Below are 111,644 nucleotides of genomic sequence, written 5' to 3' on the forward strand. Positions count from 1 at the left end.
GCCACCTGCACCCCACTGCGGTAATCTGCCACCCCTCACCCCTGTGCCGTCCATCTCCTTGGGCTCTCGGTCCTGGGGGCTGGGGAATGGGTGCTGAGTCTTCCTTGCTCCATACTAGCAGACCCAGAACATTCTTCCTCCACCTCCCTTGTGTCAAAGACCCTCCAAGCGTCCTGCCCTTCACCCTTCTACCTCGACCTTCCTCCTCCTCCTCTTTGCTTCCCGAAGACCTCAGAACCTGCTGCTTCACAGCCTTGCCCTGAACCAGGCTCGGCCGCCACACTGGCAATGTCTGTGTCCACTGAGGGGTGACAGGTGGGTCCCTGAGGACCTCATAGGCCACAAGGAAGAGTTGGGACTTTGTTCTAGGTGAGGTGGGAACTGTAAAAGGGTTTGAGCATAGGGACGGACGTGACTGTTGTGGAGTAGACTGTCGGGGCACGGCAACCATGCTGGGGCCTGGACCAGGGGTGGGGGTAATCCTGCCAGGCTCCCCTCTCTGCCACTGGGCAACTAGAAAAGGCTGACTCCCAGCCAGAGGGCCTGGGGTCCAGGGACTCAGGACAGAGAGGTCCAGGCCCGGCGAGGTGGCCTCCTGCTGACCTTGCTGCCTTTGGTTTTCCTGGGGAGGCGCCCAGCACCCTGAGCGGCACTGTGCCCCCTTCTCCACCCCACCCCACTCACCACCCCCGCCTCGCCTCAGGCTGTTGGAGTCAGAAGCCTGGAGGGCAGCTCTGCTGGAGGCAGCTTCGCCTCCCTAAACAGGCAGCGAGTTCATTAAACTCCAGCCTCCTGGGGAGCAGAGGTCTCTCTATTCAGCCTTATAAGCCAGCTCAGAGCCCTCCTTGCTGTGTGCTCACAGGGTGGGCCCAGAACGGAGCTGGGAGGCTGTGGACTGTCCTGGGGGTTCAGGGAGGCTCAATGCCATCCCAGCAGAGGGCCCAGGACTTCTTCGAGATGTCAGTCAATGTTCACCCCCACCCCCAGCCTTCCTCTCCCCATGGGAGCGGCCTGACCTGCAGTGCAGAAGGTGCTGCCCAGACCTCGTGGTCCAGTGCTGCTTAGGGGCCAGTGGCAGGCCACCCCACCCTACCTGAACACATTTGGGGTTTGTGTGAGAGGGTACCTCTGGGACCTCTGGGGCAGCCCAGGGCGTGGGGAGGGAGGATTGGCCTGCCCGTTTTATGAACGAGGAAACAGTGGAAAGCTGAGGGAGGGATAGGGGAGAGCGACATCCTGGGGATCCCAACCTCAGCCCCGTCTGCCTGTGAAATGGGTTCCCTTTTCAGTGTGGGCTGCTGCAAGGGTGACATGAGGGGTAATGTGAGCGCACAGAGGAGCAGGAATGGCTCAGGGCCGGGCCTTGAGGGACCACTGTCCACGCAGGGCCTGAGCTTCTGCAAAACAAAAGGACCCCTCTGCCCATGCGGGGGAGGCCCCGGGGACCAAGCCACAGCTAGACCACGATGGAGAGAGGTGGCCTCGAGGCAGCGGGGCCTGGCCCTGGGCCAGGAGGTGGGGGCTGGTCTAGCGGGCTGGGGCACAAGGCAGATAAAGACCAAGGAGGAGGGTGGGGTCAGGATGTGCCAGATGCAGGGGCCTTTGGGAGTCTGGGTCTTGGGGTAGAAGGAGGAGCAGCTGAGGCCCTGAGGACGGAGGAGGTGTGAGGAGCAGAGGGATGAAGCAGCTGCCTTAGTGAGTGTGGAAGGCCAGGCCAGTGGGACACAACCTTGGGGTCCTTGTTGGGGGCAGAGAGCTCCAAGCTGTTCACCTCCTAGTTAGCCAGCACCTCCCCTCCCAGCTCAAAACGTGCCCCCGCCTACTCCAGGCCCCCAGCCTGACCAGCACTCAGCCGCCCCCTCAGCCTGCCGCTCTGTCCCTGAGGCCAGCCCAGCCTCTGTGGTTCAATCTTACCCACACCTCATACTTCCTACGCCAGCACCCTGCTCCCTGCTGGTGTGGCCGACTTGTGCCTTTGGCCTAACTGGGCAGCAGGTAGGGAGGTGGGGGCATCTGCAAGGTTACTCCTTTATTCATCCACTCCGCCATGCTCTGCACACAGCTCTGACAAGGGTCCCTTGCCAGGTCCCTCTGGAGGAACCCACAGTCAGCCTTGCAGCTGTGGTGCAGGCTGGCGCCAAGAGAGCCCTTGGGTCTCGAGAGGGTGAGGAGGCCTTGGGGAGTGGGTGGTGTCCAAGAGAGCCCCTGAAGACTGAGGAAGGGCCCGCCTGGCAGAGGTAAGAGCTTGGGCAAAGGCCTGGAGATGTGGAACACTCAGTGGGTATGGCTGGGGCACAGAGTAAGAGGTGGAGGCAGGCCAAGGCAGGAAGGGCCTTGACTGTAGGGGTGAGGTGATGGGGCGCCCCGGGGGCCTCACTCCTGGTACAGAGCAGGTCCTCTGGAGGGAGGGGCTGCCCCGGGGCCTCTGATCCGGGGCAAGACCTGTGGGCGGGGGGAGCTCATCCTAGAGATTTTCATAGACCATGTTAAATTCACTGTCATCCTTGAATCTGTGCAGTTTCTCCTGGAAAAAAAAAGAAATAAAAGACGATAGGAAAGGAAAAGAACAAACTTGCACTAATTTAGTTTTAGTCAGAGGCAACCATGCGTGTGGCTTCCTGCATAGCTGTGACAGGGAGGCCTGTCCTTGTCCCCAAGCCCGTCTCTCCATTCTCTTCTCCTAGCTGTCCACTTGACCCCTGCTGTCTACCCTCCAGCCCCGTGGGCCTCCTCTGTCCTGCCTCAGGGCCTCCCCACATGCTCTTCCCTCCGTCTGGGGTGTTCCCCTGACCAGGCCTGCTCCCCAGCGAAGCCCTGCTCCCCCTGCAGGGCTCGGCTCAGTCTCTCCAAGAGCCACGCCCTTCAGCCCTGGTCGGGCCCCTCCCTGGAACCCACCCCTCATGGGGGCTACCAATATCTCTGTGTGCTTGTTGGGTTAGTGACCTGTTCCTGCAGACTGGAGGCTCAGGAGGGCAGGGACATGTCTGGCCATCCTGGCTAGCAGCCCAGGGTCTGGCACGGGGTGAGCACTGCCTGGGATGGCCCTCACATCCTTGGGGGTCCCACGGTGGGGAGGCCCTGCTTCCAGAGCCAGGGCTGAGTATGCAAAGAGCAGAGAGAATAGGAGATTCAAAGAGCAGTGCCAGCCCGGGCCCCCTGGGCCAGGGGACCCCAGCACCAGCCCCCGCACTTCCTGTGATCTCTTCCAAGGTGCCCATGGGCCCACCCACCACCCACCGGCTCCTGCACTGGCTTAACAACCCCTTGCACTTACGGCGTCCCTGGTGCAGACGTTACTTGACTGGGAACTCATTTGCATTCAGGGACAGTTGGTTTTGCAGGAAAGAGTCGCTCATCCACTTTACAGATGAGCAAACTGAGGCTTGAGAGAGGATCGTGATCAAGCGATGCGCCTCAGTCCCCATGGTGATAAAAACCGAGCCCCAACCAGGCCAGCCCAGGCTGGCACCAGCTCCAACTCCAGCCGCTGACTTCAGCCAACACCAGCCTGGGGGAAGCTGATGAGAAACCTAACACCCCTTGCCTGATTGGCCAGTGTAGACGCTACACTGGGCCTGGCGGTAGTTATGACTGCTCGCTTGGGTCCCAGTATGACATTTGATCCTCGTGGCAAATCTATGAGGTGAGTGCTGTCAGGCTCCTCAGTTTACAGACAGGAACACAGAGGTCGGCCCCTTGGCCTGGGCTGCACAGCAGTAAGAGATGGAGCAGGGGTTCAAACCCACCAGTGCTCCCAATCTCTAGGCCAGCTGCCTTGGGAGAGGGCTTCGATTCTACAGCAGCTGGCTCCCTCCTGTGGTCCTCATTTCACAGGTGAGCAGAGGGTCAGATGGGAGGAAATGAGGAGCCGGGCTTACTGCCCCAGCCTGCGTACCTGGGAGAGATGCCCCTGGGTGAAGGGAAGGCTGTTGGCCTCGTTCTGGATGCAGGAGTAGACCTCGGTTTCTCTGCGCTGCAGGGCCTGCAGGAGACGGGATGAGGGTCAGAGAGGATGCACGGAGGGGCAGGGCAGCTGGGCCTCCCTGCCTGTTATGGACCACCCCTCCCTGTGGGAGCCAGGGGCCAGGCAGAGCCCTGTGGGCCCTAGTCTGCGAGAGGACGCCCACCTCGCCCAGCCACGCCACCCACAGTCACAGTGTCACACCTTTGCACCTGCCATTCCCTCGCAGAGCCGCCTCACCCCTTTCCCACTTGCACAGTGCATCTCCTTTCTGTGCCCCCTGCCACCTCCCTCACCCCACCTCTGGATCAGCCCTGGCAGGCTGTCTCTGGGCTTCCACCTGGCTGGCAAGGGGAGGGGCCCAGGCCCACTCCTGCAGACGCTGCCTGTCCTCAGGCCCTCGGGCACCCTGGCAGCCAGCAGCCCCCGGCTGTGACACCCATGGCCATGGCTCCAATCGGATGCCCTCCTGGCATCCGCTCTCTCTCCCCAGGTCCAAAACCCCTGCCCTGTGAGGGTCTCGTCCACCCATCCCACCGCAGCCTGTGCTCATGGATGACCTAGGCACCCACTGGGGTCACACTCCTCGCCCATCAAGCTGTGCCTGGCTTGTCTCTGGGTCACTGAACCTACAGCTGTGCTCAGCACACTTGGAGAACAGCAGTGAATGAACTACGATGAGGAGCTCCTCACTCACTAAGTGTGTGTCTTGGGGCCACACTCACTCTTGGCCCGGCTATGAGCAGTCTGACCAGAGGGTAGGGTAGAAAGAACCAGGGCTTTGAAATCAGACAAGACTAGGATCAATTCTCAGCTCTGACACACGCCAGCCTTGGGCAAGCCCTGAACCTCTCTGTGCCTCAGTTTCCTCATCTGTATAATGGGAGCAATCATATCTATCTTGCAGGCCCAATGCATAATTAAATGAAATATTTGTGCCTCCAGGCCCCAGCACAGGGTCTGGCAAACAGTAGGTGCTGAATAACTGTTGAATGATCATCAAGGGAGGCTTGATGCCTTCTTCGCCTCTCTGCGGTCACAACCTGGACTGTCCCTCAGACCCTGATGGGCCCCGGGGTCCCATGTAAGGGGCAGATGTTGCTCTTTAGGGTTGCTGGAGCAGAGCCGCCAACAGCATAAGCAAGAGGCAGGAGTCGTTCCTTCCCGTGTGTACATGTCATATGGATGCCGGCTGGTTGCCAAGGAGGTGGTTTCCCTGGCAACAGGCAAGCAGGGGTTGCCGAGGCAGGCTGGAGAGACAGGTGGTGCTCTGAGGCAAGAGGAGGGAGGAGAGGTGGGGAGGGGAGGAGGGAAGGAGGCGTCGAAGGGTAGTGGGGCATGAAACCCGTGTAATAAACCATTCGGCACCTGAGGGGCCCTCCCTTCAAGGGCATCACACAGGGATAGCAAGGCAGCTCTGGGCACCAGCTCAAGGGGCCTCTGATTCAGAAAGAGGGTGGATCTTAGGAGAGGGGCTTCTGACCTGCCTCCTGGTAGGGAAGGGTGCAGGGCCGCCCCAAGGAGGAGCCCCATTTCCAGAAGGCAACTTCCAAGGCCTGCTCTGGCCTGTCAGGTCTACCTGCCCGCCCAGAGCACCAGCCACCACCGGCGAGCCTGGCACACAGGATGGGGATCTGCTCCTCAGACGCCCTGTGCCCCCACCTCTGTCCACCCAGGCCTGGATTGCCACAGATCTGACAGCCCCTCCAAGCTGGACATTTCTGGTCACAGAGAGAAGAGAGGAAAAGAACCTCTTTGCTGACATCTAGGCAGGGGAGCAGATCTGGGGTCCCACAGGTGGTTCTCTTCTCCTTCACATCCGGCTCTCATGGGTTGCCTACCACACATGAGCCCAGAGAGGCCCAGAGTTGTCTCAGGCCACACAGCCCCTCAGTAGACGGGAACTCAGGCCTCCTGCTCCCAGCTCTGCAGAGCCACCGGCCCTGGCATGCCGCCAGGGGATTTCTGAGCCAAAGAAGAGCACCCTGCCCCGGGAACCTGCAGGCCTCTGCCCCACGCTGGCAGGCGGCTGCGCTGCAGAGGTTGCTGCCAATTAGCAGCTGCTGAGTGAAGCCTTTGACAAGTCCTGACCGCTGGCTGCATTTGCATTCAGGCTGTGACCCGCATCGCTAGGCTGTGAAATGCAGGGCGGCCTTTGTCAACAGGACATCCTTGGAGGCTCTGAACCAGACCCTCCTGGTGGTGATGGGGACCGCCTTCCCCAGCCTGTGCCTGCTGGGAGAAGACTCTCCAGGCCTCTGAATGGGCTTCCCCGGGCTGGGGCTGAGTCGAGCCTGGGGCTGTGCTGTGTTGGGGCTGGACTAGGCAGCGCTGGGCAGTGCTGGGGTGTGCTGTGCTGTGCTGTGTGTGTTCCGTCTGTGCTGTGCTAGGTCTGTGCTGTCCTGGGGCTGTGCTGGGCTAGGGCTGTGCTGACCTATGGCGTTCTTGGGCTTGGCTGTGTTGGGGCTCTGCTGGGCTGTTTTGTGCTGTTGTAGAGCTGTGCTGTGCTGTGCTGGGGCTATGCTCTGAACTGTGTGCTCAACTGTGCTGTGCTCTGTGCTGAGCAAGCACTGTGCAGGGCTGTGCTGTGCTGTGTTGTGCAGGGCTGTTCTGTGCTCTGCTTAGGCTGTGCTGTGCTGGGCTGGGCTGGGCTATACTGTGCTGGGCTGGGCTGGGCTAGGCTGGGCTGTGCTGTGTTGTGCTATGCTGGGCTTGGCTGGGCTGGGCTGGGCTGGGCTGGGCTGGGCTGGGAACGTTTGTCTGGGACCCAGGCCCTCCAAGTCCTCTGCCTCCTGCTGCCCAGGGGGCAATGGTGCTGACCTGAATGGTCATTGGCCCTGGTAGAGGTGTGAAGTCAGTGCCAAGGCTCTCCTCTAGGTGGGCTGAGGCCAGAGCTGAAGCTAGCTGCCCTGGGCCAGAACCTAACCTGAAGGTCCTGGACATCGGTCCACCTATAAGATGAACACCCCCCCGCCCCAAGACCACGGAAACAGAGCTGCACTCTCATGGGCACCTGCGGGTAGAGACCTGCATGGTGAACCCTGGGGGCAGATGGGTGAGACCTGGGGTGTTGTTCAGAAAGGAGTGGAGGAGTAGAGCCTCTGCTCTGGGTCAAGTTCCTGGAGCGTCTGAAGCGATGGCCTCCTGCAGTGACAGCAGTCCAGGGAGGCAGGGCTGGGATGGGCCTCCCCTAAAGGAGGAGCTGGTGATCGGGAGCCACTGAAGGTTTCCAAGGGGGAGGCGACAGCATCAGCCGTGCATTAGAAAGGTCCCTCCTGCCACAGTGAGGAGCCAGAGGGGCTGGAGGCTGAGAGCAACACTGAGGGCACCAAGCTGAGCAGAGGCTGCAACAGAGCTAAGGGGAGGCGCCCAAGGGCTCTGAGGGAGTCAGACCATAAGGTTGATGCCCTGCATTTGCCACAGGGGCCCGCCCTGGGCCCAGCCCTGAGCCTCATGGAACCAGGGCGCCTGGAAGGTGAGACAGTCCTCCACTCGTCCATGTGGCAGTTGATCGCTGAGCACCTACTGTGTGCAGGGAGGGATGCAAGACGGACCACAATCACAAAGTAAAAGGTGACCAAAGGCCACAGAGAAGGAAGATAGGGATGTTAGGGTCATGGAGGGGGTGAGGAGGTTGCAGTTTTAAAATGGAGGTCAGGAAAGGCCTCACTGTAAAGGTGCTGTATGAGCGGACAGCTGAGGAGTGAGGGAGTGGCCTCGGGTCAGCTACAGAAAGGATGCTTGGGAGCAGGGCACAGCCGACAGCAAGCCCCCACGGTGCGGCAAGCTGGTGTGTGTGCGGAGCAGCAAGGAAGCCAGCGTGACTGGAGCAAGAGAGTGAGGGAGAGAGACAGCGGGAGGACATGTGGACAGAGCTCTCGGAGGCCACTGTCAGGGCTCTGACGTGGACTCTGAGAGAGAGGCACCTCTGAAGGACTGCAGCCATCATGAAAACGTGCCTCGCAGACCTCAGCTCCATGGATCAGCTTTGACTAAGGGTCCAGGTGCTGGGCTCCAAAACATGCCGCATGGGCTACTCCCAGCCAATGGCTGAGCATGGCAGGAACGCCATCACAGCCTCCCGCTCTGGGAGACATGGGGCTCCTCCAACTTGGGTGCTCCCAAGGGCCTTGTTGAACCTTGCCTAGACTGTGTGGCGGTCGGAGCTCCCTCTCTGCCTTCCTTTCTCCATCCTTCACTCAGCACCACATCTGCTTCAGTCTGACGGCCCTCCCAGTCATCCCCATTTGCTCTCACAGGTGGCTTGTCTAATAAAATTATTGCACATCTAACCCTGGTTTAGCGTCTGCTTCTCAGAGGACCTAGACTCACAAGGACTCTGAGCAGAACAGAATGAGATCTGTGTGTGGATGGACAGGATCACTCTGGCTGCTGCCAGGTGGAGAACAGACTGGGGCAAGGATATAATAGCTGGGCTGATTAGAAATCAATTGCAGGACTCCAGGCAAGCAATAGTGGTGGCTCCCACCAGCGTTAGCACTGGAGGGTGGAAGGGTCAGATTCCAGATGTGCTCTGAAACAAGATATGCTGATGGATCAGATATGGGTGGTGACAGAAAGAGAGAAGGAAATGGCAACTTCGAAATTTTCAGCCTGAGCCACTGGAGGGATGGAGTGTTCACTCACTGCAGTGAGGAAGAGGCATGTTGGAGGTAAGGAATTGGAGTTTGGTCTGAGAGAGAAGCCGATGAGATGTCCAAATGGAGTTGCTGGTGGCATTCAGAGGAGATATCTGGGCTGGAGATATAAATTTGGGAGTTGTCAGAGTGTAGATGGTCTCAGAACCTTAAGGCTGAAGGAGATCACCAGGGGGCGGGAGGAGGGAGTGAAGATCAAAGAGAAAGGGCCCCAGGACTGGATCCCAATGTTCAGAGGTCAGGGTTCCTAAGGAGGAACGAGTGAAGAAGGCAGAGGAGGCATGGCAGTGAGATAGGGGCATCAGGACAGGGTGGAATGTTCTGGAAGCAAGTGAAGAAAGTGTGTCACGGAGGAGGAAAAGCTCGATGGTGATCTCCCGATGCTGCTGATTCATCAAGGAAGATGAGGATGGAGAACTGACCGTTGGATTTCACAATGTGGAGGCCAACGGTGGCCTTGAGAAGGAAGGTTTTGGTGAAGAGGTGGGCAGAAACCTGACTGAGTGGGTCAGAAAGGAGAGAGAAACTGCAGAGTCTTGACAGTTCTGTTATAAGGAGTCATAGAGAAAGGGCAGAGTCGCTAGAGGGGGATGCGGGCTCAAGGTAAGGAATTTAAGATGGAGGAAACCATAGCATGCTTGTAAGCTGCAAATGTAATATTGTATAATTAGTCCTATTTTACAGATTATGGAACCAAGACTCAGAAAGTTTAAACTGCAGAACCCACGAGCAAAAGAACTGGGCTTTGACCCCCAGTCTATCAGACCTACTCTAAATTCATGCTCCTTAATAGCTCAATTTTAAAAACAAATTGGAGTAGTATAGGTTTTTTTTATCATGAGCATTTTCCCACGTGAATAAAAAGCAAAAATTGACATAACAAAAAGGAGAAATATACAAATCTACAATCATGTGGGCAGATTTTAACTCACTTCTCTTAACATCTGATAGACAAAAAAGTCAATAAGGATATGGAATATTTTAACAACGTGATCACCAACTTAACTGAGACGTACAGAACAGTCACTCAGTCATGCCCACGGTAAGTTCTTTTCAAGTGCAAACAGAATATAAGCTGAGCCACAAAACAAGTCTTAAAAGACTTCAAAGGATTAAGGTCATATAGAATATATTCTCTGATTACGGTGGAATTAGCAAGAAATAAAAAACAGAACAATAATTACAAAATAATTCAACATTTGAAAATTAAGCAAAACACTTTTAAATAATCCATGGGGCAAGGAGGAAATCTCAGTGGAAAATTTAAACTGAAAGATAACAAAAATATGACATATCAAAACTTGTGGGGCGCAGCTAAAGCCATACTTAAAGGGAAGTTCATAGCCTTAAGTGCATAAATTAGAAAAGAAGACAGATTGGAAACCAATGCTGTAAGAATCCATCCAAAGAAAGTAGAGGAGGAATATATGAAAATCCTTCCCTGGAGGTTCGGAACAAGACAAAGAAGCCTGCTGTCACTACTCCTGTTCACCATCGTACTGGAAGTCTGAGGCAGCGTGATAAAGCAAGAAAAAAAGAAGAAAAAGCTATGAGGATTGGAAAGGAAAAAGTGAAACTTCCATTATTTATAGATGACAGGACTGGGTTCATAGAAAATCCAAAGGAATTTACAGAGAAACTATCAGAATTAATGAGTGAATTCAGCACGTCCATATACAAAAGTCAATCATATTTCTACATACCAGCAATAGACAATTAGAAAATGAAATTAAAATGGGGATAACACCTGTAACCTAAAACCCTATTACGAGGATTAACAAGACAGCAGGTGTAAAGTCTTATCACAGTGCCTGGCATATAGTAGGACTCAACAAACAGATGGTTTCTGATATCATCATCATGGTTATTAACGTCATTCTTATCTGCCAGGTCCAACCGCAGCTGGTACGGACTGGTCTTAAGGATGAGCAAAGTCTGTGGCCTCCCTTCACATCTCCTTTTGGGTTCTAAAACCTCTTGAAGCCACCTTGCAACCCTGAGGGGCAGTGGGCCTCTCCCCCCTCCTCCCGAGAAGTCCGCCTCAGCCTCTGAGAAGTCTAAACACTGGCGAGAAAGATGTTCCACGCAGAAGTGCATCTCTCCCATTGAAAATCATCTTGGAGAAGGCTATCTATTCACGTGGAGAGAGGTTCACGAGATAGTGTAACATGAACAAAGATAGCTGTACTACTCCAACAAAAAAAGTGTGTATGTGTGTACCGGTCTCTTCGTATGTATTTATAGGAAAAAAAGACCGGAAAGTATAGAAGTCAGTGTTACTAGTATTTATCCTGGAAGAAGATAGGCCTGGGATGGTGGTTATTTTCTTCTTTTTGATATATATAGAGAGACATCTCCCATATGTGAGTGTGCACGTGCGTGTGTGTGTGTCTGTATGGAGACAGAGAGAAATGTTTTTATTTAACAGCTGACACCAGAATTGCTCATAGGGAAAATACCAGGATGAGCTGCTGGGGGAATATGGGGAAGTCTGGGGCCACGTGGGAATCAGGGGCTGGTGGAAATTCCCTGGGCTGGGGGGCTGATGGCCCTTCGAGAGCTGGCAGTGTCATCTGGAGCTGTCAGAGCTGCCCTACAGGGACACTGCCTTTGCCTCATCCCCAACTGCCCCGTCCTCAGCGAACAGGGCCATATTCTGCATGCACTCTGTGTGGGGTTTTGTAGAGATTGAGGAAGGACCCGGGTTTCACGTGTGAGTCAAGAGGGTCGGGACAGGAACAGTGAGCGCCCACACAGGCAGAGTCCTGGTGCAGAGGCAGCCGGAGGATGCGCCCTTGGCGAACCTGCGGGACCTCACAGGGCTTTGAGCACCCAGATTTGGAGCCAAGATCCTAACCTGGTGGCTCTAGAGCTCACGGAGTTGAGACCCCACTGACGCTGACTGGCATTTGTTCCGCACGTTCTCTACAACGAGCGCGTGTTACTTGTGGGACTAAGATAGACGTAACTGAAAACAAAGTTTGTCGTCTTCCCAGCTGCTGGGCAGAGTGGCCAGCCAGGCACAGGTCTGAGCCCCTCCCAGGACGATTAGGAAGACCACTGCAGAGACAGAAAACGTTTACGACACAACGAAACAGTGTCCCAGCCCGTGTCTCCGCTTAATCGTAAAGATAAAACAACGTCTGTGTGCGGTGTGGAAGAGGGAACGCGAAGAGTTAAAACTCGTTGATGTGTGAAGGGCGTGGAGCAGTGCCTGACCTTTTTCCTCTTTTTGTGGTTTTTGTTGTTGCTGCGACGTTGTTTGTGCAATAAAAACAGGAAAGAGTTAGTGGGCCGGTCAATGTCATTTGGTCAGATGAAGAAACTGTCTTCATTCCTCTCCAACTCATGCCCTTGATATCCCTTGTTCCAGAAGTGAAGGGGTCTGCCACGGAGGGGAACGGGGTGGCCCCTTACATCTGCGTGCCTGCTGGGGGCCGGGGGCCATACACGTGTAATCTCAGTTCACCTTCATAGAAACCCCACCAGGCGGGAATTCTTGTCCCCAGTTTACAGATGAGGAACTGAGGCTCAGAAAAGTCACGCAGCTGGTAAGTGACCAAGTCAGGCAACCGGACCCTGAGTCAGGCCCGAGAGAGCAGACGGACTCACTGTGTAGATGGATTCAGCAGGAGGCTGCTCCTGGCCACTGGCGGTGCTCGGGGCCGGGCACTTCTGGGCGGGGGGCTTCCGTGGAGCCTGCATCTGTTTCTGGGAGGAAAGGAGTCAAGGCTGTCAGGGCTGGGAGCAGCAGGTCCCCTGTCTCCACCTCGCCCCCATTCTGCCCCCCAGACCCGCCGGGGAAGGATGGCAGATGGTCATGAGACCACACGGAAATTGACCACTCAGCACCTTCCGCCCACCTTCTCCAGGGAAACCTGGCAAATGCCCCCACCACCTCCATCAGACCACTCATCTGCCTGGAGGTTCCATAAAGGACAAAGACCCCCCACGAGGTGTTGCCCACGGACACAGGGCCTGGCTCAGGGTAGGCGGGCAGTGCAGGCACAGCGCCGGTGTGACACGGCCCCCGGCTCTGGAGCTGACTGTAGTCTGTAGTGGTGGTCCTGACGAGCGCCAGACCAGGTGTCCAGTCCCGCTGTGCCCCCCACTGGCTCGGTGGCCTTGCACAAGCCACTTCCCCTCTCTGGGCCTCGACTTCTTCAGCAATAACCCTCTCTGTGAGGTTGCTGCAAGGATTCAGGAAGGTGATAAGTGGTAAGTGCCTGGCACTTAGGTGGCCCTTGGCCAACCAACACACACCTGTCAGGAACCTCCTGTTAGCCAGGCACCGTCCCTGCCCTCCTGGACCTGAGGACCCAGTGGGGAGACGGAAATGAACTAGGACTTTCACCAACATGTTGTGCATGTGCTGATCTACAGGGACAGAGCCTCCCCACACAGGGAGGGAGCAAGCCCCTCACCCGGCGGGAAGGGATGTTTAAGACCTGAGGGCTGAGAAGTTGGTTTGGCAGGAGAGGGATGAAAGGCAGAGGGAACAGCATGTGCCAAGGCCTGAAGGTGTCGAGGAACTTAAAGATGGTCAACTTGGCCAAAGAGGGAGGCGAATCCGCCCGGGATGGGTCAGGACGGCCGGGCAGGACCGCGTGAAGAGAGCAGACAGTGGAAGACACCTGAGCGGCTCTAAGCAGCAGGTCCCAGGATGGGAAAGCGCATGCTGGCTGATGCATGAAGCACTGGTGGTGGTCCTGGAGGCAGGGGCGGTGGGCCTGCAGGAAGGCGAAGGCTGCGGGACAGGAGGACAGTGAGGAGGCGGTGCGGTCAGCCCTCCAGAGGCAGAGGGAGGCCATCCGGACGTGCCCCCTCGTGGCAGGTGCCACACTGCCAACAGTGGAGCAATGGCAGCCTCACCTCGGGGTAGGAGCTAATTAAAAACCCTGGCCGCCTGCCAATCCCCAGCCCATTTACTCGGGATTAGCTCTCGAGAGCTACTTAACTCTCAGGCAGAAGCCGGCGCCACCCCCAGTCACAGCATAATAATGGCTCAGGATGATGGAGCCTCACTGGGTACCGGGTGGGCTCTAAACACATTACCTGCCTCATCTCATGTGCCCCTCAACAAACCTGCAAGACAAGTTTTCTATCATCTCTGTTCCCAAGGCTCAGAGAGGGCAGGCAACTTGCCTGAGGCCACAGAGCCAGAAGCAGCAGAAGCAGGATTTGAACCCAGGTCTATGAGATTCACCAAGATGCTGACCTGATAGCACCTGGAGATTTTGCTCCTGTTTTGTTTGAATGTATAGGTCTCATGGGCAGTTAGGTGCTGGCACTTTACAATTTACAAAGAACCCTAGGATTGGTCTAATTTTCATTTAATTCCTGTATTAGCCTGAGGACGCGGGCATGGAATTCCCACTTTACAGAGGGGGAAACTGAGGCTTGCCCAGTGAGACAGTGGCTGTCCCTGGATCGCGCCCAAATGCCTTGCTCTCTAATCTAGTGCCCCTCCGCTATGCCGCCTGCTTCTTGAGGGGTCTGTCACAGTCAGAGGGCGTGGCTCACCCCCAGGCAGCTGGGGCGCTGGTGCCTCTCCCCTCGCTGAGCCAGTGGCCTGGACACTGCCAAGTGGACATGAGCTCATGGCTAGGGACCATCCTGGACCCCATGCTGAGCAAGACCCAGGCCAGGCCTCGTGGTTTCTAATGAGACTGGGGGTGTCACTGTGGGGTCATGGGAAGGAGCCCCAAGTCTCCCAGGAGGGTGGGGCAGACTTCTCAGGGCTTGCACTGTCTCCTGAAGATAGGAGAAGCGTCTGAGAAAATGTCCCAGGCCGCGGGAACAGCACATGGAAGAGCAGGACATGTTGGGGACATGCAGAACGATGGACTGTCAGACAGTGGCTGACAGAGTAAAAGATGAAAGAAGATGAGCTGGGAGGCTGGTGAGGGCTGGGCCACAAAAGGCAGGATGCCACAGTGTCTCTGCTCAGAGGGGCGGTGGGAGCAGCCAGGGCAGGGGAGCAGTCACATTGGGTCAGATTCGCATTTTATAAGGCTCCCTCTGCAGCCTCAGAGGTGAAGTAAGAGTTGGGAGGAGCGGGAAGCGAGGAGGCATGAGCTCCCAGGAGGGGCAGGCCTTCCGGGGGAGATGAGGAAGGGTCCCGGGGAGCGCAGAGGGAGCCCCCCTTGAAAAATCAGATGGATGCATTTTAATATAGGGGTGGGGATGCTCCGCCCCTTGGAGCCAGCCTTGCCCTCTCCGCGTGCCCTGTTCCAGGCCACCCACATTTGTCCTTCCAATTGCGATTTTCAAATGAATAAACCCATTAGAGTGGCCGTCAGCAGCTCAGGAAACCTGTAGTGCCTCAGTTTCCCCATCTGCAGAATTGGAGTGATACTGTTGCCTTGCCCGCCTCACAGCCTGTCACCTCAGCCTCATCCTTCAGGTCTCCGTGCTCACTCTCCCCATCATTATTCCTTCCACAAACACCTACTATGCGTCAGGCTCCCCCAGGCCCTGGGGACGCCAGCGCCCTCTAGGGCTCATGCCTGGTGGGGGAGACAGCCATGAACTCAGAACAAGGGTGTGGGGAGCGGAAGGGGGAGGTGAGGCTGCAAGAGGTGATGGAGCCCCAGACTATGGGGTGGGGGCAGGGAGACAGGGCTGGATCCTGGATAGACTGTGGCGGGACTTGCTTAGGGCTCAGCTGTGGAGGGAGAGAGGAGACAAGCACAACTCTGGGGCTTTGGGCTGGAGCGTCCGGGGGCGTGGTGCCACTTGCTGAGATGGGGCAGACAGAGAGGGCAGACTCGGGCGACTGAAGAATGCTGGCCTGGATGAGGTAGGTGCAAGCACCCTTAGGCCCCCACAAAGAGCAGACGTGGTCTGGACCTCGGGGAGGGGTCTGGGCAGCGCCAGGAGGCGGAGAATGTAACCCCTGGGAGCAGAGAAGTCATCGGAGAGTGTAGACAGGGCAGCAAGAGCTCCGAGGAAGCGGCCTGGGACATGCTGATGTATACAGTCCACAAAGCTGTGGGTAACCCAGCACAAGGCTGCCCAGGGGGCCTGGAAGCAAGGGAAGGAGAGTCCCATGGAGAAGGGAGACCTGCTGTGTCAGATGTCCCCAGAGGGTAAGGATGGATCCTCAAAGTCTGCTCCGGAGCTGGCCTTGACCCTCCGGCTGGGTGGAGCCTTGCACCTGCTCTCCGGGGCAGGAATCACTTGCCTCTTCTGGGTCAGTAGCTTCGGGCTTTGATTCATTGATATCTGCAGCCGCCTGTGCTCCTGGGGTCCTCCAGGCCTCCTCGGCCCTCCCCTCTCGGCCCCCACAGCCTGCAGCCTGGCCTGGTCTCCAACTGGAGGCTCCCACTGCACGCTGCCTTCCTGTGCTCAGATAACGGTTCACATCGCCTGGCCCGGGAGGTGGCACCCCCAGGGTTGGCATCACGAACGTGGTTCCCGCTCCAGGAGCTCTGGGGACGTCTTTGGCAACACAAACCCGGCAGCGGCTTCTGGCCTTCTGAGTGCTCTCTCCTTCAAGGCCAGGCTTTTGCCCAGCCCTTCCTCCCCCAAGTCCAGGGAGGGACAGCAGGAAGCACCGGGGCATCGCGCTCCTTCTGTGGGTCAGGCACCCAGCTGGTGCCTCCAAATGCTCTCTTCCACCCTTTCTGTGTGAGGGGCCGTCGATCCTTATCCTCATTGCTGGAGGAGGATATCCTCATTGCTGAGGCTCAGAGAGAGTCAAAGCTTGACAAGAGGGCGGGGGCCGCATCTGTCTGCCTTTCCACTGTGTCTGGCACTTAGCCCAGCACCTGGCACATACTAGACACTCAATGGCTATTCCTGGAAGGAGAGGAGGGGAGAGAGGAGCCAAGGCCCTGCCACAGGGTGAGAGGCTGGGACCGGAAGCCTGGTGTGGCTCCAGGGTGTACCCTTCCACCTCCCCTCCCAAGCCTTTACTGAGCACCTACTCTGCGCTGGGTGCCTCCCTGGCCTCACAGGACACTGAGATCCAGTCATTACAGCCCCATTTTGGCAGAGCAGGAGCTGAAGTGGGGGCCCAGGGTCAAGGGCACACCTAGCCTCGGTCTGGCCCTTGCCAACTGAGCTTCATGGCCACAGAAGGCACTGGTGCAGTCACTCACATAAGCCTCATGTGGGGGTCCACAGGCTGGGCGTGGATCCTCATCACCCTGCCTGAAGCGCAGTTTCTGTCCACAGCCTCTCCCAGCCCAGGCGCCCTGTCCAGCCCCTGGTGGCTGCTCAGTAGCCATTCGCTGGGGCTGGGGCTGCGTCCTAATGCTGGGACTCGTGGGAGGCTGAGGGGAGCATTTCCCACTGGTCTTCTGTCTTCCTGCTCAGCTGTCCCTGTGGCCAGGCAGGAGTTGAGGACTGAGGACCCACCGAGAGGGCAGGGCGCCTCTGGACCTCCCAGCGCCCGGGCGGAGAGAAGGGGCTCCCTCTGCAGCTTGTCAGCAGGACGAGGCCAAGTTAGGACTGGCTCGTGCCAGGGTCATGCCTCACATCTGTGGCATCCCAAGGGGGCTCACAGGACAGGAAAGGAAGCAGAGGGAGGCTGAGGTCGTCACTTGGGCTCCAGCTCAGAGAAGGCAGGAGAGGCAGCCTCTGGAGTTTCATGGCAGAGACAGCGGCCATGCTCAGCTTCTTCTACTGCCTCGGAGCCTTTTCTGGAAGAACGACAATGTCTGCAGCCTTGAGGCAAGGGTGGGAAACCGAGGCAGGGTTTGAGTCCCAGGCCTGCCCTGCACCGGTTGTGTGGCTCAGGCAGGTCCTCCCCGCTCTGACCCCAGGCAGCCTCACCCGTCCTTCCATCTGCAGATGTCTGCCGGACTCTGGCCCCGCAGGCCCTGATCCAGAGGCACCAGGCTCTCCTCGCGGGAGCAGAGCAGACCCGTAAACTGGGTGCTAGCAGACTGCGCATGATCTCCTCAGCGAATCCCGTGGGCCTCACCTTCAGGCTTTAACCCACCTCACTCGCCACTTCTCCTGAGGCCGGCCTGGTCCCAGCCACCGGCGCCTCTGCCTGGACCATTGCAGTAGCCCCTCGCCGGGTCTGCCTTCCACTGCTTCTCCTCACGGCAGCCAGAGGCTCCATCAGAATCTCCGTCCCATCCCGCCCAGTCTCTCTCCAAGCCCTCCAGTGGCTCCCAGCTCACTCAGAGTAAGAACTCAGGCCTGTTCAATGGCCCTCGCCCCAGCCCCCCACCTCCACCCTCCCTCCCTCCGCTCTCTGCACTCGGGCCACACCACCACATAGGCCCCCCTGCAGCTCCTGGGACGCTGCCAGCATGCTTCTGCCTCGGAGCGCCTGCACCTGCTGTTCCCCTGCTGGACACACTCTTCCCGATGCACACCTGCCTTCCTTCTGAGGGCAGTATGGGAAGGCCCTCCGTGACCCTTTATTTAAAACAGCAAGCTGCCCCATTACCACACTCACCCTCCTCACTTTGCCGTATTTTCCCCAACACCTAGCACACTGCTACACTGCGTATTCACTTGTTGGTTTATGGTCTGTCTTCCCTCAGCTGGAACACAAGTTCCACAAGGGCAGGGATTTCTTGGGGGTCCATTTTGGTTATCGCTGTATCCCCAGGGCCTGAACAGGGGCTGGAATGAGTAGGTGCTCAATAAATATTTGCTGAATGAAGGAGCAGATGAATTCCTACCTAAGGGGGCCTTCCCTGGGTGTGGACAGGGTCTGGCTCTTGGGTGCAGGGGCTTGGCCTTCCTGGACCCAGGGAGCCCCCCTTGGTGGGGCCGCAGCCCCTTCCCCACACCCAGGGCCTTTGCTGACGGAGCTGTTCCCTCAGGGAGCAGAGAGCAGAGGTGCCTGCACTCTTGGTCCCAGAGGGTGGAGCAATGGCCTGAACCGCTCTGATGGCAGCCTTCGAGCAGCCAGGACAGAGGCTCCTGGAGTCCCAACAGCCATCTTTGCACCCCAGAGCCTCACAGAAACTGGTGCCCACTGGGTACTGCATTCCTTCACTCAACAAACACTTCCTGCCCGCCTACCACGTCCTGGCACACACGGAGCCACGAGAACAGGATCCCCTCGGTCTCCGTCCTCATGTGTTTGCTGCCTGGTGGGGGGTGAGGGTGAGCATCGAACAAGAAACCACAGGGCTGGGTGACGATGTGAGCGGGGAGCCCCACTGGGGAGACACCCCTCCCTGCATAGGTGCCATCGCAGCATGAGCAGGAGTCAGCCAGGCGTAGAGCTGGACCAAACTGCCCCATCCACCTGCACTCCAGCCCTGACTCTGCCACATGCTTGCTGTGTGACCTTGGGCGAGTCACTACCTCTCTGAGCCTCACTTTCCAGAGCTGTAAAATGTGAGGAAACCTCCCTCACAGAGTTACAGTGGGACGCAAATGAGAGCTCGCATGGGAGGGTGCCTGGTGCACAGAGGCTCTTACGAAATGCTTCTTCCTTCCTTCCAGGTTGCTGGGGATCCAGAAAATCTGGAACAGGAGCCCCTAATCCGAAGAGCTAGAAATGGTAAGCACACAGGTCTGCAGCTTCCATCAGATACTCAGAGGGACCCGTGACCCACGACCCGGAGAAGGCTGAAGAGCCCTGGTTTCTTGTAATGAGATCAAAAGGGGCCTGGTGAAGGCGAGTTGGCAGCACAGGCCGAGCCGCAGGGGAGGGTGAGGAAGGGCCCCTGGTGCAAGAGGCCATGAGGAACACCTATGACAGGCACCCCTCACCAGGGCCCACCGGACGCCCTGGGGAGGCATTCCTGAGCGCAGTGAGGGGGCGGAGGGGCAGTGCTGCCGTGCGTGTGCATCCCGTACCTTCTTCCAGAGCAGCAGGGCCGTGACCACGATGCTCAGCACAGTCAGGAGGCCAGTGAAGCAGCAGAGAAGGAGCTTCTGGGGGTCCTGGGGGGGCTCCTGGTACCCCATGTCTAGGAGCGCAGGGAAACAGAGCAGTCAGTTACCCGGGAGAGGTGGGGCACCCCGGACCCCCAAACCCTGTGTTCTCCTTTACCCAGGTCCCCGCTTACAACACCCCCCACAAGAACCCCCAGGCCCCCACCTCGCCTCAGGCCCTCACTCCCACACTCGCTTTGGCCAAGCCCCTCTCTGGCGCTGCCGCGATTCTTATTAAGGGCCAGGACCACATCTTTTGCTTCTTGAGTGCCCGACCTCAGTGAACTGGCCCCACTGAGAGCTGCTGAGGGACCCCGGGTGAGTCATTTCATGCCTGGGGCGGGGGGGCTCCTCTTCTCCACAGGTGCAGCAGTGATTACACGGGCAGGCGTGGTGAGGGTGAAGGGACGGGTTCTCACAGGGCATCCTGCAGGGCAGGTGGCTGCTCTGCACCAAGGGTGGGTGAAGGGCACAGCCCAGCCCCTTCCCTTGAGCCATCCATCCTTTCACCCGTCCCTCCATCCATCCATCTGGCTGGCAAAAAATTGAGGAGTGCCAATCACGTGCCAGGCATGCCAGTGTCTGTTATTTACCAAGCCCCCTATCACCAGGCACCTGCCCTTGCGTGCAGGAGCTCCTTCACCCCCGGAAAGGATTTTGGCAGGCAGGGTATTGTCATGAAGACCAGGTCCAATGTCACATCCTGGCGAGCGGCTGAACTGGGGTCCCTGGAGTTCCGAAGCCCCAGCCCTACCAGTGGGAGTCTCAGAGGCAGGTCAGAGAGGCATGGCTTCGGTGATGGGCTGTTCTTAAATTTTGGAGTCAATACTCCTTTGAGAACGTGATAAAAACTAGGAATCTGTCCCCAGAAAGATGTACATGAGCCGAGGGTTCGATCACAGGCCGCCACAAACATGCACGTGCACACGCCCAATTCTGCACTCACCCAACCCCCGCCCTATGTCAAAGGGACTCTGAGACCAAGGGGCCAAGGGACCTCTCTCAGGTCATCTGCTAGAGGTGGCCAGAGGCAGATCCAGAAAGGTGGGCCTTTCCACACAAAGGGGGACGTCTCGGCACACCGGCATGGCCAGGCGCTTCCTGAGGATGCTCTGTTCTGTTTCGCCAAAGCTGAAAGATGAGACAAACATCCCCCACTGTAGATCCTATGCCCCAGACTCTGCTGCATGACACCTCTGGGCCCTTCAGTGGGGGAGGAGGCACGGAGGAAGCCTCACCTCTGACCAGGATGAAGGTGCCGTTGCCTTTCACTCTGGAGCCGGCCCAGGAGATGGAGCAGTAGTAGGTGCCAGTGGCTGATGCGTTGGGCAGCTTGAGGGTGACCCGGCACTCCTGGGTGGAGGTCTGGTTCTCTTTTCCCGGGTTGAGTTGGCAGCCAGTCCGCTTCTCAGAGCTGCTGTGGCCCTGGAGGTCCACGCGATAGTAGTGGACTCTGACGTCCTGCAGTTTGGGGGCGTACGGGTGGGTGATTCTGCAGCCGAAGGAAACAGGCTCGTTGGCCAGTGAGACCACAATGGGAGGGCCAATGTGGATCACTGACTGCCCTCCTGCAGGGGAAGGAAAAGGAGAGGGTGGGGGCTCACTCTCTGGGATGCTCCAATCCCACCTGCTTCCCCGTGAGGACCGTAGCTCACACTCGCACCTCCCGTACACGTGTGTACAGGTGTTGTCCCAAGGGCTTTACACATGACTCTGCACCTCCCAACACAGCCAAGGCAAAGTGTGGAAGAGCTCCATTTTACGCAGAGGAAGAGTCTGAGGGTCAGGGAGGTCAAGCTGCTAGCTTTCAATCTTTCAGCAAGTACCGAGTGGAGCTACAACCCTGCCCGGGGCTGGAAGACTCCAGACTCCACGCTGCCAACCACTCTCCTTCCCAAAGGCCAAGAAGCTGCATTGGATGAAAACACAGGCCTGAGAAGATTCAAAGCCAGGGAAGGAGGAGAAGCAAAGAGGAAGGAGGCAAGAAACAAAATAAAGAAGCCCTTCCTGGCAGTGGACACACAGAGGGAGGCAGGTCTGCCTGTGGCTCGCCCTGGTCTGAAGGAAGAGGTGCGCCAGGCAACGGGACGGACAAACCCTTCCCTGAATCCGAGTTCGGAGAAAAATGTCCAGCTTTATACACTATGACAAGTGACGCCCCGAGAGCAGTTCTCCGACAGCGCAGAGGTGTTCCACATGGAGCCGCCTGACCGTGATGTTCAATGACCAATGACCGTCACAAAGACAGTTCTGCAGGAGCACCCCCCCCCCCCGCAACCCGCCCATCAGAGGCACCTGGGAAAACAGTTTGAAAGGCCCCAAAGCAGCAGCTTTCCCAGCTGGGCCTCCCGTCCCCCTGCAGGCTCCTGAGATGCTGGTCAGATTCTGGGCCCGGGTCAGCAGCTGCCACCTCCCCACTCCCAGACTTCAGGGCGCAAGTCCCCTCAGCTTCAATAGGCCCTGTCTACCAGCACCTTCCTTCTCCAGCAGCCGAACAACAGACAGTTCTAAATTGAGGTCGGCAGCGAGCAGCCAAGAACACGCTGGCCAGGTTGTTAATCGGGAGAAGATCATGCGCTGGAGACGCTCGGAGGGAGAGGCAAGATTTATTTTGCTGGGGACGGTGAGGCATGCGCCTCCCGCCTGCGGTGCCGGGCTGGCATGAGGCCAGGCTGCTTTCTTCTCTGGTGTCTTCAGCTCAGTCCTGAGCTGGATCCCAAGAGGAGGTGAGGCCGGGCCCTCTGGAAGACTCCGGGACAGGGACAGAGACGGCCCTCCACACCCGTTAATCTTTTGAAGTGCTGTTCTCCCTGATATTTTGAGCTTCCTGTTGAGCAACTCAAGAGACAGCCCTTCCCCCCAAAGAACTAAAGGCTCGGGCAGTGCCAGGGCACGACTGGCGTGTCTGGATGTCACAGTGCGTCGGCTCTGTTGTGTGTCACACATGACGATGCTCCCGTGTGGAGAACCCACTGCCCAGGCCCCGGGCCCCCCTCTAGGGGTGGAGCGGCAGGGGATTTCACGCCACACTCTGTATCTTGGGCTCTGCTGTAGAGTGGCTGTCATTGCCATTGAACTATAACAACACATTAGTTTTGTCATAAAGCCAGGAGCATTGACTCAGGGCTGAGGTTCGTCTGAGGTGTGGCAGGGGCAGGGCGGGGGTGCAGAGGCAAGGGGGAGGTTGTTGCATGCTCCCGCAGGGGCCCAGGTGGGCCACGGAGGACAAGAGGCCACAGGCGTGAGATGAACATTACTCGCCCTGCCCAGCAAGCCCATGCTGCCATCCTACCTGCACACACCGGCCACTTCCTGCTCTGCATCCACCCTGCGTCCCCTCTGCCTGGGGCTTCCACCTCCTCACCTAGCCAACTTCTACTTAGTCCCCAGACTGGGGAACTGCTGCCGACTTCTGTCCACATCCTGCCACGTGGTTCTGGCAGTGGCCTGACCCTGGGTCAGGCTAGTGCTTCCTCGTGAGGGTCAGCGGTTGGAACCCGACCAGAATCCCCAGGGAAGCAGTGGCTGTGCCAGGGCCTGCCCCAAGGCCTCTTCACCTCCTGCTCCTCCTCTCCGTGCATCTAAGAGGCCACCCCAGGCCCGGGGAGGCTGGACGTGCTGTCAGTGCTATGAGACCACCTTCCTGTTTGTCTTGGCAGGAAAACGTTCATCCAATTGTCTTAAAAATTCTCCCCACTTGAGGTATCCCTCTAGAAAATGATGGAATCTGCTAGTGCTATTAAGCCAATCTTTACAATTCTGGGGAAATCTGTAAAAACAGACGACTATTGTTCTGTGTTCTTCTGGAATTCATTATTTTAAGGTGAGAGAGTTAGGATCATGAAAACGCGTGGCCCTGGCTCTGGTCTGACACTGAGAGGAGGACCTCAGACCTTGGATGAAACTGCTATCTCCAGAGTGAAGAGACGAGGCCGTCCCTGCAGATCAGAAGGACCGCCAATCTGGAGACAGCAGGCCAAACAGGGAAGAGCGGGGAGGCTGCAGCTGCAGCAAAGGCAATCTGGCCTGATGACGTAGCTAGTTGCTGCCACTGCCCCTTCTTTTTATTGGGGTGTCAGCACCCCAGAGCCTGGACCAAGCAGCCGGGCTCCCACACTCTCTCCTGGACCTGTGCCTCCAAGACACACCTTCTGGGGTGCAGACTGCTCCAGCTGGCTGCTGAGCATCTCCCAGTTAAGGCTCAGTGCTACCGACAGGTCCACAGTAATTTCCGAGTCCACGAATTCTTTCCAGCTGCCATTTGTTTGTGCCTCCAACAAACCTTTAAGGGGTACCAGCTAGGTCACAGGCCCCATCCAGGACCTGGAGGGGCTCCCTGCCCTGGCAAGGTCCACAGTCTAACAGGGAAGTCTGGCGGGCAGGGCAGGGAACCACTAATTCCGTGTGGGAAGAGGCATGCTGGTGACCTGGGGGTCTGGAGGTCATCAGTGAACTGCCAACAGGAACACACATGTCCAGTGGGGCTGAAATGGCCCAAGGACAGAGGGGGAACAAATGTATAGAAAACACACTCTGGCTGGGTGTGACACTGGCCCTCTGTCAACCAGACACCACGACAATCCCATAAGGCAACTATCATAACCCCATTTTGCAGACAAAAAAAATCAGAGGGTCTTAGAGGCCCAAAGCCATGAGTTCCTATGCGGTGGAGGTGAGATTTGGACCCCAGTTGGTCTGACTGTACTGAGGAAGAAGAGCCAGCAGGCACCCTGGGCGTTGGAGTCAGAAACCCGGCCAAGTGAGACTGTGCGGGGCTAGGAGTGTGCTTGGTGGCACCAAGCACAGGAGATATCAGTTGCTAAAGAGAGGGGTTCGTCAGACTCTGGCAGAAGTCACGGACTTTCCCAACTGGAGGCTGACAGTGGCTGCATGGCAGAGGGCAGGGGTGAGGAGGGGACCTAGATAAAACCGAGGGGCGCCCAGCCTGCCCTGCGTGTGCCTGCTTCTCACCCTAGACCCAGAGGGGCTTCAGCGGGACCCTCACAGAGCTTGAGGCTTGTCCCCTGAGTGCCACAGGATTGGCACAGTGGCTGATGTCTGTCTTGCACCCAGTGATGGCTGCATCACGCTTTGTCCCTTGTTCAGGCAAAGGGAGTGTGTCCCCAGGCGAGAAGGAGGGCAGGGCAGAGAGAGTGGGCCTGGGATCCTCTTAGATTCATGGGCTGCCAAGAGGGGCGAACGGCCCAGGGAGGAGGACTGGGGGCAACCCCGGATTCCTGGGGCTGAGGTGGGACGGAGAGCCACCGGAGCCCGGCTGGCACACCCTGGTGGGAGCTGCCGGGTGGCCCAGGAAAGTGCCCGAGGGAGTCCACTCCAGACCCTGCCAGCGCCCAGATCATGGGGCCACCTGTCCGCAGCAGCTGGCCGTAGGGCTCTCTGCCCCGCCCGCTCTTCCCCCTCCCCTGCTTCCACCCAGCTGACGTGTGGCGAGGGGCCCAGAGGCGCTCACCCCGGTCTCTCACACGGAACCCAGCTGGCCGCTCTGGCGTGAATCAAGTTCAGGATTTGGGCAGTTACTTGGGGCTGGAGATTTGAAGATCTGGGCCTTGTTTGTGACTGTAAGTGACCACAGAACACTGAGTGACCGGAGCAGCCTAGACCAGCCCGCTTTCCCTCCAGGCGGTGGGGGAATCTCCCCACTCTGAGAGGTACGGGCAGCGGGAGCAACATGAAGTTCTGTAGGATAATTCTCCAGGAGGCCTGCGCCTTCTCGTGCTGGCCGGCCAGACAGGCACGGGAAGGAAAGCTCTTCAAGGAGCCTTGAGTGTTCTATTGAGTGGGTGGACGGATTGATTTGATGGGCAAAAGGGAGAGGGGCCTGGAGTGCAGGTCGGAAGAGGAAAGGAGGGGGCAGCAGGGCAGGGAGAATTTGAAGGCCGGGTCCAGGAGAAGTGTTTCTGGATGGGAGGAGTGTGAGCCTGCGTGAATGCAGATGGTGCAGCCCTGGTGGGGGAGGTCCACAGCGGGTGGGAGAGGCCAGGGAGCAGGGACAGTCAGAGACGGGATTGGGAAACAGTCACAGCATGCTGTCTGGGAGGGCCCGCTCCCGAGGGCCACCACCGGAGCCCAGCCCTGCCCCAGAGCTTGGCTGCTTACTGTGCATCTCCTGGTCCTCCTCCCGCCCCACCTCCCGCCCCACCTCCCCCCAGCTGCAAGCACGATCAGTTCCATTGGGCAGCCCAGGCCGCGACTAAGCCCCACCCACCCACCATGCCCCGCCCACCCCACCGTTAGAAGAGATTGTGTTTTCAGGGATGGCACATCCTTGACCCCTCACTTCTGTGCAGTTTCAGGGACTGCTAGGAATTCTTGGGGTGGGCCAGAAATAGGGGTAGGGGGTGCCTGGGAGAAGCCCAGTTTCTGGAGACAGGAGGCCTGGGTTTGTGTCCTGGTTCTGCTGCTCAAAGACCGTGCAACCTTAGGCAGGTGGCTTTACTTCTCTGAACCTCAGCGTCTTCCCCACTACATGGGGAGATTAACAATACTAACCTTACAGGGTCGTCACGAAATTAAATGAGGCCGGGAACACAGCGTGCCTGCCACAGGGCCAGGCTGCCTTTTCCCCAAGACAAAAACGAGGCAGGGAAGTCAGCCCATCCTGAGTCCTCCTGGGAGTCTAGAAAGGCAAATGCCAGCCTGACTCTTCCAACTGCATAAGTGACAGGCCCATGGCGCAGGGCGCACGCAGCACGGAGTGGCCTCTGGGCATGACAGGACCCCGGGGGCCAGCCCTCCTTCCCTGACCAAGCCTGTCTACCGACTTGGGTCCCATGCAGGGCTGGACACAAGGGAACGGGGGACGCCCTGGGGCACAGACCTCGGGTGTGGCCCTCGAGCGTGGCCCTCGAGCGCCCCTGACTGGTGAGCTGCGTGTGGCAGGGGCTCTGAGCTGAGAGCCCTCCCCTAGCAGCCCCCTCCTGCTCTTCCCCATCTTGCTTGTCTGTTGCCCTTGTTGGGAAAGACTTTGTCTACCACCCTGATTCCTTCCTTTTCCAGTTCTTCTTTTGAATCTGTGGCCGCTTGAACTGTGGGTTTGAGAGCTGGTTGGAGGTACCCTACTCCCACTCCTGGCCTGGGGACCCCGTGCTGAGTCCCTGTGGGGAGAGATTTGCAATCAAGGAACTTGACTGGGTGTGTGGAGGGGTGCTCACCCCATCTGACCTCCCCACCTCAGCTCAACACCCCACTTCCACCTCGACAGCTCCGGAATCCAGCTTCCTCCCCTCCCCAGCTAGGGCCCGCCTGGAGCTGCCCTGGGGGAGCCACAGCCATCCTGCTGTGCCCTCCCTGGCCCCGCTGGGCACCCCACCAGAGGAGGAGACCCAAGAAGGAGTCTGAAATCAATTTACAGGGTCAAGACAAGCAGTTAAAAAAAACAGAACATGGAGCATTTCATGCGTAGTAAGGGCATGTTCGTGACTTGGATTCAATTATATTCATACAACTGAGTTCAGACAGGGTCGCGCTATAATGTGCATCCCTTAACTTTGGGCCACCGTTAAAAAACAATTGATAGCCCCTGGCCTAGATGACCCAGTCCACGCTCCAGGCCCTCGCAGACCAGCTCAGTTGCCCTCAGCCCTCGGCTCACCCCCCACCAGCGCCAGGCCTACCTCGAACCTTTGTTGGTGCTATTCCCACTGCTAGGAATGCCCTGCTGTTCCCTGCCTCTCCCCAGGCTGTGGGGTCACCCTCTCGGTCTGCAGGACTTGCTCACCTCCTCCCTGAGCCCCTCCTGGGGGCGCGGCCCTGCCTGCCCAGAGCAGACTCTCAGGCATCACTGTGAGGCCACGTGATGATAAGAGCTGACCTCCCTGGGCACGCTCCCCTTTTCACAGATGAGAAAAATGAGGTTCAGGGAAGGGAAGAGCTTGCCCCAGCAGTGCAGTCGTCAGTGGCAGAGATGGGATTTTAAGCTGGGTCTCCTTGGGTCCTTAACCCCACACTCTTAGCCACTGCTCTACCCTATAGTTTAAAAATCTCAAAGGAAGCAAAAGAAAAAACTCCAATGAAAGAACTGCACTCTTTTAAAGGGAGGGAAAAATTCAGAGGCCATTCCCCAAATATGGGTCAGCTAACAGCATGTAGGGTCTGGGGCAATGGTACTCAGTCCTGACCCTGTAGCATTAGGGGGTCGCCCATCTCAAGCAGAGCTCGTGGCTCCCAGAGCAGAAGCAAGGGGCCCCAGGAGCCCTCTACAGACCACCTTGTGGCCAGGCCAGCCAAGTGTCCAAAGAGGGCTGGCCAGCGTCCATCCCTCCCTCACTGCTGCGATGACATCCCCTCACCCCCAGAGTCTGGCACCTGCCCCATCTCTCTCCACTCTCTCCAGCTGCCCTGGCTTCCTCGATGCTCCTCTCCTACAGATTCCTGGGCTGGGCCTGGGCCGCAGCTCCCCCTCTGCTAGGAACTCAATCCCTCCTATGCTCTGAGCATCAGCATCATCAGCCAAGGGCATGAGAGCCCAGACGTGCTGATCAAAGGTATCCATTCTGACTTAGGTCGATTTTAAAGGAAAACACTTTGATGCCCCAGCTACAGAAGAAAGCGGTTCCCACGGTCTTTATTTTTGGCATAGAGTTTTGCCCTCCAGTTTAATTCTGGCATCTCTCAGAGCTGTGCCTTTTTTCAAGGCCTGTCTGAGGGGCTGCTGGGATGACACAGGTGCAGGGCTGCTGGTTTTAGCACAGGGCTCTGGCCACTGCCTGAGCATGAGTGCCAGGATGCTGCAGAAAACAGGTGGGTCCTTCAGGACACACACCTCAAATAGCACAGGGCCCGGCGGCTGACTGGGGAGAAGCGCAGAGCAGGCATTGGAAGACAGCCTTTGAATGGATGTGTATTATGGAGGTTTTAATGCTGATGCCCTCTGAACGGAGGCATCATACTGGCTGTCACATCTTTCAACACCTCCAAATTACAAAGATGCACACGGATGTGGCTTACCTCGGGGGCTGTTTCTACAGCCAGCCTGTGTCCCGTTCTCACGCCTCCAGACTCTGGACCCTGGGTGCACAGCGAGCATGCGGGGACACAGACCAAGTGCAAAATGTCTAGTGTTTGGTCCCAGAAATGTATAAACTTCACGGGTGTTAACTAGTACTTCACAGCGGACACCTCCCTTTCGGCCCGTTTTCAAAGGCAAGTTGCTCCAAGCTTGGACTTGTTTGAGGGTGTGGCCTGGGGTACCAGGCGACTCGGTTTCTCCCTTTACACCCCACACTACCCTCAAAGAAGGGTGTCAGGTGGAGTGGAGGGTGGCAATAGGGACCAAGAGGTGGGGTGGGGGTCCTGCTCCTAGTCTCTGAATGGGGGCAGGAGAACTGGAGTGAGGGGGATAGATCCTACCAGGGTACCCCCAGAGTGTGTGCCCACGTGAAGTCCCGCCAGGGAGGGCCAGGCTCACCACTGGGAAGGGAGACTGGGAAGTGATGAGATAAAGGGGAGTCTCGGGGCTGCAGAAACCCAAAGGAGGGGACCCCACCCAGCTGGAGAGGGCGAGGGCTCCCCAGAGAGGTGACCCTTAGACTGGGCCCTGCTACTTTTGTAAATTATAATTCTTCAGGTCCCCCCCCATCATAAAAGTGAAACATGCTCACTATAGAAATTCTAGAAATCACAGCAAAGGATCGAGAAGAACATGGAACTTGTCTGCAGGTCTGCCACCCTGGCGTCACAGCTGTGAACGATTTGATCTTTCTTCCCCGTCTCTCACTGAGCTGAACTTTGAAGGAAGAGTAGGAGGCAGAGGAGGGGGAGGGGCACAGAGAGGGGGTTTTAAGCATGAGAAAGCTCCTGGGTGGAGCTGCTAACAGGGCACTGAGTTGGAGAACTCCAGAGCTCTGGTGGAGTTGAAAGAAAGGGTTTGGGGGGTGGGGGGAGTCGTCCTGGAAACCTGGGGGAGCTTCTGGGGGCTTCTAAATTGGGAAGTGACATGATCATATTTCTCGTTAGAAAGATGACAAGAGAAATACTATTGAGTTCCAAACAGCCTTCCTTGGCCCCTAAAACCTCACATTTATGACTCATTCTGTGGGATTCAGTGTGTCCCCCCGCCCGCCCCCGGCCTCCTTTTAAAATTCTACTGCTTCTGGTTGTCAACACCCTAACTCCTTCCTGTAGATGCCTTCGCCCAATCACTTTCATCCCGACTTTTCTTAAATCTCTACCTTCCCAAAGACCCTGTATGTACCCTCCAGACACAAAATCCCCCAGTTGCCCTCCGTCCTCCCCGTCCTCTCCTTCTGCATCCTGCAATCTGCCAGCCCCGTCCCTCCCTCCCAGCCGCCGCCTCCCCTCCCATCTCACGCAGGAGCAGGTCAACAGAGACCCTGGTGGCTCAGCTGTGGCTCCTGCTGGTTCTAGCCGTGACCCTGACCCTGCAGACAGCTCCCTCTTTGACCTTCTCCCTCCCCCCAGGGTCCTCCCAGCCTGTACCTTTGCCCTTTGCCCTTCGCCCTTTGCCCTTTTTCTGGCTTTTCTTATATAGCCCACCTCTTAAGTTTCTATCCTTGTTCCCTGGCTCTGTCCACACCCTCACTTGCCCCAGGTGAGCTCAGTCACCCCCCTCATACCTCTGAGCTCCATAGCTCAGAACCCCAGGTGACTACCTGGGGGGTAGGGCCTGGTCCTTGGGTTTGTCAGGGCCTGGGAGAGTGGGTCAGAAAGGACACTGCAGGGAAAGAAGCAGTTTGACCTTGACCAACAGTTTGGAGTCACCAGGTGGGCAAAAAAGAGGACATCTTCCAGGCCAACACCAGGAGCAAAGGCTCATGGGAGGTGGTCAAAGAGCAGGGTGGGGGCTGGCCCAGTGGCATAGTGGTTAAGTTGGGATCCTGGGTGCAGACCTAGCACTGCTCATCAAGCCATGGTGTGGTGGTGTCCCACACAAAATAGAGGAAGACTGGCACAGATGTTAGCTCAGGGCATATCTTCCTCACCAAAAAAAAAAAAGAAAAAAGTGTGGTATGAGAGAAGTGGGCAGGAGCCTGGCCGGGGGCAGGGCCTAGAGGGTCTTATCTAAATGCATTTCGGGGCAGTGCGGCTGTCTGCAGCCATGCTCCAAGGACACATGGTAATCATCCTTATACATATAGGTTGACTCCTGGTCCCCTAGCTCCTTAGGACAAGGTCCGAGAAGGGGAATTGCTGATTCAAAGAAGATGCATATTTTAAATCTTGATATGTGTTGCCAAGTGGCCCTGAGAAATGTGACCTGGACCCTATGACCAGCACTGTAGGCACCTCCCGTGCCTGCATGCTGACCGGCTGCCTGATGGGAGGCTGCGTGATGGAAGGCTGCCCCTGCCCTTGGGCTTGGGCTGCGCTCACTCTGGGGCCCCTCCCCTGTCCCTTGCGGCAAGCAGAGTTCTGGCCCTGAGCCTCAAAGGAGCCCCAGCTCCAGCCCTCCCCTCTCTCCCCCACAGCCCACGCAGTCCTGGTGTGGGAAGGGAGCAGACACCTGCCAGGCCCACCACACCACCTTGTCCCCATAATCGAGGCCTCACGGTCCCTCCCCGAGGGGTCCCAGGTGCCAAGCCCTGGGGCCATTGGTGGTCCTGGACGTGCCTTCCTGTCGCCACTGGCAAGAGGCCTGATCGGGGGGTGCTGAGCACCATGACAGGGAAGTAGGGGTTCAGAGAGGTCAGGAGGCTTGGCCAAAGTCTCCTGGGACTCAAACTCAGGCAGTCAAACTGTCCTTGCCAGGGGGCCAGGAACTCCGCCTGCCAGTTTCACCTTACTCCCTCCCCGTCCACCCCTCCAGGCTCCCCCTGAATTACCCTCTTCCCTTCCTCTGGCTCCAGCCCCCACCCCAGTGCCTGACACCTGCACTCCCACCATGGCGAGGCCATGCCCAGACCCACAGTGAGCAAGGAAGCAGGTGGAGCGCCAGAGGGAGCAGGTGGAGCGCCAGAGGGAGCAGGTGGAGGGCCAGAGGGAGCAGGTAGATGGCCAGAGGGAACAGGTGAAGGGCCAGATCCTGTTTCCGGGTCCACATTTACCCAGCACTCCCTCGTCCATTCTCTCACTCATGAGACATGAGGGTCTTGTTACTCCACCTGCACCAGAGGAACCCAAGGCTCAGGGAGGACGAGAGGTCCATGCCTGCCCCACCTCATCAAGACCACCCCCTGGGCCTCAGGTGCCTCTCCTGGTGGCATAACGTCTCTACCTGCTCAGAGCGCCCTCTGGGATTGTCTGTGGCTGAGGAATTCGTCCTGCTATTGTTAGCATTTTCTGGGCATGCCCAGGTGCCGGGCACCGTGCTGGGAGTCAAGGATTCAAAGCCAAGTGAGTCCGAACATTTCCTGCCCTCTCGACGCTCACAGTCCACACAGGCAGGCAGACAGCACCGAGAGAAGCGGCCTGAATGGGAACATGGCCCCTGGAGGCACCAAGCACACGTGTGTCTGGAGACACACACGAGTGTGCAAAGCCCCAGACCAGAAGCTCCTGAAACACTGACCATAACGATGTAAATCGCAGTATGTTCATTCAATGGGCCCTCAACAGCAGGGGTTTACAAACGTGTTCTCTAAAGGGCCAGATAGTAAATATTTTACACTGTGCTGGCCATATGGTCTCTGTCACAGCTACTCCGCTCCGCCGTTGGAGGGTGACAGCAATCATAGATGATCTATGAACGCATAACCATGGCTCTGTTCCAATAAAACTTTACTTATGGACGTGGAAATGTGAATATTGTATAAATTTCACATGTCGTGAAATATTCTTCTTTTGATTTTTTCCCCCACCCATTAAAAAATATAAACACCATTCATAACTCGCAGGTCCTACGAAATGGCAGTGGGCTGGATTCAGACCAAGGGCCGCGGGGAGCAACCCCTGCTCTTTAGCAATGAAAATAAACAAACTTCAGCCACATCGTCAACTGGAGACATCTTAAAAAAATATCACATTGAGCGAAAGAAGCAGGTCATGAAAGGATAGACGCAGTATCATTCTGATTATACAGAGTTCAAAAACAAGCAAGAGTCCTCTGTATCATTTAGGGATGCGCACCAAAGGATAAAACTATAAAGAACAGCCGGGAGGCCACTGCCCTGGAAGTCAGGATGGTGGTACCTCTTGGCGGGGGAGGGGGGCGTCTGGGGGTAGGGGCCCAGGGGCTCTGGGCACTGGAATGTTCTCTCTCTTGACCTGGGTGGTAGTCACGCAGGACCTTGTCTTGTAATATTTATTGCACTTTTCTGTGCCTGTATTATATTTCACAAGTTAAAAAGGGAAAGCAATGACAATAGGACCTATTGGAACAGCGTCTGTACCCCTACCTGACAGGCATTTATAATCCACCTGGAATTGTATCCCAGTGGGAATCATATCCCGCGGCTCTGCTGAGAGCCGGTCCTCTCATCAAACGGAACCGCCCTCCCTGCGCTCTGCCTTCTGGCCTCCCAGCCTTTATTCCTGCTGTGCCTGCCACCCACCCACCTGCTCCGTCTCCTCCCCATCCCGGCTGGGCCCCGCTCCGTCAGCCCCTCCAACACTCCCCCTGCCCCACCTCCAGCAGGGAGGTGCTTCTCCTCCGCCTGCCACAGAAGCTCTTTATTGGGATTAGACGAAGATGAAAAGCAGAGGCCAGTGCTGACAGCGGCCGGAGCTGCAGGAAGGGAAGCAGGAGGCCCCTGAACATCTTTTGGATGACAAAGAGAGTGGTGGCACCTGAGTCCAGAGCACATGGGGGAGGGGAGGCAAACCGGCATCCGTGACTCCACCTCAGGCTGTGTTCTCCAGGTGGCTCTCACAGTTTCCAACAGGCTGAGAGTGGGGGCTGTGGCTTGTTCACCTCCAGGTCCCCCCAGTGCCTAGAACTGGTCCTTCTCAATGGATATTTAAGAAATAAATACAGCCCAAGAGCTCTGGAAAAGCCAGGAAGAAAAAGGGGACTGATGATTGTTAAAGACCCCGAGGCTCAGAAAGGTTAAGTGACTTGCCTGAGGTCACACAGTAGTCAACATAAAAAGGCATTGCACCTGGTCTGTCTGGTCCGAAGCCCTTGGAGGTCACTGAGGCCCGGTGGAAGCAGGGCTAGAGCAGGCGTCCAGCTGCTCTCAGGAAAGCTGAGCCTCAGGCTCAGAGGAGTCACCTCCGGGGGAGAGTAGTTGCCCATGAGACCACAAGTGGCTGCTGGACCCTTTGAGGAAAGGAGAATTTGCAGAGGGCTCAAGAGACCAGAGGCGAGCAGGCCTGAGTCCCAGCTCACAACAGGAGAAGGATGGGGAGCAGGAGAGGTCCTGAGACGCTGGGCGCTGGAGACCACTGGAAAGGCGGAGCCGCCCCGAGGAGCCCGTGGGCTCCCCAAGATGTCGAGGCAGCCAAGCGAATCTCACAGCTCAGATTCAAACTCTGGCTGAAAGCCCCGGGCCTGCATTCAACCCTGCATCACGCCGGGGTTCAGGCAAACGGCGCATTGACCCTGGGCTCGGAGCCCCCTGTGGACTCAGTGGAGGGGACCGGCTGGGCCATGGTGCTCCATCTTGGCGGTTCATGGAGCTGGTTGCCCAGGCGGATGGGTGAAGTCAGGGGAGGTTGGGGGATGTGGGAGAGGCCAGATTCCTTCCATCAAACCCTGGAAGCTCAGAGACAGGAGGGTGGGGGAGGGGCGGGGAGCCGGGCGCCGCAGGGGCAGGACCAGGACCAGGAGCACTGGGGTGCTGCGTGCTGCTCCAAGAGGTTCTAGGAGACCGCGAGGGTGTTTTCCTCTGTTGTGAAAGAGCAGTTTCTCTTTTGTACGACGTTTGCTGCAACACTGGGGAAAATTTGCGGTTTGTTTGTAGTGAAGACGGTTACAAAGCGTTTTTCAAAGCAGCACCCCAAAAAGTCTCCCCTGCTAGGTTACTGGAATGTGCCGGGTCCCTTTTGGGGAGAAGCGACCACACAAAAAGAAATGAAGGGAATTAAGGGGGAATTAAGCTAAAAGTGACTAAGTGAGAGTTCAAACGCATTGTCACCAACAAGCTGCATTTCCTCGGGCCATCTTTGCACCCAGCCATGGGGGGGCAGGTAGGAGGGGGCTTGAAGTGAGCCAGATTAAAGGACTGAAGGAGATGATGTGGCAAAGGGCCTGGCCCCCCAGGCCTGTGGTAAGGACCCCAAAGTCTGCTCTTGCCTCCCAGGGCCAGGGGGTGGAGGAGGGGGGAGAGGAAATTTTTCTGTGAAGAATGTTCTTTACAAAGAAACGCAAGAGCAGCCCCAGACCCACTGCCAAAGGTCCTGGCTCCGGGCTTAGGCTGACTCTTAGGCTGACTTGGCTCTGAACCTGACCTCTACTCACCCTCTGGGCCTTGGGCAAGCCACCTGGCCTCCCTGTTCTTAAACGATGCCAGTGGGGACAGCACCCAAGGGTGCCTCGAGGGGGGCTGAGTGTGGTAAGTGCCTGAAGCAGCTAATTCATGATCATAAGAATAGCTGTTATTGGTCATGGTACAAAGGAAAGGCAGAGGATGAAGCAGAAGGTGGGCAGCTCCTGGAAGCCCCGTTGAAGTCTAACAGGAAGCAAAGGGCCTGGCCTGCACAGCAGGGCGGGGCCTCCTGGGAAAACAGGAGCGCCAGACCCGCTTGGGAGAGCCAGAGCGGAGGGAGCCCTGTGTGGGCAGCCCTGGCGAGAGTCACTCCTGGGGATTCCACGGCCTGGACGAACTTGCCCCAAGGCCACCCACCCCAGGGTCTGGCTTGGATGGAGGCCACCCCGCTTCTGAGGGGCCTGGGACCAGGGAAGGAGAACAGCGTGGGCCCCCACGAAGGCCTGGCTCCCCTCGTAAAACAATGATGTGACCTCTGGCTGCATTTCAGGAAGTGGGAGGTGCGACCCTTTCTGGGAACAGTGACAATTTTGTGCCCCGGGCAGAGCGCTTCCGGTGGCCCCAGCTGGCCTCCCTTGCTCTCCTGGGCTACCACGGGGGAGAGGGGCTCAGCTGCTTGGCGCGTTCAGTTCAATGCAGCCGCTCCCCCCCGAAAAGCCCTTGAGGGTGAGCTGTTCCTCCTCACTGACCCTCGCCCGACCCTGCAGCCCCCTGGCCGCGACAACACCCCTCCCCCCCGCCCCCACCTTGTTCCAGGGCCAGGAGGTCAGGCCGCCTGGCAGCGAGGCTGCTAACCCGCTGCCGGGGGAGCGCTGCCCCGGCCCCTTCAAACGCCACCTTGGCGAGGCGTTAGCTAAACATCCCCCGGTGCCTGAAGGCTCCCCTGTGAAGGCGGCGATGTTCAAACGCAGCCAGCAAATCCCCCGAGACAGCCGGGAATTAGCCGCCCGGGCGGCGGATGAAAGGCGCTCTGATGCGCAGAGCCGAGCGCGCGGAGCCGGAGCCCGCGGCCCCCGTACCTGCGAGCGGCAGCGTCCAGGGCAGCAGGAGCAGACCCAGGAGCCCGGGGCCCCGCCGCCGCGCCGGCCGCCTCTCCATCGGGGCCTCTTGCTCGGTGTCCCTCCTTCCTCTTTTGTTTACAGGAGAGGACAGCGTGCTGGCAGCCACAGTTCCCCTTCTCGTCCCCACCAAGCTCCTCCCTGGCCGCCGGTCGGCTTCCTCAGAGCCTGGACTTCCACAGGAGGAGCTGAACAGCCCCAGGGCAGGCGGTGCCAGGTGAGGGACCTGGGGCTCACCCTCGTCCCAGTCCACCCAGTGCAGTGGGCTTCTCCCCTCCTCCGCCCTGTCCCACCCAGATGGTGACAGAAGGAGCACAGGATTTGCACAAGTAACTCCAGGGCTTGGTTTAGCTGCTCACGTCTGAAACTCTCAAAACGACTCTGTCCACACAAACCTCCCCTTGGAAACAGTCCAGGAGCTCCTGATAATATGCTCATCAGAGAACAGGGTTTGGGGTCGTGGTGGAAGTGGTCAGGAGAAGGGAGGAGGGGCAGGTGCTGATGGAAAAGGGGCGGGCAGTTAGGGGGAGGGTGGGAGCCACAGGCTCCAGCCCTGCTGGGTGCCCACCGCCTCCAGGGCAGAAGGTCAGGCTGCCCGTCCTCATTAGCCCAGGGAGGGCCACTGTGGGTCCCCTGCATGGTGGGTCTCCCACACAGTGGGTCCCTAGCGCATGCCTCCTCTGACTCACTTCAAAAGTCTTTCCTCTCTGCGGCTTCCCAAAGCTGAGCTCACGCCCTCCCCCCCACCCCCCCCCAGACACAGGCACTGCTTCCCCTCTGGGCCCACACCACAGCCCTATCCTTGCTGCCAGCAGGCACCAGTGCAGGACAGTCACTATGCTGCCTGGACCCCTTTCCCCAGCAGGCTGGGAGCCTCAGCATCCTGGAGCTCAGCCCCGGGTCCAGGTGGATGGGAAGGGGACAGATGTTCGTCTGTGTGTCTGGAGTGGCAGAGGGCAGGGGTCTGGGGTGGTGGTGAGGCACCCGCATGCCGGCAGGGAGGAAGCTGGGGCAAAGGTGGTCGAGTTTAGCACATGCACTGCACTGCCCCTCCTTCTTTCATTAGTGCTCACTAACCCTCAAGACAAATGTGACTATCTCAGTTTTGCAAAGGAGAAAACTGTGCCCCCAAGAGACAAACAACTCGCCTAAGATCAGGCCAGGTTCATGGGGCAGGAATTTTACGCCCAGCTCTGTGAGGCCTGAGCCTTTCTCTCCACCCCCATGCAGCCCCTAGTGATGGCATGATGGGGTCCAGTTTCCAGCCTTCGTCCGCGTGCTTTCCCCTCTGCCACTTTGCACATGAAGGGTGAAAGCCAGAAGATGCGTCGGGAGGGTGCAGGCAGGAGCAGGGACCGCCCACCAGGTGAGGAAGACGTATGAATGCAAGACGTTTCCTGCCAGCTGGGGGGCGGCGGGGACCCCAGTGGTATTGACTGTTGATCCATCACTGTGATACATGATCGCATATGTCACAGTGAGACACCGATAATCTGCTTCACACTGTTTCCCAGCTTCTGGGGGGAGCAGGTTGTCTAAGCACCTCGATGCCATGGTGATCGACGTCATGTTAATGTCTCCGTGCACGGAGGGAGCGTTTTAAAGGCATCGGTCTGCGCCTCCAGGAGTCTCTTTACGACTTGGCATCGAGAGGAGGCTGAGTGCCAGGCTGCCTGGAAACACGGGCTCGGCCGCTGCCTCTGCTCCTGCCTGTCTGCCCTGGGGCCGCTCTGCCTCTCACACAGAGCCCTCGGGCCCCCTCCCGGGGCAGCCCAGGCTCCAGATAGGCACCCCCAGAGCCCCAGGAGCTTTCCGGCCCCTGGGCCTGGATCCTGTCGAAGGCCTCCTGTCTGCCTGGGGCTCCTGTTTGTCTTCTTCCTCTCTGACTCCCCTGTTCCTAGGACAATGCTCGCACTCAGTATGTGCTCAGTAAATACTGGTGCATGAATGGATGGATGAATGAGCATAAAGTGGGGGTAAAGGGCCTTCTCCCAGGCTTGTGTGAAGGTGGGTGCTAACATCGAGCATAGCACACAGGAGGCTCCCAACAGGCCTCCCTGGGATGGCTGGACTCCGGGGTGGGGTGGGAGGAGGCCCACGTTCCCCCAGCCAGGCCCTAGGCTGCAGAGCGCAGATGCCACTGGAAAAGAAGAGGCCAGGGATCTCGAGTCATTGAGTGTCCCTGGGGGATGGTGCATTTCACACTTGCTCTCATCCAGTCGTCTGTCTTCCTGTCCGTCCATCCATCCATCCTTCCCTTCACATTTTGTTGGGCACCTGTTCTGCACCAGGCACTGGCCTCAGCAGAAGGACGCAGAAGTGAAAGACCCCAGCTTCGAAGAGCCCACGTCCAGGGTGGGAGAGCAGTAATCCCAGCGCAATTAAGCAATAACATGGCAGTTCAGAGCAGTTACTAAGCACCAGACAGTGTTCAAGATGCTTTTAATCTACAAATCAATTTAATCCTCACTGCAATCCTGCAAGGGCGGTCCTAGAATCACTTACACTTTACAGATGAGGACACTGAGACACAGGGAGTGAAAATAAAATTTGCCCCAAGGTCACACAGCTGAGAAATGTGTCCAGGGGAAGTGACTCTGAGAATGACCCCAGCCTCTGTGCTCCTAACCACTACTCTAGCCTGCCTCAGTGGCAGAAGTGTGCATAGAGGGAGGTGGGAGAAGAAGTGAATCGCTGGGGGCGAAGAAAGGAGGGGGTGCCCAGGAGGGCTTCATGGAGGAGGTGGCAGCCCTGAAGGAGGAGGAAATGGGGGAGCACAGATGGCCTCTGCAGTCCTGAGGTGCCTTGTCCACACAAGGGCTAAAGCTTTCCAACTGGACCTCCGTCGCTGGCCTCCGTTTTCAGTTTAGCTCCTACATACCCTTATTAAGTGCCTGCTGTGTGCCAGGCAGTGGAGGTACAAAACATAAGCCACGGTTTTGATCTCAAAGGGCTCCCCATCGAGGAAAGAGAACAGAAGCCCCAACAGGACTTCCAGTGCCCCTAGGGAGCGAAGGTGGTGAGCGAGTGAGGGCGAGGCCCCCGGCCTGGTGTGCTCGGTTCTGATGCTCAGGAGCTGCCGTCTCCTCTGTGTCTCCTCCCCAGGCTGCACTGTGGGCAGTGGTGCACAGGAAGCAGAAGTGTAGTGGGAAGGGGACCCGTCTCCTCCTGCTCCCGCTGCGGGAAGTCGTTTCCTTCCTCCCCACAGACTTCAGCACCAGGAGGAGCCCACCAGTTGGAGGGGCCCCTCAGAATGACCCTCTGCACTGGCCTGGTGGCTGAGCTTTACAGCATCTCACTCCTCGGGTCCTCGGGGTCCCCGCGGCCTGGGAGTACCAGGAGCGGATCCTTCAACTCCTTGTTTCCTCCCGTTCTCTCCTCAAGCTCCCCCGCCTTGGAGAGGGCGGCCTCCCTGCACTCCCAGCCACACCCGGGTTTGCCTTTGGGGTCCCCCTTTCTGTACTATGTAGCAGTCTGCACTTGGGGGGCGCTGACCCCCTCACCACGCTCCGGGAGTGGACTGGGACAGTCCTACCCCCTGGGGCAATGATTCGGCCCCTGGGAACAGGCTGTGACTCATTTGTGTCACTTCTGGAAAGAGACCCATCTAGTTGCGTGCGGGGCTGGCCCACACTGGACGCCTCCTTTCCAGGGAGGGAATGAGCTGCAAACCTGCATGGAGGCTGCCCACCCTGCATGCTGCTGGGGGATTCCTGCCCGGGCTGGAAGGCTCACCTGGCCGGTCCCCAAGGTCCCTGCTCAGTTCAAGCTGCCCTGTATACTCGCTGTTTATTAAGTGTCTGTGTCACGCCAGACACAGCTCTAAAGGCTTTTCTTGTACTGACTACTTCAGGCTTCCCAGAGACCTCATGTGGGTGGGTGTTATTATTGTCCCTATTTCACAGATGAGGAAACTGAAATTCTGAGGGTGAAAGCCACTTGCCTGGGGCCACACAGTGAGTAAGCAGTGGATGGGGACTTGAGCTCCCAGGATGGCCCTTGAAACACTATGCAATTCACTGATTCTCCCAGCGGGGCTGGTACTACAACCTTCATCCTACAGGTTTAGTGTCGGAGAAAAATAGAGAAAGTGGCCTGCGCGGGGTCACAGCCGGACTCAGAGGTGTACCTGGGCCCAGAGTCCAGGGTTTTCCTACTGGACGTGCACCCAGAGTTAGATAAGGCTCTCCTGGCTAATTCTGTTGGGAGGCAGCAAGGAGCTAGTGTCCTCTCCCAGCCCCTGTCACATTGGAAATAATCCTAAAGATCTGAAAAAACAGAGGTGGCATTATTTTTCAATATTATTCCATGTTCACCAGGTGCCAAGGCCTTGTTAGGATTAGGCTCTTGGTACAATGGGTCCCCAGGACACAAGCACAGACCAGGAGCCTTGTCACTGGAGGTCCTCCCGTGGCAAGTGCCAGAGCCTTGATGGTCCCCCACTACGGGTCCCACCTCCTTCGCCTCCAGCCCCACCTGGATAGCCCCCCAACGTTGTCCTGTGCTAATGGTGCCACCTGGTGGCACATGTGGGAACGCTCTCCCCTGAGATGACTCTCTCCTTGTTGCTTCTTCCCCCTCTAGGGGTCCTGGGCTGCCCAGAGGCGGCCACCCAACAAGGTCCCACCAGGGCTTGAGAGGTGACATGATGGAGTGGTGGAGGGGGGCAGGGGCGGGCAGGACCAGGAATGTGCTGGGGGTCCTGTGAGAATGCGGTACAGGTCATGCCGGCTGTAGGACCCCACCCCGCCTCTCCAATCTCTTCCTGGGCACCCACAGGAGCCTCCTCCAGAGCACGCCCCGCTCTGTTCTAACAAGCTGCCTCAAAGAGACACTTTATAAACTCCTCTTGGGCAACCTTCCTCTGAGCCGGTTATTGGCCGCCAGGCAAACCAGTCCCGCGGCTTTGCAGTCACCAGGGGAAACTTTCCGGGCAGGGTTCCCCAGAGTGACTTCAGCCAATTAAGGAAACAATTAGCCTCCCTTGAGGCTAATTCATGCATTGTCACTCCACACAGTTCCACCTTCTGTGGGACAGAGGGCGTCAGTCCCCTGTGGGCAGTGGGGTGTGTGTGGTAGCCGCTAATTATGCACATCCCTGGCCCCGCCCCAGAGATTCAGCTCCCGGGGGCTTTGGGAAGCCAAGGCGTCTGTGTCTTAACAGACCCAGGTTCTCACACTTGAGAACCTGCCGGAAGCAATTCCCAAGGCAGATCCCCAAGGGGCTAGGCAGGGTGGTGGTGGCTTCCAGGAGGCCAGCTCTGAAGGGGCCACGGCCAGGAGGAGCCCTTCAAAGAGATGTGGTAATCCCTCCCTCCGTGCTTCCTCCCTCACTTGTCCCCCTCCCCGATCCCTCCCTCCTTGGTGTCCTAGGGATCTACGGAGAGCCCCCTAAGTTTGCATCCTGACCTTATCTGCTAAACCAGTGGGGGCCGTTTCCTTATCTACAATACGGGAGTGAAATACCCGCCTTGAATGGACGCGATGAAGAGCAGTTGGAGGAACAGAAGTGAAAACACTTTGCAAAGAACAAGATGTTAGTTGAAAGTAGCTGTTCAGCCTTAGACCTTTACTGGGCCTCTTGGGGAATTCGCAGAGAACGACAGGGTCCCCAGAGGGAGACACAGCAGGTACAGACCCCAAGGGTGTGTGATAAGGGATGAGGAAATCTGTGGGGGTAGCCGGTCTTGGGGGGCAGTGGGGAGATCTTTGGGAAGCGGGGAAATGGAACAGGAGGAGGGGCAGGAGGGGAGGCCCTCGGGGCAGCAGCATGGAATCTGGTCCTGGAGCCCATCGCTGTCAGGGCTCCAGAGGCTGGGGGGGGGGGGAGGTGGGGGCCGTGGCGGGGCAGGGCTTCTCCGGAGCACTCTCCCACCAGCTCTGCTCACCTCTCCTGCTCTCCCCGCTCCTCTCTGCCCTGCAGGTTCTTCCTCTCACTTCTCTTCCCAGCCCCCTCAGGCCCCAATGGGGAGACCAGCATCAAAGTCAGAGGCCTTAAGTTCACAGACAGCAAAGAACCCAGGCCAGCAACTCTAATCCGTACAGGAGTCCAGAAGTCCCTCCAATGACCCAAGAGGAGCTTTGGTTCTCTTGTTCATTCACTCAACAAACCTCTCCAGGGCATTGCTCTGGGCCAGGCCCTGTCCTGGGCACCCTCCATCTAGGGCAGAGCTTGACACTCACAGACCTAAGTCACAACCTAGTGGGAAGCCGGCATGAAGGGGACACAAGCCCAGAGCAGGCGGAGCCTGTCGTGGGAGCCAAGCCCACAGCATTCCCAAAGTCTCGGTGAGAAGCTTCCAGGAGTAGAAGAGAGAGGCCAGCAGGAGGGGCTGGGCTGTCAGGTCCAGGCTGAGAAGCTGAGGCAGCAGGAGAGTGGCCCAGGGGAGCTGGACTGAGGCTGCCTCCCTCCTCCCCATCCTCTGATGGAAAGACCTTCTCTCTCCAGTGTCAACATGAATAAAACCGTTTATTTTTCTGCTAAAAAATTACTGGTATTGCAACTAGTATCGATGTCTATTGTTTTCATTTCACATGAGCAAATCCTCGGCCACCCTCAAGTGAAGCAGCTTTCTGGCCATTCCTGGAAGCCTGGCACCACTTACATTATGGTTTCCCAGGGGCCCGGAAGACAGCTCATTTGGAAGTTAAGAGACTTCTGCGTTCATCAGAGTGACAATCCCGTTCTGTACAAAGTGCCCTGTGACGCTTTTTGGGACCAGAAATCTCCAAGGGATGTGCTGGTTGACAATGCCCACCGTCTGTCCTTCATCTGGATAAAAAAAGAAAGAGAAAAAGTGAGCTGTACGGTGATACTTCCACTAGGTCACAGCAGACGAGCAGCTGCCCTGGGGCCCGAAGATTTCACTCACCCAGAAGCCTCCTCGCCGGGAATCCCCCCACGCCTGCTGAGGATCAAAGGAAAGCATTTTCAGGCTTTTTTCGTCTGACTTGGGCAAAAGTATTCCTGAGCAGCAGCCCGGCCTGGCGGGGAGCCCGCGCCTGAGTCACGGCCTCCCGCGGCCTGCTGGCCATCACTCTTCCTTTCTTTCCTCCCTGCGTCCATGTGCTGATCTTCATGTCAGCACCTTCAGGAAGATGAGACGCACAGAGGGCTGGGCCATCACTGAGCTGCCCATGGGACGGGGGCTGGGCTCCCTGCCAGAGGCCACTGACTTCAGAGTGGGCAGGAGGCCCTTGTTCCTGGCCGAGGGCCCGGACCCAGGCAGGGGTCCCCTCATTCCTCACCCACAGCCTTCCTGCCTCCTCTGACACCAACATCCCCGGGTGCCCCACTGCCCACTGCTGAGCCTGGCCAGTGTCTGGGCGTCGGGGGAGGAGGTGGCCAAGGATGGAATGGACACTCATCTTTGCCAGACCCCAGGCTTGCCTCCATCCCCTCAGCTAGCCTGCCAGCAGGTTCTGTTGTATCCATATCTTGCAGATGAGGAAACTGAGTCTCAGAGAGGGCAAGTCGCATTTCTAAGGCCACCACAGCCAGCGAGGGCAGAGCCAGGGTTTGACTCCAGTTTGGCCCGCTCACAAATGCTGCCATGTAACAACTGCTTGTTGTGTCTCCACACCCTGGCTGGACCATGAGCTCTCTGTGGCCTCTTCTGCTCCAGCCCCTCACCTGCTCCCCTGGAGCAGCCCTCCCTCCAGGGGGATGACACCTCCGTCTTTGCAGGCGCTCAGGCCAAGCACATGGATCTCTTGAATGAACGAATGAATGAATGAATGGGAAACTGGGAGAGGAGTCCCCATGTCAGGCCTTTTCCCTTAATACAGAGGAGAGAAGGGGCCCACAGGGAATTCTAATCAAATCAATAACAGATAAAGATGACTTTGGTTACACACTGGTAGAAAGTGGATGTCAGAATCTGAAAGCACAGAACTTGGTCCTGCTTAGGAAAGAGCTGGCTACCGTGTAGAGCTACAAAGTGGTAGGAAAGCTGGACTCCGAACGCAGTGCTCCCTCCAAGTCAGTTCCCCAGGTGTTTAATGGGTGCCACGGGGACAGGGCCCTGTGCTTGGTGCTGTGGACACAGGAAAACTAAGACACTGCCCGACCCCTCCCTTACTCCCAAAGGGATCCCGGACCCTCAGGTCACAGTCATCACTGTGTCACTCCAAGGGACACAGCGCAATGCGGAAGCCAAGGGGGAAGGGAGGGGTCAGGCAGAGGTCAGCAGAACTGTGGCCCTCCCTGGTTCTAGACAGATGCCTCCCAAGAGTCCCCTTGGAGTTGGGGGTGGGGCTGACCAGCCACTAGTTGACCCCCCACTGCACCTGCTTGATGCCCCAGGAAGCCCCTCACTCCCCTGGGGATGCGGAGGCCACCGCAAGTGGGTCCTCCTGTGCGGTAACGCATGATGCTGACTAACGTCTGCTGCGCACCTGGCACAGCCCTGCCCTCCCGGAAGAGGCCATCAGGACGGCCCCAGGGAGACGGACTGCTTTGTCAGACCCTCTCCCCGGCTCCTCTGCCCCATTCTTATCCCAACCCCCACATCATTGGCTGAGAGTGTGCGAGGGTCACTCCAATTTAGAAAATGGCTTTTTCAGGCTCTGGCATCCACCCCTGAGAGAAAGCTCAAAGTTTAGTCGAGGATAATACTCCGGAACTTAGCCTGGCCCGTGGGAGAAGCTGAGGCCATCTTTGTGGCATACGCGTCAGAAAAAGATGTGGGAAGGGGACCGAGAACTGGCACCTGCTAAGGACGCAGGAGGCCTGCAGGCACTCTGCACAGGCCACCACACAGCCCCCGTGAGAAACTTGATCCCCGCTCGACAGGGAAGGAACCCCAGGTGACAGAAGTGAGTCAGCCAGGATCCCGCAGTGAGGCTGTGGCCGGGCCAAGCCCGTCTCTTCTCTATGAACCGCCCGTTCTCGGCATAGGAACTTGGGATCTGAGGCTCACACAGTGCTGAGGGGGCTCTCGCTGAAAACCCCACAATTACAAAACCAAAATTAGGTGTGACTGTGAATTTTAACTTCCTCTTCCAAGGAGAACAGAACTCACAAGTTAGACACTTTAAAAGGCTGACAAAGACCCTAAACATCAAGCAACCCGGAAAATTAACAGGACGTCTTGTATGAACGGCCCAACCAGCTCTGTAACACATGCCTTGATTTTGTACACTCCCATCCCCTCTGCCTGACAAGGATTCCGGAATGCCATGTTCCATAGACAGAATACAAACTCCGACCAAGTTCCTTCTGGATGAACAGAAAGACTTCAGGGCACATCGAGTCTCCTGCAGGGGCTCATCTGGAGTGCTCCCTGGATGGACGACACTGGTGACCCAACGTGGCTCTGATGCCTTTGTTGCCAGGGCCTCCTAGGAATTCTGTTGATAACAAATTGTTGATGTCAATATTTCATGTCAAATCAGCAAGAAATTTAATCTTTTTCCATCGTGTCCATCAGGCTCACTCTTCTCCATTCGTCGGTGGGAGCGTTCCTGGGAGCCACCCGCACCCTCAGCAGCCCAATGATTGAACTCCGCACAGAGCTGACTGTGAGCCGCGTAAAACGCCCCATAATCTCAAGCCGAATGCATTCCCAATGCGCTACCCTAAAGCCTAGCACCCGGGGAGAGGGGGGAGGAAGGATTCAGAGTAGAAAGAGATTGAACTAACTGAGGTGGAAACGTCTCATATTTGCAAACTTTGCAGAAACCTATGACCATGTGAACACATTGCAACTACATATTGCAATTCAGTGGCAAAAAAAAAAAAAAAGAATTTGTTTTTACTGAACGGCATTGACTTAGCAGACACATCCAGGCAGGCAGAGCCAGGCCACCCTCTGGCTGTTGCAGAGAAACTGCCCCAAAGAGGCTGCAGCAGCTGGACTCCTGCTAGATTTTGATCTCACTCCAAAGGCCCAGCCCTTCCAGGCAGGGGCAGCCTCAGCCTTATAGGAACCTGAGCCTGGGCTGGGAGGCAGGAGATCTGGGTTGCTGGCCTGGCCCTGCGGCTCCCTTCTGTGGGGCTGGGGCCCGTCGTGGGGCTCCTCGCAAGGCTGACGGGAGAGGGACCGCCATAAGAAGCAGAAAAGTGCCTGTGAGGGTAAGAGGCCACGGATGGGCGTGGGGCTCTTCTCCCCTGCGAGGCAGCCAGCTGCTGGCTGGGGAACACTGCCATCTAGGGCTCTGCTGGGGTGGCCCCAGGAGCCTGGTTTTGGGAATTTGTCTATCTCCCCAGGCGTGGAGAAGGGGTGGTGTTTCTGAAGCAGCATTCTAAGCCAAACTCCAAACTGGGCCGTGGTTTACCAGCACGTCAGGCTCCAAGAAGAAGAGCCGGAGAGGCCTCATTTCGTTTTCCCTTTCAGGCTTGACAGATGACGGAAGATTCCTCCTCCAGCTGTCAAGAACTCCAGCCCGCAGTTTGCCTCCAACTCCATCATGCGGGACCGCTCCTCTGCATCCTGGCTTCAAACGGCTGTTTGATCAGCTTTTCATCCATTTTCCAAAAGTGTGGCAATTTAGGGATGTTCTGAATCTTGCACTCTGACGATATACCAGTGTGGCCCCAAAGCTGACATCGGGTGGGTGCCCTGCTCTCCGCCAGCCCCTTTATCTCCCCCACCCACAGCCCCCAGGGCCCCAGCTCTCCCCTTTGCCAGACCCTTGGTGAGGGCAGGAGGATCAGCTGAATGCCCTTGGCAGAGGGTCAGGAGAGGCGCTGAGGGGAGATCTGGTGACCCCTGGAGGTCAGCTAGGAAGGGCAGGGGGTGGGGAATGAGCCAGCATCTGTCCTGACATCCCAATTCCACGGCCCCCTGCTCAGCCTTCCTGACAGTAACGGAGATTGACTGAATGCTGGTTAAGCGTTCTGCATCCCACGTCTTTAGTAATAAGCTTTCTCATTTGGTAGCGAATCCAGTTTTACAGAGCATTTTTTCAGCCATTTTCTCCCTTGCATGTAGGAGCCTGTGGGGCGGCAGCTCCCCAGGTTTTCAGAGAAGGGGGCCAGGGATCCAAGAAGCCTCACCAAGTTCATGAGTCACTGTGGAGGAGGGCCACAGGGCGGTCAAGTGACAGGAAAAGCCAGAGGACCTGGGTGGGAACCTGCAGGCATCAGGGAGAGGGAGCCAGGGGCCCCGGCAGGCAAGGCTGTGGGTGGCGGGGGTGGAGCCTGGACCAGGGCTCATGACGGAAGCCCTGAAACCTCAAGGGTGAGGGAAGAGGCAGAACAGAGCACGCCAGAAACCAAGGACCCAGCGAGGACTGCCGGGCGCAGAGCAAAACCAGAGCCCGGAAAGTACAATCACCAAAGATCTGTAAAGAAAGAGCTGATCACCCCCTCCCTCCGGCCCGTCTCTCTCCACCAAAGGTGTCTGTGCCCTCAAGCTCACCTGCAACCTGCCTCCCTCCTCTGATTCACCAAGTAAAGCTAAAGCTCTAGGTGAAGCCTAGAGCCCCAGCCGGGACCTGGGCCGGTTTGCCTTTACTGCAACAGGGCCGTTTGTACTTCAGTGCATCTTGCTTCAGGCTGGTGGGCAGGCCAGTGCGGGGCAGCTCCAGCCTGCGCTTGGTTGGTCAGCTAAATCAGGAGGGAGGGCCAGGCAAGGCTGCAGCAGAGCAAAAATCTGCTCACCGCTGGCAGTGGGGAAGGAGAGGGGCTGGCCGGTGGGGAAGGAGGCAAAGGACAGGGAGCGGAAAAAAGCCAGAGGGAGGAGCTGGGGGTGGGGACAGCCCCGCCCTACTGAGGGACCCCAGGAGGACAGGAGCCTCCACCAAGGGGACTGTCCCCAGGGGTGGGCAGTAGGCAGTGGGTGATGGGGGGGATGCTGGGCGGGCAAAAATTGGCAGAACCGCCCAACCAATTTGAGAGGACAGGATTAAATGAGAAAACACACATGAGGTCCCAGCGTGCCTGGCTACTCGCCAAATCCTAGCAAGGTGCCCACTGACTGCTGATTCCTTCCTGTCTCTGATGAAAAACTCCAAAAGGATGAAATTGTTTTCAAATCTCTAAATTTGGATTATCACAACTTTATTCTTTCTTTATTTGGAAATAATGAGGGGTTTTTGTTTTTTAAATTTAAAAAATTTTATTTTTTTACAACTAGGATATACAACTATGCACCAGGGCTTTGGAGAGGAAAAAAGAAAGAGGAAGATTGGCAACAGATGTTCGCTCAGGGCAAATCTTACCCGGCAAAAAAAAAACATTTATTTTTAAATTTACATACAGTAAAATCCACTCTTTCTGGTATACAGTTCTGTGGGTTCTGACTAACACATAGAGTCGTGTAACCACTCCCACAGTCCATATATAAAGAATATGCCGTCACCCCCTAAATTTCCTCTGGCTGCCCTTTTGAAGCCAGCCCCTCCCCCAGCCCCTGGCAACCACGGGTCTGTCCTTGTGCCTTTCCCAGAGTGTCAGAGCAGTGGAATCTTGGCACGTGGCCTCTCAAATCTGGATTCCTTCACGTGGCATAATGCGATTGCGCTCACCCACGCTGTTTGCGGGATTCCCTCGTGTCGTCCGTGATTCTGCCGACTGCTGGGTGCGCTCCACTGTGTGGACGACCACAGTTTGTTCGTCCCTTCGCCAGGTGAAGGATGTGGGCTGTTCCCAGATTTTGGTGGTTATGAATAAAGCCATGTAAACATTCATGTCTGGATTTTTGTATGAACATAGGTTTTCATTACTTTTGGGTAAACACTGAGGAGTGGGGTTTCCAGGGCCCATCAGGTTTCCAATGGCCCCCGAGTCAGAGTTGCTAAGAGGTTGGTTGGGGAGAAGAGACCGTCAGCTCTGGGTCCCCGTAAGCAGCTCGGGGATGACAAAGGTCGATTGACAGAGAAGCAAATGTCAGCTGCCACTTCAGCCTCCTGTTCTGTGCCCTTTCCCTCGAACGTAAAATTATTGTTTTGGTTTCATTTCCTTATGTTTCCACTAATATTAGGAAGTGTCCAAGAGCAGTGAAAGAATGAAATGGTGGATGAAAACAGCCCAGAAAAGGACTCCATGGTTCCCAAAGCGATGATCAAATGCCGAATAATTGGGAATCAACCTTAAAAGCCAAAATAAGTCTTGAAAAAAAATATTCATTATATCGTCATTTTTTTCTCTGCCACAAACATGATACATACCTCCATCCTGCCCTGAAGACAACAGCAGAGGGAATTCTAGAGGTGCAGGGGCTGCGCCCCGAAGCAGGCCGAGGGGCACCATCTTCCCCACGGTGCCCCCCTCACCGCCTGGGGCCAGGCCGTCTCCGCAGGGCCGTCCTGGACCAGGGGGCTTGGTCCACTGGACTCGCCCCAAAACTGCCCCTGGGAAGCCACAGCCACTCTGCTCCATTACCCTGAGCCCCAATTCTGCCCCAGTGTAGCCCTGGCATGGCTCAGGGTGAGGGCACCAGGCCTCCCTGTCTTGTCTGTTTCCACTGGCCATTTTTCAAACACTCCTTATTGCTGGAAGAGTCATGGAAACTGTATTAGTCTGGGCTCCCCAGAGAAACAGAACCAACAGGAGATACATGTATCATAAGGATGTGACTATGGAGGCTGAGAAGTCTCAAGATGTGCAGTCAGCAAGCTGGAGACCCAGGAGAGCCGACGACGCAAGTTTCAGCCCTAGTCAGAGTCCGAAGGCGGGAGAGAACCGATGTCCTAACTCCCAGACAGGCAGGGGGAGCAAATTCGCCCCTCGTCCACCTGTTGCTCCTATTCAGTGGATTGGATGAGGCCCACCCACACGGCGAGGGGCAATCCACTTCGCTCAGTCTACTGAATTAGATGTCAGTCTCATCTAGAAACACCCTCACAGACACACCCCGAATAACGCTTGGCCAAATGCCGGGGCATCCATGGCCCCCCCCAAGTTGACGTATACAATGAACCATCGCAGGAACCGGGGAAGAACAGCCATCATCCCCCGGCTCGCCCAGCGGGTCCTTTCGTGGGCAGCCCTCTCCTCGAGGGTGCGGCTGGGCGACGCTTCCTCAGGCCTGGCTGCTGGCCCTGAGCCTGGTTCTCGCTGCAGGACACCAGGCCCCGGTGGGGAGGAGGGTAGCCAGTGCCCGGGTCCTGGGAATGAACACGAGCTTTGCAGTGTTCCTTCCATGTTCCTCTCAAGTGGGGGCTGTGTTTCCTCCTAGTCCTGGTGCTCCTGGGCCTGGAGGTGGGGTCTGTGCCATCCTTGCTCCTCCCTGCTGCTTCTGGACTCTTCTCCTCCGTCTTCCCCACCAAGCTGACCTCTGAACCTCCTGTTATCAGATCTTCTTACCTGTTACCTGTTACCTCCCCTTGCTACAGTCATCAGACCTCCAGACCATTCTACCCTCTATCCCTGTAGATTTTGGCCTACAGACTCCTTCCACCAACTACTTCTGACTTCCTTCTTGGCGATGCCAGTATCCATGGAGCTGGCTTTTGGCTTCCCAGTCCTTCCCCTCCGCTCCTCCAATGGCTTTGTCCTCCTTGGAGCTCAACATCCTGTTTCCACAGAACACTCCACACCCGGCGAGAGTGCCCAGATTTCCAGCACTTTCAGGTCATGACCTCCTACCTCCATCTCCTTCTTCCAGACTCCCTCTTCCAACAATCCATGACCACCTCGGGGCCCAGGAGCCACGGTCCACGGCGCCCTCATCCCATCCTCACTCAGTGTCACAATCGCACTGTCACCTGACCCCTCTCCATTCCTGTCCTACTAGCCTAGTCCTACCAACTCTGGTTACACCCCACTTTCTGCCCACCCGTCCACGTGCCTACACTCCCGACCGTGGCTGGAGACAGCACACAACCCCACTGGCCAGTCTCATTCACAATCATGACCGCTCACCTCCGTGGGCTTCCATAGGCCCTCCCGCCTTCCGGCAGCCCACTGCCACCCGGTCCAGTCCCTGCCCCCTCCCCTCCTTGTTCCTCAGTGGGTGTTCCCACGTCCCCTCTCTCCTTCCCCCAGCCTGCTTCTATTTTACTGAGGAGAAGGAGTTAGCAAAGAGCCGCCGCAGGCTCCAGTCTTGGTTCTCCTCTTCGTTAAGACCAAGCCTTGCAGCCATCCTGCTTGCTCTCTTTCTCCCACACCTCTAGGCACCTCTGCCTGCAAAATATCACCAGAATACAGCCCCTTCGAGTCACTTCCACCACCCCAGACCCACACGGAGCCCCTGCCTCCCCAGTGGATCATCTCGGGCTCCCCGTCTCTGCCGCGTGTCCTTCCCCAGCCTGTGCTCAGCTCAGCAGCCGGAGGGATGGAGTTCATCAGAAGCCGCTTACCTCGCCCTGCAAATCTTTCCCATGGCTCCTTGTCCTCAGGGTCAAAGCCAACACCCTCAAAGGCTTGCAGGCTCTCTAAGACCCACCACTGCCCGACCCCGTTACCTTCTGTCCAGTCCCCTCCCCTTCTCTCCTGAGCTCACCCACTCGCCACATTGGACTCCCTGCCGGTTCCCCAGCCCATCTGAGCCTTGGCAGTCACTGCTCTTCCCTGAGTCCCGCCCCCACATCCAGGAGAGTCCCACCTGTCTCCTGCATCACTAAAATGTTACCCTCCTAGGGAGGCCCTTCCTGGCCACCCCATCTAAAATGGCACCCCTCCCCAAACTCTGCATCTCCCTCCCTGCCTTGTATCCCTCCTTGGCATTTAGTGTGGTCCCTATTTTTATGTTTATTTACCTTGCTTTGTGTCCCTCTCCCCATCCTGTAACAGAAGCCCCATGAGCGTGGGGAGTACTCGTTTGTTCACTGCTGAGTCCCAGTGCTGCACCAGCGCCTGGCGCACGGCAGGAGCTCCCCATGACTCTGCTCTCCTGTGGCACCCGTGCCCACCCGGGACTCCACTGGGGCCACACCCCCTCCCTTCTTGCAACTCAAGCCTGCTACTTCAGCAATTCCCTCGGCTTCTGCTTCATTGCCTTCCTACTGGATCATTTCCATCAATGTACAATGTGCAAATACACTGTAATTTCTCCCTTCTTAAAAAATAACAACAGTAAAAGCCCCACAAAAGCCTCTCTTGGCTCAGCATCACTTTCCAAGAATCGCGCCATTTCTCTGATTCTCCTTCTAGCAAAACCCTTTGAAAGACAGTATTGGCCGTGTCACTTCCCCTACTCCCCCCCCTCTCTTCAGAACCCACCCCGATCAGATGGCATCCCCTCCTCTCTCTGAAATGTTCTTGTCGAGGTCCAATGACCTTCAGGTTGTAATCCAGCAGCTCTGTCCCAGGCCACACCCCACCTGACCCCTTGGCCACGTTAACGCAGAGATACCCTCTTGAGATCCGGGTGCCAGGACCCGCCCCATCTGGTTTCTCCCCTCTCGCTGGCTGCTCCTTCTCAGCATCCTTTGCTGGTTTCTCATCATCCCAACCTCTGAATGGGAGCAAGTCCCAGGCTGTCCTCGAACCTTCTCCTCTCTGTCCACCCTCACTTCTGCGACGATCTCGCCTAGTCTTGTGGCTTTAAATCCCCCTAGAGGGCCAGGACTCTCAGCCCTGGACCTCTGGCCCGGACCTTGCCCCCACTCTGGACTCGAATGGCCAGCGTCCAACTCAAAATCATCACTTGGGGCCCAGAGGGCTTCTCGGACCTTCCATGGCCAATCCCACTGTCACGCTCTCCCTCACCAACTCGCTCCTGCCACCTCTGCCTGCGTCAGTGAAGGACAAGGCTCCTTCCTGTCGTGTCATTTCGGCCAAAGACCTTGGGGTCTCAGCCCCATACTTCCGTCACCATGCCGCCTTCCTCACTGTGTTGGAACATGCCAGACATCCCTGCTTCTGGGCCGTTGCCCACTGTTCTCTGCTTGCCCATGCTCTCCTCCCCACCCCCACCCCCACCTATATCTGCACAGTTTGCTCCCACCTCCCTTAGGTCTGTGCCTTCTTCCTGAACCCTCCCTGATCACACAGCGAAAACTGCGACCTCTCCCCTCCCCATCTGGATGCCCCACCCCCTCCTTGCTGTCTTTCCTCCATGGCAGCGCTCACAACCTCTCACCCTCTACATTTGATTGATTGGTTGTCTGTCTGTCTTCCCCTAACTAGAAAGTACCAGAAATGTCATCTCTTTTGTTCACTACCAGAACAGTATCTAGCACATCATAGGTCCTCACGAAGATTTACTGGATGAAAAAAATGACCACAATTGCGACTGAGAATTTAGGGTAAAGGACTGAAAGATCCAAACCCGAGCAGCTCCGCAGGCCCCTCGCTCCGGAAGGGCAGGGTCTGTCTTTTAGGATTAACTCAGCAATTAGAGCTCCAGAAAACGTCCCCCAGCCGTGATGCTCTGTGTCCTTGATGGGGATGGAGGGGCCCCGACGGAAATCTGGAACAGAACCGAAGTCACAGAAAAATGGGGCCATGAGTGGGAGCGAAGCCAACTCAGGGATTTTGAGGTATATCATCGGGGTGGGGGAAATTCCAAGTCAGTTTTATTCGAGTGGCTTTTGGGCACGCCGCACCAGTGCTGAGAGCATCCGTGTGGTCACTGCGGACACTTCCCTGGAGCCAGGCTGCTGGGCTGACTCCCAGCTCTGCCACCTTCTGGCGCTGGGGCCCTGCGTAGAGCGCCTACCCTCTGCATGCTTCATCTTTCTCATCTGTAAGGTGGGGATAGTAATACCTCCCTCATGAGGCTGCTGTGATTGTTAAGCAAGGTAAAGCAGGTGTAGTTGGCACCTCCTAAGAGAACTCTCCGTGATCCCCCCTCCTGGTGTTCACACCCTTGTGTCATCCCTCCCCTCGCTGTGGGCTGATTTACTGCCCACTTCGAAGCAACAGAATCTGGCAGAACTGATGGGGTGCTCCTTCTGAGATTAAGCCAACAGAGGGAGACTTGCTGACCCCCTGCCCCTCGCCGTCTTCCTCTCCCTCTCTCTCCGGCTCATGCGCTCACTCTGATACTATATTCTGAGCGGCCGTACGGAGAGGACCACACGGCAAAGAATGGAGCGCAGCCTCCAGCCAACAGTCTGCCGGGAACTGAATCCCGCCAACAACCAGGTGAATGAGTGTGGATCTGGTCCTTCTCCAGCCAAGCCTTGGAATGACCGCAGCCCTGGCGACACCTTGCTTGCAGCCTCATGAGACACCCGTAACCAGAAGACCCAGCTAAGCTGTGCCCAGACTTCTGACCCACAAAAACTGAGAGACAATAAATGTCTGTGCTTTAAGGTAGGATTTGGGATAACTTGTTACACAGCAATAGATAACTAATACAGCATATAAAATGCTCAGTACAATGCCTGGTCGTGGCATGCACTCAGTACATGACCAATGATGACCATTCTGTATAGACAAGGGGGATTCAAAATGCTTAGAAAATTGAAGAATATAAACCTATTCACCAGGCTGTCGACATGGCCCCTTAACAATGAACCCCTGCCCTTGATCACCTTATAAAGTCAGAAAACAGGCACAGCATCGATGTTAAGACTCCAGAGGAGAAAAATGTGTGCACTATGCTACCATCTAACCGGGAAGGGGAGATGGTCCAAGTATATGAAAGTATTGTCTATATTAAACACAAAAAGGAAAACCTAAAAACTAGGATTGCACAAAGTGAGAGAGGGAAAAGTGTAGAGGCCAGGGATGGATCGAGACTTCTTGAAATGCACCTTGTCCTACAGTTTTTGTTTTTTTTTTTTTATTAATGTTATGCTAGATTACAACCTTGTGAGATTTCAGTTGTACATTTTTGTTAGTCATGTTGTGGGTACACCACTTCCCTCTTTGTGCCCTGCCCCCACCCCCCCTTTTCCCTGGTAACCACCGATCAGATCTCCTTGTCAATATATTAACTTCCACCTATGAGTGGAGTCATATAGAGTTCGTCTTTCTCTGACTGGCTTGTTTCGCTTAACATAATACCCTCGAGGTCCATCCACGTTGCTGCGAATGGGCCAATTTTGTCTTTTTTATGGCTGAGTAGTATTCCATTGTGTATATATACCATATCTTCTTTATCCAATCATCAGTTTCTGGGCATGTAGGTTGGTTCCACGTCTTGGCTATTGTAAATAATGCTGTGATGAACATAGGGGTGCAAGGGACTCTTGGGATTTCTGATTTCAGGTTCTTAGGATAGATACCCAGTAATGGGATGGCTGGGTCATAGGGTATTTCTATTTTTAACTTTTTGAGAAATCTCCATACTGTTTTCCATAGTGGCTGTACCAGTTTGCATTCCCACCAACAGTGTATGAGGGTTCCTTTTTCTCCACAACCTCTCCAACATTTGTCGCTCTTGGTTTTGGATGTTTTTGCCAATCTAACGGGTGTAAGGTGATATCTTAGTGTAGTTTTGATTTGCATTTCCCTGATGATTAGCGATGATGAACATCTTTTCATGTGTCTATTGGCCATATTCATATCTTCTTTTGAGAAATGTCTGTTCATGTCCTCTGCCCATTTTTTGATCGGGTTGTTTGTTTTTTTGTTGTTAAGCTGTGTGCGTTCTTTGCATATTATGGAGATTAACCCTTTGTTGGATAAGTGGCTTGTAAATATTTTTTCCCAATTAGTGAGCTGTTTTTTTTGTTTCAATCCTGTTTTCCCTTGCCTTAAAGAAGCTCTCTAGTCTGATGAAGTCATATTTGTTTATTCTTTCTATTGTTTCCCTCAACTGAGGAGTTATAGTGTCCGAAAAGATTCTTTTGAAACTGATGTCAAAGAGTGTACTGCCTATATTCTCTTCCAGAAGACTTATTGTTTCAGGCCTAATCTTTAGGTCTTTGATCCATTTTGAGTTTATTTTGGTGTGTGGTGAAAAAGAATGGTCAATTTTCAATCTTTTGCATGTGGCTGTCCAGTTTTCCCAGCACCATTTGTTGAAGAGACTTTCTTTTCTCCATTGTAGGCCTTCCGCTCCTTTGTCGAAGATTAGCTGTCCATAGATGTGTGGTTTTATCTCTGGGCTTTCAATTCTGTTCCATTGATCTGTGGACCTGTTTTTGTACCAGTACCATGCTGTTTTGATCACTGTAGCTTTGTAGTATGTTTTGAAATTGGGGATTGTGATTCCGCCGGCTTTGTTTTTCTTGCTCAGGATTGCTTTAGCAATTCGGGGTCTTTTGTTGCCCCATATGAATTTTAGGATTCTTTGTTCAATTTCTGTGAAGAATGTTCTTAGGATTCTGATTGGGATAGCATTGAATCTGTAGATTGCTTTAGGTAGTATGGACATTTTAACTATGTTTATTCTTCCAATCCATGTGCATGGAATGTCTTTCCATCTCTTTATGTCATCGTCAATTTCTTTCAAGAAAGTCTTGTAGTTTTCATTGTATAGATCCTTCACTTCCTTGGTTAAGTTTATCCCAAGGTATTTTATTCTTTTCATTGCGATTGTGAATGGGATTGAGTTCTTGAGTTCTTTTTCTGTTAGTTCATTGTTAGTGTATAGAAATGCTACTGATTTATGTATGTTGATTTTATACCCTGCTACTTTGCTGTAGCTGTTGATTATTTCTAATAGTTTTTCTATGGATTCTTTGGGGTTTTCTATATATAAGATCATGTCGTCTGCAAACAGTGAGAGTTTTACTTCTTCCTTACCTATTTGGATTCCTTTTATTTCTTTTTCCTGCCGAATTGCTCTGGCCAACACCTCCAGTACTAGGTTGAATAGGAGTGGTGAAAGTGGGCATCCTTGTCTTGTTCCTGTCCTCAGAGGGATGGCTTTCAGTTTTTGTCCATTGAGTATGATGTTGGCTGTGGGTCTGTCATATATGGCCTTTATTATGTTGAGGTACTTTCCTTCTATAACCATTTTATTGAGGGTTTTTATCATAAACAGGTGTTGGATCTTGTCGAGTGCTTTCTCTGCATCTATTGAGATGATCATGTGGTTTTTGTTTTTCATTTTGTGGATGTAGTGTATCACGTTGATTGACTTGTGGATATTGAACCATCCCTGTGTCCCTGGTATAAATCCCACTTGATCATGGTGTATAATCTTTTTGATGTATTGCTGTATTCGGTTTGCCAGAATTTTGTTGAGGATTTTTGCATCTATGTTCATCAGTGATATCGGCCTGTAGTTCTCCTTCTTTGTGTTGTCCTTGTCAGGTTTGGGGATCAGAGTGATATTGGCTTCATAGAATGAGTTAGGGAGTACTCCATCTTCCTCAATTTTCTGGAATAGTTTGAGAAGAATAGGTATTAAATCTTCTTTGAATGTTTGGTAGAATTCTCCAGAGAAGCCGTCTGGTCCTGGACTCTTATTTTTGGGGAGGTTTTTGATTACCGTTTCTATTTCCTTACTTGTGATTGGCCTATTCAGATTCTCCATTTCTTCCTGATTCAGTTTGGGGAGATTGTAGGAGTCTAGGAATTTGTCCATTTCTTCCAGGTTGTTCAATTTGTTGGCATATAGTTTTTCATAGTATTCTCTTATGATCCCTTGTATCTCATTGGTATCTGTTGTGATTTCTCCTCTCTCATTCCTAATTTTATTTATTTGCGATTTCTCTCTTCTTTTCTTGGTCAGTCTGGCTAAAGGTTTGTCGATTTTGTTAAGTTTTTCGAAGAACCAACTCTTTGTTTCATTGATCCTTTCTATTGTCTTTTTTGTTTCAATATCGTTTATTTCTGCTCTTATTTTTATTATTTCCCTCCTTCTACTGACTCTGGGCTTTGTTTGTTCTTCTTTTTCTAGTTCTGTTAGGTGTCATTTGAGGTTGCTTATGTGAGCTTTTTCTTGTTTAGTGAGGTGAGCCTGTATTGCGATGAATTTCCCTCTTAGGACTGCTTTTGCTGCATCCCAAATGATTTGGTATGTCGTGTTCTCATTTTCATTTGTCTCCAGGTAATATTTGATTTCTTCTTTAATTTCTTCAATGATCCATTGTTTGTTCAGAAGCGTGTTGTTTAATCTCCACATTTTTGCACCTTTCTCTGCTTTTTTCCTGTAGTTGATTTCTAGTTTCATAGCATTATGATCAGAAAAGATGCTTGATATTATTTCAACTCTCTTGTATTTATTGATGTTTGCTTTGTTTCCCAAAATATGGTCTATTCTTAAGAATGTTCCATGTGCACTTGAGAAGAATGTGTAACCTGCTGTTTTTGGATGAAGTGTTCTCTATATGTATCTATTAAGTCCATCTGATCTAATTTTTCATTTAATTCTATTATTTCCTTGTTGATTCTCTGTCTGGATGTTCTGTCCATTGGTGTTAATGGTGTGTTGAGGTCCCCTACTATTATTGTATTGTTGTGGGTGTCTTCTTTTAGTTCTATTAAGAGTTGCTTTACAAATTTTGGTGCTCCTGTGTTGGGTGCGTATATATGTATAAGTGTCATGTCTTCTTGGTGGAGAGTCCCTTTTATCATTATATACTGTCCCTCTTTGTCTTTCTTTATCTGTTTTGCTTTGAAATCTACCTTGTCTGATATTAGTATAGCGACACCTGCTTTCTTTTGTTCATTATTAGCTTGGAGTATTGTTCTCCATCCCTTCGCTCTGAGTCTGTGTTTGTCTTTGGGGCTGAGGTGTGTTTCCTGGAGGCAGCATATTGTTGGGTCTTGTTCTTTGATCCATCCTGCCACTCTGTGTCTTTTGATTGGGGAGTTCAATCCATTTACATTAAGAGTGATTATTGAGATATGGGGGCCTACCACTACCATTTTATGTCTTGTTTTCCGGTTTTCTTCAATTTCCTTTGTTTCTCGTCCCACGGTTTAATCTGTTCTGATGTAGAGCTGCTACTCTCTGTTGTTGTCCTTCTACTTATCTCCTCTGCTCTTGGTTTTGTAGCCCCTTTCCTTTTTTGGATTTTTCAGGAATGAGGGTTTTCCTGAGGATTTCCTGGAGAGGAGGTTTTGTGACAATGAACTCCCTTAATTTTTGTTTATCTGGGAAAGTTTTTATTTCTCCATCGTATTTGAAGGATATTTTCGCTGGGTAGAGAATTCTCGGCTGTAGATTTTTGTCCTTCAGATTTTTGAATATATCATTCCACTCTCTTCTAGCATGTAAAGTTTCTGCTGAGAAATCTGCTGATAGCCTGATGGGGGTTCCTTTGTAGGTTAGTTTCTTTTGCCTGTCTGTCCTTAGTATTTTCTCCTTGTCGTTGACTTTTGCTAGCTTCACTACTATATGCCGTGGGGTTGGTCTTCTTGCATTGATAAAGTTTGGAGATCTATTGGCTTCTGTCACCTGAAGATCCATCTCTCTCACCAGATTTGGGAAGTTCTCAGCCATTATTTCTTTGAATAGGTTTTCTGCCCCTTTCTCCTTCTCTTCTCCCTCTGGTATACCTATAATCCTGACGTTGCATCTCCTAATTGTGTCTGATAATTCTTGGAGAGTTTCTTCATTTCTTTTTAGTCTTACTTCTCTCTCCTCCTCTGCCTGCAGCATTTCTATATTCCCATCTTCCAAATTGCTAATTCTTTCCTCCATATTATCGGCCCTACTGTTCAGTGCATCTAGATTTTTCTTAATCTCCTCTATTGTGTTCTTCATTTCCAGTATTTCTGTTTGGTTCTTCTTTATCGTATCAAACTCTTTTTGACATAGCTCCTGAACTCGTTGAGTTGTCTATCTGAATTCTCTCTTAACTCATTGAGTATTTTAATGATGGCTGTTTTGAAGTCATCGTCATTTAGGTTATATATCTCATTTTCTTTGCTATTGTTTTCTGTGTATTTGATATTTTCCTTCTGTTCTGGAGATTTAATGTATTTTTTCATATTGCTTGATGTTGTAGATTTGTGTCTCCGCATAGAGATAGAGTTTAGTTGCTCCTTCCACTTGTTTCTGCTGGTGTGGTGGGGGAGCAGCTGTTTATACTGCACCAACCAGGAACCCTATCTGCAGTTGCTAACTGGGCCTGGGCCCCTCCTCGTAGTCACAGTGGTCCTTTGGATTCCCTCTTCTGCTGTGGGGGCCGTCACGGGTGGGCTTCAGGCTGCTGGTGCCTACTGTTGCAGCCCACCTAGACATGCTCCCTCCTTGGGGTCTGCAACGGTGTTCTGGGCTTTTCCAGCGGCCAGGGGTAGGATCACTTATATTTGCCTCTCCGTCACTGTCGGCACCCACAAAATCTCACTTGTCCACTATGGGTCACAGCAGAGCTATTGGCATCTTCTACAGTCTGTGGTTAGCTCACCTAGCTATGCTACTTTTGTCCTGGGGTCTTCCAGCATTGTGGCTGCCGGATGGGTGCTCCTTACTAGTGCTGTGCAGAGGCTTCCCCTGAGGCTGCTGTGAGCCTGTAGGGTTTCCCCCTAGGCTACGGAGCCGGGTCGCTGGAACTCCACCCAGCCCCAGTCCTGTTCCCCAGGAACTCGGGGAGCCCTTTGCCCTGTCTGGGGGATAGCCGGAGATCCTAATTTCAGTGGTAGCTGGTCAGCTGTTGCCCTGCCTGATATTCTCCTCTCCAGGACCCTCCCAGTGTTGTGGATGCTGGGCGTAGCCCCTCCGCTAATGGCAGAAAGAGAGTTTTGTCTGCTGCCCGGGCGGAACTCTGGAGCTTCCCCTCCGGGGCGTGGAGCCGGCCTCTGGAGCTTCACCCAGCCCCAGTCCTCTCCGAGATCTCCGGCAATCCCTTTTCCCACCGTGCAGGCAGTGGCAGCTGGGGGGCCGCCGTACCCTCAGTGATTCTCTCTGGGACCCTCCAGGCGCTGTGAACACTAGGCGGGATCTCCCCGCCAATGGCAGGGCGAGACTCTCCCCGCGGGCTCAGGTGTGTAACTCTAGAGTTTCCCTCTGCGTTTAGGAGCAATTGTGGGGGGTTTAGGTAGGGTTCTGGTCAGCTGTTTCCACTGTCACTCCTCTGGTGTGTGCTCGCTCCTGCCCTAGGTGTGTGTTGATCTTCTGGGGGCATCTGTTGGAAGAAAGCCGCTTGCAGGTACTAGGCTGTTCGGTTGGGGTCGGAGAGTTTTCACCTATCTCCACATCCTCCTGGAGGGAAGTCCATCCGCCTTCCGATGTATAGTCGTGTGGGTCTCTCAGACGTCCTGAGATGCTGTCTGGATATCCTTTGTTAAGTGATGAGTGTCCAAATAATTGTAGACTCGAAGAGGGAGAGACAAAGAGGACTACTCACGGTGCCATCTTGGATCAAAATTTCTACAGTTTTGACTTTGGAACTAGGTAAACGCTTTATTTAATTATACACCAAAATTAAATTGAAATGCAAAAAATTCCCTAAAAACAAAAGCAAAATGAAACAAATAGATGCGACTGTGTACAGTTATGCACTGCATGACAAGGTTTTGGTCACCGACGGACCGCGTATGTGACAGTGGTCCTGTAAGATGGGTACCATAGAGCCTACGTGTGCAGTAGGCTTAACCATCTAGGTTTGTGTAAGAGCACTCTGTGATGTTCACACAATGACGAATTCACCTAACGACACACTTCTCAGAACGTGTCCCCATTGTTCAATGATGTATGACGTGTAAAGTTGGTGGTTCAAAGATTCAGATAGGAACTATTTCAAGAGTAAGTAATTTTAGGGGCCTGCCCAGTGGCGCAGTAGTTAAGTTCACATGTTCCACTTCTTGGTGGTCCAGGGTTTACCAGTTCGGATCCCGGGTGCAGACATGGTACTGCTTGGCAAAAGCCATGCTGTGGCAGGCATCCCACATACAAAGTAGAGGAAGAGGGGCATGAATGTTAGCTCAGGGCCAGCCTTCCTCAGCAAAAAGAGGAGGATTGGCAGTAGTTAGGTCAGGGCTGATCTTCACCCCCCCCAAAAAAGAGTAAGTAATTTTAGTACATCCCAAATGAGATACCTTGAAGATTAAAAAAAAAAAAGGAAATAAATCTTAAATTTTCACTAATCATATTGTTAGCAATAATATTGGTATTTTTCTGAAATGTATAATATAAATTAAATATACTATATTCCAATACATATAATATATTACATATAATTATATATATGAATAAAACAAACAAGTAATCATGTTAATGTTTTTAGGAACCAAGATTTTCAGCATGAGAGAAAAAAGAAATAAATATAAAATCCAAGAAGATAAATAAAAACCCTATCATCCTAAATTTCAACTGGAAATATAAGCATGAACTCATTATGTATTTCGCCTTTAAAACAAAAGTATTTCCAAGCTCTGTCCAACAAAAACACCTAGAAACTAATAACCAACGAGTAGCAAAGATCTCAGCTGCCAGATTGTGGTCTCTAAACACCATTTTCCACCAAAAGGAGTTAGGGCTCCTTATTTGATTCTAAGTCTGGGCAAAAAGAAAGGACAAGATGAGCCTGGAAAAGCTGGTCAGTCTGGAAAGCAAGAAAGCTCTCACGTTCTCTTGCAGCCCTTCCGCTTCCTTTCCGTGCTTTAGAAAATACTCATTGGCCTTTTCCTTCCTTTCTTCATCAAAAAGCCACTAGGCAGATGTAAGCAAGGTAGGTTGTTGGGAGTGGCAGACCCCAGTCAGGTTGGGGCAATGTGTAGGCCCCACACTCAAGGTGAACGGCAGGCCACAAGGTCAGGAGATTGGTGTCAAACAAAGGGATTAAAACAGGAGCCCAGTTTCTCTCTGTCAGAGAAGGGAGATAGAAATATGGGAAGGGGGAAAGCTAGAATGAGCCGTGTAATACGGGACTGGAATTGTAGGTCATGCTGGGAACTCATGTTTTTTTTTTTGACATTTATAAGTCACTTCACCCAACAATAGCACAATATCCATTCTTCTCAAGGTCACGCAGAGCATTTACCAAAATAGACAATATTCTGGGCCATTAGCAAGTCTCAGTGCACTTAAAGGATTCAAGTCATGCAAAGCACACTCTTACCACAATGGAATTAAACCAGAAATTGATAACACAAAGATCTCTGAAAATGCCCAAATATTTGGAAACTCAAGAACACAGTTCTAAATAACCCATGGGTCAAAAAGAAGAAGTCAAAAGGAAAATTAGAAAGTATTTTGAACTGACTGAAAAGGAAAACATGACATATTAAAATCTGTGGGATTACTAGCTATAGATTTTTCGTAGATGCTCTTAATCAAGTCAAAGAAACGCCCATCTATTCCCAGTTTGCTGAGAGTTTTGGGTTTTTTTAAACAAACGGGTGTTGGATTTTGTGAAATGCTTTTTCTGAAATAGTTGATATGATCACATGATTTTTCTCCTTTAGTCTGTTGATATGGTGGGTTGTATTAATTGATTTGTGAATCCTGAGACAGCCTTGCATATGAAGAATGCATCCCACTTGGTTGCAGTATATAATTCTTTTTTTTTATATTGCTGCATTTGATTTGTTAACATTTTGTTGAGAATTTCTCTAAGTTCATTATAAATATTGATCTGTAGTTTTACTTTTTCATGCTGCCTTTGTCTGGTTTTGATATCAGGGTAATACTGGTCTCATAACATTGGTTGAGAAGTATTGTCTCCTCTACTATTTTCAGGAAGAGATTGTCTACTATTGATGTTACTTTTTCGTTAAATGTTTGGTAGAATTCTCTATTGAACCCACCTGGACCTAGAGATTTCATTATTGGGAGATTTAAAGCTATGAATTCAATTTCCTTAATGGTTATAGGACTTTTCAGATTATGTATTTCATCTTGGTTGGTAGTCTCTGGTTTTCAAGGAATTGGTCCATTTCATCTAAATTATTGGTTTATGAGTATAAAGTTGTTGGTAGTATTCCTTTGTTATTCTGTTAACAGCTGTAGGATCTGTGGTGATACTCCTTGTTTCACTCCCAACACTGGTGATTTGTGCTTTCTCTCTTTTTACCTTGTCAGTCTTTCTAGAGGTTTATAAATTTTAGCTATTTTTTTCAAAGAACCAGTTGTTTCATTGATTTCCTCTACTGTTTTCCTGTTTTCAGTTTCATAGATTTCTACTCTTGATTATTTCCTTCCTTCTACTCACTTTGGGTTTATTTTGTTCTTCTTTTTCTAATGTCTTGAGGGAGGAATTTAGATTATTGATCTGAGACTTTCCTCCTTTCCAATGTAAGCACTTCACGCTGTACATCTCCCTTTCAGCTCCACTTTACCTGCATCCCACAGATTTTGATGCCTTTTCATTTTCAGTTCTATGTAGAGGGTTACTTTTGAAAGCGGCACCAAGAGATGTCTGGAGGAGACAAAGATAGCTATTTTCCAAGAGATGTGCTCCCCCCTCAACAGCACAGAAGTGTTGCCAGGAGGTGGCTGTCCAACCAGGGACCATGTTTCTGAATTGTCCTCTCCTCTGGGGAGGCGATATGAACAGTTCTTGCCAGTGGAGTATAAGGAGTACTGTGTGTCCCTTCCGAGACAATGTCGTTAAGAAGTAAATATTCTTTCTCCACCCTCTCCCTTCCCACTGACGGAGGCAGGCAATGATGGCAAAGCCGTAGAGGGCAGTGAAGCCAAAAGATGGAAAGGGTCCCAGCCCCTGCATCCCTGTGTAGAGGAAAGCCTCCCATCAACCACGAACACTCGTAGTGGTCTGTTACATGGGTAAGAAACATGGCTTTCGTGTTGTCATCAATAGTTTGGAATTTATTTATTAACAACAGCTGGCATTTTCTTGCTCTCAATTTCAAAAACCAGCAGTGTAACTTGAAAGACGCCTTCTAAGAATCCATCAAGGACATGGCATCCATGAATGTACCTGAACTTAGTGATTTTATCCAGAATCAATTCTTGGGTATTAAAGGCCTTGTTATACCCACTATACTGAGAACATAAAAAAGGAGAACACTTTGGACATGAAACCCGACCAGAAATCCCAGTTCAAAAGCATCTGGGAGTGATCGAGACAACCACAGCCCCAGAGCCATCGTCTGGGGTGCTGGCCTGGACCTCTGCTTTTCCCCCATTAATGTCTGCTAAAGACGAATGTCTGGAGAAATGAGGACCCCTGCACCCTCTCAGGAGACTGTTTCTGCTTCCTGTGTCCCCATAACGGGCACGCAGAGGCCTTGGGGAGGAGCCGATGCTTTTCGGCACCAAACATGTTCTCCTGTCTTTATGTTTCATTTTGCTGTAAGAGAGAGGATGTGGTGGGGAATTGTATTCAAAATACAACCCCAAACTGCCTCTGGGTGTGTTTCTAATTAAAACAAATAAGACGGAGACCAACACAAACAAGACCAAGCCTGCTCGTCTTAGATCTCTTTCATATTGTTTGCTGTATCGTCTCATTGGCCCCCTCTTTTTCAGCAAAGCGTACTTACATTTAAAATAGAAAGTGAAAGCTTATATTTTTAACAGCTAAATATCTTCCCCACCGGGCCAAATGAGGGTGCATTCCCCATTTCCCCATCTTTTTTCTCTGCCCTTCCTCTCATACAAAGCTATTGAATTCAAGCTCTCTTAACTCCTATCTGGCTTACAAGCTCTGATTATAGAACGAATTACCTATGTAGCACTCAAGAAGGGACTTGTCTGTCAGACAACGCGGGAGTCTGAGTCCTCCGCCCCGCCCCCTCGCCCGTTTATTCATTCACGGCATGGAGAGATCCAGAGGGCCAGAGCAATTTCCTCAGCCCTTGGAATTCACGTCCTGCGAGGCTCCCCTCCCCGGACCATACCGCTGCCATAAATAGACATCACGTGGCTTCCTTTTATGATAAGGTCAGAGGAAACGAGTGCACTGGGAGAAGCCGTTAGGAGAGTCAGAGCTCTGAGTTTCGGGGATAAAACCTGAACAGTGTGAGTCCTCTTGTCTGGGGGTCGGATCAGAAAGGAGGGGCAGGTGGCAGGTTCACCTCCCGAGGCCGCTCCTCGGGATGCCGGAGCGGTTCCCTGGCTCCGAGGGGCCGTCTCTGTCTGGCCTTCTCTGCCGCGCCCCGCACCTGCGGTGCCAGGTCCTGAGCTCCCCCAGCTCATTTTCTGATAGAGCTGTCAGTTTTTATTGCTGATAGGAGAAATCATTTTCTCTCTTAGCTACATGCTAATTGGCCTTTCCCCCTCTTTCATTCAGTTAGTATATGTGGTCCCTGAGTTTTTCCCCCAAAGGGAAAGGTACCTTAGTAGAGAAGCATTCCAGAAAGACAAGGAAGGTGGTTCTTGCGAAATTGCTAATTGGTAATTGCTAAATCAGAGGTTAAGGAAAAGCTAAAGGGAAGTGTGAGGAGGGGTTTTAAGCAGGCGGTTGGGCAGGCCCACGGGAGCTTTGCTGACGCCCTGCTCATGGGCTGCAGCACCCGCACACCGCAGAAGGCTTACATTCCATCAGGGGACCCAGGAAGCCTGCTGGGTCTAGGTGAAACATCGACTGAGCATCTCCGAGGTGCCAGGCACCAAGACAGTCATAGAGAGGCAGAATGACTAAGACACAGTCCCAGGAGACAAACTGAGAAACTGGAGCCATCAGTTCCATGTGACCAGAGCAGTGGCGGAGGTAAACTAGGATACTGTGGGACTCGCAGAGGGTCAGAGAAACTTCCTGGGGGAAGCTGAGCTGGGGCTCAGCAGTATGGGATAACAAGGGGGCGGGGCAGGGGCAGCCCAGGTGGAAGAGGCAATCTGCGCAAAGTTGTTAGGGTGGCGCGTGGGAGGAGCAGTGGGAAGTTTGGTTTGGCTAAAGGTTAAGGTCAAGTGGATGACCAGATCACAGCTGGGCTTGGGTGCCCAAGCAGGTTTTTCTCCCCATATAATTCATGCACTTAAAAAAAAATAGCCATATTGAGATTTCATTTACATACCATCCGGTCCACCTGCTTAAAGTGTACAATTCAATGGTTTTTAGTAGATTTACAGAATTGTGCACCCATCGTCAAAATCTAATTTTAGAACATTTTCCTCATCCTCAAAAGAAACCTTCTGAGGAGGGTTTTGGATAGGGGCCTGGCCTGGACAAACGATGGGTCACTTCAGTTTGGCAGCAGAGCAGAGAGGGGATTGGAGGGGCAAGCCTGGCCCCTCATCGAGCCCAGAACATAAGCAATGAGCACAGCAGTGACTGCGCACAAGGAGCTAAAGATTTGTGGCAGTGACAGGTGAAATTTACTCCATCTCTTAGATCCTTCTTCCTTAACAGGAAAAGAACTGAGTTATGAACATCAGGCCATTTTTTGCTGGCTGGCTATTTAGTGGCAGTGATACAAATCAGTATTATAGATGAATGTTGCCTATTTACAAAGAAAAATGGACAGAGAGGCCATATCAGAGCAAAAGCCAGAATTCTGAAGTTTCTGCAGAATGGGAACCCATCACAGAGCGCCACCCATGTGTTTCATGCAGCAGAAACTACAGCTGGTCCATACCAAAAAACGGGCAGGGGCTCTGTCCTCAACAACTCCATAGGGTGACTGAAGTGCTGTCACCAGGAACCAGGGTCGCGAGCCGGCCTGCCTCTGTATAGTGCAGGTGGCCCATTCAAGGTCCTCAGCAAGGCAAGGACCAGAGAGAATGGGTGCACCGCTGCAGTGGCTTGGGGACAGGTGGGTCTTATCTGAGCATGATGCTGTGAATGATAATTGTATCAGTTAGGTTTTTTTTTTTTAAGATTTTTTTTTTCCTTTTTCTCCCCAAAGCCCCCCAGTACATAGTTGTGATATTCTTCGTTGTGGGTCCTTCTAGTTGTGGCATGTGGAACACTGCCTCAGCATGGTTTGATGAGCAGTGCCAAGTCCGTGCCCAGGATTCGAACCAACGAAACACTGGGCAGCCTGCAGTGGAGAGCGCGAACTTAACCACTCGGCCACGGGGCCAGCCCCCCAGTTAGGTTTTTTCTAATTACAAGTAAGAAACAAAAACAAATCAAACCAGTTTTCACAAAAAAAGAAGACTCAGTTCTGACAAAATCTTGACTAGGATAATGTGAAAAAACTCTGCAGAAACATGGAAATATATGACAAAATATAACCACATAAATAAATTGTGAGTGCATGTCTGAAGCAGCAAGCAGGAAAGGAATATCCCCAGGGGCCAGAACAAAGAGGGAAAAATCAGAGCAGTAATCACATGGTTTGACCCCACAGCTGCCTCAGGGAGGGGTGCAAGAGGGGGTGGAAGGATATCAGAGCCAATAACCCAGCGGCCTTGGCTTGGTCTCCATGTTGTGGATGGGAGATAAGATCTTCAGCTGACAGGAGGTGGAGAGTGGAAACTGACTCCTTGCAAAGCCCGGTTCTTCTAAGGGCCGATCTCTCAGTGAAAGAGTGGGTTACAAAAACTGTATCCCCTGCCACAGGGGGATAACAAGGGAGCTTCTCTGTCACATCGTGGGCAAGTGCGGTGGGAGGCTTACAAAGGGATCCTCTGAAAAATGCAAACGGCACGTCTGCTCTTTGAGTGTGTTTGAGGTCCAAATTTATATTGCATGCATGGTGTGGGGCTCGTATCAAGAGAAAAAATTGGTCCCAGGCTGGTGATCACCCTGGACCGCCTGGTAAAGCAGATGCAACATGGCTTTGGAGGGACCCTCTTACAACTCAGGTAGCAGGGAATTCCCACGGAAAAAACAAGCTCCTCCAAAGATGAACTCACGATATCGCATCCCAGGGTACATGAAGAAAGAGGTCATCTTGAACACGTCAGCAGATGCCGCAAACAGGAGGATCAGAGTCCTGAGGCTCTGAGATAACAGAACAGCAAGCCAAAAGAGATGATGCAATAAGAATATGGCATTATTCTTTTTGTTTATAATGATTAAAGGCTGAAATGAAAGATTCAAACTCTCAAGAAAATAACAATACATTATGAAAACAAGAATAGACAGATTTGAGTAATATTTACCGATGAAATGATATGGTGTCTGAGATTTACCTAAAAATAATCTCAGGGTGGGGAGCCGTGGGAAGGAAGATGGATAAAACAAAACTGGCTGTGGGTTATTATTTATTGAAGGTGAATAATAATAAGTACATGGGAGTTTCTTGTCCTGTTGTCTCTAATATTATATGCATTTTGAAATTTTCCATAAAGATTAAAAAACAAAATAAAAAGCTCCAAATAGAACTTCTAGAAATGAACAATATAAACAAGGAAATTGAAAACTCAGGACGGGATTAATGTCAGGTTGGATACAGATGAAGAGAGAACCGATGAACTGGAAGATATAAAAATAAATTCAGAATGCAAAGTAGAGAGAAAAATATATGAAAAACTTCCAGAGAGATTAAAAGATCCAGAGGGTAGACAACTACTGTAGAGAGCAATTTGACATTATCTAGCGATATGCTGTGACCCAACAGTTTTACTTGTAGGCAAATATCCTAGGGAAACTTTCGTGTATGAGCACTAGAGCTATGCATAAGAATGTTTGTAGCAGCCTTATGTGTAATAGAGAAAAGGTGGAAATAAGCTCAATGTCCTTTAGTGGTAGAGAAGATAAATAGATTGCATTTTATTCATATAACAGACTACAATGAGAATAAATAAACTGAAACTACATATATCTACATGAATAAAGCTCAGAAACATAAATTGCAGAGGGATACTTCAAAATGATAACTTTTAAGTTTAAAAATATAAAAAAATACTAGCTATTGTTCAGGGATACAGACAATTTTAATGAAATGTGCTATTAGGAATAAACAGGATTGTAAAATACGGTAATAGGAACATCGAGAAGACATAAGTCTGAACTTATATGCACCCAACAACATGTCAAGGCATTACAAGGAAAAGTTGACAAACCCGCTGTGCTAGTTGGAGTCATCCAGGAAATAAATGTCAAGATGGAATTAGATGCACAAGAGATTTATTGTGGGAGACATTTGGGAACGATAAAGGGGAGAAGGTTCAGAAGCAGCTGGGAGAGTCTTGGACCACTTAGGCAAGTCTGACGGCTGTGAAAGGAGAGAGGGAAGGCAGGAGGAAGGCTGAGACTGCTGTCCCCAGAGAAAGCTTTGGCCAGGCCGATGGGTGGCCCCCATGCAAAGACTGCCCTTTAGAAGAGTCCTTCATGGGGCAGAAGTGGTCTGGTTCCAGTACCTTCTGGTGATAAGTCACTGGCTGGGAGCAGCCCAGGGAGGTGGGAGGTAAGAATGTGGTTTTGATATAATTGTCACAGTGAGTCTGAAGGTGTGGCATTCGGAAACTATAGTCCCACTATAGCAGGAGGTTCCTTTGAAGAAAAATCTGAGCAGCATTCACCCGTGGCTGCCGCGTATCCCATCCTAGCAGAGTGTCACGATGTGTGTCATATATATAGAGCCCTCGGCAACGGACAGATCAAGCAGGCAAAAATAGAGAGATTCTTCTAAAAGTTAATGGACAATAATAGACCCTTATGTCCAGGAATTAGAGAATATACTTTTCAAAGCACACATGGAACTTTCATAAAAATCACGCATGTAGTATGTCACAAAGTCATTCTCGACCCATACAAAGAATTGATATTTGGCCACGAAGAAATAAGATGAGAAATAAATTATAAAACCTTTTTTTTAAATCAATATGTTTTGAAATTTGAATTCATGGATCACCCAATATAAGGGTCAAAGATATCATAGGGAAATCAGAAAATATTTAGAATTGAAAGAGAATTAGATCACTATGAGGGAGATTACAGCCTGCAGTGCACACGTTAGAAAAGAAGAAACATTCAAAATGAAGGAGCCAAGTGGCCAACTCTAGAAGTAAGGAAGAGAATAGAATAAAACAGCAAAAATAAAAATAGAAGGAAATAAAGAAATAATAAAGATAACAGAAATTAAAGGAAAAAATGAGAGGATCAACAAAACCACAGCTAGATCTTCGAGAAGAGTGATAGGATAGGCAGACCCCCGGCAGGAGTGGCTGAGGACACGAAGGTCAAGGCACAAGCCATGTTAGGGATGGACGGAAAGAACTAACACAGCGAGAGTAAAGATTCAAAAATAATGATGGCTCACATTTACGGTCAGTCTTTCACACTTCATTCTGTAATGCAATATTTATTTAAAGTTTAGGTTGAAATGCAAATCCTTTCAACAGAATCCTCTGCCGGGGTGTAGTAATGGTGATGGGCTGACACTTACACAGAACCTACTCTGAGCCCTTCCCTGCACCTGTCATGTGCTCTCCTGCCTCCATCCCTTGAGGGTAGGCTGTTTCCTCGGCTCCAAACACCCCTCCCCTCTTACGCAACCTGTAAGGTTCGGCGAAAATGCAACTCCTGGGCTGGCCCGGTGGTGCAGTGGTTAAGTTTGCACGTTCCACTTCTCGGTGGCCTGGGGTTCGCCAGTTCGGATCCCGGGTTTGGATGTGGCACCGCTTGGCACGCCATGCTGTGCAAGGTGTCCCACGTATAAAGTAGAGGAAGATGGGCACGATGTTAGCTCAGGGCCAGGCTTCCTCAGCAAAAAAGAGGACTGGCAGTAGTTAGCTCAGGGCTAATCTTCCTCAAAAAAAAAAAAGAAAGAAAGAAAATGCAACTTCTCTGGCTGTTAGTCCAGTGGCATGCCTATTATACGTTCTGCCCTTCTTCCTTACCAGTGGAACCATAATTTTTGGGGGGATAATAATATGCCCCATTTAAAATGACCACAAGTACCATATTATATTCCCAGCTTACCCTGCCTCCCAGGGTGGCATGTGACACAGTTTTGGCTAATGAGATGTAAGTAGAAGCTTGCTAGGCATATTTTTTGAAGATTTTTTCTCTCTCCACCCACCCACTCATCCACTACCCATCTATTCATCTACCCATCCACCCATCCACTTATCCATCCACCCACCCATCCATTCATCCATCCACCCACCCACCATCCATCCACCCATCCATCCACTCATCCATCCATCCACTCATCCATCCATCCATCCATCCATCCACCCATCCATCCACCCACCCATCCATCCATCCATCTATCCATCCACCCATCTATCTCCCCATCCAGCCACCCACCTATCCATCTATCCACTTCTAAGAACCTATAAAGTGCAAGGCACAATATTTAGGTACTTGACATAGAAAATGAGTGATATTTGTCCCCTGCCTTTAAGTAACTACCCTCTAGTTGGGAAGACAGATAAGGAAACAGTTTCAATAGATTTGTGGTAAGTGCTATGCCAGAAGTAAAAGAGGAATAAATTTTTTAACATATTAATATTTTTCCTTTCCTTATTCAACCAGAGGCATCTGTTTGCCTCAGGGAGGACTGTGATTTTCATAGTAGGAATGTAACAAGAGGAAAAAAGACCCTTTTGCCTTTGCGTGTTGAGAGTGACTGAGTACACGTGAGACAACAGGCTTGAAACCAAGCTTGGTTCAGAGAAGAAAGGGATTTTCTAAATTCCAAAGGCTCCCCTTTAAGAACTGATAACTGAGTCTGGTGGACATGCAACATAAGTAGGAGACAGGGTCAGAGGATGTGACTTGGGGAAGTTTCCATCAGGTAGGGAGGGACACGAGATCAGACACAAGGGCCCTGGTTCCTTCCTCCGGGTCAAAACAGCTGTGGGGAGGCCAAGGTGAGGTGGCACCAGAACATGGGGCTGCCCAGGTGGTGGTTTAGAAGGTCACTGTGGCAGGAGCCCTGGGTGGAACACCTGCTCAGTGGGCCCCAGGATGGGCAGCTGGGAACCACCTCAGCCACCTCTCAGATCCGAGGGAGGACTGGGAGACGGAGCCCCGCCCGACAGGGACCCCGAACCTGAATGTACTTGGACCGTTCCATTGGTGCGTCTGAGTTAACCTGGAAGGAGTTTTTCAAGGCTGAAGAGACTGAGGTAGCTTTGATTAGCAAGTTCATGGTGCTGTTAAGTTTTTTCCTTTCCTCTGCCCTTAGCAGGAGTGGGAACTTGTGAGTAAGATGGAATCAGTTATAGACCATTTTCAGTTGTATTTCTGTGCACCTCTGCTTACAGTGCACAGATTTTTACCCCACGATGGAGGTGTGCGCGTGCACGGGGTGCTGAAGAGCCAGAGGGGCTGGGAGGGTGTCGGGGGGCCGGCTTCACGGGCACGTGACCCGGGCAGTCACACACGGCCCCAGGCTCAGAAGGGCCCTGTATTTAGGGTTTCATGCTCTGTGATGGCTGCCTTGAAATTCTTAATAATTTCACCTTTGGATTGGTTTTTTGTAAATGAAGTCTGACGGCACGCTGGAAGTCTAGGGGCTCGGGGCCGTGGCTCACAGGCAGCCTTACCTCCCCCTGCCTTATCCAAGCCCCTTTATCCCTTACCCAGGCACCAAGTGTGTCTGTGCCTTCCCTTGGGGGTCCCCAGGCACCGTGAGCAAGGGTGGCAGGCCCACGGGCAGGGGAGACTGACTTCGCGCCCCCAGCCAGGGCACGCTGGTCCACTAGCTGGCAGGAGGGGAAACTTGGTGGCTCTGAGGGTCTGTACCTTCCCTTTGAATACCCTCAAGCCCAAGGGAGCACGACATCAGCAGCAAATAAAAAACCTCAGGACATGCCTCGGCAGAAAGCAGGGTTGACCCCGTGACCGAGTGGTTAAGTTCGAGCGCTCCCCTTGGGCGACCCAGGGTTTTGCAGGTTCGGATCCTGGGCAAGGACATGGCACCGCTCATCAAGCCATGCTGAGACGGCATCCCACACGCCACAGCTAAAAATATACAACTATGTACCGGGGGGCTTTGGGGAGAAAAAGAAAAAAATTAAATCTTTAAAAAAAAAAAAAAGAAAGGAGCAAAGCTTTGTAGGGTAGTATCTTTAACGGCACTTTTTGCTGCTTTTGAACAAGAGGCTTGTATTTTCATTGCACACCGGGCCCCATAAATGCAGCTGGCCCTGGCATCAAGGAAGCTTTGCCAGGAAGGAAGTCAGCTAGGCTTCAGCTGGGCTGGCCCATCAGGCAGCAGGCCCCCTTGACGGCCAAGGCCCGAAGGCATCACCCCATTTCCTTGGCTATTCAGGGTTCACAGTCAAAGTAGGGCTACGGTTTCAGAAACCCTGAGGCCTGATTCTGGCCCGACTGGCAGCGTCTCCAAGGCCGTTTCCAGTGAATATTTCAGAGTCTCCAGGGGCATCTCATTTATTCTCAGCTTTCTCAGCTACCACCTGATGTTTGCCACGTTCCTTCTCTCCTTCCTGGGAGGGCTGCCTTTGGAGCCGCCCGCAGCCCTTGAAGGCCGAGAGGGCATTCCACCACCGCCCACCACCGAGTGCCTCGGTTCCCCCGCCCTCTGATGGATCAGTGTATGAACAGCTGAGATGTCTACTATGCCTACCATGCGCCAGGTACCCCTTTAAGCCCTTGACTTGGTTAATCCTCACATCAACCCAACGAGGTATGCCCTTAGCACGGCCATTTCCCCCGTGAGAAAATGGAGGCATAGAGGACAAGGATCGAGTAAGGGGTGGAGCTGGGATTCGAACCTAGGCAGAGAAAATGGTAATTTTAATGATGAAACAAAAGATAGCACATATCCGTGAGATGGCCTGCTGGAAATCTGAATGCGGCCCCTGCACATGGTGTTTAACCTGCCAGAAAGGATTCTACCAGCCAAGAGGAAGCTCTGACTCACTGGCCTTGCGGTGATAACGCCCGCAGTTTGGAAAGCTTTGGTGAGGTTGGGAGTTTCCCTTGTGGCGGAAAAGGGCAGGGAGGGCACCTGGGACCGAGGGGGCTATGAGATGTCTGGTGGCACAGACACATCCCAAGCCTGCCTCCAACCACTCACCCCCGCCCCCTGCCCTCAGAATTCCAATGCAACGTAACCCAGGGGAGCAGCCCACAGGCGACTCTCAAAGCCAGACCCTACCCCTAGTCTGACAGGGACGGTCGCAGAAAGTCATGATGCTAAATCTCGTTGGTTTAGAAGCCAGTGTTAGATTTTAAATTTTTAATAAAAATGTTACGTACTTGGCTATAGCTGATTTATTTGAAGGTTACTTTAATTTCTTTCAGTCCACGGGGGCCCAATTCAATTTTCAAGGTTGATTAATTCCTCCCTCCCTCCCCCTGATGGTAACTTCACGAGTCCTCTCCTTGCTCGTCTGACCCCAGGGCCCCTCTCTGCGCTTCTCCTCCAGTGGAACCCGGAGTCTTTGGTGTTTCTGCCCACCTGTGGTTTTGATCATCACAGCCTTTTCTAGGTACAGATAAGGATCTGCTCTACCCAGAATCTGCAGCCTCCACAGCCTGAAGCGCGCTGGGGGTCTGTCCTAGTTTCAGTATCTCAAGGCAGGTGCTGCCCCCTCCCGAGGAACTGGCCACCCCTTCTCAACCAAACAGAGCAGAGGTTCCGCTTTTAAGATAACTCTGCAAATTTAGAACCATGACATCTTGGGTGCAGTCGCTTCCCGGAAAGTGCCTGCATTTTGTTGAGACACACTTTGACTTAGATCTTTGCCAAAGAATCCTGGGATTACAATTCAGTCGTGTGCAAATTAAAACTCATTTTTAAAATAATACCTAACTCTGTGCTTCCTGTAGGTGTATGCATACACATATACACATTTTATGCATACATGCATGTGAATTTGAGTCTCATGAGTCCTCCGTTAACTGGAAATAAGTGAAGACCAACAAACGAGAAAAGCAAAGGCTATTTATTCTGAAGTTGCTATAGCGAAGGAGTGGGCCAGTGTCACTTGCGTTTTCGCAAAGACTCAAGGGCAGGCAGAGTGGGAAAGCTTTATAGTGCATAAAGGGGAAGGCTCTGGTGTGCCCTGCTTGGCGGCTGTCGGCCTGGGGAAGCTGGTGGGCTAGCTAGAAGTGGGGTGTCCCATGTGATGGGTTAGGGGTGCATTTTTGGCTTTCTCTGATTGGTCCTAAGCTGGAAGCGGGGACAAAAATTAGGGAAGCTGTAGGCTATTCTAGATCTGGTCATTGGGGCCAATTGTTATAGAAGTTGTTTACCTTCTTGGATTGTCCCTAGAGATAGGAATCTGGCTTCCTGCCAGTCTGATTTACAGCAGGTTGGCCTCTTATTTACATAAGGCTGGGTTATGAATTGTAGGCAAGGGGGCTGGGGTCCCCGGCAGGTTGCTGCAGGTTGTGGGTCGAAGTTCTGTTCTTATATATGGTCTGGCCATTGCCGTTTGTATATCCAGTCTCTCATGATCGTTATACAAGGAGTGGTTCATTGGGCAAGTTTAAAAGGTGACCTTATCCCTGAGTAGCAGTTATCTGCTTAATACTGTCTGATCTCAAACAACTTCAGAGAACAAATCCACAAGAATCACACATTATTAAAATGCAGCTGCCTCACGCACAGAGCTCGCCTTTGACAATGGCATGGAAATCGGACATGACCCAGATGGGAGAGAGAACCGGGGTGTCTCCTCAGAAAGCTACAGGCAGCTCCTCCCTCCCCACCTTCCCTGGTGGGGTCCACCCAGTGGCTCCCCAGGCAGTGCGACTAGATGAATTCTGATGCAGAGTAGAAACTAAGGAAAGGAAAATAACGGCTTGTTAGTGCAATTCAGAAAAATGCGTGCTTTCCTCCTAAGTCATCACAACAAATCACTCTGCTGGGCAAGGCGGCCCTCCCACAGCCGGGTCTCACTGGGTACTTTGGCAGACCCATCCGCAGCCTCCTGTCTGACTCGATGGTGGGAACAGAAGTTACCCTCCTGATTCTCTGGGGTCTGGCCTAGTTCAGCGCCCTTTCTCGAATCAGGAGCACTCAGAGCTTTTCTCTGTGAAGTCAGTTCCCAACCGTCAGTGCCTGGCTTTCTGACCGGGGTGCTTCCAAGGCCATGACTCCAGGATGGCACCAAATATCAAACAAAGGGCAGGAAACAACCAAGGACGAGAGGCAGAGAGGCCCGGGAAGCCACACCGGGTGCTGCAGAGGGGGACTCAGAGGACCTGGATTTGTGCCCCTCCCGAGTCAACAATAACTTTGGGCAAACCACTTATTTAATTCCTTTTGTTTCAGATTTCTTATTGGCACAATGAAATTTAAAGTCCCAGTCCCTTCCCACCCCTTCTTTCACTCAAGGTGTGTCAAATGCCTGCTGTGCCCGGCGCTGCAGGCTGGGAGCTGAGCAAGACGGACGAGGTCTCGCCCGTGGATCTCCCAGCTCCAGAGAGGAGGTGATGAGTGATGTGGATTAAGGCTGCCCCAGCTAGAGAAGCCCAGGGTGACCTGGCCTACATGCCAAACTATACGACCCAGTGGACTTTTTTGATGGTATGAATTAGGACCGCCCCAGGGAGAGAGGCCCAGGGCATCCTCACCTACATGCCGATCTATATGGCCAGATTCGTATCTAAAGTTATATGACTGGACAATAACCAGACCCCATCTGCACTGAAATCATTTAATGACTTTTTACATCATCTTTTCTTTTCTCCAGTAAAAATAAGTCATGTACCCATGCCTTATAAAATTGGCCCTAACCCTCAACTCGGGGCAGCAGCAGGAGCTCTGACCGCCCGTGGGTCCTGTCCCCACGCACCAGCTCTGCCTGCCCAGGGGTCCTGTTCCCATGCCAGCGGGGGCAGCAGCAGCTGCTCTGCCTGCCCATGGGTCCTGTCCCCATGCTATTCCACACTATTCTCTAAATAAAAGAGCACTACTGCCAGATCTTAAGAGTCTAAGAAATCTTTCTTTCGACTCCTCAGCTCACCGATCCCGCATCAATGAGCACGGAAACAAAGCAGCAGCTTGGAGACTCAGGAAGTCTCTGAAGGAGATGGCAGGTTAGCCGGCTCCTCTTTCCCTCACCCCACTTCCTGTCTGCAGGCAAATCCTTTCGGCTCCACCACAAGACTCCGCCTCCCTGTGTTCGGTACTCAGGTGTCCTGGGGCATCTGGGGAGCCTGCCCTGGCCTCCGGCCGCTGCCCTCTCGCCCTAGGCTTCAGTTCCCACCACTCCCCTGGGGCAATCCTTTTAAAACATAAACCCAATCATATTGTTCCGCCCCAGTTTTCCACCTCTCCTGGGGTAAAAGCCAATGTTCTCACAGTGGCGGCGTGGTCGTACCTAACCTGCCCACTTTCCTCTTGAAACTCATCTCTACCCCTGCCCCATTCACTGTGATCCAGCCTCCCGTCCTTGCTGCTCAGGGGCCCTGCCGTCGAGAGGTGACCTGTGTCTGGGTTTATGCCTGTTGGTCCCGCATGGTTATTAACAGTGCCACCTTCACTCTCGGTGGCCCCGGTCTGGGTGATGGATTCGATGGCCTTGCCAGCCTTTGCACTTGCTGTTAGGTTTTCTCTTCTCTGCTGGGCCTGCTCTTTCCCCGGAGAGCTGCTGCCTTCCCGCTCCTGCTTTGGGTCTTTGCCCACATATCATCTTCAGTGGTGCATTCGGTGACCGTGCCATTTACGTGGCACACCCTCCGACCCCAGCACCCCCTGCCCTCCTCCCTGGACCTGCTCTTCCTCCCGAGCATTGCTCACCATCCGCCATACTGTTAATTGTTCTTCTTTGTTGATGCTGTCCCCCCTCCCCGAGGGCAGGAATTCTAATGTCATGTTCACTGCTGTATCCTGTGCCCAGAACAGTGCTTAGCACAGGGAGGTGCCCAAGAGAGTGACTGGGTGGGGGTGGGGAGTCTACTCTGCATAAGGGGGTCGGGGAAGGCTTTTCTGAGGGGTTGGCACTGACACCAAGATCCTACATTAGTTTCTTATTGCTGCTGTAACAATTACCACAAACTCAGGGGCTTACAACAGCACGGATTTATTATCTGACAGTTCTGGAGGCCGGAAGCCCAAAGTGGGCCTCACTGAGCTAAGAGCAAGGTGCTGGCAGAGATGCATTCCTTTCTGGAGGCTCCTGGGGAGAATGAGCTCCGTGTCTTTCCAGCTTCTAGAGGTTGCCCGCGTTCCTCGGCTCATGGCACCTGCCTCTGTCGTCAATGCCTGCCATGGTCTCTCACGATGCCATCTCTATGGTTCTGAATCTTCTGCCTTTCTCATTGCCATTTAAGGATGCTTATGATTACATTGGGCCCACCCAGATAATCCAGGAGAATCTCATTATTTTAAAGTCAGTTGATTAGCAAACTTCATTCCACCTGCACTCTTTACTCTCCCTGGCCGTGGAACGTAATATTCACACGTTCTGAGGATTAGGAAGTAGACACCTTTGGGGGGGGGCGTTAATCTGCCTACCACCGTGGGGACGCTGCTTTGGATAGGCTGGTCAGAGAACCTTCCCTCGGGAGTTGGCGTTGATGGTGCTGGGTGTTCAAGTACCTTCATTTATCTGTAAATCTGAAACCATCCCCAGGTTTGGGAAGCCCTCAGCAATTATTTCTTTGAACAAGCTCTCTGCTCCTTCCTCCCTCCCTTCTCCCTCTGGTATACCTATCATCCTTATGTTGCTTTTCCTAATTGAGTCGGATATTTCTCGAAGAATTCCTTCGGTTTTTAAAATCTTAGTTCTGTCTTCTCCTCCACCTGTAGAATTTCTACATTTTTATCTTCAAGAAGACTAATTCTTTCCTCCATAAGATCATTTCTATTTCTTAACGATTCTAGATTATTCTGTATTTCATCAATTGTGTTTTTCATATCCAGAATTTCTGCTTGATTTGTTTTTTTATAGTTGCAATCTCTTTGGTGAAGAGAATCATTTTGTTGCTGAGCTCATTGAATTATATTTCCGTGTTTTCTTGTAAGTTGTTGAGTTTCCTTATGATGGCTGTTTTGAATTCTCTGTCATTTAGATTGTAAATTTCTGTGTCTTCAGGGTTGGTTTCTGGAGAGTTGTCACTTTCCTTCTGGTCTGACTTGCTGCTGTTTCTCATGGTGCTTGACGAGCTAACCTTTAGTCGGGGCATTTGTGGTATTCTTAGGGTGCACATTCCACTTGTTACCTCGAGGGGGAAGCAGGAGCAGAGTTTCTGGCCCCACCCTGTCTGCTGGAGGCTGTGGGGGTATTAGGGGTGCTTGCCCCAGCCTGAGGTGTGTTCAGGCGCTTGTGTGGACTGTGGTTGGCTGGCGGGGCTTCTTCACTGAGACCAGGGCTGGGATCGCTCTTTGGCACCACAGGGGCCCTATGGACTCCCCCTCCCTGCCAAGAAGGTGAACCCGCGCAAGCTCGAAGCTGCCATGCATTTTCCCACAGCTGCCCGGACACGTCCCCTCCTTTGGGGCTCAGCAGGCCTATGAATGCTCGCTCAGGGCCTGGGGAGCGCCTGCCCCAGCGTGTAGATCTGCTATGGTACTGCTGTGCCTGGCAGGCAGGGCTTCCTCGGTAGGACCCAGGCTAGGGCTGCTCCTTGGCGTCTCAGGGGCACAATGAGCTCCCCCTGGGGAGTTGGCATTGAAGACAAGATCTGAGGGACAAGAAGGAGCCAACCATGTGAAGAGCCAGAAGAGTTTTTCAGGCAGAGGGAGTGGCATGTGCAAAGACCCTGGGGCAAAGAAGAGTTGGTGTATCAAGAAGCAGAAGGTGGTGCTGAGTGGCCACAGGATATTGACCAAGAGGGAGAGTGGTTCCAGGTGAGGCTGGGGAGGGAGGCAGGAATCAGACAGTGCAGGTGTTGTGGTTTTCTCTCCCCATCTGGGTCACGTATGATTCCTACGCCATTGTCAAACGCAAGCTTGAGTTCTGTCTGTGAGGCAGCTGCCTTTTAGTAACATTTGATGCTTCCGGGTTTGCTCTGTGAAGTCGTTTGAGATCTGACAGTATAAAGTAGATAATTGCTACTTATTGATAAGGTCACCTTTTAAACTTTCGGACTAATTTACCCTTCAAAGAGAAGGGTGGATTTATTTTCAAATTATCGGATGTAGGGAAATCAACAGAACAGGATCCGGGCGGATGCTGGGTGTCCTCCTGGATCACAGTAAAGCACCGGCCGGCGACAGGCGCTTCTGCTCCGTGGCTCACTTCTTCATGATGGGGAGGCTCCTGTCAGGCAGCGACTTTAAAACGTGCCCCGTCCACTGGCTGCTCCCACCTCCCTGTGAGCTCTTCGGGTTTTGGAACCTCATGCTAAGAAAGCGAGTGAGGTGACTGTGTGAAGAGTCACCTCCTGCCTGGGGAGGAAATGCAGTCGCCTGGAGGGACTTGGAGGTCCAGGAAGGGAGAGGCGGAGGTGTGTTCCTCCCAGCTTGCCACGAAGACTTCTTCCTTCCCTATCAGTTTCCTACAGCAGCGCCGGGATAGGTGACCACAAACTGGGTGACCTGAAACAACAGACGTTTCTTCTCTCACAGTTCTGGGGGCTAGAAGTCTGAACTGAAGGCGCCCGCAGGGCCGTGCTCCCTCCGAAGGCTCTAGGCCAGGACCTTCCTTGCCCACCCTCGCTTCTGGCGGTTCCCAGCTGTTTTGAACTGAATGTCTGGGTCCCCCAAAATTCATAGGTTAAAACCCTAATACTCAATGTGATGGTGTTAGGAGGTGGGGCCTTTGGGAGGTAGTGAGGTTCAGATGAGGTCATGTGGGTGGAGCCCCTATGATGGGATTAGTGCCCTTAGACGAAGAAACAGAGATCTCTTTCTCTGCCATGTGAGGACACAGCAAACATAGCCATCTGCAAACCAGAAAAAGAGCCCTCAACAGACACCAAATCTGCTGGCACCTTGATCTTGAACTTCCCAGCCTCTAGAACTACGAGAAGTAAATGTCCGTTTAAGCCACCCAATCTGTGGGGTTTTGTTGTAGCAGCCTGACCTGACTAAGACATCAGCAATCCTTGGCTTGTGGCAGCACGACTCCAGTCTCTGCCTCTGTCTTCCTTCTGTGTCAGGGTCTCTGTGTGCAAATTTCCCTCTTCTTATAAGGATGCCAGTCATAGGATCAGTCACCCTAATCCAGTGGGACCTCATCCTAACTTGATTACATCTGCAAAGACTCTTTCCAAATAAGGTCACATTCACAGGTTCCGGGTAGACATCCTTGTCTGAGGGACACTGTTCAACCAGGACCCCTCCAGTTCCACATGGCCCTCCCTCACTGAGCCTCTCCAGGCCACCCCCACCCACTCTCCTTGAGCTGCCCTGTCCCGGAGCCACCTTCTCATACCGACTTTTCTGGCTTTCGGGTCTGCAAACAAGTTACCCCTCGTCTCCGTCCCCATCACACTGCCCGCAGCCTTTGACTATGGCTGCGACTATTTCTTATCAATAAGTCTTTCTATGATGTGGTTTCCCAATCAACGGAATGCAGTATAAATCCTCCAGACACCGCCTTTCAGGTCCATTTCTCTCTGTAAAGTGCTTATCTTAGAAAATCTGGGTAGGGTCTGAGTTTGATCTTTATACCAAATAATTAATATACACACAGGCTTGTTCTACTAAATGGTTACAGCTACCCTGAGCTGCTGGTGATTCAGGCCACACGCAAAGGAGGCTCAAGGAAGGAGGAACTGAACGCCCCTGGACACAGTGCGTTGCTCTCCATCATCCTCCAGTCGACACTCACGGCTGCCTCCTGTTGATCAGATGGCCTTAGAGCCCAAGGAGGCCCACTGGCCATCCTCCACCTGCAAAAGGAGTTTGTTGGGGCCCTGGAAGTTTATAGGACTTCCCTAAGGCCACAGCAAGTACATGGTAAAAGGAAGACTCTGGAATCCTGCCTCCACTTCTCTTTCCAGTCCCCCACCCTGCCTGAGGTAGGCCGTCAGCACCCAAGTCATGGAAGGACTTCCCACCAGCCGGTCTTGGAAGATGACAGCAGCTACACACTGTGCTTGTAATAGCCAAGGGCCCCACATCCACTTAGCTCAGGCCCTAGAAAATGTGCCAGGTACACTGTGCCCCACGGGGCCGCCACTGAAGGGATGTGGGATATCATCGCCCCTGGGATGAGGAGTAAAGGGAGGGGGACGCATTTACCAGATGTTTAAATTCCCGTTGCACCCCTTCAAACACGCCGCGGCTTTGCCTCCACAGCTCAGCATCAGGGCTCCCCTTTCAGGTCTCCTAAACTTGCAAGGAAACTGCAGTTCCAAATCCCTCCACCGTCAAAGCCGTGATTTCCCCGCAGGCGGATGCAGAACGCTCGGAGCCCTGTAATAATCAGCGCTTTGCAACAAGCACTTTTTCTTCCCACTCATTATTGCCACGCTCTGAGAGGAGAAGGGAGGAGCTGCTCCCGCTCGGTTACAAAGAGACACTTGGAAACGTGCTGCAGGAGGCCGCTCTGTCACCGGGAAAGACAATGGAATACATTTTAAATGTCTTTTCCCCCGTGCTCTGCCATGCAAAAGCATCGGAACCCATCGGGGGATTCACTTTACAAGGAAAGAAAATGAGGCCCCGCGTCTGTGCGGCCCGGCTGTCAGCGGCACGTGCGCTCCCTCCTCTGGGCTCCCGCCCGCCCGAGGTCGCCAGCGCCCGAGGTCGCAGAGGCGGGCGAGAACGCGGGCTCCCAGGGGCCGCACTATTGGAACGCGCGCACAAAACGGTGTTGTTCTCCGCAGCGGCTCGTGTCCTTTTCTGTTTGGAAGGCGGCTCCGTTATTCCCATTAACCCACACTCCGCAGGTTGCAAAGCCCCCGGCGCTGTCTTTCGCTCTTCTTTCGTCCCCACTGGACACGCCCAGTGTACCGCTGGCGCCCAGCAGAGAACCTGGCGAGGCGGCGGCTCTCCCCAGCGCTGAGGGATGGATCCTTACTCTGTCTCCAGCGTGAAGTTCCCAAGGGAACACCCGTTTCTCATGCTTTAAAAATTCCTCTTTTTTTTTTTTTTTTTTTTTTAAGCCACCAAAGATTCCAACCGCAGGAACTTTAGAGATTGAGAGCTTGAAATTCATTACTCATTCTGAACGGATTGCTAAACCAGCAGGGTCGTTCTGATCACTGACCTGCAAACCAGCTGGGTCAGGAAGCAGCGCTGGTCCTAGTGCTGGTGACAGTGGTGCGACAATTTGGCCCATTTGGGAAAAGAGCCAGTGTGAATCAGTGAAGAGTCTGAATTAAACAAAGCGTAATACAATGTAACCATTTTAAATGATCTCTTTACAATCTTATTTTAAACTATGCATTAATACTGCAAAGAAAGGGTTCATCATATAAATTTAGGGCCAGTCCCTATCTATCAGAATTGAATGAGTTGATGTTTTGACTCTTGTTGTAAATACAACTGAGGACTAAAGTAAATGACTTCAACTCCTATCACGACCCAGGAGGAATGAAGATGCAGTATTCACCATCGACAAGGGGCTCAAGAAAGTTTTTCTTTCATTAACTAAACTTACGAAACAGTATAATAAAAGATCTGTGAAAACATGGCCAAATGATCCATATTTGGCGATTTAGAAGCCAAAGCATCCTTCCACCACCAGAATATGAGGTTCCTAACACCAGAAAAATCACTGTAACCGTGATCTTTAACCATCTCTTACTAAACATCCTTTGCAGCCAGGACTTTCTAAGAATGTTTAGGTCTGGACCTAACTTGTGCCATTCAGAGTTCTGCAGAAAGGTTTGCTAAGGCAAAGTCGGTCCTGAATTAGGACCAAGACTCTCACAGAGACCGCTGGAACCTCCCCCGACCCCGCCAAGAGTTACAAAATATTGTTAAGCATCTTTGAGGGAAAACCATTGAGTCTGCTGACATCATGCATCACAGACAACATCCCCGGGGCACAGGTTTGTGTTTTCTTAGTTTAAAAAATATTCACATGCAAGAGAAACACTTTCCAGAATCCTTGTGCCTAATAATTGTGTAATTACAGAAGATGTGGGTCAAACGCTGCTTAAAATTGTTACCTTCAAAAGACATTTTGGATAAAGATGATGGGATAATTCATATCTCAATACTTAATGAGCCCCAGCTTGTGTTTTTGATTCCTTTTATTTTTTATTTGCAAAGTTCCTTGTCAGCACCCATTATGGAGTCAAAAGAACCGGGGCACAGAGGCCACTCACTAAGACAGTGAAACACTTGGCTGTGATCATGAGCTGTCCTTGTCTATGAAGCCACGAGCCCTCCAGGGCTTCGCACGCGCCCACTGGTCCATCTGTAGCATAAGTATTTTAGATATCCATAGAGCTGAACAATTCTGTGTCTAAATGCAAACTTGTTTTAAAAGGCTGCCTAAGGTTCCAATAAGTTTTTTAAATCTGATTTGATGTTTAATATGTAGTAAATATTGAATATCAACCATACAGCAAGGTTTTAATGAACCGTATAATCCAGAACTCAGGCTCACGTGTGAATAAATGACACAGCGTTGAGCTGATAAATGCTGCCCCTGAGTAAGATCCACATGAAGGATCCAGTGTGTGATCCATGTGTCACGCTTTGCCTTGCATTTTAGGCTTTGGTACAATATTCATTAAAGGAGGATTATCACATAATAATAATAATTACTATATACATGAGTTTAACGTTTTTATAAACCTATAATTTTAGGCAAAGTATTGCTAACATAATTTTTAATTGGGAATGCATAATAATATCTCACAGAACTGATATTCCATGAAACACAGTTTGGGAAATGCTGTTTTCACATAATTGAAATGAGTTTTAAGAGTATGAAAATTTTCTCCTTTTTCTCCAAAGTGTAAAATATCAAATCAAGAATACATTGGCCATGGTCTGGGACAAAAACCTGCAGGCTGAAGCCAGGAGATCCTGGGCAAACCATTTCATTTCTCCAGGCCTGAATTCCTTGCTCGCCAACGTCCAGGCTCAGCTCACACCAGGACCCACGACACAGACTTTCGCTGAGCAGTCTGTCCAACGCCCCGTGTGAGAAGGCCCCTTCCATCACTTTCCTTTCTGTTTAGAGTCGGCTTCGTGCCATGGGCCGCTTCCACAGCGCAAGGCCTGCTCCATGTGGGCTCAGCGCATTTTTGCTAAATGAATCAACGATCCTAGAAAGCACATCCAAATTGCTATAATGTAGCAGTGTGGTGTTGTGAGGAAAAAGGAACACACAGCTCCCTATAAAGCACACCCACTAAAGAGAACATCGGTCAGACTTTTAAAGTACTTCACCTTTCCTATCTTTTATCTACCCGTTAATATATTTAGTAATACCCTATTTGAGGCTGACTTGCAGAGTTTGCTAGGAGCAAAGGAGAGAGGGATGGTGGGAGGTGAAAAACCCATACTGCTATGTATGTGCTTCTACTGACACCAAAGGTTTATTGTGAAACTGATGCTCCGAGCCCGGCCCCGGCTTGCCACAAAGATAATAGCGTGTACATCTGCTCTGGCTAAGAAAGGCGCATGAAGGGCTGACTTTAACAGGAAGATGAGGGATCCCAACTACTGACCGAGTCCTAAATAAAAGCGGATTCCCCATTGTTTCTGGTCTGCATCTAATTTTGCAGGTATGTATTAGAACATACCAGCAGTCACAAAATCCCCATCCCGCCCTTTCAAAAGCCGTAAAGGAGAAAAGGAATTCATTATGCTGACAGTAGAGCCACAAACCCTCCGTGGCGACAGCAGTAGGGGACCAGGATGGTCTATTTAGGATCCAGTAGATGGCTTCAACCTTCCTGCTAAAACTTTAAATGTACAACCACCACTAAAAAAACTAACAATCACCAAAAACAAAGTTTTTGTGGCCTGGATTAGTTTTTAAGCCTGGACATCCCGAGAGGGACACTATACAGGATGCTGCTGCCTAGCAATTGATGCTGATACAGAGAAGCAAACCCAGGCGGGTCCTCTGGCTGGGAGTGGGTGTCCTGGATCAGCAGGTCCCTTCTCCCATGCAGCTGAATGGCCGCAGTCCTGCCTCTGTCCTCCTGCAGCTCGGGCCCTGGCTCGGCACAGTGCCCACCTAGGCCCCCAGTTCAGTGGAGCGGGCTGTTCTGAGCAGCTTCCACAACCCCTTCTAGAAGCCCCACTACGCAGTCAGTTGGAGCACAGTTCTTCAGCCAGAAGTAGCCCCTTCGGAAGGAAATTCAGAGCCGGATGGGGTCTGAGGGCACTGCACACAGGAGCTCACAGGCAGGTCCGAGGGAGAAGTCAGCCTTAGCACGTGGCCTTCCGCAGCTCTGATCCAGCAGGGTGGCCGGGGGAGGCCAGCTCAACAGCAAGGGCACCATGTGTCTCCCAGGATCACGGCAGAGTGGACACACTTGGGCTCCACCACTGCCACACGCCCCTAGTGACCAATAGTGGGCCTCCTATGCATGCAGCTGCCAACACGTACCTCTGCCCAAGGCTGATCTTTTCCAAGCCCCCCCGCCACATCCTCTGCCAGGGTAGGCACTGAATTCAGTAGCAATGCCACTGACCAAACTTTTTTTTCTTTTTGGTGTGAAGACTGGCCTTGAGCTAACATCTGTTGCCAATCTTCTTTTTGCTTGAGGAAGACTGGCCCTGAGTTAACATCCGTGCCCATCTTCCTCTGTTTCGTATGTGGGACGCCGCCACAGCATGGCTTGATGAGCAGTGCATAGGTCCATGCCCAGCATCTGAACTCTGGAACCTCGGGCCACCGAAACGGAGTGTGCAAACTTAACCACTACATGACCGGGCAGACCCCCTGACCAAACCTTTGAGAGCCGCCTTCAGGGCACAGGGTGCCTAATTTGAGGAGATCTTTACCTTTTCTTTAAATTGTATTGGAGTCTAACTTAGACCCCAAAATGTGTGCTCACTTTTCAGTGCACTCTTTGATGAGTTTTTGATAAATGTATATATACACTTATGAAACCAGCACAGGGCACATGTTTTACTGTCCTTGATGCTGGCAAGTTTCCATCTTTGGAAGGTGAATTTAATTTCTGGAAATATGCAAAAGTCATTAAAACCCAGACTGATTAATAAGGATATTGATCAAAATAAGTAACATCATTTAGGACCCAAAACAAAACCCAAACACGGCCACAAAGTAATTAAGTCATTGTGGAGCTCTGACTACCTCTGAGGATGCTTTTTAAGAGAAGTTCCCAAAGTATTTCTTGATCAATCATATGACCAATGTAAATATTCTAAGATCACTGATGAGGATGAAGCACATTGTCTAGTTCGTTGGGGGAAAATACTGCGTTCCTGCATTTCATATTTTACACATACTTCTGCCAATTTTTTTTTTTTTTGAGCAAGATTAGCTCTGAGCTAATGTCTCCTGCCAATCCTCCTCTTTTTGCTGAGGAAGACTGGCCCTGAGCTAACATCCGTGCCCATCTTCCTCTACTTCATACCTGGGATGCCTGCCACAGCATGGCTTGCCAAGCGGTGCCATGTCCACACCCAGGATCCAAACTGGAGAATCCCAGGCTGCTGAAGCAGAATGTTTGGACTTAACCACTGGGCCACTGGGTCAGCCCCCGGAATTTTTAAAAGCCTCCCAGAAACCAAATCTTGGAGTCAGATATGCACTGAAGTCTCAGCCCCTGGTTACCAGGCATGCACGGTCCTCTGTGAGGCTAACAGGGTTCATCATGAAGTTTCCAGAACTGAGGCCTGCCCGTCCTGAGGTCCTCCGCGCCTGCTGCTGTAATGCAGTCTTCATGACCTTTCCAGCTGAAATCCAAATCCTTTCCACAGGACGTTTCGCCCCAGGATTATGTTATTAGTCAAGATAGCCTGATTGTGTAATCGCGCTCACCACGTGCCACGGCACAGCGTAAGCCTTCACGCAAATTAGCTTGTTCAGCACGACCCATCCCCACTCTACAACGAAGGAACCGAGGCTCAGACAGCTGAAGTAACTCATCCAGAGTCACACAGCAGGCACTTGCTGCACCAGGATTCAAACCCAGGCCGCCTGGCTCTCGAGCCTAAGCGCGTGCCCTTTGCCGCACCCCTCACAAAGCAGCTCTGGATAAAGTCACTGCACCGTTCAAAGTGGGGACCCGGAGGCAGAAAGGGCCCACAGCGACTCTCGGGGCGCCAAGCTGGCAGGCGGTCGGCGAGCTCAGCAGACGCACTTGGGGCTGTCCTGAGTCCGCACGCCTGCTCTTTTGCTGGTCACGGGGCCTCCGAGACTCCAGCGAGGGCGCTGACCGTTCCCGCAAACATGCGGCGGGCGCATGCCTCAGCTTCACACAGGCCCCGGCGTCTGAAGCGCACGGGGTCTCGGTCAGGAATATGCTCTGCTCCCCTCCCCATCCCAGGGAATTTCTGCTTATCAGAAATTTAGACTGTTTGATTCTCTACTTCCAGCAACTGCAATGTTTGGAATAATCAGTCACCTTTTTCTTCAAGACCAAATGTCCCGTTCGTCCTTGCCTGTTTCCAGTTTCCCCACCACGCGCCTCCCGATAGGAAACCACGGTGAAGCTCTGAGAATAAAGCTGTCTGAAACGTGAGGTTTGATCCCGGGAAGAAGCAGGCGCTGATGGCAGGTCGGCGGAGCCCGCGATGGTTGGCTGAGAGCCTTCAGTCACGTGGTCGCTCAGTTTGTGCAGGGTCTGCCAGGTGGGGTGCGGGACCCCATGGGAGGAAACAGAGACCCCTCCCCGGTAGAGCTTCCTGTCCAGCAGAGGGAGACAAACAACAAATAATAGACAGGAAAAGTAATTAAATCTTGTGTAGTCTGTTAGAAAGTGATGATACAGAGGGAAAAGAAAAGATGGAGGCGGCTGGGGGCGGTCCAGATGCCAGGGTGCAGAGTAGTCGTGAGTCAGGTGGTTGGGGTGGACCTGGCTGAGGAGGTGACACTTAAGAAAAGACTTGGAGGAGGTGGTGGAGCTGGTCACGTGGATAACTGAGAAGGACCAGTCCCGTTCAAGGAGACTTCCGGTGTCAGGGCCCAGGACAGAATATGCCAGGCATGTTCCTGGAGGCCAACACGGCTGGAGGGCAATGAGCAAGAACAAGGTCAATAGATGAGCTCGGAGAGATACTGCGATGGGGTGGCACATCACATGTGACTTTAGAAGACATTGTGAGGACACTGGCATTTATGGAGGAAAACATCCTACTGAAAGGATTTGTACTTCAACTTGCAAGGGTTTGAACAGGGCATCACTCTGGCTGCTGTGTTGAGAACCGATTTTCAGGAGACAAAAGGTTGAGGCACAATGCCAGCATTCCAGATGAGTGATGAGGGTGGCTCCGACCAGCTGGCAGCAATAGAGGTGGCGAGGAGTGGCCAGATTCCACATTTATTTTAACACAGAGCCAATGGCATCTCATGACAGATTGCCTCTGGAGTGAAGAGAAGGAAGAAAGGATGACTACAAGAGCCTGGCCTTGAGCCACAGTGGGTAGAGCTGCAGTCAACTGGGAAGACAGAGAGACGAGCAGGCCTGCGGGCAAGAGGAGGTGTGTGGCCTGGGGCAGCCCGAGACAGCTGTGCAAGCAGGGATGCTGAGAAAGCAGCTGGGCGCGTGGGGGCATTCAGGGGACAGGCTGCGGCCAGAGATAGAAAGCGGGGAGCTGTCAGGCATGATCAAAGCCGTGAGAAATTGCTGCCAAGAAGAGAAAAGGTAAAATTAATAAATTAATTTCTGGTTCATGCAGAAATGTTAATTTCACCCAAAGAAAGAGAAGATCATGAATATATTCATTAGGACTTCACAGAAAGTCAAGTTATTATGCATAAACTTGGTACCAGCAGTAATGGAGTAGATGATACTTTCAGCTCTTAGTTGGGTCTCTTTCCCTCGACCCTATTCTTATTAGGATTTGAAAAGTGTGAAACATTATGCAGCCTCTCAGATTGTCTTAGCTGCTGAGTTGTCTACTTTACTCAGCTTAGAATCATGCTGACCTCTCCAAACGACTACAAAGTTTGTAAAATTTTTGACATCAAATCAGGAAAGATGACTATAATCTATTTTAAGATAAAAATTGTTTCTGAAGATGTTACTAGATAGTATCTTATTTCAGAACTTCCACGGCTGTAGCATTTGACAGTTTACACCCATGAACTGATTTGATGCTGAAAACGCCCGTGAGGTGAGTAGGAAAGTGTCACCCGCGAGCGCTGAGGCGACATTCCACGTTCACTGAGTGCCTGACCCATTTCTAGGGCACTGGACATGAAGCCGTGGATTCAAGGACCTGCCCAGGCTCCCGCCAGGCCCTCTGCTCTGGGCCCAGGTCTCTCTCCACTTCGTATGGTTCTTCTCCAGTAAAAAGGAGGAAACAGATGGACCTGGGGAGGGTCAGAAAAGATGCAGAAAGTCTGAGGGAGAAATGAAAGCATAAAGAGAAAAGAGAAAACGTTCACCAGAGGAGCATGAAGGAAGCAACAGAGAAAGGGCAGGAACAGGAGCTTGTAAACTCCCACCACCCAGGACCCCAGGAGATCACCAACCCTGCAGTTTGCACGTGTTAAAAAGATCCCACATGTTAGAGGGTCAAATTTACCCCCGTCCTGCTCCTCAATGATCCAGAGCCCGCACCAGGTGTGGCCGGTGCAGAGTCGAGTTGCCATCGGAACCTCTCCAAACACTAGGAACCACGTGGAGCCTGGGCACATCTTCAGCTTCCAGGATGCCCCCTGAATATGCCCTCACATCCGTGTCTTTGACCCCTCTTCCCTGCACTTAACAATCAGCCTCCATCTTACCTCTGAGGAATACTGGTTCTTTTATGAATATATAACAGCCTAGAAGATTCTATGGCCCGTTTTAAAACCCCAGAGAGATTAGCCTCCACTTTTGAAACAGTCACTTACCCCGAAGCTGGATGGTATCTTAGAAAGGACCGTCGATTAGAGGGGGAAGGAAGGGAAGATTTCCTGCATGTTTACTGCTCAGACAGGGGAGCCCCTTCTTCGCGGGAGCTGGACTTGGAGTGAACCTACACAAGCGTCAGAAGCCCCGCATCATCACCCTGGGTCTGCCCCTCCTCAGCACGTGACCTCAGAAGTCCTTCGTCCCCATCAGATGGTGGTGCAACTTTCTGGCCTGTCTCAAAGGGATGCTGTGATCCAACGAGAAAATTCACTCGTTCACCCATTCGGTAAGTACTTGTTAAATGAGGCATGTAGAAATGCTCTGTAAACTGAAAAATGCTAACCAAATGGAAGATATTGTTCCTTTTCAGCAGAAGGCAATGAACATCTTATTCTATTGGTATCCAAGTTCTCAAGTGCCTACGGCACCCTCTGATTTGTCAGTGGAGGAGGGAGCAGCTACGTCACACAGTCCTACACCGGGCTTTAGACGCATCCTTGCCAGTTTTTAAAGATTTTATTTTTTTTTCCTTTTTCTCCCCAAAGCCCCCTGGTACATAGTTGTATATTCTTCACTGTGGGTCCTTCTAGTTGTGGCATGTGGGACGCTGCCTCAGCGTGGTCTGATGAGCAGTGCCATGTCCGCGCCCAGGATTCGAACCAACGAAACACTGGGCCGCCTGCAGTGGAGCACGCGAACTTAACCACTCGGCCACGGGGCCAGCCCCCCTTGCCAGTTTTTAAAAGAAGGAAGGAACAAAGATTTAGTGAGTGCCTGTTATGCATATTCCACTGCCCTTTTTGTCTGTTTTGATCACTGCCGGATCCCCGGCACTTTGAACAGTGTCCGACACATAGTGAATTCCATCACATTTAAGATGTCTTCGATTGTAAAATGCCCAATTATTTTATGTGCCACCAAAAAGAAAAAACTCTCATGATTCAAGTATGATAGCCATTGATAGTAAAATTCATCCCAATTTAAGAGATGCTTAAATGTGAAAAAAATGGGCTTTTTGCAATCAATGAAATACATCCAATAAATATTTTCTGAATGAATACACACTTTCACATAATTTAATCTTATGATCCCGTCTAGCTAAAACTGAGCTTACCTGAGGGCAGAGAGTGTGTGCTATGCTTCTCGAGCGCCGGCACGAGGCTTCGCCTAGAAGTTATTCAAAATGTTTGCCTTCAGTGAAGCCAACAGTAGATATTCCAAAAATCTAAACTAAAGAGAAGAAAAAATTATCCCAAAAAGCGGATAGACATCTCTATTATTTGGACAAAACCACAATCAAAAGAGGGGCAGGAAGCTGGGGAGTTAGTTTTTAATGGGGTCAGAGTTTTAGTTTTGGAAAAAGAAAAAGTTCTAGAGGTGGACGGTGGTGATGGTTGCACAACAATGTGAATTTACTTAAGGCCACTGAACTGCACGCTTAAAAATGTAAATCCTATGTGACGTGTATTTTACTACCGTAAAAAAAACTACAGGCAAAGGCCCTGATGGATAAGTAACATGTCCCGTCTTAGAACCAGACATTAAAGAGGTTTACAAAAATGTACAACAATGCCACCCTACTCACTAGGGGTGTTTTTGTTGTGGAAAATAATCATCTTTCATAAAAATATGCTACTTACATGAAGATTTAGTGGGCTTATTATTGTTATTTTCAAATGCATTAATACCTATTTTTTAAAAAAATCTCACCTTTAATATCAATAGATGTAATCCACGTAACCAAAGCTCTTTGGGATCCTCAATTTTTATGAGCACAGAGAGCTCCTGAGACCAAAATGCTCGGGAACTGCTGGTTCAGTGGGAGAGACAAACAAGCAAATAGATAAATAAGTAATCAGGAAACAGCCAGTGCCACGAGCATATGGTGATGGAAAGGGAAGGCATCTACAAGAAATGGAGTCCTGAGGACAGGAAGGAGCCACAGCTGCGAAGCCAGAGGCCGAGCAGGGGTCATAGGAGGGAGGTTGGCGTTTCCTTAGGCCTGATTAGAGAAAACAAAGCAAACTCCTAAAGATGACAATCCCATGAAACTGCATGGTGGTAAGCAGGACAGGAATAGCACAAGAGGAAGGCCAGATGGCCCAGGGAGGGGCATGGACGTGCCCCCATGGTATGGCTGCTGAGTGGAGAATGCACTGAAAAGGGCCATGGTGAACCAGAGAGCTGCTGGGATGCTGGTACAAGAGCTCAGGTGATAGACAGCGCCCGGCCTGGGATGGGAGGAGCAGAGATCCCCTTCAGATTAAAGACTCAAGTGGGAGCCATGTGCCCCCGGGAGCCATGTACCTGGCACGTGGAGGATCACCCTGAGTTGTCAGCATCTGCGACCCAGCTCCCCCACTGGACGACCGGCTCCTTAGGAGTGAGAATGATATTCTCACCTCTGTGCTCGCACCACCTGGAGCAGTGCCCAGCACGAGGTGGGAACAGCGGTTACAGTAATAGGGCAAACTGACTGTGTGCCAGGCACGGTTCCAGGTGCTCCACGTACCCTGACTTATTTAATCCTCACACAAACACATGGAGTCAATACGATCAATGTGCCCACTTTCAGATGAGGCAACCAAGGGTCAGAGTGGTGAAGGACCTGTCTGAGGTCACAGCCCTGGTAGGAGGAGAGGCAGGATTCAGCCTGAGCTGTCCGGCTCGAGTCTGCCTCTCCCTGGCAGGTACTCAATACCTATTTGTGGTGGGAATAAATGTGTTAATAAACACAAGAGTGCATTTTTTAAAAAGTCCATGGAATGAGCAAAATGATACAATGTCAGCGTTCCTGATCATTGTGGGCGGTGACATTCTATCGCCGGACGTTTTCACTCCGCTCTCAGTCTGAATCAGAGAAACCCATTCAGCATAATTCCAGAAAACAAATATTTGCTGAGCACCCGTCTATGCCAGGCACGGTGCTGGGCACTAAGGAGGCAGGAGTGAAAGAAGCAACAGAGTCCGGTGCTCAGGAAGCTTCCATTCCAGCAGAGAGAGGACAGTAAACCCAGGAGGCAATCAGAAGGGCCCTCACCTGTGCTAAGCGCTCAGAGGGGAGGTGGGGATGGCGTCTGCTGCTTTAGGCGGATGGTCCGGGAGCTGTAGCAGGAAGTGCCTCAGGGCCCTGGAGGCCTCAGGGACGAGCTGGACTTAATTCTGAGTGCTGGGCTGCCGGGTGAAGGATTCTGAGGGGAGGTGGAGCCCAGTCACTTACATTTTTAAAAGATCACTCCATGGGGCCAGCCCGGTGGCACAGCGGTTAAGTTTGCACGTTCCGCTTCGGTGGCCCAGGGTTCACCGGTTTGGATCCTGGGTTCGCCAGTTCAGATCCCGGGTGCTGACACGGCACTGCTTGGCAAAAGCCGTGCTGTGGTAGGCATCCCACGATGGGCATGGATGTGAGCTCAGGGCCAGTCTTCCTCAGCAAAAAGAGGAGGATTGGCAGCAGTTAGCTCAGGGCTAACCTTCCTCAAAAAAAACAAGATCACTCCATTTGCTGCTTGGAGGACAGACCAGAAGTAAAGATGTGCGTTTTTGCCCACCGCCCGGAAAGCCAAACACCGAGACGACAAGATTGCAGCAGAGAGAGAGTTTACTCACAAGGCAGCCAGGCGAGGAAGAGAGAACAGGAGTCTCAAATTCGCTTGCCTGAAAATAGGACTCAGGGATGTTTGTGGGGTAGGGGGTGGGATGGTCTGAAATGTGGGGAGAGGTGAGGTGATTGACGGTCTGCGCAAGCGTGGTCAGACTCCATGCCTCTTCATACGACCCATGCTCACAAAATGGTGGCGTGAGCATGATCTGAGGTGGACTTTTTAGCCTCTTAACATCAAAAGGTCACCTATCGGACATCTGCGTGGGCCCAGTTGATGGGTTGGTGGTCTCAACCGGCCTGAAGTGGACATGGGACTCTAATTCCTGAAGAACAGCTCACACGCCCATTACCATGGCGACCCAGGCTCCAGGGAGCTGTTATCTGTAGGAGCCTGGTGGGAGTCAGACGGCACATAGCCTAAGGAGCACAGTCAACAATGGGTGCGTTAAACAGATCAAAGCTGTAATCAGTCATTGCAGAAAGGAAAAAACCTTTAGTTCCTAGCTACTTGATCATCAATGGCTAACTCTCTGCCGGTTTCAGAGACAGTGAGAGACGACATCCCTAGGCCAGGGACGAGACCGGCTTGGATTAGAATGGGCAGTGGTGGGTGGGGCAGAAATGAGCGACTCTGGATTTATTCTGAAGATAAAGCCAGTGGGATTTGCTGATGCCTTAGAACACCTCTCTCCACGTTTTCACTCCTGCCACTACTTTTTCTACCATGCCAGGTCCTGCCTGCTGATTCTCCCTCATATGCATCACTCAAGTCAAGTCCCATTTTCTGCCCTGAATGTAAGTGGTCAAAGGGCCGCTGTGGCCCCTCACCCTGTTGGCCGCACTGCTCTCCTGCCCTGGTCAGGCAGCGCCCAGCAGTCCCGGGCAGGCAGAGTCTGAGTCTGCTATCCAGCTGCAAGGGCTCCCTGTGCGGTCACCCTGTGTTTCCTGCAGCATTACTTCAAAGACTAAATAGATGGCGACAACTGAAATGCTCATCCACAGGGGGATGACCTGATACATTACGGTCCACCTGTACTCTGAAAACCCACAAAATTGTTAAAAAGCAGGAGGCAGATCTTACATGCTGACAGGAAAGATGTGTGTGACATACTTTCAGGAAAAGAGCAAATTACATAAAAATATGTAATGCTCTCCACTTTTATTTAAAAAGACACAGTATGTATATATATTTGCATGAGTGCAAAGCAGAGCGTTGGGAGGACACGTAACCAAACTGTGACTGCTAACTCCCCCTCGGTGTGGGAGGGCAAAGGGCCAGAGGGAGGACCGCAGATATCTCTGCACTGTTTAACTTTTTTACAATTGTTAAGTGTTGTTTTTATGATTAAAAAGGGCATCATTTCCCCAAAGATCCTGTCCGGCTCTTGCAGGCGCTGGGGGGACATCTCTGCAGGCCTGTTTCTGGCTCCCAGGTGTCAGCCTCACCCCCCTAGTGCTCCATTCAAAGCCTCTCTTCTTTCTGGCAGTGTCCACGACCCCCTACCTGGGGACAGCCCTCATGCCAGTGCCTGCCCCGCCCCTTCTCTCACCTGGCCTCTGCCCCGTCCCCACTGTCTGCCTAAAACGCGGAGACTCTGAACCACTTCCCTGCTGGGAAACTTCCCAGCTTTCCACTGTCTATGCAATAACATGCAAACTCTGGCACGTCAGGAGAGGCCCCCCAACCCCCAAAACTTGGCTCAGTTTCTGGGCCCACTTCTGGCCACTCCCCTGCTTCCAGTTACCCATGCTCAAGCCACCAGACCCTTCATGGTTAGAGACACAGCATGCTCTTCAGTCCTTTTTGTCCTTTTACTTTTGCTCAAGGAGCCTGCACTGCAGCTCCCCCCTTGTCCTTATCCACCCCCCCTTCAACTGACCCCAAGAAAACAAATGCTCAACTTTCAAAGTCTCCGTGAAAGTCCCCTCCTCCTGGAAGCATCCTCTGAACCTACCTGGGTCCTGCAGAGATAGTTAATGGTTAACTGGGCCTGCTCTGAGTTCCTCGGCATTTTGTACACACGTCTATCATAGTACGTTCCAGGAATCAACAAACGATGGCCCATGGTCAGATCTGGTCTGCCACCGGTTTTTGTACGGCCTGTGAACTGAGTATGGTTTCTATGTTGTTAAATGGTTGCACAAAACTCAAAAGGAGACTATTTCATGACACCTGGAAGTTATATGAAATTTAAATGTCGGTGTCCATAGGTAAAGTTTGATTGGAACACAGCCCTGCTCATGTATTTAGCTGGGGATTGTCCATGGCTGCTCATCACACGACAGTGACAAGTGGAACAGATGCAACAGAGGCTGTGTGGCCACAAAGCCTAAAATATTTACTATCTGGCTTTTTATAGAAAAAGTCTGCCCACCCCTTGTCTCCTCTACTGATATGTCAGTTTTCAACTAGACAGTAAGCTGACAAAAACAAGACTATATTGTACTTCCCTGTGTATCCATAGCCCTTAACATTGTATCCAGCTTGTAGCAGGATTTCAATATTTCGTGAGAAAACACCTCACTGTTCAGTAACAGCAACGTGTTCTCGAAAGGAAGAATGTGCTGGGTTCCCAATTCACAGAGGAAACACCACCGTAAAAGAAAGGCCAAGGTCAGGTCTCACCGGGCTCGGGAGGTTAGCTTTTTTTTCATGAAATGGAGAGAGAGTACAACATGTCATGATCTCAATTCCACTCACTATTCCTATGGATTAAGGACAAAAGTTGAGACATAAATAAACACTTACGAGGAAAGTTGCATCTCGTGAAAAATTCCCAGGCCCACAATTCCCCTGATCTTATTATCCCAACACAGGCTCTTGCAGCATGAGGTTGTAACTATCTAAGACTTTGCTTAAGGTACACAAGGGCTCTCCATTTCCTCTCTTGTCATATCTAAAGAGCTGTTTCTGGGTCAGCAACATGGCGGCATGAGCTCACCTGGGACTCTCTCCCCTCCAAAGTGCAACCAAAAAGAGCAACTGTTTTCCAACCAAAAAAAACAATCCTAATAACAGAAATCATCAGAGACCCACGGCAGCCAAACGACGGAAGGCGGAGAGGCTGGAGCCAGCCTCAGAGGAGCTGGAACGGGGTAGGAGAGAACTTTGCTCCCTCCCCTAGAGACAGGGATCACTCCCCCGGGTGCGGGAAGGAGCGGGCGAGGGGCCACAAGTTGGGGCATCATCCAGGACTCCCACCGCCAGTGCGGCGGAACCCTCTGACAGGGGAAAGCTTTCACGTGGGGGAAGCCCCAGCAAGCCAGGGCCCCGGGAGACCAGAAAGCGAGAGCTGATCTAATAGGGGTCAGCCTGAGAGAAAGTGCCCCTCCTCCCCCAACCCACGCTGCGTGCCGCCATTGTGGCTGAAGGCAGAGGGCTCAGAACGTGCGGCTCTCGACCCCCCTCTAGTGGTGACAGGCTGTAACTGCAGCAGAATAATAGCATCATGCTCAAAAACCGCTCCTCTACCATCCAGCAATTTATAAAAGCTCCAGTCCAAAAGGAAAACAATAAAAATACAGAAGTAGGTCCTGAGGGCTTGTAAATGGGTAAACTAAGTGAAGAGGAGTTCAAAATAGCTATCCTCAAAATATTCAATGAGGTAAAGGGAAATGTAGAGAAATAAGTCTACAAGTTCTGGAGTTACTTCACAAAAGAGATTGAAATTATAAAGAAGAATCAATTAGAAATACTAGAGATGAAAAATACAATGGATCAGATAAAACAGAATACAGATTCCCTGAATGCCCATGTAGACACCACAGAGGAGCAAATTAGCATAATCGAAGATAGACAGGCTGAATGGCTCCAGACAGAGGAAGAAAGAGAGCTAAGAATTTAAAAAACTGAAGAAAATCTCAGAGAAATAGCTGACTCAATGAGAAAATGCAACTTAAGAATCATCGGAATTCTTGAGGGCGTGGAAAAGGAAAATGGAGCAGAAAGTGTGCTCATTGAAATAATAGAAGAGAACTTCCCAAATCTAGGGATTGAGAGAGAAATGTGTGTGGAGGAAGCTTTCAGATCTCCTAGATTTGTCAATGTAAAAGACCTACTGCAAGGCACATAGTAGTAAAAATGGCAAAAATGAAGGACAAAGAAAGAATACTCAGGGCAGCAAGGCAGAAGAAAATAACCTACAAAGGAACCCCCATCAGACTTTCAGCGGATTTCTCTACAGAAACCTTACAAGCTAGGAGAGATTGGAGTGACGTATTCAAAACTTTAAAGGATAAAAATCTTCAGCCAAGAATACTCTATCCAGCAAAAATATCCTTCAGATATGAGGGAGAAACTAAATCTTTTCCAGACAAACAAAAGCTGAGGGACTTCGTAGTCACACAACCTCCACTACAAGATATCCTCAAGAAGGCTCTCGTACCTGAAAAAAGAAAAAAAGGGAGTAAGGGGTCACAAAACACAGAGTGGGGAGACAATTAGATAGAATCTGAATAGGATAGCAAATATTCAACTACAGCATTAGGATAAAGGGAAGGAAATCACAAAAGCAGAGACAATCTTATCACTCTAACCACAAACTCACAACACAAGTTGGAATAAGAGATGAAAATAATAATTTAGGAGGGGAAGAGGAAAGGTACTGAAACAGTCTAGGCTAAGGAAGTAAGAAACCACCAGAAAATGGACTATGTTATACACGAGATTCTGAATACAAACTTCAGGGTAGCCACTAAACTAAAAAACAGAACAGAGCCACAAAACATAAATAAGGAAAAATCTAAGAAACTCAGCATAAGAAATTGCAGAAGTCAACGGGTAGGCTAAAACACACAGGATGAGAAACAAAGGAAACACAGGAAAACTGGAAAATGAGCAACAGAATGACAGCATTAAGCTCTCATGCATCAATACTCACCCTCAATGTAAATGGATTGAATTCTCCAATAAAAAGACAGAGAATGGAAAAATGGATTAAAGAACAAGATCCAACAATTTGTTGCCTCCAGGAAACACACCTCAGCTCCAGGGACAAACACAGGCTCAGAGTGAAGGGGTGGAAGACAATACTCCAAGCTAATAGCAAACAAAAGAAAGCAGGTGTCACAATACTTATATCAGACAAAACAGTCTTCAAGATAAGGCAGGTAAAGAGAGACACAGAGGGCCAATATATAATGATCAAAGGGACACTTCATCAGGAAGAAATAACGCTTATAAATATCTATGCACCCAACACAGGAGCACCAAAGTTCATAAAGCAACTATTAACCAACCTAAAAGAAGATATCAAAAATAACACAATAATAGTAGGGGACCTCAACACCCCACTCACATCAATGGACAGATCATCCAGACAGAAAATCAACAAAGAAACAGTGGAGCTAAATGAAAAGCTAAAACAGTTGGACATATATAGAACACTTCATCCAAAAACAGCAGAATACACGTTCTTCTCAAGCACGCATGGAACATTCTCAAAGATAGACCATACGTTGGGAAACAAGGCAAGCCTCTACAAATTTAAAAAAATTGAAATAATAACAGGCATCTTCTCCGATCATAATGCTGTAAAGCTAGAAATTAATTACAAGAAAAAAGCTGAGAAAGGCACAAGGATGTGGAGACTAAACAACACACTATTGAACAAGCAATGGATCATTGAAGAAATTAAGGAAGAAATCAAAAAATACCTGGAGGCAAATGAAAATGATAACATGCCATACCAACTCATATGGGATGCAGCAAAAGCTGTATTAAGAGGAAAATTCATCGCAATTCAGGCACATCTTAACAAACAAGAAAAATCCCAAATCAGCAATCTGAAACTACACCTAACTGAATTAGAGAAAGAAGAACAAACAAAGCCCAAAGTCAGCAGAAGGAGAGAAATAATAAAAATCAGAGCAGAAATAAATGCTATTGAAACAAAAAAGGCAGTAGAAAGGATCAATGAAACAAAGAGCTGGTTCTTTGAGAAGATAAATAAAATTGACAAACCCCTAGCCAGACTTACAAAGAAAAAAAGAGAGAAAGCTCAAATAAACAAAATCAGAAATGAAAGAGGAGAAATAACAACAGACTCTGCAGAAATACAACGGATTATAAGAGAATACTATGAAAAACTATATGCCAACAAAATGGATAACCTAGAGGAAATGGATAAATTCTTGGACTCCTACAATCTCCCAAAGCTCACTCAAGAGGAAGCAGACTATTTGAACAGACCAATCACAAGGAAAGAGATTGAAACAGCAATCAAAAGCATCCCAAAGAATAAAACCCCAGGACCAGATGGCTTTCCTGGGGAATTCTACCAAACTTTCAGAGAGGATTTAATACCTATGCTTTTCAAGCTATTCCAAAAAATTAGGGAGGATGGAACACTTCCTAACACATTCTACGAGGCCAACATCACGCTGATACCAAAGCCTGAGAAGGACAGCACGAAAAAGGAGAACTACGGGCCAATATGGCTGATGAACATAGATGCAAAAATTCTCAACAAAATTTTGGCAACCAGAATTCAGCAATACATCAAAAGGATCATACATCATGATCAAGTGGGATTCATACCAGGGACGCAGGGATGGTTCAACATGCACAAATCGATCAACATGATACACCACATCAACAAACTGAGGAATAAAAACCATGTGACCATCTCGATAGATGCAGAGAAAGCATTTGACAAGATCCAACAGCCATTTATGATAAAAACTCTGAACAAAATGGGGATAGAAGGGAACTACCTCAACCTAATAAAGGCCATATATGACAAACCCACAGCCAACATCATACTCAATGGGCAAAAACTGAGCGCCATCCCCCTGAGAACAGGAACAAGACAAGGATGCCCTCTATCACCACTCTTATTTAACATAGTACTGGAGGTCCTGGGCAGAGCAATCAGGCAAGAAAAAGGAATAAAAGGAATCCAAATGGGGGGGGGAAGAAGTGAAACTCTCACTGTTCACAGACGACATGATCTTATATATAGAAAACCCCAAAGAATCCATTGGAAAACTTTTAGAAGTAATCAACAACTACAGCAAAGTTGCAGGGTATAAAATCAATTTACATAAATCAGTAGCATTTCTATACTCTAATAACAAACTAACAGAAAAAGAACTCAAGAACACAGTACCATTCACAATCGCAACAAAAAGAATAAAATACCTCAGGGTGAATTTAACTAAGGAAGTGAAAGACCTATACAATGAAAATTACAAGGCTTTTCTGAAAGAAATGGATGACGACATAAAGAGATGGAAAGACGTTCCATGCACATGGATTGGAAGAATAAACATAGTTAAAACGTCCATTCTACCTAAAGCAATCTACAGATTCAATGCCATCCCAATCAGAATCCCAATGACATTCTTTACAGAAATAGAACAAAGAATCCTAAAATTCATATGGGGCAAGAAAAGACCCCGAATTGCTAAAGCAATCCTGAGAAAAAAGAACAAAACGGGAGGCATCACAATCCCTGACTTCAAAACATACTACAAAGCTACAGTAATCAAAACAGCATGGTACTGGTACAAAAACAGGTGCACAGATCAATGGGACAGAATTGAAAGCCCAGAAATAAAACCACACATCTATGGACAGCTAATCTTTGACAAAGGAGCTGAGGGCATACAGTGGAGAAAAGAAAGTCTTTTCAACAAATGGTGCTGGGAAAACTGGAAAGCCACATGTAAAAGAATGAAAATTGACCATTCCTTTTCACCATTCACCAAAATAAACTCAAAATGGATCAAAGACCTAAAGCTGAGACCTGAAACCATAAGGCTTCTAGAAGAAAACGTAGGCAGTACACTCTTTGACATCGGTATTAAAAGGATCTTTTCGGACACCATGTCTTCTCAGACAAGGGAAACAATAGAAAGAATAAACAAATGGGACTTCATCAGATTAAAGAGCTTCTTCAAGGCAAGGGAAAACAGGATTGAAACAAAAAACAACCCACTAACTAGGAAAAAATATTTGCAAGTACTACATCTGACAAAGGCTTAATATCCACAATATATAAAGAACTCACACAACTCAACAACAAAAAATTAAACAACCCAATCAAAAAATGGGCAGGAGACATGAACAGACATTTCTCCAAAGAAGATACACAGATGGCCAATAGGCACATGAAAAGATGCTCATCATCGCTGATCATCAGGGAAACGCAAATCAAAACTACACTAAGATATCACCTTACACCCGTTAGAATGACAAAAATAACTAAAACAAACAGTTACAAATGTTGGAGAGGTTGTGGAGAAAAAGGAACCCTCCTACACTGCTGGTGGGAATGCAAACTGGTGCAGCCACTATGGAAAACAGTATGGAGATTCCTCAAAAAATTAAAAATAGAACTACCATATGATCCAGCTATTCCACTACTGGGTATCTATCCAGAGAGCCTGAAGTCAGCAATTCCAAAAGTCCTATGCACCCCACTGTTTATTGCAGCATTATTTACAATAGCCAAGACATGGAAGCAATCTAAGTGCCCATCAACAGATGATTGGATAAAGAAGTTGTGGTATATATATACAATGGAATACTACTCAGCTGCAAAACAACAAAATCATCCCATTTGCAACAACATGGATGGACCTTGAGGGAATTATGTTAAGTGAAATAAGCCAGATAGAGAAGGACAATCTCTGTATGACTCCACTCATATGAGGACTTTAAACCTGTGGACAAAGAGAACAGATTAGTGGCTACCAGGGGAAAGGGGGTGGTGGGGGGTGGACAGAAAGCGTGAAGGGGTGCACCTACAACACGACTGACAGACAATATTATACAAGTGAAATTTCACAAGATTGTAACCTATCATTAACTCAATAGAAAATTTTTAAAAAATAAAAAAAGAGCTGTTTCTGCCCAGTGGCCGAGTGGTTGAGTTCTCACGCTCTACTTCAGCGGCCCAGGGTTTTGCTGGTTCAGATCTTGGGCGCCGACATGGCGTCGCTCATCAGGCCATGCTGAGGTGGCATCCCACATGCCACAACCGGAAGGACCCACAGCTAAAAACACACAGGTATGTACTGGGGAGCTTTGGGGAGAAAAATAACAACAAAAAAGAAGATTGGCAACAGTTGTTAGCTCAGGTGCCAATCTTTAAAAAAAAAAAAAGAGTTGTTTCATCTCCAAAGTCCCCCATAATTTGTACCCCCCCATCCCTCCAACCCCAAATAGGAATTCTCTCCCCACATGCAAGTTTGGCCCTCAGTCTCCCCCAGGCACCTGCCAAGGCCACCTATCAGCCTCTAAGCATCCTTGAAGACCTACCTCAAACCCACTCCTCTTTTCTTGAAGATGCTGAGCCCTCTAGATTTCCAGGAGATGTATTCCATCAAAGCAGCTGCCTGTGCTCCCCGTTCTAGCATGTCAGGTGGAGTTTTGAAATCTAATAGCCACAGTGGATCTGTATTCTCTTTGTGAAAGAAAACTTCTTCTTACCCCGTTTGTGTATCCCACACAGGCCGAGACCCACAGCAAACGCTTAAAGGTTTCTTGAGTTGGGGGGGTCAAAAAGATGAGTAGCCAAGATTAGACGAGAACCCCAGAGTTGTAATACGTGGAGAGCTAAAGTAAATTCGATGATAGAAAATATACAGGGGCCGGCCCGGTGGTGCAGCGGTTAAGTTCGCACATTCCGATTCTCAGCGGCCCGGGGTTCACCGGTTCGGATCCTGGGTGCAGACATGGCACCGCTTGGCAAAAGCCATGCTGTGGTAGGCGTCCCACATATAAAGTAGAGGAAGATGGGCAGTAGTTAGCTCAGGGCTAATCTTCCTCAAAGAAACCCAATATATACAGAGGGTGCCAATGGCAAGTCAGTGGGATCAGTAAGAGGTTTAGGGGATAGGTACATTTGAAATCATCAGTGAATGCTGGAGAGGTTTTTTTTTTTTTTTTTTTTGAGGAAGATTAGCCCTGAGCCAACATCTGCTGCCAATCCTCCTCTTTTTGCTGAGGAAGACTGGCCCTGAGCTAACATCTGTGCCCATCTTCCTCTACTTTATATGTGTGACGCCTGCCACAGCAATGGCTTGACAAGTGGTGCCATGTCCACACCCGGGATATGAACCAGCAAACCCCAGGCTGCCAAAGCGGAGTGTGCTAACTTAACCACTGTGCCACTGGGCCGGCCCAGGAAAGGTTTTTAAGGTGTAGAAATAGGATAGATATTGCAGACTGGAGGTACGAAAGCACAACACAGCAATCCTGACCTTCCCCAGCACTCCTCCAACCTGGGTGTGGGAAGTAAGAAAAGGTTGGATTAGGGGCCGGCCGTTAAGTTCCGTTAGCGGTTAAGTTTGCACGTTCCACTTCGGAGGCCCAGGGTTCGCCAGTTCGGATCCCGGGTGCGGACATGGCACCTCTTGGCAAAGCCATGCTGTGGTAGGCATCCCACATATAAAATAGAGGAAGCTTGGCATGGATGTTAGCTCAGGGCAGTCTTCCTCAGCGAAAAAAAAAAAAAGAAAAAAAAGACGAGGATTGACAGCAGATATTAGCTCAGGGCTAATCTTCCTCAAGAAAAAAAAAAGAAAAGGTTGGATTAAACCAGTCAACAATTATTAAAGGCTTTACATAGATTAATTAATTTTCACCACAACCCTATGAGGTTATTATCCCATTTTACAGGGCTTGAGGCACAGACCAGGTAAGAGTAACTCGTCACAGGTTATAAGGTATCTGAACCAGGATTTAAACCCATGCAGCAGGGCACAGCACCTTAGGTAACAGTCAGTTCACCACACACATTCTTGCCAGGGTAGTCCTGAGAGAGGGATAATAGTTCAGAAATCTTTTTTAAAAACCTCAGCTTGAGTATTCTATTGTTTCTTTACATGCTGCATTAGTCATTTTTGAAAAAGCAATTTCCATTTAATGTTTGTTTTCCTGAAAATAGCTTGGGTTTATAAAACCGTCAGCACACTGTACCCAAAGGCCCATCAGTAGGGGACCCTCAGCCACGAAAAGCAACGAGGCAGCTCCGCGCGGGGCTGCTGCAGGAATGTGACAAAGATGCTGCCCCAGCCCAACTCTCGTCAGGCTCCTCCCAGCCTCTTCTCCATGAGGCCTCCGCCTATGAGGACGGCAGCTCCCAGCACCCCCATTGCGGCCCCCTCCCCGCACTGAGAGACTTGAAGGAACACCAGCCTGGGTTCTCACAGCTCAAGGCCGTCCCTAGGATGAGGACCCAGCCACCTAAAATGCCTGCCTGAGGAAGCTGGGGCTGCAGGAAGAATTTACCGCTGGTTCCAGGCACTGTCTGAAGATGAGCCCCTGCACCCGCTCCTGGGGCAGCTGCTTGAGGAAGTTTAGAGCTGTAAGTCCTTCCTCCGTCCCTTTGAGATGTGCGTGTATGTCCCGCAACCCAGAGTGTCATTCTCAAAGACCCGAAGGCCGTTCCTTTGAAACGTAGTCCTCAGGAGAAGTGGGTTCTCTCCCCCTCTCTGTGGGCGGCTCGGAGCCTGGCCTGATGTCGCCCGTCAGCCGGTCTAATCGACATTGACCAGCGTCTCCCTCACTTCGCAGTTTTTCACTCTCTGACTCGCTCCCCACCAATCCCCTCCCGCTCCCTTTATAAAGCTCAGTTACCTCCACACAAGCCAGGATGGAGCTCAGCTCTTTCTTTGATGCAGTGGTTACCGAATAAAATCTGTTTTTACAGCTTTCACTAGTGTCTGGCTTTCTCTTTGACATGTGACCACCAAGATACACTGTCGAGTGAAAAGTGCAAGGTGTGGGACCTGGTGGCCGGGGACAGCGCGAGAGGCACTGCATGTCACGAGGTGGCCTTTCATGTTTGTCAGCTGTAAAGCATGCATAATTCCTTTTTCGAAAAGAAAGAAAAACATGCTCAGCCATGCTTTTCAAAGTCAGGGACCAAACACTGTAATAATTTTGGCTAACATTTATTGAATGCCAGGCACTATTCTAACTGCTTTACCCGATTAACTCATTCCATCCTCACGGCTCCTATACTGTTACTTTTATTGTACCCATTTTACAGATGAGAACCTGAGGCACAGAAAGGTTAAGTAGCTGCCTCAAAATCACAGAGCTAGTGAGTGGTCGAGCCAGGTTTGAACCCCACACTGTCTCTGGCCAAGCAAGTCTGTTCATAAAGACATGGGGACAGCAGCTACAGCCGCTTGGTAACAAATGTTTTCATGTTTGAAAAAAATGAAGTACCGCACTGAGTGCATAGTCATTTTAAAGTAACTGAAAATATTCATCACTCGCTTAAGCTTTTGTTGATATATTTCTAAACCAAGGGAATGAAACAAAAAATGTACAAAGGGAATGAGGGATGGGGGAAGATAGAAAGAATGAGGGAGGGAGGGGGGAAAGGAAAAGAGGTGATGGAGAGAGAGACATGGCAGACAGGCAGACAGACAGACAGACAGACGTGCACGAAGGTTTCCCTCACTCGCTTCCTGTTTAAGATTTCAGTAATTCATCTTTCTACCAAAAGAAAGGAAAACAAAAACCCAAATTCATGGAAACTGGATACATTCGGCATTTAAGTAAACATGCTTCCTTTTTCATAACTGGATTTATTTATTTATTTTATTTATTTATTTATTTTGAGGACGATTAGCCCTGAGCTAACTACTGCCAATCCTCCTCATTTTTGCTGAGGAAGACTGGCCCTGAGCTAACATCTGTGCCCATCTTCCTCTACTTTATATGTGGGACGCCTACCATAGCATGGCGTGCCAAGCGGTGCCATGTCCGCACCTGGGATCCGAACCAGTGAACCCCGGGCTGCCGAAGAGGAACGGGTGCACTTAACTGCTGCGCCACCAGGCCGCGCCCTGGATTTATTTTTAACTATAAAATTTCTTAATTAAACAAAATGAAGCACCCATAAAACCAACTCACTCCAGCCTCCAAAATGAATTAACCTTTATTTTACAGAAATGAGGCTGCTGGCCTTTGCAAAATTTACAATCCTGCATTCCTCACCCTATGTTCTTACAAGTAACACACATTTTGAAGCATTTCTGATTGCTCATTTCAAAAGCTGCTTAAAAACACAAAAAGCCTGGGAGAAGCCAAGACTAAATACACACACTCCCCAGAAGGAGGGCCTGTGTCTGGAATACAGCAGCCACAGATGCAGCGGGTTTCTTCCCCCTGCACAGGCGCACACCACCACCTTCCTAAAGCAGCCAGACAAACTTCTTTCCCAACAGCCTTATCCTGAACAACAAGCAAGCTGGGGCCTCCCACATCGTGTTCCACCATTGCACCTACCGGCCCTAATTAATTCAAGAACACTTTAATATAAGTTATATCTCCCATGGATTTTTTAAATTCAAGTATAATTGACATACAATATTATATTAGGTTCCGGTGTACAACATAGTGATTTGATATTGATATACATTACAAAATGATCACCACAATACGTCTAGTTACTTTCTGTCACTATACAAAGTTATTACAATATTATTGACTACACTCCCTAGGCTGTACATTACATCCCTGTGGTGTACTTATTTTATAACTGGAAGTTTGTATCTCTTAATTGCCTTCAGCTATTTTGCCCATCCTCCCACCCCTCCTTCCGTCTGGCAACTACTACTTTGTTCTCTGTATCTATGAGTCTGTTCCTGTTTTGTTTTCTTTGGTTGTTTTGTGTTTTAGATTCCACCTATAAGTGAAATCATACAGTATTTGTCTTTCTCTGTCTGACCTATTTCACTTAGCCTAATACCCTCTAGGTCCATGATGTTGTCACGAATGGCAAGATTTCAATCATTCTTTTTTATGGCTGAGTAGTATTCCTTTGTATACATAGATATGTACCACATCTTCTTGGTCCATTCGTCTGTTGATGGACACTTCTGTTGCTTCTATATCTTGGCTATTGTAAATAGTGCTGCAAGGAACACAGAGGTACATATATCTTTTCAAGTTTGTGCTTTTGTTGTCTTCAAATGAATACCCAGAAGTGGAATTGCTGGATCATATGGTAGTTCTAGTTTTAATTTCTCAAGGAAACTCCATACTGTTTTCCATAGTGGCTGCACCAGTTTACATTCCCACCAACAGGGCGCAAGGTTCCCTTCTCCCCACACCCTCACCAGCACTTGCTGTTTTTCGTCTTTTTGATAATAGCCATTCTGATAGGATATTTTTATTCGGTCTGTTTATTTCAGAGGTCAGACTAACAGTAATAATAATAATAGCTGCCACTTATTGAGCACACTACATCAAACTGAGCTAAGTATTCTATGTATATTATTTTAGTTAATCCTACAAGAAGTTTTAGGTATTTAACTCAGCTTAAAAATTATTATAAATTATACTTATAATATTTACTATTATAAATCAATAATGCCAAAATATAAATATTCAAATGAAATTTATGCAACTTACAATACTAACTTGATATTAAGCTTAAAATAATCACATCAAGAAGCCTAAAAAGCAGTTAAAACGCAACCTTTGAACATTATACATCAGTTTTCATCTACATTGTAAAATAGAAGAGTTTTGACTGTGTAGATAAATAGTATTTCCAGTAGGCTAAAGTGGCATTAAGATGTTTTCTATCTACAGTCTCTTTCCTCAAAGTTATTCAAATTTTAACAAATGAGGACAGGGCTGGCCCAGTGGCACAGAGGTTAAGTTCCCACGTTCTGCTTCTCGGCGGCCTGGGGTTTGCCAGTTCAGATCCCAGGTGCGGACATGGCACCGCTTGGCAAGCCATGCTGTGGTAGGCGTCCCACGTATAAAGTAGAGGAAGATGGGCACGGATGTTAGCTCAGGGCCAATCTTCCTCAGCAAAAAGAGGAGGATTGGCAGTGGTTAGCTCAGGGCTAATCTTCCTCAAAAAAAAAAAAAAAAAGAGGACAAATGAGGACATGGTACTCGGTCCAGAATGACTGAGCCAGCCTGCAGCACAGCCCAGCTGATATCAGGTTTGTGCCTTCTTATGCTGCCACTTCTCACTGCACATGATTTCTGAACATTCTTGGAAAGGATTTGGTGGCTTGTCAAAAAATATATCCACCGACCCTAAGTCCAGTTCAGACACACAGCACAATGACAATGGAGATTCCATGCGGTCTGAAGAATCCTGACTCATTTCCTGTGGGAACTGGAGGAGATCTGTGGGAGGCGGGGCACAGGGTGCAGGGACGACCAGAAAACCAAATGAAAACTGGCCCTACGTCGCACACAGCTTCTGAGAGGGCTCATGCCTCCAACGTGCATCTGTAGGGGCGTCTCCCTTTCTGCACTGGGAGGAAGGGGGGATGACCTTATCTCTAGAAAGTCTTAATGGGGAAGGCAAGTACATCCTGACTTAATCCGATCTGATTCTTATCTAAAGGTATAGGACTACCCAATAACCAGACCCCACCTGCCCTGATACCATTTTAATGACATTTTTTACATATCTTTCCTTTTTCTTGTAAAGAGCTAACTCACATACCTACGCCTTAAATTTAGACCTTCCCTCAATCCATGTTTGCAGCTCTTACTGCCCATGGGTCCTGTCCCCATGCAGTAGATATGAACTAGGTGTGGTGGACGGGGAGGAATCTAGCAAGGCCCATCAGATCAAGATCCTCTCATGTCCCATGGTCTTTGCAAACATCTGTTTACCAAACATTTGCTTTTCCATCTCAGTCCTTGTTGAATGAATGAAGCTGGGCTGGGTGGGGCACCTCACGCCTCAGCCCTAATAAGGGAGATTCAAAAAGAGGACAAGGTGTCAAGGTCAAACTTTACCCACCTCGGGATGTTGCCAGGACCTGCCCTGCTACGCCTGAGGCTGAAATGATTACTACCCTGACCTCTGCCAAAGTATGTTTCACGTAGTGTGGGGACCTGGAATTAGCCACCCCAAGATATGTCTCTTTGGCATGAGGATTATTTGGGGCTGTTTACTTTGCAGACAGGAAAGCAACTGAAAAGTAGAATTTACTTACCCTTTGTTAAGAGACATTTACATTGTAAAGGAACTCTCCATCTGTAAAGATGTCTTCCTCTTGATACCAGCCCTGATATCAGTTTCCCCACATTAAACCCAGCATATATGGGATTAAAACCAAAACACTCATTCCCTGCTTACTCTCTGGCTTCCTGGCTCCAGAATCCACTATCCTCCATGGAGACAGACACCGTCAAGGACAAGCACCTGGACTATCTCTTCCCACAAAGAGATACGGGCTGGTGGGAAAGCTGCTGAGCAGCAAGGTCATGAGCTCCCTCCTCTCTGCAGTGTCCCAAGGCCAAAGACAGCTGGTGGGAAAGCTCTGACCAGCAAGGACATATGCTCCCCCTCCCCTACCTAAAACCCCAAATAAAAACCCTTCCTTTTAGCTTTTCGGGGAGTTTTGGATTTCAGCATTAGCTGCCCTCTCTCCTTGCTCAGCGCTGTGCAAAAATAAAATTCCTACTTTCTTCCACCACACCCAGTGTCAGAGATTGGCTTGCTGCGCAACAGGTGAGCGAACTCACTTCAGGTTTGGTAACACTCTCTATACCAGGAAGAAGGGAGGATGACTTTGTCTCTAGAAACTCTTAATCAATGCCAAAGGTGAGGATTTAAATCTGCATTTGTTTACTGTACTTGTGTGGTAATCTCCCAAGATGGACTCCCCCTCCACCCCCAACATCCTCCTTTGTCGTTAGCTGAAGATGATATTTAAGGTGGTGGCTTCAGCCATTTTGGCAAGTTGCTCAGCTTGCCTGAGCCTCTCCCATGTATACGTGTTATAAAGCTTTGTTTAAATTTCTCCTGCTGTTCTGTCTCACGTGAATTTAATTCATTCTCCAGCCAGATGAAAGCAGAGAGGGTAGAGGAAATGTCTTCCTCCCCTACAGTTGCAAACGTTAATTGATGAGGCCCAGCAGTCAGGCCAGCAAGGCAGCAGAGATGCACAGGGGGAATAATGACTGGCATCCTC

At 51.3% G+C, this 111,644-nt stretch overlaps 1 protein-coding gene and 1 long non-coding RNA gene across 2 annotated transcripts; one reads left to right on the forward strand and one right to left on the reverse strand.

Annotated features, from left to right (window-relative positions):
* Positions 1–2,016: 2,016 nt before the first annotated feature.
* NFAM1 (NFAT activating protein with ITAM motif 1) lies at positions 2,017–36,241 on the reverse strand. The gene is made up of 6 exons (XM_070600717.1): positions 35,840–36,241; positions 20,715–21,044; positions 19,399–19,511; positions 12,232–12,330; positions 3,896–3,982; positions 2,017–2,524 (listed from the first exon to the last, which is right to left on the reverse strand). The coding sequence occupies exons 1-6, from the start codon at positions 35,916–35,918 to the stop codon at positions 2,465–2,467; spliced, it is 768 nt and encodes a 255-aa protein (XP_070456818.1). The 5' UTR covers positions 35,919–36,241; the 3' UTR covers positions 2,017–2,464.
* Positions 36,242–45,757: 9,516 nt separating this feature from the next.
* LOC139080299 (uncharacterized) lies at positions 45,758–48,508 on the forward strand. Its single transcript, XR_011534694.1, has 3 exons — positions 45,758–45,953; positions 46,216–46,431; positions 48,271–48,508. It is a non-coding gene; the product is annotated as an uncharacterized lncRNA (long non-coding RNA).
* Positions 48,509–111,644: the final 63,136 nt, after the last annotated feature.

The sequence above is a fragment of the Equus przewalskii genome, chromosome 29, assembly GCF_037783145.1.
Source record: "Equus przewalskii isolate Varuska chromosome 29, EquPr2, whole genome shotgun sequence".
Classification (NCBI taxonomy): domain Eukaryota; kingdom Metazoa; phylum Chordata; class Mammalia; order Perissodactyla; family Equidae; genus Equus; species Equus przewalskii.

Coding starts and splice junctions, on each gene's coding strand:
- NFAM1 (XM_070600717.1), bottom strand. CDS start 35,918: ATGGAGAGGCGGCCGGCGCGGCGGCGGGGCCCCGGGCTCCTGGGTCTG. Junction 21,045..35,839: donor CTGGACGCTGCCGCTCGCAG/GTACGGGGGCCG, acceptor CTTCCCCTGCAG/GAGGGCAGTCAGTGATCCAC. Junction 2,525..3,895: donor CCCAGGGGCATCTCTCCCAG/GTACGCAGGCTG, acceptor TTTTTTTTCCAG/GAGAAACTGCACAGATTCAA.